This window comes from Lygodium microphyllum, chromosome 10 (assembly GCF_053477565.2).
Source record: "Lygodium microphyllum isolate KBCC chromosome 10, Lygodium_microphyllum_v1.1.10, whole genome shotgun sequence".
NCBI classification, from domain to species: domain Eukaryota; kingdom Viridiplantae; phylum Streptophyta; class Polypodiopsida; order Schizaeales; family Lygodiaceae; genus Lygodium; species Lygodium microphyllum.
Genome location: NC_141144.1, coordinates 127,619,804 through 127,763,982, shown reverse-complemented (window position 1 = coordinate 127,763,982; position 144,179 = coordinate 127,619,804). Strand labels below are relative to the sequence as shown.

The 144,179-nt window shown below is 44.0% G+C and overlaps 1 protein-coding gene across 1 annotated transcript; it reads right to left on the bottom strand.

Moving 5' to 3' along the window:
- Positions 1-30,217: 30,217 nt before the first annotated feature.
- LOC148030550 (uncharacterized) lies at positions 30,218-119,099 on the bottom strand. Its single transcript, XM_087687270.1, has 2 exons — positions 118,706-119,099; positions 30,218-30,704 (listed from the first exon to the last, which is right to left on the bottom strand). Exons 1-2 carry the CDS (start codon positions 118,833-118,835, stop codon positions 30,433-30,435), a joined length of 402 nt encoding a protein of 133 aa, XP_087543396.1. The 5' UTR covers positions 118,836-119,099; the 3' UTR covers positions 30,218-30,432.
- Between the last annotated feature and the right edge of the window lie 25,080 nt (positions 119,100-144,179).

Below are 144,179 nucleotides of genomic sequence, written 5' to 3'. Positions count from 1 at the left end.
ATATCTTTTATCACTCGTCCTTTGGTGTTGTATTCTATGGTAGCTATCTCATCCTCACTCTCATCATTGAAGCAACGGTGGTCCTTGTATTCGTCATTGGAAGCATCTTCGTCTGACCGCTCGTCGTCTCCTAGGTCTTGGTATGTCTCCTGTGTTTGATCGGGAACCATGGCCCAATTGTACCTAAGGTTTAGGTCATGCACCCTGGCCCATTGCCACCTTGGTTCATTTAAGAGATCTTGGAGTGGCTTGAAGTCTGCTACTGGATTGCTTGCTAGCTTTCCGGTCAAATAATCTAAAACCCCCTGGAGTTCCCTCTAGTTGGTTGGCACTTGGAAGGTGACAGGATTGGGTCTTCTACGGAGGTTCCCTGCCATCGTGTAGATTGGTATTGAGGGTGCACCCTTGGGCTTGCTGATCATCTTAATGGCATGTTTGTACTCCTCATCATCTGAGAACGGGAGGTCGATGGTAGCAAGGACATGCATCTAGTCTCGCTCTTCTTCAGGACATGGGATATACTTAGTTAGGGGCCCATAGGATTTCTTGATGTGGGTATCACCCTTGAGCATTGTGGAGATGGCATTGAGGTCAACTGGTGCAGTTTTCTAGGAGTCCATTTCCACCCTCACAGCTTGTGTTCTATTGCCTAGGAAGATGAGACCATTCCCCCAATCTTCGATCACTCTGGCATTGCGCATCTAGGGTTGGCCCAATAGGATATCATAGTCCACTCCGTTCATGACTATAAAGTCAATTGAGAATTAGACTCTAGAAATTTTTACCGGCTAGTTTTCTAGCACCCCAAATGGCTTCACTTTCATTCTGTTAGCTAATGTGACATTAAACCTAGTAGTCTTGACAGGTAGGTTGCCCCAAGTCAAGAGCAATGTGTGGCTCAATACATTGACTCCCGCCCCTATGTCTACAATCCCTTTCCTTGTTGTGTCGCCTAGGGCTGAGATTGGTAAGATTGCATGCTTCTCAATGCCTTCCCAAAAAGCATTAATGTGCAAGGATTTGGGCATGGAGTGCAACGTCAAACTGAGTATCTGCGTCTCTACATCATGTTCTTGTAGGCCTGCAGCAGCGTACTCTTGTGACCCTTCAATCCACTGCTTCAAGTCCTGCCATAGGATCGGATGTTGCCTAAGTAGATCTCCCAGGCTTATCATCATTGGGGTGGTCACTATAGTGGTAAGGAGGTCATTGGTTACTCATCCTTCTCTTGTTTCGGATTGTCCTGGCCAGCGGCCTTGATTGGGTTGCTAGCCTATAGAGTTAAGGCCTTGTCTAAGCGGTACTGCTTGTGGCACAGTCACATCTCTCGGTTTCAGTGGAGGGGGTGAAAGTGGCATGCTGATGCTAAAGAGATCCTCAATATCATCCTCCAAGATGGGCTCCGCATCTTTCAGGTGTTTCTGAGTCTCCTTTACCCACTCCTTCACCTTCTCTTGATGGCCTCTAGTTGGCGCTTCAGGTCGAGGTACTCCCCCACCTTAGCACTTCCCTTTTCAGCAGTCTTTGGGGTTGATGTCTTTGCCTCAACATCAATGACTTTCTTACCAGCAGGTAGCATCGTGGCACTCTCAGTTTTTAGCACCATTTTAGCTTTGGGTCTCTTCTTCCTTCGCTTATGGCTCTTCTTCCCTATCGAGGCTGCGTCAAGATTACTAGGACCTGGCAGTGATATGCCGACCTGCTTTGTTTGTGCATGGGTCATGACATGCAATGGTATAGGTATAGCTTCCCCGTCCAAATTCTCGACATCGAACACTCCCAATGGGACCCCAATGGGACGGATGGCATGTTAGTTGAGCTTGAGGATGGTTTTCACTTCTGATAGTCAATGAAGAGATGAGTGATTCCACACTCAGGACACCTTAGGTTAGCCTTGTCTCTATTTTGTTGCTCCCTTTCGGGACATCGTGATGAGATATTTCTCGGGTGACCGCAAATCCAACACATGATTAGATCTTGGGTCTGCCCTCCTAGGCCTCTACCTCATCCCCTACCTAACGCCATCACCGGTATTGGTCGATAGTCCATAAGGACTGCATTGCCCTCATTGTCATGCGAGACATAAGGACTGCATTACTGGTACTGGTCGATAGTCCATAAGGACTGCATTGCTCTCATCGTTATGCGAGACATAAGGGCATACATAAGGCTCTTCCTCATTTGGCTCTTCCACGTAGTGGATTGGAGCATTCCTCGATGGATGTGTCACATAGGGACCAAGTGGTCTGGGTATTCCAGTAGGATTTATATCCATTCTAGGGACAACTGGCTTAGCATCGTTTGGTGCGGGAAGGGCCAATGGCTCTCCCCTTCCAAAGAATTGTTGCGGCCTGTTCGCTAGGTAAGGTTGACTGTACAGTTGTGAGGACGAAAGTCTTCTAGGAAATCTAAAATGTGCACTATCGTGACCCAACCTACCACAATTAGCACAAGGTTGTGGCCTGGGGTCTTGACACTCAGTCGGCAAGTGGTTCCTGCCACAGTACACGCATTAGACATGTGGTCGCGTTGGTCATCTTAGCATTTCCTGCATCTTGGATATTTCTATTTTCATGTCAGCCAATTCTTGGTTGGTGTCTGTAGCCTTTCTCTTATCTTGGGTACTTGCACCTAATCACTCACTGGATGCTGAAGCTCTCTTCAAACTTCTTGATTTGGTCTCGTCTTGGTTCGAGTTCCTAGAGCTCCTCTCCTTCAATTGGTCGTTGACTTGAATGGCCTCTTTGAACACCCTTGCTAGCGTGTCTCGCTGCAAGATCGAGTTGCCCACCAAGGCTTTATAAAGCTTCTCATTTCGTATTCCACTGATGAATACCATTGACACTGCTCTTCTGGTCGGGGTCATTTGCCCGTCAGAATTCTCTTGAAGAGACTCCTTACATGGGTCACATAGTCGTGGATGTCCTCTTTTTCCTTCTACTTGATGTTCATAAGTTGTATTAGTAGGTTGTCAGAGTATCCAGGCTCAAAAAATCTCTTAATGAAGATGTTTTTCAGTCCATTGAAGTTCACTCACTCTGCGGCATCTAGACTTGTTTACCAAGTCCGACCCTTGTCTCCTAAGCAAAGCTCGAATGCTTGAGAGCATTGAGTCAAGTTGGTGAGACCGTTGGTCTCGTAGACCTGCTCGAACTGCTTTATTAAGCTATACAGATCATCTTGGAGCTGGTACTTATCGAGCTGCTTAGAGACAACTGGTATCTTAGGCTGGATCTTGGAGCCTTGGTTCACCCCTAAACCCATTAGTAGTGATGTGGCCAATGCTGCAGCGCTCTGCTCTGCTGCCGTGTTGTCTAGCAATCACTTCATGAGAAGCTCACTTAACGTCAAGTCTCCTTCTAATACTCTCTCATGGTCAGTTCGACTTCTGCCGCGGTTAGGCTTAGCACTCGTTGTATCTTTTGCATCTTTGCATTCTGCCTCAGGCTCCTAGTCTGCTGGTCTCAGCTGTATTCCACTATGCCTTGTAATGCTTTGTGGGCTAGTTTCCTTTCCTCCTCTAGGTCAGCTATGATGGCTTCTGCTGCTCTATCGTGGTGCTCATACCGAGCGTGAGAATTGTAGCTACTCACCAATTGTTGGATTGCTTCTGGAAAAACTCCTAAGTCAAATTCCTCGTTCTCCCTGCGGTTTGAGCTTTCCTCCGACATGGTTGTGTTCTCTTGCTCCACCAAGCTGTCGATAAGGTTAAGGAGTTCTAGTAGATCCACGTCTTTGTTGCTATTCGCTTAGTCCTATGCTGGGCTCCAATTGCCCATCTATGTCTTGGGATCTTCTCTTATTTGTGGATTCCTTCACATTCCTTTATCTGAGTGAGTTCCTTAATTATTGCATACAATCCTCAAGTTATCTCCACTCAGCGAGTGTGTTCTATTCCATGCACTTCTGCTCAATTAGGCTTTTGGATGTCCTTAGGTGTACTTCAAGTGTTGGAAATCAAGGTGAGTGTGAAGAGTAAGTGTCTAAGTGGCTTGTGCACCCTCGTCTTGTCTTAGGCCTGATAGGCTTGTTCGATCAGTTTTTGGCCGTCTTGGTAGGTTTTAGAGTTTCTTGTTGCGCCGTCCTACTCAGTTTGGGCTCGTTTGGGGTCTATGTCTCCACTAGTTGCTATTAAGGCGCTGACTCTCTCGACAACCTACTCGAGTTGGTAAATAGCTGCATCTTGCGAATTTGCCTATTCCTTGCGCCAAAATTGAGTTATGGGTGTCAGGATGGCTCACAAAGGTTGGCACCGTTGAGATCTAGTTGGGTCTGGTGCAAACTTAATGTAGTGGATTTTTTGGACAACCCTGAGATGGCCTTCCTTGTCTCTGGGAAGGATGATGAAGCATTAAAGTTGGGGGTTTTTCCTTTGGTGCTCAAGAAAGAAGCTAGAATGTGGTTCCAAACTCTAAATTTTTCCCAAAGAGCTAAATGGGAGGAATTGAAGGCAGCTTTCTTACAGAGATTTTAACAAATTAAATCAACTGAAGAGTTATGGAAATGCCTTTTGGCCCTCCATCAAAGTGATCCTTATGGTTATGTAACTTATGAGGAAGGGTTTTTGAAGCTTTGGGAGCAGTGGTGAGACTCACTGAATCCTGGTGAGAGAGCTCCAAACTGCCTTCAAAAGGATCAATTTATTTTAGGTTGTACCCCTTGCTCAGGGAGAAGGTAAAGGTGAAATTTCTAAACATTTTGAAGATGCTTTGAGAATCATTAGGGAAAAGAATCAAAAGATTCTCTACCAAGCCCAAGCTAGCCAAGCAATTTTGGGAAACAACATCACAACTATGGAGGCCTCTCAAGTTCCTCTAAATGTATCTAATGCACCAGGCCTTGTTAGAGGTCAAGAAGACATGATCCAACAAATAAACAATCTTACTAATCAACTAGAGGGTTTGAGAGTGAATCTTGTGCAAGGTGCAAGAAGACCTATCGAGGGGAATGGTGGGAATCGACCACAAATGTGGCGACAAGCAAGGGAGATGTTGTGTTACAACTGTAGAGAAAATGGACATGGCATGTACAATTGTCCTCACCCTAGAAGATATGATCACCCTGCCAGAGATCCTCGACAACAAGTAAGCCCTCCTCATGCGAGGACTCAAGAGCAAGAGTAGTCACGACCTACAATTTTACAACCACCTTATGTTCAAGCTGAAATCCCTGCTGTTCAACCAAATGTTAATGTCATAAAAATAAAGGAGGTGGTCAAGGATAGAAGGCTCCAAGAAGAAATAGTGAGAGGTAAGATGAAGATAGATGTAGTAGAGACCATGCCTATCAAGCGGGTACGTGTTCAAACTGAGGCAAGCAAGGAAGCAATCAATGAGGCAAGTACATCACAGGCACCTAGAGATGAAGGGAAGAAGAGAAAGACTCGAACTAGGTCTAAAATTGATATCTCCGACTTCCCTTTGGGTTCTCGGACACAACCTTATGATCTGATAGCAGATGTGAGCTCTCAAGGGCCAAAAATTACTTTTCCACAACTACTTCATGCCTCTCCAAAGCTACGATGAAAATGGTAAAAAATGATAAGCACAAAGGCAAGGCAAGGTAAAATGGTTAGTGCAATCAAGGCATATGGCCTTAAAGATATAGTGCCTTTAGTGGAGGCTCAAATCAAAGGTCAACGGATTCAAAAAAACATACATTGATAGTGGAGCAGAGGTTTGTGTCATGACAGAAAATCTTATGCATCAATTAGGCTTAGAAGTAATGGAATCCTCAACCTTTAGGGCAAAGATGGCCAACAATGATGCAGTCACATGTGTGGGTGTAGTGAAAGATTTAAGAGTTTATGTTTTTGGAATCACTGCAATAGCGGATGTTTATGTGATGCCAGTAAAGGGAGAAGGATATCCCCTCATCCTAGGGAGACCTTGGATTATGGGCATCGGAGCTAGGCAAGATTGGGCAACAGGGGATCTGGAGTTGAGGCCACGTAAGGTGGGTGGCCACGATCAAAAGGTGGTTTACAACTTGAAGAGTGAGTGTCAAAAGAACCTTGAACTAGAAATGTTTGCCGATGAGTGGAGCTCAAGTGGATGTTCCTCATCGATAGAAGAGAAAGAGAGTTCAAGTGGAGAGAGTGATAGCACTCTCGAAGTTATGGGCGTCACCTTAAAGAAACCTACCTCATTAGAAGACAACCCAAGAATCCAAGGAGAAGATGTGTGGGATGCTAGCCTAGAGAAGATGATATCCAAGGATATAAAGGATGAAGAAAGGGAGTGTTATGTAAATGTTCTCAAGAAGCATGCATCATTGTTTATTTCTTATTATACTCACATTACAGGTATCACTGCAGTGAAGCATCACATCCAACTCAAAGAAGGAAGCAAACTTGTAGTACAAAGATTGAGAAGACTGGGAGTTGTGCAATAGGATGCACTGTTGAACAGAGGTGAAGAGACTCTTGAATGCAGGATTCCTATACCCAGTGGAAGATTCAAAATGGGTCTCCCCAATAGTAGTGAGGCCAAAGAAAAATGGTAAGTGGTGAGTATGCATAGATTACAAGCCACTAAATGCTGCAACAAAGAGGGACCACTTCTCTCTCCCATTTCAGGATGAAATCTTGAATGAAGTAGCGGGACATGAGCGGTATACAGTGTATGATGGCTACTCTGGCTACTTCCAGATTCGCATTGCAAAGGAGGATCAAAAGAAGACCACTTTCATCACACCATCGGGCTATTTTGCCTTTCGAGTCATGCCCTTTGGTCTCACAAATGCCCCAGCAACCTTTCAACGATTCATGAATATGGTCTTCCAACCTTACTTTGGTAAGTCCATAAGGGTTTTCATAGATGACTTTTGTATTTACAGCTCAAGGAACATACATCTACGCAAGGTTGATGAAGGATTTACTCGCTTAGCTAGGTTGGGTGAACAACTAAATAAGGATAAATGCCACATTGGGGAAAGCAAGGTTACACTACTAGGGCATGTAGTGTCAATTGAAGGAATTGAGGTAGATCCAAAAAAGGTAGAAACATTGCTAGCTCTACCTTCCCCAACCTCCATCAAACAATTAGTCTGCTTCTTACAAAAGCTAAGATATTTAGGTAGATTTATACACTTACTCTCTCACGCCATATATCCCCTGCAGCAATTGACATGCCAAGAAACACTTGTGGAGTGAACAAAATGAAGGTCATTTTAAGGAGATAAAGAAAATGTTGGGGTCACTTCCTATAATCCTCCAACCTTGTTGGGAAGAAACATTCTTTGTAAACCCTAGCGTGGGAGAAGAGGCTATTGGTGCTGCTCTCCTAAAAAAAGATCCAAAAACATCCTACATGAGGCCTGTGTATTTTTCCAGCCGCCTGATGAAATCCTCAGAGAAGGCTTACACCTCCATGGAACAACTAGTGTTGGCCCTCATGTTTGCAGTAACCAAATTTCGGCCATATTTGCTTCCAAAGAGGTTTGTGATCATCATTGTGGAGGATATGTTTCCCTATGCACTACAACATATGGAAATCTCTGAAAAAATAACAAAGTGGGTGGTCTGACTTCAAGAGTTTGATTATACAGTGCATGTTGAAAAAAAAACTCGAGCATGCCCAGCTGATATTTTGACAAACAAGTGCTATGAGAAAAATCTCAGGGTGAAAAGAAAGGACCTTCCACCACCCCCATCCATAAAGATTCTTATAGATGCTTATAGTCTCTACTTTGATGGTGCATACAAGAGAACTAAGGATAAGGTAGCCACATGCATTGTTGTTTTCTCTCCTTTAGGAGAGAAAATCTATGGTGAAGAAATCATCTTAGAAGGTGTCCACTCTAACAATGAGGCAGAATATCAAGCTTTAATTCATGGTCTTTCTTGGTGTCTTAGTAATTCAATCGAGAGGTTGAATGCTTTTGGAGACTCCATGCTATCGGTAAGGCAGATGCAAGGTACATGGGCATGCAAAAATACAAACCTCTCTAGTAAAATGAGAGAGGCCAAATATCTTATGAGAAGATTTAGGGAGGCACAAGTACATCATGTGCCAAGAGACTAGAACAAGGATGCCGACCATCTAGCATCATCAAAGTTGAATGAGTCAATGGTGGGAGCAGTGGCTATCAAACCCCCACTTCAGCAAGGCAAGGAAGACTTAGAAGATATTCTACACCTCTTGGAGCAAGGAGAAGCTCCCAAACACTTGACTAAGGAAGAAAGACTGTGGCTAGCTTGGAAGGCTACAAGATATCGAATGGTAAATGATAGTTTGTATTGTCTTGGTAAGGATGGTGTGCTTAGGAAAGTGCCTTCAAAGTGAGAAATTGAACAAATCTTAAAAGCTTGCCATGATGATGTGTGTGGAGGCCACTTTGCACATGACATCACAAGTAGAAAGCTTCTACAAGCCGGCTTTACTTGGCCTAGTCTACACTGAGATGTCAAATATTGGTGTCAAACATGTGAAGAATGTCAGAAATTAGGACCATGATGGCTCATAGTGAAACCCCAAACCCCAATCAAGGTCTATGGACCCTTTGAGAAGTGGGGAATCGATGCCATAGGGCCTTTACCACGCACTCCATCAGGAAAATAGTATATTATCATGGGGGTAGATTACATTACTAGATGGGCCGAGGCAATGCCAACTAGAAGAATCACTGCTAAGGAAGTGAGTAAATTCATCTTTGACCACATTTGTTGTAGGTTTGGTATCCCTCTTGAAATACTATGAGATAGAGGACCAAGGTTTAGAGCTAATGTGGTGGGTCATGCAAAAGCTAAATATTCAACGACGACACTCTACCCCTTACTACCCTCAATGCAATGGATTGGTGGAGAAGGTAAATGGAATGATTTGTAAAATCATCAGCAAACAAGTACATTCAAGGCCCCGGGATTGGGACAAGCATCTTAGTGGAGCTGCATGGGCTTACAGAACCTCCTTCAAAACCATGTTAGGGTTCACACCTTTTCATCTAGTTTATGGACAAGAGGCTCTTTTGCCTATTGAGGTGAAATTAGCTAGCCTTCGGGTATTAGGTGGCACAGTAGGCTCTCAAAAGGAGAAGTTACATAAAAAATTACTAGACCTAGAGAGGCTACAATTGGATCCTCGTGAAGAAGCCATCAACCACTACTCCCAAGAAGCTGAGAAGCGTAGAGAAAAGTTCAACAAGAAGCTAACAGATAAAAACATCAAGGAGGGATTCAATATGACAATCGCTTTGATAAAAGAAAGGATGGCAAGTTTCTCTACCGGTGGGAGGGACCGTTTTGGGTCACAAAAAAATTCAACAATGGCTCCTACAAACTTCAAGACATTGAGGGAAAAGTGCACAAGACTAGGGTAAATGGATGGCGCTTAAAACCCTATCACATCAGGATGGGGTTAGCTCAAGATACCAAAGAGTGTCTAGAGGCATAAATACCTCTAGCTAGGGGGGGGCTATATGATCCGAGAAAATCACAAAACAATATTTGTCTAACACTTTGTTGATTTTTTGTACATTTGAAGGTTTGAAATAAAGAAGAGGGTGGGAACAACCTTTTGGGAAATCCAAGAAATCACTGGATGGAAATATTTCATGGACCGATTTACCAAGGGGAGGTGAAGAGTAAAAATCAATGGAGGAAGGTGAAGGAAAAATGTGTAATGTGAAAAGAAAAGACATGAAATGGATTTGGAGCCATCCAAAGGGCATGTGAGGCTCATAATATCATGGCTTTGGAGCCTTATGATAATTCAAACAAATGGGACTCTTCTTGGAAGCATTAGTGGAAGAAAATCAAGCACATGATTTTGTAAGATTTTTTAAAAATACTTCCACTCTGATTCAAAAAACTTTTCAACATGAAAGTTGTAGCGCATGAGCTGAAGTTTTGGCTGGTATTTTTTTATAATTTTTTGGAGCTACGAATCAAGAGATATGGCCAAAATGGTGGACACCAACTTTTTCCAACTGCGATGGAGACCACTTTCAAATTTTATACACACTCATACTTTCTTCCCCACACTTAACACTTCCATAAAACATCATTAATTAGACTCCCAACCCTTTCCCCTCTCTTATCCTCTCTCTCAAGCTAATAAACCATTAGAATTCCCCTCCTAAATCACCCTCAAATCATCCTTAATTGTAGTAGTAATGTATGAATTCTCACTACTCTCTCTCATTATTACTAGATATGATCTTATTTTATGAAGATTCTCTATATTTTTTTTTATAGGAGAGCTCTTGGACTCAAGCTATGGGGGGGATAATGGAGACAACTCACCTATGGTAAAACTTGATTAAGTACAAAATTGGTCAATAGAATATTTAGATGGAGCTTCCGCATTGGTGGAACCACCTTAATGCAGCTTTGGTGGTGTTAATTTCTATTCTATCTTAACATCCTCCCTAAACACCCTCAAGGCCTATATGAAGAGGCATTCTCCTTTGTAATTTGCAAGAGAGAGCCAAGAGGCCTTCTTCAGCCCTATTGAGCCTTTCCCATTCTCTGTCATGAGCTTATGCAGTTCATTCCCTTACCATAGCTTATGCATGATCTACAGTGTAATAAGCCTATGCTATTGGTGTCCATATTGTGTATATTGGTTATGTCTTGAGGGTTCTCCATCTCTTGTGCTCTCTTAAGTTTTATTGATTCATCTATTTTTTGTAGCTCTCTCTCTCTCTCTCTCTCTCTCTCTCTCTCTCTCTCTCTCTCTCTCTCTCTCTCTCTCTCTCTCTCTCTTAGTTTTCCTCTCTTCTTCCTCACAAGCTCCTCTCCCTCTTGCATAGCATCCTAGTCTGCTATTCCATGACTAGGTGGTGCCCTTACCTCATTCACTTTGTGGCAGAAGGGAGTTTGGCATAGTATAGAGTCTGCCATACCGATTTTCCTTCGTCAAGACCCAAGAATGTGTACTATCAAGGAAAATTTTCCAAACAATGAAGTTTGTGAGTAATTTACTTCATCTTTCTTACACAAATTAAACACATATCTTTTTAGGATTTACTTCTACAACTTGTGCTTATAAGCAAAAGTGTGTTTTCTTAATCCTTATGCTTTTCTTGCACTTTCTCAAACTTCATTCTCAACCAAATAAACATTATATAATTTTATTCATTGTGAATCAAGACTTTCTTTGCATGAAATCATGCCACAACGGTCCTAACTATTTGCATGTGTATTTGAGTTGGAAGTTATAGACCCCTCCTATTCTACAATACATCACACATGAGTGACTTCATGACCAATGTACCCTTGATCCTAGCAATGGAACCAAGATGTTGTGCACTATATTACCTTATCGCTATGCGGACACAGTGTGAAAAAACCTAGAGTGCATCATTGTTTGACTTTCTTATGAATCTAGAGAGTCAATGTCATCTCAGTCATTAGTGCTAGTTTCCATAGTATGGTTAGTTCAAAAATATGAGATTTTTGGACAAGTTTAGTTTATTTTTTATATTTTATATATTATTTCTTGTAAATATCCTAAAAAGATATTAAAAACTTCTAGAATAGAGTGACATGCAAAAAACAAGTGACTTTTCAGCCAATTTTGGGAGATCTCATGAAAAAGGAATTGCAAATTTGCATGGCGCATGATTGCGAAGGATTGTGTTGCTTATCAATAGGCCTTGGCATAACAGCTCATCTTTTGGAAAGATGGCAAGATCAATGCACAAGAAACGGAATTGCCATTGCCTCTTACTTTGAATTTTGGAAAGGGAGGTATCTAAAAGTTGTTGGAAGACTTGGTTATCCGAAATGCTTATGCGGTTGGTTGTACATGATTCTACTTTTGGTCTATAGTTGGATAGAATCCTTGGCCAAGTGATGGTTGGTTTAAAGACTATAATATGGACACATGCTTTGTATGCAATTGAAAAGATGAAAGTTACTAATAGTGAAATGTCTCATGCAGGGCAAGACATTTGTGGCATAACTGACTGGGAATCACCATTAGATGCATATTCAATGTATGCATATTTAGCAAAGGTGCAAAACGTGGATATATTTGTAGAAGAGAAATGAAGATAATGGAGAGACATCTAAGATAGTGACAAGAAGAAGTGTAGATCAACCTAAAGCTACAAATCAGCCACCTCTCGAGCATGTTATGGAAGAGGTTGGACAGAAGAAAAACATGATAGCAAACAAGAGGGAAAAAAGAAGGCCAAGTAGCCAGGATATAAGCTACAGTCTGATATTGAGACAGCCACAGATGTTAAGAAGATTCTTGAAAAACATATTTTAAATAGTTGGGTGGAATTCACCTTGGGAGAGTCGCTTTGCATTGCTAAGCGGAAATTTCATGATGAAATGATTGACATAATTAAGAGGAGGTATCGGTTTCTTGGCGATACCACTAGTGCATTGGTACAATTTGAAGAGAAAACTAGTTTGTTGGACATGGCTAAATATGAGCATTATTAAGTGCTAGTTTATCTATAGAAGATGTTGCTAATCAGCAATGGTGGACAGTATGTATAAAAGAGAAGAAAGTGGTTGAAAATGCATTGTCTTGTAGCAATATGCATAGTGGAGTAAGGTAGATGTAACAATATGGAGAAGAGACTCCAAGATTTATTCATCGGAGTCATTACATAAGAAATCACTGGGCAAGGGCTACCACTAAAACAGTAGTGAAAATAGGGGAGCATGAAACTCCTTATGTTACTTTGCTTGACCACGGATCCGAAATTAATGTCATTGAGCATGGATTCTATGAGAATGGTGCATGGCCTGTGGACACTAATCATGGTTGGCGTATGAGGGCTACAAATAATTCTTCACGAGGGGAGCTCTATACTATATGTCATAATGTAAAAGTGATGATTGGTGATGTACAAGAGACCATCGCTTCTTTGTGCAATATAGTTCATCATATGCAATGATTTTGGGACAGCCCTATATTACAAAAGTATGTATGGAAAAAAAGGTGCTCAATGATGGTTCTACTTATGCAAGAGTTGGGAGTAAGGATGGGAGGAAAATTGTCCAATTTCTTACCATTTGTGTTATGTTGATATGTGTGGATCTAGAGCATGGCTATGGTGGCTTGTAGGCATAGAGTGAACTCATGATGATAGAAACAAAGACACTGTTTGTTACACAAGTGAATTAGGTTCCAAGATGGAAGCTTGGACTCATAAACACAACCTTTTGTATGACTGACAATGACAAGATACTTAACTAAAAGTACAAAGCATCATGACATTGTATTCATTCTATATGAAAAGTGGTAGTCAAGTACAATGCTTTATAGTTGTTGGATGGGTAGCAATCTTCCCTCTCTGTGCATATGGGATTACTGTAGCCTGCATGTCCTAAGCCCACACTACCTCATACAAAGAGACTACATTAGGTGTGATTGCAAATATCTCAACACCCAAAAAGTACAAAGTGTGTAGAGGCTTTAGTGAAAGTAACACCTGCTAAGTGTTGGCACACCATAAACATGGCAAAACACTAGAGGCTCTTGCAGAAAAGGCTAAGTGTGGGTACCACAAACATGATGGTCTTTGAGAGGTTGTAACAGGGGCCTTACAGAGGCTATAGTACAAGGCTACATGAGGAGTTTACAAACTTATGATAAAGACATTTGGGCTAGACATTACAAGGCTAAAGAAGTCAGTAAGAAATAGGATCAAGGACCGGCAGGTCCTTGCAGTTCTCAGCATTACTTTTGACATAGATCTTCAATTCATTATAGGTCTTCTTACTCTTTTTGATCATGTACTTACTCTTCACTTTGCTTGCCGCTTCAGAGTCTTCATGATTTTTATGCTTCTTCTTCTTATTCTTTTTCTTTTTGATCGTTTGGTCCTCTTCTTATAGGTTCTCCTGATCTGCTTCTTCATTGACTTTGCTTGCATATGCATTGGTCTTCATGTCCATGTCCCCCTCAAGTAAAGATATCACCATTTTTGAGATTTGCATGATGATCGCGGTAGCTGGAATGTCTTCAAAATCTTTAAATGAAATCATTGATTGCACTTGGATGTAGGTTACTACATTTCTTTCTGTAGAAAAAGCATCTTTTATGTAGTACAATTTGTCAAGGAGAATTGTATCACTCTTCATAACAAGCATCTTCATAAAGGAATTCATTTTGGTCATTCCCATAACTGAGAATGAGCTTCAAATTCTGAGTTTGCACTGTAGAAGAGTTACACTTTAATGTGTCAATAGACACAAGAAGATTAGTGTTTATCAACACTGAATGAGTATAAAAAAGATTCTATCTTGAAGCTTGGTGTTGAAACTGAGTTTGATTTCTTGTAGATCAGAGTGAATTAGAATTGCAGAGGGTTGGTTGTCTTTTAATCATGAATACAACTTGCGGGAGGGAGCCCAACTCTTGTTATGAGATGATAATTTTTTTACAAAAAATTATGAGTCTTTAGGTCTTCTTCTTTGCTTCTCATATTCTACTAATTGTGTGGTTAACATCATGCATATTTTTCTTGAGAGACTACAATTTTTCCTATACTTCAATCCCCAAACCAATAGTGTAGTAAGCCCAACTCTGTCATTTTAAACTCAAAGCTAAATACTGTAAAATGTTGTTTTTAGCTTAGGTAAACTTTGTTCTCAGAATGGGGACCCTCAAACCCTAGTGGTTGTACCACATACACTTCCTCCTTGAGGTCATCATTCCAGAACATTGGTTTAACATCCATCTCGTAAACTGGCCAATTCTTATAAGTGGCTAGTACAAGCACTATACAAATAGCGACGTCAAGTCCCTACAAAAGTAAGAATGGGGGGAGAAATAGAAGAATAAATACAAAAGGATAGATAGGGGAAGCCTCTTCTAAGTTTTCTCTCAATCTCACATATAATACACATTCTGTCAAGCTATTATGGAAGCAAGAATGTGGAGAATAAGATAAAGAAGCACTTACCAAAATTTTACATAAACAAGAATGAGATGTTCTATTAACTTTGAATGTTAAATAGATAGGATTCATGAGCAAGTAGCCTTAACCCTCTTACTCTTGCTTTTCTTATCATCCTATCTAATACAATGCACTTGGGCCTTGATGGGTTACCGATAATAAATTTCCTTGCACTAGATTTTTTGACTTTGTAAGTCTTGGTTGGCTTGCCTACAGCTTCAATATTTTTTGTAGGATTTTTCTATGTATATATGAGTTACAATTTGATCCCATGATTCATCTAGAATGTGCACAAGATTAAGCCTTGATTCTTAGATTTTACAAAAAATTTCGACATACTATAGGATACAAAAATTTGATTGGGTTATCTTATTTAAAATATCCCACAACATAAAATTAGTTTTGGAAAGTTAATATATCACTTTTTGGCACCAAACTAGTCTTCATTTTCTTTTTCATTCTCATGACCACTTCTTTCTTCGATAGTTGGCCTCTAAAGACTCCTTTTGATGTAGATTTGACCATTTTTGAAGAATCTCTTCTTTTATTGTAGTTGTCACCATTTTGGGTCAACAAAGGGAAAAATATAGAAAGGTTTGTTTGAAAAGTAAATAATGGAGAGAGAGGGGGGAGAGAGAATTAGAATCTTCTAAAAAATGGATAAATATTCAACAAAACTAACTCACCAAATATATAGACCCGAGGCAATCTTATCCAATAGAACCAACATGGTATGAGTATCTAAGCAGATAATACAGTGAACATTCTTGCCTCAGAACAAGAAAGAGTGATCTCTCCATTAAGCAATGTATATGCAATCCCCTTAATTAATAACATCCATGATAGTGAATTAAAACCTATACATCCATTGAATCTTGTAAGAAACATTGGTTGTCATGATCATAAGTTCTCTTTATGTCTAGTTGGACCATGACATTTACTATATATATGCTTCTTTAATAGATTCCTAGTTGCATATTAAGGATAATACACAAAAAATTCAAACTCTTGATAATTCCATGCTATTATGGATGAATCAATGCAAGAAGTATTTGTTGCAACCTATTTGACAACGCTTACGATTATTTTAACTCATCATTATCTACACTTTGGGCAACAAACAAATGCAATCAAACTTTCAATTAAAAGGAATCATATCAACTCCTCCACACATGTTTGAAATGTAAACTAACCATCTCTATGTAATAGTAAAGGGAAAAGGTCATAAGAGGGGACTCAGAGAGTGGCACTACTTGTAGAGGACCACTAAGGGAGGGGACCCACCCATAGGTAGCAAAAACTAAGAGATTCAAATGCCAAATTGCCCCACTGCCTACTTGATGTGCCATGCTATGCATCCCGTTCTTCAAGCCCTCGTACTTGCCACATATGTGCTCATTGCTACCTTGTCTCACAGAGGGTCTACTTAAGCTCATACACTGAACCACGTGATAGATGATCAACTAGGACATAGGAACGACTAGGCTTAGTTACCACTTCAAAGTCGAACTCCTGGAATAGGAGAACTTTGTGCCACCAAACAATTCCATAGGATAATAGTTATTGATTTGGAAAGGCTCTTCCACATGGGGCCATGCACGCACCCACGTGGCCCACCATGTATCATAAGCCTACCATGTGTCCAATTGTCAAAAATAGTAGTGTCCTAGCATATGGACCTACTGGCCTACCTTGTTTTCTTTTAAAACTTCATGATCCCAACCATGAAATCAATTTCTTTATTCAAATAGAATATGCACTCATCCTTGAACTTCCATATTTGTATTACCAATGTATGCTTTGCATGAAACATAAATTCCTGGAGTCCTATAATTGTGCTTTAATACAAACTTAGTGTTTGTCTCTTCAATAATTCAATGTATCCCTATTCAAGCAAAGTACTTCCTCGATTATATATGTTTATTATATAAAAAGAGTGTATACAAACTCAACCTTTTGTGTTATTATATTTAAAAAAACAATGTATGTGCAAGGATATTGCAAGATACCCTTCATCTTCATGTATCAAATTCCATCTCGTTTTGCATCAAATCAACCGGCTCTAAAGTTTTTGACATTGTCTAGAATTTTACAAATTTACCATTGTTTAAAGTTTTTACACAAGCAAGGGAAAACACCCAGGAAGGCCAAAGAAATGAAGAAGAGCATTGTATGAAAACTAAAAAGCATGTATTTGGTCAATACTACAAGATCACCTTAATAACATGAGTGCATAGTTTTGTAAGCTTACGATTACCTTTTTCTATACACAAATTTTGCAACATTTCACCTTTCTAATATTTCTTTATGAATTTTACAACTTATAGTTTTTGGGATTCTAGTCTAAATGCTTTTTTTCTACTCAATCTTCATTGTCTTCTTGATGCAATCATAAAACTCATAGATAGACAACAACAACAACAACACCTCATTGTAGTGCTTACTAAGTAAGCAATGCAAGAAACATATAAAATTCTAGTAGATTGGAAAGGACACTCAAAAGTGACAAAAAAAGGGGAAAAACTTGCTGACTTATCACTTTTAATCAATCAATTTGTAAATTTTTATTACTTCATTCTAGTGAAAGAGCTTTCTTTTGAGCCCCGTGTGAAATAACATGGTTTGAGTTAATATGCTTCTCCCCTTCGATTTTTTTCCAATTATATTTAGCTCATTTTGTTTCCTCTAACACCCACCTTTAAAAATAAAATTCATCTTAATGGACCTTTGTTGGGCCTTAACATTGAAACTGATTATTATTTCTATGTGGTTGTTTAAATCTTTTCGACCATAGGTATCCTAGAGGCCAGTACTAGTAAAACCTTAAATAAGGAATTATAAAGTAACTTACAATTTAAGTGAATACTTGAATGCTCTTATGGTACAATGACAAAATAAAAACACAAAAAGAGAAGCCATTATCGAGACCACTCAAAGGGATCTAATATTGGGAATTCCTCCCCCTAGGCTAGCTAGATCTTATTACTTTAAAAGAGAACAAAGCAACTATTTAGATATTCCTAATGTCTTTTATGATTTGATTCTACAAGAATCAAACTATCAAGCTATTAGTTTTGTTTAATATAGAAATTAAATTAGAAAAACAAAAGTATCTTTGAGAATTTATCATTTTAGCATTTGTTTTGTGTTATATTATGCAAAAGTTGAGATTTTTCCAAATGGTTGTGATAATAATGTAGGGAAAATGGAAAAATATTTATATACAATCCATTCAATGGAAGTCCTCAAAACTTGAGATATCACACCATGCTATGATGCATTAGTTTTCAAAATGACATTCATAGAAAGGAGTGAGCATGGATAGAACTTGTTAGCACTTATTTACAATCATTGCTTCTTCCTTTGGCTTAGAATCTTGTGATTACAAGTAGCAAAGAGATTTCCTAAGAGAATTGGCTTTCAAAAATGGTAAAGAACAACTAAATTCAAATTACCAAAAAGCTTAGTATTAATCTTTTTTCCCTTCCTTGTTTTGTTAGTCTCATCTCTTTGCTTCCTTGGTGGATGCTTGTTTCTTTAGACTCTCCCTTCTCTTTTTTGCTATGGATATAGAAATTTGACCTTCAACAAGGTGTCCAAGCTCTGAAATCACATCCATATTTGTGTTTAATTCATTCCAAATAGATAAAAGATGGATTTCCATCATTATTAGCAAAGGTAGTTGTATTACCATGCAACAAGCAAAATGAAGAAAAAGACAAGGATATAAGAGCTTCTTCATCTCTTCTTGGAAAGGTAGGATCAAAGATTTCAGACTTGGAGCAAACAAGAAATCCATAGAAGAGGTATTAGTAGTACATGTATTTATGCATAGAGAGTTGCATTTGAAACCTAGAGCTTCAAGTCTTTCATTGCATAGACCAAACTATACGTATTTCATTCTTAATATTTTTTAAATTAAACTTAGTATTATATTTTATAATAATAAGTTTTGTTTTTACTTGTAGATGTCTATCATTCTAATCTTAAGGAATGGTAGCCCGTTGAGTCGATTATTAGTGTTATTGATATAATGTATGGATTGATTAGAGAAGAAATATACAAAGGCAGGAGAAAAACGCAACTCATGGAGAATGCAATTTTTTTAATGACCATTTTTATATTATCCCTATGGATAATGGCCAATGGGAAGCAATATCCTTACCTCCTTTGCCTGATTATATTACAAGCTTTGAGTGGTTTTTACCAAGTCTAACAACTAGTGAGAGCTAAAGATGTAAAATCTTTTTTTAGATACAAAAAAATTGAAACATAATATCTCAAGTAGGCTAAGCAAGAATACTTTGTTTCTTTTTATTAATGTATTTAGTAAATTTTTTTCCAATATTGAGATTTGTTTATGAGAGGTGGGATATAAGGATAGAAGGTAAGATAACTTGTAAGATAGATCAAGACTCTATTGCTTGCAAATACATGCTTGCTACTCAAAATTTTATCCTTCGCTTTTATTATAGTAGATGGCATTATGTTGGTAGTAGTCTAGTTGCTTTGGATTAGAATCTTGAGGATTTTAGCAAAAACCCTATAGTGAATCTTGATGTTTGGCTTAATGAAGATATTATTATAATACTAAAGGTTAGATAATCATGTACACTATATCAAGTGAGTAGATTTACAAAATAAAGATATCATATTGCTATATTCATTTGTATTCCAACTTAATAATAAACGAGTAAGCTTGTACATCAGTTCATATAAATGGTAAACATCTATTCTAACTTTTTTATAGATATCAAAGAGAAGAGAGACAAAGATACAGTGCAAGAACATTGAACAAAAGATCTCTTTACTTTCAATATAAATACAAGTTAAAATATTACAAAAATTTTGTATTTTCTTTTTTCATTATCTATATACATGAGGTTGTACATGAGGTAATACACAAAGGCTATTTCTTTTTGTGAGGAATATTGTTTTCAGGAGTTTTTTTGCCCTTCTTTGATACTTTGATTATCTTTAGCTTTGAGGGCCCCTCCTCTACTTTCACACTCTCTACATTTTCCTCTCCCCCTTCCTTATCTTTGGCCTTATTGTCTCTTTGTTTTTCTTGTATGCAATTGATAAGTATATACTTCAAAATCTTTGCTTATGCATATCAAACACGCTCATTGTAACAACCATTCAAATATTGTCACATAGATTGTTCCAATGGAGTGATCAAATGAATACACCCAATGAGATTTTCTATCATTACTAAAAGATTTAACTATCTACAAAAAAGAGAGGATGAGAAAAATATTTGACTATCTAAAGAAATGATTTAACTATCTAGAGTAAAGAGAGGACAAGAAAAGTTCTATTTGTACTCATTGCATTGACAAGATGGGTAGAAAGGATAGTTTCAACCATTAGCAATACAAAAGACTACTCAAATCTAAGATGTTTCTCCATTGACATGATGGGGGTAGAAAGGAGAGCTTTAATTTTACAACGAAGTGGTCTATCCACTCCTAGCTATAGTTTTTCCATTTATCTCGGAGTCAAAAAATGTAGGACTCTCATATTCAGATAACTCATCTTTCGCTTCATTTCCTTGTTCAACACATCGTATTCACTGCTCATTACGGACACTACTAGATTGTTGTTCAATAATCAAATAACATTTAGTGCAACTTGGTCCATGGCCGATTAGGGATCTCTTACCAACTCTTTAAAGATCAACATATTTACTTTGAGGTCATCCTTGAGGCGTCACCACCATTGTGTGAATATGCTTTGAAGCTCGATTTTGTTAGAAGGGATGCAAAACACTTTTGCATTAGGCCACTGCAATAATTGGGAGGGGAGGGGGGGGGGGGTTCATTATGAGTATTGACACCAATAATATATCTATGCTAGGCTTGATCATATGTGCAATGGTCTCTTCTATCTCCTTTTGATTCATTTTCTCATGTGTCTCTTGATACTCTTCCTCTTCTATGAATGGTAGGTTAGTGTTGCAAGTATGTGCATCCAATCTTAATCATCCTCGGGGCCAAGAATATACTTGCTAAGTGGACTTGGCATAGGAGGGCAGCTTGAATCTCCTCTCAACATCTTAGAGATCGCATCTAAATCACTTATGTAGTCCTCTAGCTTTCCATTCCTATACAAATTGCATCCTTGTTGCCTAAGAACAATAGATGTTTGCTCCAAACCTCAATCATTCTTATGTGTTGGATCAAAGGGCATCCAAGCAACAAGTCTTAGTCTACTCTCTTCATGACCACAAAATCAATGAAGAACTTGACATCCATAATTTAAATAAGCCAATCTCTTAATGCACCTAATGGGAAACCTTTGAAACCATTAGCTATGATCAAATTAAAGTTCACTCTTTGGGTGCGCTTCCCCAAGCTTCGAGAAGATTTTGATTCAAAATGTTAACTTCTAGTCTCCTGTTAGATATCCATTTTCATATAGAGTCACCCAGGGCTTCCACCGAGAGGATGATATGATGCTTTGCTCCTTCCCATAGCCGATTAACACCTAACTGCCCCCAACATCGAAGTTAGAATTAGGCAAGGTGTTTTAATACTATGGCTCTTGAAGGACTGGTTCTAATGTTTATGTGATCATGCCTTTAATCCAAACCTTCAAAGTCTTTCACAAAGTGGAACTTCCTTTTAATTGTGTTCCTAATAATGGGATTATCATGTTAGTAGAGACCAAGGCCTCCACTTCATTATACTGGAAATTCTTAGTCCTTACTATGCCAAAATGAGGACATGTCTTAGTTCTCTAATCTAGGTGGATTTGAAGCAAACTTTCCAAAAGTTTGAGGGCCTATGGGATTCGCAAGTGCTTTGGCCTCCCATAGGATGGACCCCCAAGCTTTGAGATCACATGTAGTTCAATGCGTCTTTTAGAAATGACATTTGCACACAGTAATCACAACATTATGTACACCTGTCTCGCAATAGCTTACAAACAAAGAAAGGCTTATGCATATCAAATGATGTTAGTTGTATCTGACACTCAATGTATATTTCTCTTAATGTGAGGAAAAACTCAACCTAGAAAAAGGGAGCATCATTTAAGTTATCATGTATTTCTTGAACTGCCAATTAAATTTTAGGTGCTCACTACTACAAAGCATGAATTAGATAGATACATTACAAAGTTCTTACATAAGCTGCAATGTAGTAAGCATGACAAAGCTCTATCCAACCGGGTAGTCCACATAGTGCTAACTAGCATATGTTGCCAAATTGCATGTGTGAATCACATTCCTATCTCTTACTACCTCCCAATCTTACAGCTTAACTTGCATCTTTATTATCTACAAAAGATAAAAGGCAAAGAAGGATGCAAAGGCATACTCAAAGTTGAGGTGTCAAACTTTTTTTTTGAAAACAAATTACTTTTCAAGCTCTAATACATTAAATTTAAGCATTGACCATGGATAATGTGCAATTGCAATTTATTTCATTTATTCCTTCAAATGTAAGATTGTTATTTTTGTTGTCATATTTTGTGAGAGCTAGGCTTCCTCTCATGCAAGTTGTATATCTTTCGAAGATGGATTAGACAACCCACAACAAATGTCAGGGTTGTGGGAATGTAACTCACATTGCTTTCTACCTAGACCAGGTTTAATTAATATAAGGTGTATACATTAATTTGGAAGAGGACAAATCACGAGCCACAAAAGTGCATAGGATACCAAGTTTCGACGGAAGGCCTAACCCTAAGCCTTGGCCATCAACCATATCTACGAAATCAATGAATTTTTTTGAGAGAAAATGCGCTAAAATATGCTCTTCTTTGCTTCTAGATAGCCAATCCTTGATGGATTTGAAAAAACATGCTTCCTCTCAAATTAAGACTATTATGGCACAATGGGTTGGTGCCTTGCCAATGGGCAACTTCCTCGCAAAGCACAGCCTGGGGAGATCAGCATGTGCTTACTACAAGGCAACACAAAAGATAGCCTTATATTCTCTTGGGTTGTGCCTCTCACTCCCTTGACCATATCTTGGCATACTTGAGAGCTCACTTTCTTATTGGCACTTCTAGACAAAACTTTCTTTGGCATTGTTCCTATTCATCTAGTGCCTCTTCTATTGTCTTTTAGAGATCACCTCAACAGTCTTTATTTGATATCCTATTTTCATCACATTGGCCACCAATATGTACTCATTCAATAGCTCAACATTGTCACGTCATAAGGTTCTATCCACCCCCCCCCCCCCCCCCCCGGTCTGATCACGCCTGGCCCCCAGTCTTGATCGCGCCCCTCACTCCGCCTGATTGCACCTCCCAGATCGTGGGCCGTTTTTCTCCCCCCCATATTTCCGCCTTGCCTGACCATTTTGACCCCTCGCCTGGACGTTTGTCCCCTACCTGTCCACCTAGGCAAGACTTCCCCCTCCCGCCCAGACAGTTCGATCCCTCCCGGCACGTTTCCCCCATCCGCAACCTCAAATCCGTCCGAGGTGTATCAAAAATAATAGTGTCCCCCCCTCCCACCCCCGCGCAATGGAAACCTCTGGTCAGACGCCGGTGCACTCAGCGAGTGCCCCCCACTCAAACACCTTGCGCGTAGTCCTCTTTGAGGAGTAGCTCTTAGCCGTCCAAGCTAAGGAGCTAGAGCTAATGGAAACAACGATTTATGATTAGCTAGTGGGACATTCCCCAGCCAGGGCCCAGCTTCGGGATTGGCTTCACTTTCACGCTGCACATCAGCATAGCGCAAATCATGGAGACGGTCCTATTGGGCCAAGGGATCTTCATGGTCCGGCTAAGCTCGACGGACGCAACTCGCGAATTACTCGCCAGTTCACCATATGCATCCACGAAGGGAGTCATGTACATGGTCTCTTGGTACAGTGGCTTTACTTTGGAGGCGTTTGCATTCCACAACAGGTTTCTTTGGCACCCGGTCACCCTTCTTTTCCCCAGCCTGGCGATTCAGTATCACCAGTTGGTGGAAGACTTTGGACAGCTCTTCGACACTATCCTTCCCGCATCTTTCGCGGATGCAGGGACAGCAACAAGAGTCCCGAAGGTACAGGTGGCAGTGAAAGAGGTCAAGAATATCCCACAATTCTTGGAGATTGAGGCAAGCGGTCACTCCTTTACGCAACAGCTCATTGTGACTAGGCAACCAGGGCAATGCCTGCACTGCCACGTCTTTGGGCACCAGGCAGCAATTTGTATGTGTTTCGGAGCCAAGGCGGGTCCGCCGACAGGCCCGCAGGTGGACAATGACGGCTTCACACGGGTCTAGAGACAACAAAGAGGGAGACAGCAAGGGGGGCGCAGCCAGCTCCTCAAACCCAGCCTTGTTAGCACGGTGCAGGCGGGCGAGCGACACCCCCTCGACAGAGCACTCCACAGCTCCCCCAGTCCGTCCCACCCCGCAAGACCGCATTCCCCCACATCCTCCACCCACGCCACAAACTACCTCGCTTGAGTTCCCACTGTCCCCTCAACCACCGCCCCACTGACCTTGGCCCATAGCCCCCCCTTTCCAAGGCCACCCCCCCAACACCCGCCATGCATCTCTGTCCATCCTACCATCCCTCGATCCTCTTCCCCCCCACCACCCCCCCCCCCCCCCCCACCGAGAAACCCCCCTGATCCGCACTTGGTTCAGGTAATCCCTCCCAGACCCACCCCTCCTCCTCCCATAGGAGGTGATGAGCTACACACACCTACCTTCACGCACCCGCAGTCTTTCCCCTCCCACACAGCCACCAGTTCATCCCCCCCTGCCACCCGCCACACCTTCCCGAGACGAGCACAGATATTGCCATAGGAGTTTTTCCGCATTGGTCCATGGTCCTACCTGAGAGATTGAGGAGCGCGGAGAGTTTCCACTACCTCTAGAGGTGGGGATCTTTGTGGTTCGTAAGTCAAGGAGGGGCAAGGTCCATCTACTAGCACCATCGTATGGACCAAACTACGCCTTTTTTCTTCAATCCTCTTACTCAGGGGAGTAGATGACTACACACATTGAGGAGGAGTTGAAGAGTCAGGTGGCAGATCACATCTCCTAGTGGATGGGAGATGAATTAGCATTGTTTGCACAACAGTGGCCTGGTTGCATGATGGACATTAACTGGTGGGCTAGTGTCGAGGTCCCACACTTGAGCATTATCTTTCGAGCCCCTCCACAATGAAGAGCTCCGAGGGACGTGATCGAGTGGCCCCTGGCACAGGCGGCCCGTTTCTACCAGTGTATAGAGTCGCGACTCTTAGCATGGCTAATAGATGCATTGATAGTACCACCTGGAGCATCTATCACCCCTATAGTCCAGCCGAGGGCCACCATGGGGGACTAGAGTTCGCTGTCCAGACCGGCGGCAAAGCACACTTACATGTCTCACAGTTTCTCCTCCTCAACAGCATCCACACCGAACAGATGCCTGTTCGGTCAGTCACAGGTTTCCCCATGGGCTTACATCTTGCATCCTGGAATGTAAAGTCTCCACTACAATGGGACACGTGGTTCCAAGAAGTCGATTGTTTGGTAGGAGTTGTAGCCTACCCTTGCCGGACGGATCAACATCTTGCTTCGACATGAGCACAAGCTCACCTCCACCTAGGCCCAACGGGTTGGGAAGGTACTTCCGGACAGCTCGCACTCTTACTGGGAGCATGCCATAGGTGTCCATAGCACGAGTGGAGGCGTATGCACCTGTATCGGTCAGAGTCTCACCGCCTGTGTACGAGACACACGAGACGATAGTGGCAAGAAGGGTTCTATGGATCAAATTAGATATAGGGGACTCATGTATTGGAGTCCTCAATGTCTATGCCCCTATGGAGGTTAGGACACGTAGCAGGTTCTGAGTGGAGATCGCAGATGGACTCCGAGAGATAGACTCCTTCAACAACCTGGAGGCTTTGGAGGACCAGCAAGGCAGAGAAGAAACTACCAGGGCATGGCTGGGAAGGAGCAAGAGGCATGGGAGGTTTTTTTTCTTGCAATCAGAGCATGTGATGCTTGGAGAGACCCTACCTTCCACAGGAGGGAGAGATCGTTGGACTTCTCTTATGGATATAGGCGGCTAGGTGGAGTCCTGCTAGAGCGGTTGGGCAGGTTTTATGTGGGAGAGTGGAAAGGCTCTCGTGGAGGCCAAATTGAGCAGTTGGCAGGCACCACGTTGTCCGATCATTGCCTGGTTCTCCTGACACTTGACCCCCTAGCAGCCCTAGACACACGATCCTATCGGATTCTGACTTGATCTATATGAGGGAGGAGGTGACGAGACAGATAGAGCAGATTTGAACCAGAGAATGGGACAAGAGGGATTGGATAGTAGAGGAGATTGCATAGGTCCTAGCCGAGTCGAGCAGAATCTGCCAAGAGGCAATCATACATGCCAGGTAGCACTACTGGGAGGAGGAGAGAGCACTCCGGCGGGACCTTGCAGCCACGCAAAGATTATTACATGAGACACTAGGGGATCCTACCCTCCACGCACAAGAGGTGCACGCAAGAGCAACCATTGCTGGCCTAGAGGAGAGGCGCTCGGAGTTCTCTTTCTGCACCTCAGCAGCTTTCTGGGCGGTGCGGAAGGGGGACACCATGTGCAAGGAGTTTTTCTAGGTGCACCAGTCTCGCACCTCAAGAGAGCAGATACGCAGCCTTCGAGATGAGTACGGGAGGACTCGTTCTAGCCCAGACGAGGTGATGGAGATTGCCACCGACTACTCCAGACACCTTTTCCAACAAGAGACAGCCTCAGCTAAAGGACAATGATGTAAGCAGCAGGTCTGGGATCACATCCCAGCCCTCGTCACAAAGGAGATGGGACGCTCCCTCCTAGTCTCCTTCACAAAGAAGGAACTAGAGGAGGCTTTCCATACATAGAACGGGCAGAAATGCTCGGGAGAGGATGGCCTCTCTAAGGTCTTCTTCACTACCTACTGGGAAGTGGTGAAGGACCCCCTACTGATGGCCTTCCAGGAGATTTTCACCTCAGGACAGATGCCAGGGAGTCTCTCGGCAGGCCTTATAAGTCTTCTCCCAAAAGGAGGAGACCGGTTGGAGCTTTCTCAGTGGAGACCAATCACCTTATTGTCAGTGGCCTATAAGGCACTGGCAAAGATGATTGGTAGGCGACTATGCCCCGTGCTTCCAGACATCATCCACGACACACAGACAGACTTTGTCCAGGATAGAAGCATCCTAGACAATGTATTCACCTTCTTTGAGGCGACAGACTGGGCTCAGCATAGTGGGCAGAGATTGGCCGTACTACTCTTGGATTTCGAGAAAGCTTATGACAGGGTAGATTGGGATTTCCTAGAGGACACCATGGTGAGGTTGGGATTCCCCTAGGCTTGAATTTGCGAGGTCTCCGCTCTGTACAGATCAGCCACCAACAGGGCTCTCATAGGTGGAAGGTGAGGGGAGGAGTTTTGGCTAGAGAGATTGGTTCGACAGGGCTGCCCCCTTGGCCCTATACCTGTTTCCACTCTTCGCAAAGGCGATGTCTCACTTCCTCAGGTCACGTGTGAGTGGATTACACGGCCTTCGACTTCTAGTGAGAGAGGAGACTGAGTTGTTAGACTCAGAGTATGCAAATGATACAGCTCTCTATATAGAGGACGATGAGTTGATGGTGGAGAGAGTGAGGTTGGCTCTTGACCTATTCTATTCTGCAGGGGAAGCGAAAATCAACTAGCGAAAGTCAGTTGGTTTCCTTACAGACCCAGACTCTAGCACGGAGTGGGGCGTCCACCTAGGATTTAGATGGCTAAGCAGAGGGCAAACCGTCCGGTACCTAGGGTTCCAGGTGGGACTCGAGATCACTCTTGCCCAACAGTTTCTTCCTGCCCTTGATTCTATTCGGAGGAAATTAACCTACTGGAGCACGGTTCACCTCTCACTAGCCGGACGAGCCCTGGTGGTTAACCAAGTCCTCCTAGTGACAGCCTGGTACATTGCTTCGTGTTTGTGGTTCTCCTCATCGTGCGTAGTGCAGCTTCGCCGCCTAGTGAGGAATTTCCTTTGGTCAGGGTCTGATGGTTCCAGGGATTCCATGGCCAAGGTGGCGTGGGCAACCATCATACGACATAGGTCAGAGGGAGGGCTTGGAATCATAGACCCAGAGTATCAAAGTATGGCCCTCTTGGGCAAGCTAGTTGTCCGCGGTCTCACACCAGGTGGGCAAACCTGGAAGGTCTTATTGCAGGAGGGCTTTCAGGATTGTAGACCGAGGCTTGGCGGTGAGTGGAGGCCGTCCCTAAGATGGATCTTCACGTCGGCCTAGATTACCCCCCCCCCCCCCAAATCACCTTTCCTTCGCAGCTTACTCCGGGTGTGGCAGCGCCTCCATAAGGCCCTAATCCAAAGCCCCCCAGACTACCAGGAGGAAATAGACCACCAGCCGATGATCAGAAACCCCTAGGTCAAAGATCGGGAAGGGACATAGATAGGTGAGCGCCCCCACATCCAGTGGGCTGGGTGGAAGGCCCGGCTCGTACCATCAAGACATGGCGAGAGGTGTACAGGATGGCGGACAAGGAGGTGTTGCAGTGAGTATCAGGCTGCCAGAGAGGAGTGGAGTTGAGAAGAAGGGAGATAGACGCAGCAATACCTCCGGAGTGGCTTACTCCCCCGATACGAGAGCCAATAGAGCCCGAGGAGGTATGGGCAGCTAGGTTTTCACCAGCAAGCATCCCCCTTCAGGTGGCAGGTAGAGTCGGTGGTGCTCCGTAGGGGACTTTCTTCGCCGTTCAGGAGGGGGGACGTCTGGCCCTTGCCAAAGGGTAGCAGGATAAGGGAATTGCCGCCCTTTCGTGGAGAAGGATTCGGGTGGTGGGCCTGCAGGGGAAGACATGGCGACTGGATCCCTATGTTTTCTGAAAGGAGCTAAGGGAGTGGCGCCTTTGGGTCTGGGAGGGCAGACCACTTGTTGAGCTGAAGTGGGATCCAGGAGAGTGGCTATGGCCGGCCTTTGCGGTCGCCAAGAAGCCACCTAGGTTCCTAGAGTACACTACCAATATTGGCAAACGTGTATTAATACAGGAGGATATGGACTGGGCGCCGTCACATAGCAGGCACTGAGCGGAGCACAGTATCACGGAGCCCTTCCGACGGACCTTCTGGCGGCGTTGCCTATGGGATAGCTGGAGGCCTAGGAGGGTGTCGTATTTCTTATGGTTGGTGGCATGTGTAGACTTGGCGATGGGAAGTTGGCTTGCCCAGATACAGAAGGAGGGAGGTTGTAAGCGTTGCACACAGTAGCCTCTGGAAACCCCAAAGCACTGCCTTTGGTCATGTGAGGAGGCGCGGCTCGTATGGAGAGGAGCATGCCGCATCCTTTGTCGTATAGCACCCAGCCTTGGGCATCTCATGGGGAGCTTTCTGTTGGCAGGCCGTCAGCCAAAGCCATCACCTTTTGTATGAGGCCGAGATGCAGGACATGATATTCATTATCGAGGCAGGGTCGTACACAGTGGTCGGTTTGGAGGCTCTACCCATCCACTAGGTACTGGAGTCCACAACAGACCGCTCGGAGGTATGGGAGATCATAGGGAGTCTTACTGGATGGTATATCTAGAAGGCGCGGTGTCAGGATGCTTTCGGGGGAGAGACTTTCAGCACATGCGACCTTAATAGAGCTCTGGACCTCCATCATCCACTCCCTCCGCAGGCGATGGGATCACGTGCAGAGCTCGTCAGGAGCTCTGAGGTCACTTTATGCGCAGTTGGGGCAGCTAGGGTCTATTCTTCATGATGCAGACAAACAGCCCCAGTTGGTGATATAGCCCCCCCCCATGGCTTCTTGACCCCATCCCCCCCAGACCGCCTTGAGAGGCTTGTATACATGATGTATTGGTGACTTTGCATCAGCTCCAGCTAGTCTGTTGAGCATGAGCACTCTGTTGTAATCAGTTTTTATGAGTAATATAATCAGCCACATTTTACTTGCAAAAAAAAAAAAAGTACTCATTCACCTTTCCTAAATGCTTTGATTTGTGTTGTGTTCTCATTGAACATAAGACCTATTTACTTTGAAAAGATACATTCGACTCATTCACGTGAAAAGAATGTGCACATGCACGTGTGGGTGTGATGTGTGTAGCAAAAATACTTTTACATCTCTTGAGAGCTAGTAGATCTGCATCTTCAAATATCTCAAGCAGGTCTAGCTTGAAGATGGGAACCTCTATAAGGCCACAGGATCGCTTTAGTAGCCACCTCTTCTTACATGCAAAAACAACTGCCCCATAACCTAAACAAATGTGGAAAAAGCAATGCGTCTTAATATCTAGCATTGCCCCATAGGGCATTGCAAAAAGCCTATTCATATTCTGCATTCACACAAATAGCAATGAGATGAAACAATGGTTACTAACAGACATCTTAGAAGGGCATTGTCGAGTTTCATCATTAGCATATGCACTTGAGTTGTTAAAGTTGACATTTATAAACTTCATAGAGCCAGGTCTCTGTGTAACAAATTTATATAGACTATATGTTGTCATATAATTCTTTTTATGGCTTCATCAAAATCAAAATAATGAGGAATTGATAATGCAAAATGGCAGAACTGAATACATTTGAAATGAAAGGGACCTTGTTTGCTCCTGCTAAACAGAAGCTTAAAGCCTTTCAGCCACCCTGCTGACAGATTCTGCAAGTTTCTCAAGGACTCCTACCAATGATTGATTGATTGTTTGCCTCTGGATTCTATCTAGCTCACTGTTTCGATTGTATGCATCAATCTGTGCCTGAACAACCCTTACCAAAGTACTTTCGAGAGCTCTACTAGTACCCTCCATGACAGAGGCTACAGAAGTTTCTTCCACACGCCTTTTTTTTCTACGTCCATACATCTCATCCACCTGATCTATCTGATCATCCCGAAAGACACCTGCCATTGACATGCAGGAAAAATTCTGAGTATGTCAATGTATCTCAAATTCTATTGAAAATTCAAACTGGTGTAAGTTTCAGTGTGTCCATAGTTGCAAGTCATAAGACAATATACATACACCAGTTAGCAGTAAACATGATGGCCATGACATATGCTTTAAAATGTGAATCTTTGAATTTCCAGCAGCATTTGATATGCAAAAAGCATAATGAAAATAATCTCATATGAGTTAATCTTCTTTAACTATCTTATGAAAAAGTCAATTTTATTGGAATAGCTCACAAAAACAGGTTGAACATTATCTCTATACTATGATGTTTAATAAATTCTAAAGGCATTTGCTCAAAACTGGAGCATTCTTTCCTTAAGGATGCTCCCCACACCTATTTCAGCTTAGGAGTGTTGACAAGGACTATGCAAGGCACATGCTAGTAGTTGATTTCAGCAAATTTTCTGATATATTCGAATGTCCAAATGCAAGCTATCTCAAGTTAGTAAGCCCATGCCAGCTGTTGAATACTCAAATATCCATACTTAACAGCTGAAAGACCAAACATGAATCAGTTAAAGGGCTACTCCGAAATAGGTGTTTAAGCAATCATTACGACTTGAAAATTTTCCAAAGGGACAATCTGACAGGGGTTCTCTGTATTCGCTAGACAGAATTTCAATCATTGAGTGCCAAGTTTGTGGTTCTGACAGCAGTTTGTGTCCATCCATATACATCCTTTCTAGAATATAAATGGACATGCATAACCCAAACAAACCTAGCAAAATCAACTTTAAGACCAACAATTGATCTTCATACTTAGACGGGAACCCTGCCACAACTTTACCTGACTATCCAAAAACGCTGTGAACATTTCAATCCGCCACACAAATGCTGTAACTTCAGCAGTCTGCGGAGTTTTAGCCCGCTGCACACACCTCTAGGATTCTCAGGAGAGGAAGGATGTGGTTGCCTTGATGATGATGAAGTGGAGTGGTGGTGAAGGGAGGGGAACCCTTTTAGGGCTGCTAACCATTGTGGCACATGGCAAGTCCTACAGGATTGTTAGACAGCCTGGTTGAACTTACCCAACACAACATCTGGTCCCACTTCTCTGGTGTAGCCTAGCCATCTTGTCACCCTCTGCCACTGCCACTTTCTCATTACCACCCTTGTATCTATCCAGCTGTGTACTTGACCAGGCTATTATCTAAAGGCTGCCATGTTAAGCTACCAAAACTTGCCTCTAATTTTTTGGGGGGCCATTTTTCGGTCATTAAAATAGCCTCAAAAAGGCATTTTAGCCATTTTGCACGACACTCTAGACAATCTTGTAGCTCCAACCTATTCTATAAAAGGAACTCAATATGCATTGGTCACGGCAGTTACGAAGTGACTTAGTTTGCATGCAGTAAGGGTGCTTCAAGGTTAGGCAACTCCGTCCTATTCAAAAGACTCAAGGCCCTATTGGGCATATCATTGTGTGATCACGACTCTTCGCAACTCTTGGCCTGTTGGCCAACACATCCGTACACCAAGATGGTGTGGGTTGGTGGTATGGATCCTGGGACGCCAACCCTTGGGATGTGGTCATGGCCTAGAGTGTTGCTAGCTCCTAGGCTCAAGGGTGAACTTGTTTGGCTCTCCGGCTGGGAGGTAAGTTTGATGTTCAATCCCTTTTACATTGAGTTCCGCTTGTGTCGTGTCTAGTGTGTAGGTTGGATCCTAGAGGAACGTATCATTGGTATCAGAGCATCAACTTGCAATTGGACGCAAGATCTGATGACATGCACAAAACCACTTTTGCTCATGGAATTATGATGGTTCATGCCTTACAAGTATGCCTTTATCTCGTTAAGGGTGGTGTGGAAAACTGTTGGTAAGAGAGGCATGGAGGGGGAATACGTGTTGTGGATGGTGGATATGAAAGCAAGGTATTTTTTTAGTTTCATACCCATGCTCGGGTTTTGTGTGGAGTCAATGCTTGTGCACAAGATTTTTTCAACAGTGATTGGAGTCCAAGGAGCTACCACTCCAAGACTATGATAGACTATCATTGGAGACCAAAATCTTGTTTGCCTAAATAAGCATTAGACCATTGATTGACAATGCTTTCTATGTCGACTCAATATTTGATGTATCTAGAATTAATTGTTATTATATTAACATTTAATGTTAGCATTCCTTTTAACATTTCTTTTAACTTTAACATTAAGATTTAACATTGATTCTACATGATGGGCATTGGAGAGAGAAAAAAAGAAAAAAAGAAAAATCTATTAACGTCTCTAAAAGGCTAGAGTGGCCTATGAGACCATGACCAGTACAACTGGTATCATCATCTCTCATCAAATAAGAAGAGATAAAATTTATGTGTAAGTTTACATGGTATATTGGAATGAGATGTATGGAAACTGAAAAAGTTGGAAAAAAACTAAGTTTAAAAAGATCAAGAGGGTAGAGTATCTTCCCCTCAATCTATGGAATCCAATAAGACTCTGCAAGCTACCTCCGACTCAGTCACCATGCCAATCTGCCTCTGTAATGTGCAATCGTGAAGCGAATGTGGCACATATGGGCACGCCTATCAGTAGGAGATGTAGTGTTTGGGGTGGTCGTGGCTGGGGGTTCAGCTACGCTGAACTAGTCATTGTAACTGCTCTCTAGAGGGGTGGATAATGCTGGGGTCACCTCCTATCCCGTAACAATAATGCTTTGTGCCGTTGGAGCTCCAACAAGAAAAGGCCCAAACATCTTTGGTCCTCATAGTCCATCACGTGTCTTAGTGGTCCAAAGCCCTCCTTAAAGAGGCAATGATAGCGGCCTCGGATATCATAGTATACAGTACATCTACAAATGTAGTGCTCCTCCATTTCTGGCTCCCATCCACAAAGATGGCACATCCTCTCATCAGCTGCAATATGGCTCCATCGACTTGTCTCAATCATCACGTGATACAATGAGGTGCGGATCTGACCAATAGCAACTCGGAGTCCATGGGAAAGTTAAGCATCCATGTATCTAGGCCTCACTATGAAACCGTCATGAGAAAGCTGCAAAAAGTGAATTTGGTATTGTGCTGTTTTTGTGCCTAATGGGAAAGGGGGCTTGGAACAAGTCCTTTCTATCCCTACTTTAGTGATGTCTGCCCTGATTACACTACTCAGCTCTGTATGACTAAGGCTCAAAGTAGGGCAGTCGAGGCTGTAATCAAATGGCAGTAGTCTATCTGCACTCGTGCCATGTAAATTCAGTCACGTGCTCATGTGTGCATACCAACACGGTCTATCTCCCTCTGCTGCAAGCTGTCTTGAAGACTCCAGCGCTAGTCTAGGATCGTGGAGAGAAGAAGACTCTCATGGTGGAGAGAGAGAACGATGGTGGATTAGTCGTGGAGAGAGAAAGGAGGGAGAATTTTTGTTGCATGAGTTGTTTTCTTCAATCAATTAGAAAGAAAAGAAAAGAAAGATATATTAATGTCTACATAAGGCCAATGTGGCCTATGAGACAAAATCTAGAGTACATCCATGTCTAATGTCATCTCATCAGTAAGGTAAAGATAACATTACAAATAAGTGGGTGGCCTATGAAACAATACTGAAAATAACTATATGATGGGACTATACTAGGGTTGAACCATGTGTAGTGTTATTCCATCAATTAGAGAGAGAGAATAGAGTAAGAGTAAGAGTATATATTAACGTCTCTAAAAGGCCAATGTGGCCTATGAGACCAAAGCAATACATACAATGATGGTGTGTTTCTCATCTGGAACGAGAAAAAGATGAAAAACATGCCTATAAGACTAAAAAAAAATGAAATAGTGTCCTATAAAAGGAAAACATGTCAATGATCTGAAAGTGAGAGTAGAGAAAGGAAAACTCTCCATCAATGATATGTATGTTCTCTAAGGAGGTGTATCTCTGCATGGCTGAGGCGTCTTGGCATCTGTCTCCTATGGCGCTCAATGATGGCTTTAATTTGTCTGTGGTATGGATGTCTAGGCCTTCGTCCGGGTGGACGTGGGCACCTAGACCGGCTAAGTGCCACTGCTCTATCCAAAGGGACACCTACAGAAGATGAGGTCCAATGATGATGTATTCCTGAAGGCTGTGTGGTAGTAGTAGTGGTATCTGCCATACTTTGTCGTGTATCAGTGAAAAAGTCAGTGATTGCTCTCTGTCTATGTGAGCCAAGCTATGGGGGCCTCCTACTCCGTAGAATTGTTGCTCTGCGCCTCTGGAGCTCCAAGAGGAAGAATCCCAAGCATCTCTGATCCTCAAACTGCATGATCCGTCTCAAAGGTCCAAAACCCTCTCGAAAAAAACAGTGGTATCTACCTCGTATGTCATAATATACAGTGCATCGGCAGATGTAGTATTCCTCTGTCTCTGGCTCTCTGTCGCATAGTGGGCATATGCATTCTTCTGTCTGTATACCCTCCCATCTGCCTGTCTCAATCCTCAAGTGGTGGGATGAGGTGCAGATCTGACCAATAACTGTGCATAGTCCATGGGGCAGCTGTGTGTCCATGTAATTGGGTCGGGTGATGAAACCATCCTCAGATACCTTAAGGAAGTGGGTCTGGTAGTATGCCATCCTCGTGCCATGGGGGAAGGGGGGTCGGATCCAGGTCTTCTCCGTATCTAATTTCAGTATGTCTGCTCTAATCACATGGTTTAGCTCTGATCGGCTCAGGTCAAGTGTAGGGCAATCCAAGCTATAGTCAAAGAGGGGTAGTCTGTCAATCTGCAACCCATGTAGACTCATCCATGTACTCATCTGAGCATACCAACAATGTCTGTCACCATCTGCTGCTAGTTGTCTAGAGGAGGCCAGGGCTAGCGGTGGGTATCTATCTTGGGGGAGCTCCAATAGTCTATGTATGAAAGTCACTGCCTGGACCAAGGCCTCAGCCACCATGGGTGATGCTTCCAACTCAGCTCTGATAATCTCATGTGGGGTTGAGCTCTTCGCTCGTATCATATGTGAGATCATCATGACCACTGGTCTTTCCATATGCTCCCACCCGTCATAGTATTCCTTCTCTGGTCCATCCTGGTCTCCCAAAGGCTGTCTCCTCGTGTGAAAGAGACTCGGACCCCAAATAGCTGCCCCATTTAGGAGTGTGGGTGTAACCAGGGTGTCAAAAAGCCACAGTTTGGTGTGCGGCTCATGAAATTGTATGTAAGCACATCGCCTCTCCAATGCAGCTAAGGCTGCATATGCTTTTGCCAAACGAGCCTCTAATGTCTCTCTCCAAGAGAACTGTGGTCCCTTCAATGTGACCCCCAAATAGACATACTGCCTAGCCATCTCCACTGGCTCTCTATCAAAAGTAACCTAGTGCTCAGCTCTTGTCACCCAAGCAGCTGAAGTGTTAAATACCATAACTTTAGTTTTCCCAAGGTTCACCTTAAGATCTCTATCTCTGCAAAAAGCTGATAATGCATCCAAGTGTCTATTTAGTCCCTCTTTGTATGTAAGAGGCTCACCCTCATCTGTAAGCATCACATAATGCAAGGAGGGGTCAAACCTATATAGTTGCCTTCTTATGCGTGTAAACCTGCATACCCAATGATCAACATTTTCAAGAATTGGGTCTACATCTGGAGGTATGTTATTTTCAACATTTATTGGCTGTTGTAAGCCATTTTCAGCATGTTGTTCATGTTGTACAACACCTTCATTTTCATTACCAGCACCTGCATTTTCATAATCAGCAAGTCTATCTTGCTGTCCATGACCTCCTTGTGCTCCTGTTTGCTGTCCATTATCATCTGGCTCGAAAATAATTGGTTGATCATCAATTTCAGCTTATGGTACAGCACCATGAAGCTCATCCTCAGAATTAATAGGTGGCTGCAAATTCTGAAATTTAACCTTTTTCATATCTTCATTAGAGACTATACCTTTCAGCAATTTTGCCTCATTAAACACAACATCACGGCTGCGAATAATTTTCCTGGATTGAGGTGACCACACTCTGTAGCCAAATTCACCCTCATCACCATAGCCCATGAAAATGCCTTTGGTAGATTTTGGGTCAAGTTTGTTCCTTAGTTCATCTCGAACATGCACAAAAGCATCATAGCCAAATATACGTAAATGGTCATATGAGACCGATTTGCCAGACCAAACCTCCTCAAGGATGCCATTATTTAAGGACCTGTTTGGAGAGCGGTTGCAAATGTGAACCGCGGTTTTAAGTGCCTCTCCCCAAAATTAATGAGGGAGATTAGCAGTGGACAGCATGTACCACACTCTTTCACATAAAGTCCTATTATATATTTCAGTCACCCCATTTGAAGAAGGGCTGTAAGGAGTTATAAGCTCCCTCTTAATTCCATGCAAGTCACAAAAGGACTTGAATTCAGTGGATGTGAACTCACCCCCATTATCAGTTCTCAAGCATTTCAGCTTTCTACCTGTCTGAGTGATCACAAATACATGAAAAGTTTTAAAAACAGCAAACACTTTACTTTTCTTTTGCAACAGGTATACCCAAATCTTTTTGGAACAATTATCAAGAAAGGAGATAAAACATGCAATACCACCCAACGATTTCACGAGCATACTACATATATCAAAATGCACCAAGTCCAAGACATTGGACTTACGAGAGACACCAGAGTAAAATGAATTTTTTATTTGCTTTCCAAACTGACACTCATTACAAAAGTCAAGTTTAAAGCCTTTTCCATCAGCCCTCTTCAAAGAGGTAAGGACATCAATTCCTTTCTAGCTCATATGGCCTAATCTCTTATGCCATAACTCCAAATGACAACCAATTTCAGCAACTACATGAAACTTGCCATTCAAGGCTTTACAGTGCAAACAATACAAAGTGCCCTTCTTGGTTCCTTTTGCAATCAGCATGGAACCCTTTTTCACTTTCCACAAACCACCACCAAACAGTGTAGTGTAACCATGCAAGTCAAGCTGACCAACAGATAGTAAACTCTTTTTAATGCCAGGCACATATTTGACATCTTTCAACACAAGCTCTTGCCCATTATCTAAAGACAAGTGTACAGTGCCAATCCCATCAATGCTGCAAGCATGGTTATTTCCAAGATACACCTTTCTATAACTGCTTGCGTTGAACATAGCAAAACACACATCAATCACATCAACCTTGGTAATCTGTCTGTCAAGATGTCATCAATGACACCCATCTTAATGTAAGCCACTGCCTTTTTGTTTACTCTAGCCCAATCTGCATCAGACATTTGTGCGGATTTATCTTCCTACAAAGCATCCTCACAATCCTTTAGGAACAATATGCCCTGCATACGATCTTTCCAAAGGTCCAAGCAATGACCATCAAATCGTTTGATTTCCATTAACTCTTGATATCTGAACTGGAAGAAGTTGCAGCCATCTTATCATGAACATGACAGTAAATGCCCCTGATTGTAGAAGCAGAAGCTGAACAAGCAAACACACTGCTGTTCTTCCTCAAACAGTAATAAATCTCTGCTATTTGTACATGAACCGGCCACCACATGGGCAAAAAACTGCAGAAATTTACCAAATTCTGCACAAAGGCCCAAAATTTCAGGTCCAACAGTGCATAGATTTTAGCCAATCTCACACAGCTGAGCAAAATTTTACCAATACATACAAAGCCCCAATTTTCTAGGGTTCAATGTCAAGAAATGTTACTCAAATGAGCGAAATTTTGACAAATTTGGCAAAATCCCCAATTTGATTGAGGTCACTACGCACAATGCCTGCAATTTCTTCCTGGAATGTCACTGTCAAGCCTGGACAAGATCAAAACTAGGAAAAGCCCTAAATTTTTGGGCCAAATTCGCACAAATCTGTGATCCGTGCTTCCACGCGTGAACCTCGGTCAAAGGAAGGAATTCAAAAGAAATTTGAAAGTAAATAAAGTTTTTTTTTTTTAAATGATGGAATGACCACCCGGGGGGTCCGTTGGGACCCATCAAGCAAGTCGCGTGACGCCGCCTGTTTGCTAAGTGGCACCCGGATGCGGCCGCGCTTGACTTGTCGTGTGGCATCTGGCTATGAGCGACTCAATGCTCCCTGTCCGCTGGCGTGCTGGTGCTAGAGTATTGCGTTTGGTGCCCATGTGCTCTACAGTTGGCGCCCACTGCCCCGTTGACGTTGGTCTGCAACGTAATCACGCCACACGTCTTCTTCTACACGTTTGTTGGTCTTCTTCACTTGTTGATTGCATATCGCCTGTCAGTTATATCTGTCGACTCGGAAAACACGCACAAACCTTGCTCTGATACCAGTTGTTGTGACTCAACTGGGAATGAATAGCCGTTCGAGGGGTGAGAGTGATCGAGAGTTAAAGAGAAAGAGTGAAAGTACAATTAGTTTTTTTTTTAGTGTACCAACAATGTGTTGGTACACAAAGAATAAAATGTATTAATACTTGGGACATATAAGGGTGCATTCACATGTACAACTGAATAATGTGTGTGTACTATATACGCATGTGAAAACGGGCCTTTATCCCAATAGTAGATGCTGTAAATGCAAGTGACAACAAATGCTGATCAGCAAACACAAATAGTAGGGGGGTGTGTGATGACTGGCAGCTGTCCCAGACAACAAATGCGGATCTAAAACTGCCGCAGGATGATTAAAACCTGACGCCTAGGCTGTGCAGATGCAAACGCAGGCTGAAATAGTATCTGATGTGGCTAGCGATGACTAGATGATCAGATCGCAGCAAACGATGATGTCGCCAATAGCTGACATTAGCATGGATGAAAGTGTCAGTAGCAAGAGCAAACACGGATGGAGTGGCAACAGTCTGGACAGCCACGTGGGAGGAGACTGATGGCTGAAATCTGCACTGGAGAGTGTGAAACTTGCACAGACGGAATAAGGCTGAATGGGGACAACCTATCTATTTATAGATGTAGAAGGGTGCCCCAAAAATTAGGGTTTTTGGGAGACCGCTGAAACTCTCTTGGACCGCTCCCCTTTTTAGGGATTTTCATTAATTAAGTGTGTTTTGGGACTGTTTAAGAATGTTAATCAGCTGAAAAGCGTATTTTAGCTCAACAACCCCCCTCTCAGGCCCAAAACTGAGCTAAAATGTTAGGCCAACCACTGTGATGTTAACTTATCCCAAGGCGTCCCACCCCAAATCGGATAAAAGGTGCATGTCGGCTGCCCAATGGCCTACCAAGACTACAAAGGCGATGGTTATCTTACCAAGGGAATCCAAGTAGTCACCCCAAAGAGGAATGGACATCGGACAAAGGGTGCTTGTCAAGTCCTACAAAGGCGCATGGAACCACATTGAACTTTTTTTTTTTTTAAGAGTTAAATTTTATGGGAGACAGCCGATTGAGGAATACTAACCCAAAAGACGGAAGTAGGGAGGGTGCACCCAACACATCACAAAATAGTACAAGCTTACCCATTCACTCAGGGTGTGGATAATGAGGAAAAATAGGTGATGAGATATCCATGTGATAAAGAAGGATGGTGGTGTGGTAACAACAGCCGTTGGTGGAAACAACTTAGGATCCGCTCAAGTGGTGCTCTGTACAATGAGATGCAAAGTATGCTACATGCTGAAGAATGCTTATGCAACAGGTGCCACCTGGACAGTGTCCCTCGTGGGGAAATTGTTCACTTGCCCAAGCACCCTAGTACAAGGATGATGAAATCATGCAATGCAAAGGATAAGGTACAACAAGGGGAAGAAGCCGATATCGAAGACAAAGTGTTGAAGCCTGTAGAATACCAAGAAGGGTAGGAACCCCCTCTCAACCTAAATGTAGATGCCAAAGAAGGAAAAGAAGCTTGATGTCGGTCTTGATATGGTGCCGAGAACCATAAGGAATGAAAGAAGATGAATTGGATGAACTGAATGAAACACCCTACTAGAAGAGCAAGGTAGAAGTCACCGCCATGATAGCATCGAGAGACATGCTACGCGATCCACCTCGAGAGGGGAAACCGCCATGTTGGAAGAAGAGCAAGCACTCCTAGGATGATGAAACCATGAAAGGAATGGTGCGCATCCCCACGTCTCTAGCCCAGGTAGAACCAAAGCAATCTGCAAGTAAGCCCTACACTAAAAGACAAAACCCTGCAAAAGAGATGAGAATCTGCAAACACAAAAGTCGATGGTGAGACTCTCCAAAGAAAAACATAACAGAAACAAATCTAACTCAAAATAAATGCAATGAATGTGTATATATATGAGCAAATGCAGCGAAAGACAAAACAATGGAAAAGCTAAGGATAATGAATCCTATGGGCCCAACCTAAGAGTGCGAAAAATGAATGCTAGACTGACCTAGGGTATTCGAAAGAACCTAGAGACATACTAGTCTAAGAAGGTGGCCACCATCGTCTAACAACAAGGCTCTGCCAAGGAAACGCCTCACGAGGTGGAAAGGAAGATGAGATGGATGCATGAAGTGCAATGGGATCACAACCTGCAAACCAATCAGCCAATCCCTCAGTACTTGAGCAACATGTCTAGTAGCAACAACGGGTGCTAAAGTAGCAGATGAAGCAGGAGCGGAAGGCGTACCCCACTGGACTGTGCAATCGCAGTAGTTTGCCGAGGCTTTTTAGGTGGAAGACCTTGGGCCTTGGAGCGACACTCCTCGTCCACATAGCCTGCTCTTTGGCAGTGTGTGCAAAACCAATTTTTCTTAGGGAGTAGCCGCCAAATAGGTCTAGATTTTTTGGGTCCATCTAAGAAAGAGGAGTCACCCTTTGATTGGCTTGCCTTCTCATCTTGTGAGTTCTAGCCACTGGTGGTTTTCCCTCCCAAAGAAGAAGCAACCAACCCCCTCTGCTTTGAATAAGACAGTGATGAGGATTTCTTGTGGACTTGATCATGCAACCTCGCGTAACACAAGAACTGGCGCTCAAACTCGTAGAAGGTTGGCAATCGAGATTGGGAGATGATGTGTTGAATGAAATTAAAGTACTTTTAGGGCAACTTATTCAAGAAGAATATAACCTGATCGTCATCTCACTTTGGAGAGCCAATAGTGGCAAACTCTGCCGCCTATATTCAGCCAACTTGACTTTTAGATCACCCCTTTCCTTAATAGAGAACTCTTGAAGCTCAAAGTCGAGATTGATGCGCCGAGTACCATCTTGAGCCGCATAGCGATCGAGAAGGTGATTCCAACACTCTGACGTGAGCGGAAAGTGCTGCAACTGAGAGCGAAACTCAGGAAGCAATCCTTGCATCAGCTGAAAATTGGTTATGGCATTGTGAGCTCTCCATTGACGGATGTCATCAGGGCGAGTCCGGCATAGGCTCTAGACCAATGATGAGGTCCCAAAGACCCTGAGACTCAAGCACTTGTTGCATGAAATTCGACCAAGTGGTGAAATTTAACCCGTTAAAACGTGTCTTATCCGTGAAGGCATTCTTGGCCGTTGCAACAGGAGTGGTAGTGCTCGGAGATGGATAGTGTGAAACAGTGTACTGCGCGTAAGATGGGGAAGTGGAGTACACTTGGGAATGGACCCCAGAGTGCCCACTAGGCAATCGGGTAGTCCGCAAGGTGGATCCATAGGTAGGAATGGGCTGACTAGGCATGGACATGGTAGCCACATGAGTACCCCAAGGAGGTGGTCTGGGAACACAGGGAGGAGAAGATGGGAATCCCTGTGTAGGTGTAACCCAAGGAGAGTGAAGACGCACCATAAGCTGAGGATGGAAACCCCTACGTTCAAGTGGTCGTGTGAGATGTGAAGCTGGGGATAATGAGGGGGATACCCATCACAATCGACCCAGGAGCTATGGGTGTGCTCATTTGCTGAAAGGTGAGAGGCACTATGTTAAAGGGTGGCATTCCCCCTAATGAAGTACCATGGCGCAAAGAGGTAGGGAATGGGGTAGAGAAGGAGAAGGTGCTAGTAGCGGAGATGGAAGATCCAACTCCTATGGTGTGTGATACAGATGTGGAGTGTAATCCAAGGTTTTGGAAAGATGATGAGAGGTGATCAAGGTGTGATATAGAACAGGGTGGGATGGGAGGGAAGTGAGAAGTGCGTGAGACATGCTCAAATGAAATTGAAGCTGTAGATGTACCTGAATTCTGTCTACTTCGTGAGCCCCCTCTATTAAAGTTCACATATGCAAAGTCATCCGGATCCTATACCTCAAAAGAAGAAACAGGCGAGGGTTTTGATTCATGCAACACAAAAGGATTGTACAAACCTGACATTGGACCTAGCTGAGATGACGAAGATGGATCACCAAACATTCCGAATACCGCGTGTCCTCCATGATCGGAGAGGTGGCCAGCCTTACCAACCGGTCTGAATGTGGTAGCAAAGCTAGTAGAAGAGGTGTAAACATCACCGTACTTGTTGCGATAGTACTCCTCAAAGTTCTCTTCTGTCATATTAGTGAAATCTGGAATAGGAGTAGAAAAAGAAGGTGAAGATGAAACCAGAGTGTCGTTCTCCTCACCAAGTCCATAATGTTGTCTCAAGGCCTAGATTGATGGAGAAGCCTGATAGGATATCATAGAATTGGAAAAGAAGGTGTTTGGGACATTGTGATTCGGTTACAAGTCGTATTGTGTACCTCGCACAAAGACTAGCTCTCCACAATATCCACAAGATACTCTTTACAAGAGCACCGGCTCTGATACCATGTGAAAAAAACTGCTAGGGTTTGCACTGAGGAAACACAGAGTGTATGACCACGACAGAAACACAAATAGACAGACACAGACATAGAGAGCAAAACTCAAACCCTAAACGCAAAACTCAAAAACTCAAACACACAAACTCAAACACAAACAAAATAAGGAAGAGAGAGAACACAACTCTCAAGTGAATGAATCTTGTAAATGAATATAAGAGTGTATTGTGTGCTCAAGGGCAAACCAATATCGAAGAGTGACGTCCACCGGAGACAGATCCCAAGTCTGTGACCACCAGTCGAAGTGTCTAAGGAGGTAGATGCTATAAACACAAGTGACAACAAATGCTTATCAGCAAACACAAACAGTAGGAGAGTGTGTGATGGCTGGCGGCTGTCCGAGACAACAAACGCAGATCTGAAACTGCCGCAAGATGATGAACAGCTGACGCCTAGACTGCACAGGTGCAAACGCAGGCTAAAATAGTGTTTGATGTGGCTGGCGATGACTAGATGATCAAATCGCAACAGATGATGATGTCGCCAGCAATTGACGTCAGCATGGATGAAGGCACTAGTAGTAGGAGCAAACACGGATGGAGTAGCAGCAATCATGAGGGCTGGACAGCCATGTGGGAGAAGGCTGATGACTGAAATCTGCACTAGAGAGTGTGAAACCTGCACATACGGAATAAGGTTGAATGGGGGCAGTCTGTCTATTTATAGATGTAGAAGGATGCCCAAAAAGTTAGGGTTTTTGGGAGATCACGGAAACTCTCTTGGACTGCTCCCCTTTTTAGGGTTTTTTCATTAATTAAGTGCATTTTGGGGCTGTTTAAGAATGCTAATCAGCTTAAAAACGTGTTTTAGCTCAACACAGATATGTGCATACCATCACCTGGTGGCTGATTTTCAACATTTTCTTGCTGCTATTTGTTACAGCAAGAAGAACAGGTTATAGCAGCAAGAAAATGTTGAAAATCAGTCACCAGGTTCTTCTTGCTGTCCTATTCCATCCTGTGCATCTATTTGTTGTCCATTATCTTCTAGCTGTAACACAATAAATTGCTGCTTATTTTCAGCATCAAAAGGGACAAAATCTTCAGTTAATGGTTGCTGAATGGCTGGCTGTTCATGCCCAAATTTGATCTTATTTTTGTCAAGGTCACCATGTGTAGCATTTTTTAGCAACTTTGCCTCAATAAATACTATGTCTTGGCTGCGTACTATCTTCTTGTCCTGAGGAAGCCAAACCCTATAACCCATCTCTCCCTCATCTCCGTATCCCATAAAGATGCCCTTGATGGATTTCATGTCTAGTTTAGTCCTATGAGTTACACAAACATGCACAAAGGCATCATCACCAAAAACACGCAAATGGTCATATAAAGCAGGTTTGTCAAACCAAACCTCTTCAGGAATGCCATTTTCCAATGCACGATTGGGAGAACGATTGCATACATGAACTGCAGTTTTAAGAGCCTCTCCCCAAAACTGCTGTGGGAAATTAGTTATGGATAGCGTGCATCTAACTCACTCACAAAGTGTGTGATTATATCTTTCAGCCACGCCATTTGATATAGGATTGTGAGGGGCTGTCAATTCCCTCTTAATGCCATGCATCTCACAGAACCTTTTAAACTCATTAGAAACATACTCGTCCCTATTATTCATTCTTATAGCTTTTAATTTAAGCCCTTTCTGTGTGGTAACAGAGGCATGGAACCTTTTAAAAGCATCCAACACTTCCTTTTTGGTCTTTAACACATACACCCATGCCTTTCTACTAAAATCATCAATAAAAGTGACAAAGTATTGTACACCCCCATGTGAATTAACAGGCATAGTGCACATACCAGAGTGTACTAAGTCAAAAGCATTGGACTTCTTAACAACACCAGAGTAATAAGGAGACTTCACATGTTTTCCATATATGTAATCATTACAAAAATTGAGACTAGAGTCTTTTACATCAAATCTCCCTAAAGAGGAGAGAATCTGAACGCCTTTCTGGCTCATATGGCCAAGTCTTTTATGCCAAAGTTCCATCTGTGAATGAATTTCAACCACGGAAAAACCTGTCAGGTAATGTTTTACGATGCAAATAATACAAACTCCCATGTTTGTTAACTTTAACAAAGAGCATGGAGCCCTTGTGGACCTTCCAAGTTCCACCACCAAAGGTAGTAAAATATCCTCCTGCATCAAGCTACCCAACTAACAATAGACTTTTCTTTATGCTAGGTATATATCAGACATCCTCTAAAATCAGCTCTTGGCAATTTTCAAGGGCCAAGTGAAGTACCTACACTCTCTATTTCACATGCATAATTGTTGCCCAAGTAAACCTTGCCTAGGCAACCTGCTGTGTATTCAAAAAATGACTCCAAAGAGAAAGTAACATGAAAAGAGCCACTGTTGTCCACTATCCATGATTGGCACAGCCCATCATGAGCTGAAAGTTAGGCATCAATCACCTCCTTTTTGGTGATGTGCATATCACCTGCTACTGCCATAACATCTACATCATTACATGAGGCTGCAACAAGTATCTCTTCACTGTCAGAGAGCTCTTCAATGACCACACTAGATGCAACATTTGCATTTGCAACTTCTTTTAAGAAAGAGTTCTCATCATCTTTCTTGTCATTCTTCTTTTTCTTCCCTTGTTTGTTTCTCTCTTGCTCTTTCTTATAGTACCGACAATAGGGCTTTTTATGCAATTTACACCCATATTGAAAGCAAGTAACATCCTGCTATTTGCCCTTGCTTTAGCCTTTATTTCTCTTTTTGCAAATAAAGTGTGGCTAATTATATTACTTCAAAAAAAAACCTGAATACAAGGAAGTGTTGATGCTCAACAGACTAGCTAGAGCTAATGCAGAGTCACAGATATATAAGATGTACAAGCCTCTCAAGGCGGTCTAGGGGGGATGGGGGCAAGAAGCCATGGAGGGGGGGGTGTATCGTCATCTAGGGCTGCCTGCCTGCATCATGAAAAATGGGTCTTGGCCGCCCCAAGTGCGCATGAAATGACAACGGAGCTTCTGACGAACCCTGGACTCACCTTGCACCTAGTCCCATTGGCCGCGAAGGGAGTGGATGATAGAGGTCCAGAGCTCTGCTAAGGTCGCATGTACTGAGAGTCTCTCTACGTCAAAAGCCTCCTAACATCGCGCCTTCTAGATATGCCATCCACTAAAACTCCCTGTGATCTCCCATACCTCAAAGCGGTCTACTGTGGGCTCTAGTACCTGGCGGATGGATAGAGCCTCCAAACCGACCACTGTGCACGACCCTACCTCAATAATGAATATCATGTCCTACATCTTGACCTCATACAGAAGCTGACGGCCTTGGCTGATTACCTGCCAGCAGAAAGCTCCCCATGAGATACATCCAAGGTTGGGTGCTATACAGCGAAGGATGCGGCATGCTCCTCTCCACATGAGCTATGCCCCCTCACACGACCAAAGGCAGCGCTTTGGGGTTTCTAGACGCTGTTGCGTGCGGCGCTTACAACCTTCCTCCTGCATCTAGACCAGCCAACTTCCCACCGCCAAGCCTCCATGTGCCACCTACCATAAGAAATACGATACCCTCCTCGGCCTCCATCTATCCCATAGGCGGCGCCAAAAGAACCGTCGGAAAGGCTCCGTGAAGCTGTGCTCCGCCCAGTGCTTGCTACATGATGGTGCCCAATCCATGTCCTCCTACATCAATACATGTCTGCCAATCCAGGCAGTGTACTCCAGGAACCTCGATGGCTTCTTGGCAACCGCAGTGGCCGGCCATAGCCACTCTCCCGGATTCCACTCCAACTCATCAAGTGGCCTACCCTCCCAAATCCAGAGGCGCTACTCCCTGAGCTCCTTCCAGAAGACATAGGGATCTAGCCACTATGTCTTCCCCTGAAGGCCAATCACCCAAATCCTCCTCCATGAAAGGACAGCTATCCCCTCGCGTCCTACTTCCCTCTGTCAAGGGCCAAACACCCCCCCTCCTGCACGGTGAAGAAGGTTCGAGGTGGAGCGCTGCCCACTCTACCTACCACCTCTAGGGGGATACCTGCTCGTGAGAACCTAACGGCCCATACCTCCCCAAGCTCTATCGACTCTCGTATCAAGGGAGCAAGCCACTCCTGAGGTATTGATGCGTCTATCTCCCTTCTCCTCAACTCCACTCCTCTCTGGAAGCCTGATACTTGCTGTAGCACCTCGTCGTCCACCATCCTGTACACCTCCTGCCATGTCCTGACGATACGAGCTGGGCTGGCCTCCCAACCAGCCTACTAGATGTGGGGGCCCTCACCAATCTGTACCCCTTCCCAATCTCTAACCTGGGGGTTCCAGATCACCGGCTGACGGTCTCTCTCTTACTGGCAGCCTGGGGGGCTCTCGAATAGGGCCTTACGAAAGCCCTGCCACACACAGAGCAAGTTACATAAAAAGGGGGATTTGGAGGGCGGGAGGGGGGTGATCTGGGCTGTCGTGAAGATCCATCTCAGGGACAGCCTCCACTCACTGCCAAGCCTCAGTCTACAATCCAAAAGACCCTCCTGCAATAGGACGTTCCAAGTCGGCCCTCCTGGTGTGAGGCCGCTGACTATCAGCTTGCCCAACAAGGCCATACTCTGATACTCTGGGTCTATGATCCCAAGCCCTCCCTTTGACCGATGTCGGATGATGGTCGCCCACACCACCTTGGCCCGAGAATCCTTGGAACCGTCTGACCCGGACCAAAGGAAGTTCCTCACTAGGCGGCGAAGTTGAACTACACAGGATGAGGAGAAGCACCAACACGAGGTGATATATCAAGCTGTCACTAGGAAGACCTGGTTAACCACCAGGCTCGGCTTGCTAGGGAGAGGCGAGCAGTACTCCAATAGGTCAGCTTCCTCCGAATAGAGTCGAGGATAGGAAGAAACTGCTGGGCGAGAGTGATGTCGAGTCCCACCTCGAACCCTAGGTAATGGACGGTCCCTCTGCTCACCCATCTAAATCCCAGGTGGACACCCCACTCCGTGCTAGAGTCCAGGTCTGTAAGGAATCCAACCAACTTTCGCCAGTTGATTTTCACTCCTGCTGTAGTACAGAACACCTCAAGAGCCAGTCTTACTCTCTCCAGCATCAACTCATCGTCCTCTATGTAGAGTGTTATATCATCTGCATACCTTGAGTCTAACAGCTCCGTCTCCTCTGTCACTGGAAGTCGAAGGCTATGCAACCCACTCACACGTAACATGAGGAAGTGAGACATCGCCTGTGCAAAGAGTAAGAACAAGTACGGGGCCAAGGGGCAGCCCTGCCAGACCGATCTCTACAGCCGAAACTTCTCCCCTCGCCTACCACCTATGAGAACCCTGCTGGTAGCTGATATGTAAAGTGCAGAGACCCCACAGATCCATGCTTGAAAAGCCCAACCTCACCATGGTGCCCTCTAGAAAATCCCAATCCACCCTATCATAGGCTTTCTCAAAGTCCAAGAGTAGTACGGCCAGTCCTTGCCCACTGTGCTAAGCCCACTCTATTACTTCAAAGAAGGTGAATACATTGTCCAGGATGCTCCTATCTTGGACAAAGCATGTCTGTGTGTCATGAATAATGTCTGGAAGCACAGGGCGTAGTCGCCTACCAATCACCTTTGCCAGTGTCTTATAGGCCGCTAACAATAAGGTGATCGGTCTCCACTGGGAAAGCTCCCCTTTGGGGAGAAGACTAATGAGGCCTGCCGAAAGACTCCTTGGCATCTGTCCTGAAATGAAAATCTCCTGGAAGGCCATCAGTAAGGGGTCCTTCACCACCTCCGAGTAGGTAGTGAAGAAAGCCTTAGAAAGGCCATCCGGGCATTTCTGCCCATCCTGTGTATGGAAAGCCTCCTCTAGTTCCTTCTCTATGAAGGGGGCTAGGAGGGACCGTCCCATCTCCTCTGTGACAAGGGACGGGATGTGATCCCATACCTGCTGTCTAAATTGTTGTCCTCTAGCCGAGGCTGACTCCTACTAGAAAAGGCACCTGTAGTAGTCGGTGCCAATCTCCATCACCTCGTCTGGGCTAGAACGAGACCTCCCATACTGATCCCGAAGGCTGCATATCTGCTCTTGTGAGGTCCGCGGCTGGTGCACCTGAAAAAACTCCCTGCACATCGTGTCTCCCTTTCGCGCCCAAAAGGCTGCTGAGGTGCGGAATGAGAATTCCGAGTGCCTGTCCTCAAGGTTGACAATGGCTGCTCGTGCACGCACCTCTTGTGCGTGAAGGGTGGGATCCCCTGGTGCCTGTAATAATCTTTGCGTGGCTGCAAGGTCCTGCCGAAGTGCTCTCTCCTCCTCCCAGCTTTGCTGCTTGGCCTGTAGGGCTGCCTCTTGGCAGATACGGCTGGACTCAGCTAGGACCTCTGCAACCTCCTTTGAGATCTGGTCCCTCTTGCCCCACTCCCTGGTAATCTACTTAATCTGACTCTTCACCTCCTCCCTCCTATGGATCACGTCAAGGATCCGACAAGATCGTGTATCTAGGGCAAATGCTGGGGGATCAAGTATCAGGAGAACCGAGCAATGGACAACATGGTGCTTGCCGATTGCCCAACCTGGCCTCCACGAGAGCATCCCCACTCTTCTACATAGAACCTGTCCAACCGCTCCAGCAAGACTCCACCTATCCGCTTGTATCTCCAGAGGCCACTCAATCACATCCATCGGCGCTCTCCACTGCGGAGGGGCTCGAAAGATAATGCTCAGATGAGGTATGTCGACCCCAACCTACCAGTTAATGTCCATCATGCAGCCTAACCACTGCTAGGAAAAAAGTGTCAATCCACCTTCTCCCATCCACTGGGAGATGTGGTCTGCCACCTGGCTCTTCACCTCCTCCTCTATTTGAGACATCGTCCAGTCTCCAGTGTGAGAGGTCTGAAGGAAGAAAGCGTAGTTTGGTCCCTCCGGTGGTGCTTGTAGGTGGACCTTGCCGCTCCTAGACTTGTGTACCACAAAGATTCCCACCTCCAAGGGTAGTGGGAACTCTCCCCGCTCCGCAACTCTCAGGTAGGACCACGGCCCAAAAGAACCACAGCCCAATGCAAAAAAACTCCTGTAGTAGCCACTATGCCTGTCTCGGGAAAGTGTGACGGGCGGCACGGACGGATGAACTAGTGGCTGTGTGGTCAAGGGAAGGGGGGCTAGACTATCGGTGAGTGGAGGATGACAACGTATGGGGCTCCTCACCTCCTGTTGGGGGGGGGGGGGGGGGGGGGGGTCACCTGAGTTTCTACTAGTGTAAGGAGTCTCGCCTCTCAGTCTAGTTGATAGATGCCCTGGTGGTACCACTAGACACATCCATCACCCCCATGGTCCGCCCGAGGGCTACGGGGCAAGACGGCAGGGGTGATGGGGAGGAGAGGGAGGATCTAGGGATGGTGGGGTGGTCGGATGCACCCCGCAGGTGTGGGTTTTGAGGGGGGGGGGGGGGGGGGGCCGGCCGCCGATAGCTCTAGACGGATGGGGGCGCTGTGGGCTAGAGTCCGGAGGGGAACCGTGGGGAGGGAGGGGGATGTGGGCCCTCAGATAAGGCGGCCTGTGACGCCTCCGTGGGAGGTGGATGTGTGGGCCAGTGGTCCCACCAGGTGGGGCGGGGAGGGAGGGGCCGCGTGGTGCTCTGTCGAGGGGGCGACGCTCACCCTCCTGCACCCTGTTGCTGTGGCTGTGTCTAAGGGGCTAGCTGCGGCCCCCCTGCCATCTCCCTCGCTGTCGTCTCTGGACCCGTGTAAAGCCATCCACATCCACCTGTGGGCCTATCTGCGAAGCCACCTTAGCTCCGAAGTGCGTGCACTCTGCTACCATATGCCCAAAGCCACGGCAATGCAGACACTACCCTGGCAGCCCAGTCACAATGACCTACTACCTGAAGGAGTGTCCGCCTGCTTCAATCTCTAGAAACTGTGGTATATTCTTTGTCTCTTTCACTGCCACCCGTAACTTTGGAACTCCTACGGCTATCACTGCATCCGTGAAAGAGGCGAGAAGAACCGTGCCAAAGAAAAGTCCGAAGTCTTCCACAAGCTGGCGATACTCTAACGCCAGTCCACGAAATAGTAGGGTAACTAGATGTCTAAGGAAATTGTTGTGGAGCGCAAATGCCTCCACTATGAAGCCACTGTATCAAGGGACCATATGGATGACCCCCCTTGTGGAGGCATAAGGTGAGCTAATCAGTAGCTCACGTGCTGCGTCTATTGAGGTAAGTCGTACCATGAAGATCCCTTGACCCATTAGAACTGCCTCCACTATTTGCGCTGTGCCAATATGCAACGTGGAGTGAAGCCAATCCCGAAGCTGGGCCCTGGATGGGGAATGTCCTACTACCTGACCAAAGATCGTTGTTTCTTTAAGCTCCAGCTATGTTGCACGAACGGCTAAGAGTTGTTTCTCGAATAAGACGACGGGACTTTTGGAGCTCTGACATGTCTGTCATGTGTTTTGATAAGGGAGGCTACTCACTCTAGAGTGGTTGTCTGAGTGCATTTCTTTTGTTTGTCCAATTCTAGTGTGTTTTCCATAGGCAATTTATACATTTTCCAAGTTGTCCATACTTGCCGGCACTTGGCAATCATTTATCTTAGTTTGTCTTCTTCCTCTCCAACAAGTGCACACTCCAACACTCTGTCTTCTCTGTGCTTTGTGCTGCCATTGTCATTAGCCTGATCTGGTGCCCTCACTAACATTGTGGGCTATGTGCAAGGACTAATCACTCTCCTTTCACTTTCCAATTTGTATCAACAATCTTTCTTGTTCAATGCAAATTTCATTCTTCTTTTCTTGCAATCTCTCTCTGTTTCCTCTATCTCTATGTTTCCGTTTCTTTCCGTTATGCACTCTCACACCTGACACCTAGCGTTCCCAGGTGGCTACATCTTTACCTTGGGTATGACTCCCATCTCTTGGGATCACCATAAGCATGAGACAATGGTGACTATCACAACAAAGGTTAAGTATAGGGGGCTCTTTGATGATACCACCAAGGCTATCTATCTGAGGAGCTTACTGGTCGTGCTTCAATTCCCATATACTCTTCCAACTGCCCTCTATTGCAGCAGCCAAAGTGTGATTGCACTAGCTGGTAGCTCAATCATTACACCTTAGACATGGCATGTTGAAGCACATATCCAATTCACCAAAGAGTAGGTTAAGTTAGACACCAATCCCATAGAGTTTATGCCTTCATCAAACAATTTTACAAACATATTGACCAAGGTAGTCAATCGGTCAGTAGTTTAATATTTACTACCTAGGATCGGCTTGGGTAAACCCTCCCCTACTTCTTCAAATTGATGCGAAGAGGATACTTCGCTCTAGTTTTTCCTTCCAGTTTCAGAGGGGGATGCTTTCTTCTCTTCATAGTGATAGGATGTTGATTACAAATATTGATTCAAACATTATGTATATTATACTTTGTATCTTCATCCGCATCATCAAGATGACTACAATTGTAAAAGGACACTTGGGCAAGTGAACAATTCCCTTGCAAGAGCACTACCCAAGTGGCACTATTACATCACATTTTACATGAGCATGATCACACCTACATTGCCTCTTGCATAACTCCAATGCATCAGCATTTTGTTCTTTTAAACCATGCATATATGTGCATTTATCCCTTTTTAGTCTTTGGAGTGGTCGACTCTGGATCCACCATATTCGTGGCATTGGACATGGCAGTCTGCAAGGCACTCTCCCCTACTTGCTTTGCTTGTCTAGCTTGCTTTTCCGAACTTCTTTTTTTCCTTTCCATATCCCACCATAGCTACTTGTCACACTATGAAGGGAAGAGAGTGCGCGAAGCAATGTGAGATCGAGGCGCGAGTTGCAAAGCTGAGAGTTAGAGAGAGTAAACATAGAGACAGCTCTACCAAATCGTGACCGTACACAAAGAATAAAAGAATGTATTTATATGTTAGGGTACAATAAGGGTGTGTTCACACCCGTATGACTATATACACAGAGACGAATGGACTTTACACCCAACAACCTCCCACTTAAAGGCCCGAAGTGGTACCTTTAAGCTAACCAACTCCCACTAAACGAATGTAATGCTCATGCTGAGCCTTTGCAAGACACTTAGAGAGAACATCTGCAGGGCTATCTTGGGTTTTGACCTTAGTCAGTATAACAAGACCATCATCCAAGACCTATCAAATGAAGTGATACCGAACATCAATGTGTTTGGTACATGCATGGAACATGGCATTCTTAGCCAGACATACTGCACTCTGGCTATCACAACTAAGCACTGGAGTACGTGAAGAAAGATCAAAATCCTTGACCAGACAGCCAAGCCAAATAGCTTCCTCAGAAGCTTCTGTAGCTGGAATATATTCACCTTCTGTAGTAATCAGTGCCACAATTTTCTGCAATCTTGAACACCAAGAGATAGCCCCACCAACCAAAGTAAAAACATACCCACTGGTAGATTTCCAAGTGTCGAGATCTCTTGTCATGTCCGAATCACAAAATCCTTGCAACTCTAGTGTACCCTTTCCATAGCATATACACTTTTCTTGTGTACATTTCAAGTATCTGAAGATACATTTCACTGCTTCCCAATGTGGCTTGCCAGGGTTAGACATGAATCTACTAACAACACCCACTGCATGAGCAATGTCAGGGCGCGTTGCAACCATGGCATACATCAAAGATCCACAAGTTGATGCATAAGGTATACCCTTCATGGCACTAGCAGCTGCATCCTCCTCAGGGCAATCAGCTTTGCTAAGCTTTGTGTGTGGCGCTAGAGGCACACCAAGAAGCTTAGCATCAGCCATATTAAACCTATCAAGTACTTTGCTGATGTACTTGTCCTATGAGAGAAACAACAAACGCTGCCCTCTTCTCTTTAAATGCGCATGCCCAAAATGTGATCAGCTGCCCCCAAATCTTTCATAGAGAAGCCTGAACTCAACTGCCTTTTAAGAGCATTCAAAGTACTCTTATGATGTCCTGCAATCAGCATGTCATCCACACATAAAACCACCACAATAAGGCTTCCATCATCAGCCTTTTTAGTGTATAAGCAATGATCTACATGACTGCTTTTAAATCCATGGCTAAGCATAAAGGTATCAAATTTTTTGTACCATAGTCTATGGGCTTGTTTCAGCCTGCATTTTAAGAGCATTCAAAGTACTCTTATGATGTCCTGCAATCAGCATGTCATCCACATATAAAACCACCACAATAAGGCTTCCATCATGAGCCTTTTTAGTGTATAAGCAATGATCTACATGACTGCTTTTAAATCCATAGCTAAGCATAAAGGTATCAAATTTTTTGTACCATTGTCTATGGGCTTGTTTCAGCCCATATAAACTGCATTTCAGCTTACAAACCAAATGCTTTTTTCCTCAAATAGCAAATCCTTCTAGTTGCTTCATGTACAACTCTTCATCCAAGTCACCATGAAGAAAAGCAATCTTCACATCCATCTAATCCAACTCTAAATCCAAGGATGCAGTGAGATCAAACAAAACACGGAGAGTAGTCATCTTCACCACTGGTAAAAGGACCTTCTGGAAGTCTATGCCTTCCTTTTGTGTATAGCCCTTAGCAACCAACTGTGCCTTGTACTTGGGCTTCCCATCAATACATTTCACTTTGTAAACCCATTTATTGGGAATAGCTTTCCTATCCTTGGGCAAAGGTACAAGCTCCCATGTGTTATTTGCATATAGAGACTTCATCTCTTCCTGCATAGCAAGCTCCCACTTTCTCTTGTTTTCACATGACTATGCCTCTTTAAATGTCAGAGGCTCACCCTCATCAGTCAACAAAATGCAATCTAAAGATGGTTGAAACCTCTGTGGCTGCCTTCTGACACGCGTACACCTTCTTACCCAATGATCTGTATTATCAGGCAGTGGGCCTACATCCTGATGAATGTGCACACCATCACCAAGTGGCTGATTTTCAACATTTTCTTGCTGCTATAATCTGTTTTCAGCATATTCTTCTTGTTGTCCTATTTAATCCTGTGCATCTATTTGCTGTCCATGATCTTCTGGTTGTAGCACAATAGGTTGCTGCTCATTTTCAGCATCAAAAGGGACAGAATTTTCAGCTAATGGCTGCTGAATGGCTGGCTGTTCATGCTGAAATTTGACCTTCTTTTTGTCAAGATCACCATGTGTAGCATTTTTCAGCAACTTTGCCTCATTAAATACTGCATCTCGGTTGCGTACTATCTTCTTGCCCTGAGGAAGCCAAACTCTATAACCCATCTCTCCCTCGTCTCCATATCCTGTGGAGATGCTCTTGATGGATTTCATGTCTAGTTTGGTCCTCTGTTCTACAGGTACATGCACAAAGGCATCACAACCAAAGACACGCAAATGATCATATAAAGCAGGTTTGCTAGACCAAACCTCTTCAGGAATGCCTTTTTCCAATGCACGATTAGGAGAGCCATTGCATACATGAACTGCAGTTTAAGAGCCCCCAAAACTGCTGCAGGAGATTAGCTGTGGACAGTATGCATCTGACTCTCTCACAACATGTGCGATTAAATCTTTCAGCCACGCCATTTGATGCAAGATTATAAGGGGTTGGTCAACTCCTTAATGCCATGCATCTCACAACACTTATTAAACTCATTTGAGGCATACTCACCCCCGTTATTTGATCTTATGGCTTTCAACTTAAGCCCTTTTTGTGTGGTAACAAAAGCATGAAACTTTTTAAAAGCATCCAACACTTCCTTTTTGCTCTTAAGCACATACACCCATGACTTTCTACTGAAATCATCAATGAAAGTAACAAAGTACCGTGCACCGCTATACGAACTAACAAGCATATTGCACACATTAAAGTGTACTAAGTCAAGATTAGACTTCTTAAGGAAAACTCCTGCCGTCATGTCGCCTGCTACCCCCGCCCCCCGACTACTCCCTCACGCCTTTCCGCTCCCGCTCCCTGATCTGCACCCACCAGTTGCCCCCCCCCCCCCCCCCCCGACATCATCCCACGACGGTGTTCACCCCCACGCGACTGCCCACAAGACTGCCCCCCCCGGCCCGCCTAGCCGCTTTCACCCAAGCGCAATTGCCCATCCCGCCCGGACATTCTGCACCCCCTTCCCCCCCGCCACCTAGCCCAAACTATTCGCTCCCCCCTCCCTCCCCCCCCCGAGCGCGCTTCCCCCATCCGCAACCTCAGACCCATCCATAGAAAACACAGCAGTGTTCCCCCCCCCCCCCCCGCCATTGATCCCCCCACCCTCCAGTTGCTCCCTCCATCTGCAGCAACTCCCCCCCTCACGTAGCACCGCGACGTGATTGGTAGTTCTCTCAAAAGGGACGCGCAATGGAAACCTCTACTCAGACGCCGGCGCACTCAACAAGTGCCCCCCAATCAAACACCTTGCGCGTAGTCTTCTCTGAGGAACAGCTCTTAGCCGTCCAAGCTAAGGAGCTGGAGCTAATGGAAACAGCGATTTATGGTCAGGTAGTAGGACATTCCCCAGCCAGGGCCCAGCTTCGGGACTAGCTACACTCCATGCTACGCATCGGCACAGCGCAAATCGAGGAGGCGGTCCTATTGGGCCAAGGGATCTTCATGGTCCGGCTCAGCTCGCGAGTTACTCGCCAGTTCACCATATGCGTCCACGAAGGGGGTCATACACATGGTCCCCTTGTACAAGGGCTTTACTGCGGAACAGTTACACATAACCTTTTCTGATAAAACATAAATCCATCAGAATAAGACAATGAATCTATTGGAATCCAATTATTTACAACCTATCTCCCAATCTTGTCTAGCTTTCATTCCCATTAGTCATGGTTACCCAAGAATGAGTAGATAGCTGTCTCCCTACCCGCTCCACCCGGCAGGACCGCAGCCCCCCACATCCACCACCCGCGCCACAGACTACCTCTCCTGAGTCTCCATATCCCCCAAACCCACCTCTCTCTACATCCCATGGCCCCCCCCCACTAACCCTGGCCCACAGCCCCCCACTTCCAGGACCACCAGCCCCCTCCACACCTGCCATGTACTTCCGTCCATCCTACCATCCCTCGATCGTCCTCCCCCCCACCACCACCCCATACTGAGCACCCCCCCTGATCCGCACCTGGTTCAGGCGATCCCCCCAGACCCATCCCCCCTCCTCCCACAAAAGGTGATGAGCCACACATGCCTACATCCTCTTCGCACCAGCAGTCCTCCCCCTCCCATATAGCCACCAACTCATCACCCCTGCCACCCGTTACACTTTCCCGAGACAGGCACACCTGTTGCCACAGGAGTTCTTCCGCAGTGGCCCATGGTCCTACTTGAGAGTTGCGGAGCGCAAAGAGTTCCCACTACCTCTAGAGGTGGTGATCTTCGTGGTTCGTAAGTCAAGGAGAGGCAAGGTCCATCTACTAGCACCACCACTGGATGGACCAAACTACTCGTTTTTTTTCAGTCCTCTCACTCAGGGGAGTGGACGACAGCACAAATAGAGGAAGAGTTGAAGAGTCAAGTGGCGGACCACACCTCCCAGTGAATGGGAGAAGAAAGGCCAGCATTGTTTACATAGTAGTGGAATGGTTGCATGATGGACGTTAACTGGTGGGCAGGTGCCAAGGTCCCTCACTTGAGCATTATCTTTCGAGTCCCTCCACAGTGGAGAGCTCTGAGGGATGTCATCGAGTGGCCCCTGGCACAGGCGGCCCGTTTCTACCAGTGCATAGTCTCGACTCTCAGCATAGCTAATAAATACATTGATAGTACCACCTGGAACTTCTATCACCCCTATGGTCCAGCCGAGGGCCACCATGGGGGAATGAGGCTCGCTGTCCAGAACGGCGGCAAAGCGTACATGCATGCCTCATAGCTCCTCCTTGTTATCAACAGCCTCCACACCGAACAGATGCCTGTTCGGGCAATCACATGTTTCCCCATGAGCTTACACCTTGCATCCTAGAATGTGAATAGCCTCCACTACAGTGGGGCACGTGGTTCCAAGAAATTGATTATTCAACAGGAGTTGCAGCCTGCCCTTGTTGGATGGATTGACATCTTACTTCTACAGGAGCACAAGCTCACCCCCACCTATGCCGAGTGGATAGGGAAGGTACTCCCAAGCAGCTCGCACACTTACTGGGAGCACGCCATAGGTGCCCATGGTAGGAGTGGAGGCGTATGCACCTCTATTGGTCCGAGTCTTACCGCTTGAGTTTGAGACCACGGGACGATAGTGGCAGGGAGCGCGCTATGGATCAGATTGGATATTGGGGACTCATGCCTTGGAGTCCTTAATATCTATGTCCCTACGGAGGTTAGGGCACGAAGCAGGTTCTGGGTGGAGATCACGAAAGGACTCCCAGAGGTGGACTCCTAGATTTTTGGAGGAGACTTCAACAATCTCAAGGCTTTGGAGGACTAGTAGGGCAGAGGGAGAAACTACCAGGGCATGGCCATGGAGGAGCAGGAGGCATGGGGGGTGTTTCTACTAGCAGAAGGAGCACACGATGCCTGGAGAGACCCTGCCTTCCACAGGAGGGAGAGGTCATTGGACTTCTCTAGGGGATTCAGGCGGCTAGGTGGAGTCCTGCTGGAGCAGTTAGACAAGTTTTATGTGGGAGAGTGGGGAGGCTCTCGGGGAGGCCAGATTGGGCAGTTGGCGGACACCACGTTGTTCGATCATTGCCTAGTTCTCCTGACACTAGATCCCCCAGTATCTGCCCTAGATACACGAACCTGTCAAATCCCTGACTCAATCTATAGAAGGGAGGAGGTGACGAGACAGATGGACCAGATTTGGACCAGAGAGTGGGGCAGGAGGGGCCAGATCGCAGAGGAGGTTGCAGAGGCCCTAGCTGAGTCGAGAAGAGTCTGCCAAGAGGCAGCCGCCACCACAGTGGCTTCCAAAACATCTTCAATGTCAGAGTTAGAGAACATTTCATGATTATGTTGAACATAATCACCAAGCAGAGTGTTGGCAAACTCCAACAAATGCTCCCAGTCAACATTCTGAGAATCCACAGAATCAGAAGCAACCTGAGCATAAGAATGTTCTTGATGATCCATTGTATCTTCTGGCGTATGCTTGGTGTGTTTGCCCGCAGGCTGGAAGTCAGGACTAGGTGGCATCTCCTCTATGCAAGGAACCATATCCTCTGGTTCCTCTATGTCAGAATCCACACCAAGGGCTGCCACCGTTTGGTCAATAAAGGCCATATCCTCTAGTTCCTCTGTGTCAGAATCCGGACCAAGGGCTGCCACCGTCTCTCTCTCTCTCTCTCTCTCTCTCTCTCTCTCTCTCTCTCTCTCTCTCTCTCTCTCTCTCTCTCTCCGTAAAAGGTAATTCTATTAATTATGAAAAAAAGTACAAGTTTACATGATTACAAGATACACGATGGCTTTACGCCATCGTGTGCAAAAACTCTCTCTCTCTCTACAAGAACTAAACAACAAAAGAGTTACAAAAAGTCATAGCAAAGACGTAGAGGAAATCGCCATATGCCAAGGAAGTAAGTCCTCCCGAGGGAGCAAGTCGGAGAGCCGAATAAGATCTATCTGCCAATGTAAGAGACCTTTACGCCTAGCAATATGCCCCTGAACATTAGAGGCGCAATCAAAAAGATAAGCATTCCGAATGGTCCAGATATGCCAACAGCCCCAATATCTAAGAAAGTGAAACCAGATCTTCATATGTGGCTGTGTCGGTGTGGGGTATTTGGGTTGCACAAAAACCCAATCAAACAGGCGTAGCGAGAAACCGACCACCGCTCGCCAAACTACTAACAAGAAGGACCAGATTTTCTTAGCGAGAGGGCAAGAAATAAATTGATGACGAGCCGATTCCACACTGGTGGTGCAAAAGAAACAATTGCCGTGTTGGAGATGCGACGCTTGGAAAGGGCTGAAGCAAGCGGAAGACCACCAATCATCACTCTCCAAAGAAAGACCTTTTATTTGAAAGGTGTCTTGTTCAACCAGGCCTCCATCACAGTTACCCTCCACCATGACCGGGATTTACGCAATCCCCATAGAGTATTAGCTTTAGTAACCAGCCATTGATGATCTTTAATCAAAAGATGATATACCTGGTTAGCTGAAGCCTTTTCTAAATTCAGCCGGCCTGCAGGGTCCCAGTCCTGCCAGGGACAATCCGAAGCAAGGGAAGGAAAGGGTTGTCTATTCTGGAGCATCATCAAAAGCTGTCCCCATAAATCCCTGTATCCACGAGGGATCCTGAAAAGTCTCCTAGCTGTATGAAACGCTATCTTTACATTGCGACTGGCAAGGGTGGCATCTGCGAGACTGAAGTCAAGCCCAAACATGCCATGCGGTTTAATTTTGGTCTAAGCTCATGTTTGCCTTCCCAAGAAAGTAACCACGAGACTGCCAATAATTCCAGTTGAAAGGAGTTAGTAGCTAAGCGGTCCTCCGCTGGATGCCACTGAGCCTTCTGGAGGACCAGTCTCCAGAAACATACCAAATGGGCAAGCAGAGATGATGAAGGACTAGAAAACCGAGAGTCTACATTAAGAACATGCCACCAAGAACCCCGAATTTGGATATTACCATGCAGAAGCCCGTGATCCTCAAGAAAATAATGGGCTATAACGACCCACGGGTGATGATCCAAGCACATGGCGCGAAAAAGAAACCAACGGAGTGCCAGCATATGAGTTTTGGCATCTAAGATAGCCCCACCGCCCATGCGTTTGGGGGTACATGCATGCGACCAAGAAATCCATGAAATGTCTGCATGCAAGGAATCCTTCTTCCATAACATGAAATGAATATACTAAGTAAGAGCATTCAATGTAGTAGTAGTCCAAGGCAACAATGGCAAGAAATATATGAGCATTGGCAACATAATTGTCTGAGCCACTTTGAGGCGAACATGGAAGGGCCAAGCCTGTGACTTCCAATACACAAATTTAGCCGCCAGTTTCTGTGAAATCCACTCTAGTAGCTGCTTTGGCGGAACATCAACACCCAAAGGGTACCCAAGATGCCTGACAATGGAACCACGGGGAACAACCATTCCCTGCCAGTCCAATGACTGCAAATCTGACTCTGTGCAGCTGAGAATGGCTGATTTCAAAGCATTGATGCAAAGACCAGAAGCCTGACCAAAGAGAGTCCAAACATCTAATGCTTTACAAAGATTATCCTTGTCCGCACGCAGAATCATAAAGCTGTCATCAGCCAAGGATTGACTAATGAAGTGCTGTCCAGAAGGAAGAGACAATCCAGCCAACTGAGAAGAAGCTGCCAGATGAGATAACATCGAAAGAACTGGATGAGTCGCAAGGGCAAAAAAGAGAGGACTCAAAGGGCAACCCTGTCTCGCAGAGCGGGAAATGACAAATGGCTCAGTAACGCCTCCATTCAGCATGACTTGCGAAGAAGCCGCAGCACTAATGGTGTAGATCAAACGAGACATCCGAGCACCAAAGCCCATAGTAGACATAAGTTCTGCAATGAAAGACCAGTCCAGATAATCAAAAGCCTTTTCCAGGTCCAATTGAATCAGTACTACCTCCTGATTAGAACGCGTTGCATAGTCAATAGCCAGTTGCGTATTTAATACATTGTGCAGAATGTTGCGGCCCTTAATGAAACCATATTGGAGAGGATGCACCATGGCAGGAAGATGCTTATGGAGCCGATTCGCCATTAGTTTGGAAAAGATTTTATACATAGAACCCATCAAAGAAATTGGTCGCCAATGTTTCAACATAGACGGCGAAGGAACTTTTGGAAACAGTTTAACAAGTCCTTTCCATGAGGAAGGCATGAACCCCGTTTCCCACACCTGCTGAAACATAGCCATAATGGTTTCGCCAGTTGGATAGCAAAGACCTCAAAGAACTCATTGGTGAGACCATCCCAACCAGGACTTTTATCCTTGGGCAAGTGTAACAAAACATCCATAACCTCCGCCTCACAAATATCTGTCTCCAAAGTAGCTTGCATGTCCTGTGGAACCTGATTGCGGACCAGATCATAGAAAACTGAGCGGGCATGAGTAATGTGGTCTAAAGGTGGAGATGTGGAACCAAGAAGGTCGAGGAAATAATTCCTATACATATTCATAATAGTCTGCGGATCAATGATCATTTGACCTTCTGCATCCTAGAGTCTAGTCATATTCTCTCGAGCAGGAGAGGCATGGAGAGCTCAAAAGAACGTATGAGGCTGACAAGCACTATCTTGCAAATTCTCCGTCAGATTTTGCAATTTGGCCTGCTGATAAGATTTCAACTGAAACTCTTTAATAAGAGCAGCCAAATGCATCGCCAGTGACAGCAGAAATACATCATCTGCCAGCAAAGAACAAACCAAAGCCAGTAAGTCCTCTGCTTCCTGTCGACGCCGCCGACAAAGAGAGGCATGATGGATCCCATACTGCCAAGCAATCCGCTGCACATTGGAGAGCAATCGTTCAAACGAAGCATTGCCCTCAGAAGAGAAGTCCAATAAGAATCTATCAATCAATTGCTGCATATAGCCCTAAAAGATTGAATGCTTCAAATAAGACGAGTTGAAACGCAAAGGGAGTCTATCCAGAAATTGCTTAAAAGGTGCAATGGGTTGTGCAAGCATCTCAAGCTGTAGAGGGAAATGGTCCCACAAGGCATATTGCTGCAACACTTTCGTTTCGAGCATCTCAGGAAGAAAATCATCCTTTTGCATGATGTACATGCGGTCCAACCGCGACCATGTAGTCGCATACTGCGTCGAGTGGAAAGTAAACCCTGTAGAAGAAGGGTGTAGCCAAGACCAAAGATCTTGCTTAAGAACATCAAGAGCCAACACATTCCACACACAACTTTCCGGATCGTCCATTACCGAATGCTCTGATGTGGACTGTGAAGAATCAACACACATATTAAAATTCCCCATCAAAAAACCCCTTCTGCCAAGTGACAAGGAGGTCTGGAAAGTATTCCAAAGATCCCGACGGGATAAAGGATCATTCAGAGCATAGAGCCCAAGTAACCATAAGATCTCTCCTTCAAATAAAACTTCAATCGCCACAAAACGGCCATGTACATCATTTTTAATAAGAACAAGCTGATATTTTTCATGTACCATCATAAGCACATCAGAATAATGCATGGCATGTATCCCTGCATAAAACAAACGAAACCCATGGCAATCCACAACTTTTCTTGCTTCACCGTGACTCTTGTGCTCAACAGCACACAGGACATCCCACTGATTCTCATGCAATACAATCCACATGGCATGTTGCTTATGGCGAGAATAAATGCCTCGCACATTCCACGTGGCTATCTTCATGTGTATTCAAAAAGAAAATCAGGTACGAGGCACAGCTTGCCTCGATTTAACCTTTTCTGCTAGAATGTCAAGGACTCCCTCATCCAAAAAATCAGCTAACACAGCAAAAGAGTTCTGACGGCCAGATTTGGAGGTGGACGGTATATCTACTGTCTTGGGGATGGAACGGGGATAACGACGATCCCATGGGCTAATCACGTGACCTCTAGTATCAAAAGCCAACTTAGCAGGTGGACCCTTTGGACCGTCCATATATACTTTCCTGGTAGGCTGATGACAAGGAGCAGAGGAAACCATAGCAAGAGCAGTATGCTCTGAAGACAATATTTCATTCCTGCACATATAAGTGCGCATGGAATCTTGTGAGGCAGTAGGCACAGTATCCGCCATGCCAGCATCAAACCTTTTACCTTTTTTTGCACGTACATCTACCCAGTCATTGCCACGGGAATCCAAACCCGAAACATGTTGTTTACCTTTATCCAAAACTTTAGGTGGCTGGGTTGCATCCTGCAACGGGGCATCAAGTGCCATATCATCCATGGGAAGCACAACATGCTCAGTATCAGAAGTTGGTTGCTTCTCTGGGCATTCGGCCATAAAATGATCCAATTTTCCACACGAAAAGCAATGCCCTACAAAGTTACCCCATTTCAAACAAAAGTGCAAAGGATGCATGCCAGAGCAATTAAGACGTAACCAAGCAGGTCTTTTCCTAGCAATGTCCCATAACATACACAAACGGTTACGATTCATGGCCCTGAGGCTCGGGGGGACCAGAACAGTGCCCACCACGGCCATGGCATCCTTTAACTGTGGCCAATAGACAATTTTCCACTTCAACCCACACCGGACATTCATGTTGAAGCAGGCGCTGAAAATCTGCCATTGGGCACCATGGCACAACATGAACCAAACGGCGATCAAAGAACAATGGCAGTTTAAACAGGAGATCAGCACGATGCTTCTCAGATTTCAACAGCACCTCATAAAAGCCTCAAGGCCCAACAAAAATCTCTTCAACACACTCCCCTTGTAGCAGACTGTGCAGCCACTGGCGAATACGGGAAAGCACTGGGATCCTACCAGTGAAGAAGAGTATAACAGCACGTTCATAAAACACTGAAAATGAGCACAATACATTTTTCGGGTCCACAGTGGCTTCCAGAACATCTTCAGTTCCAGAGTCAGAAAACGCTTCCTGATTATGTTGCACATGATCGCCAAGCAGAGTGTTGGCAAACTCCAGCAAATGCTCCCAATCAACATCCTGAGAGTCCACAAAATATGAGGCAACCTGCACATAAGAACGATCCTGATGATCCATTGTCTCATCCGAAGTATGCTTGGTGCGTTTGCCCACAGGCTGGAAGTTAGGACCGGGGGACATCTCCTCTGTGCAAGAAACCGTATCTTCCGGTTCCTTTGTATCAAAATCCGGACCAAGAGCTGCCACCGTTTGGTCTATAAAATCCATATCCAGACCAGCCATGTTGTATCACTACGTGTGCCGGTCAGAGGCCGGCCGAGCCAGGAGCTCACGGGAAGCAGAAACGGCGCAGGCCTCTCTCTCTCTCTCTCTCTCTCTCTCTCTCTCTCGGGCAGAACGGACCCTGCACTTGACTGACGAAGGGGCTCACGCAGCGCACGAGCAGGAACAGACACCCGTTGGGCAGAGAGGGCATGTCCACAGGCAGGGAACACGAGGCCTCTTTCCCTTGCTCGCTCAGGCTCTCGCTCCCGCTGTTCTCTGAAAGCTATTGCTCTCTCTCTCTCTCTCTCTCTCTCTCTCTCTCTCTCTCTCTCTCTCTCTCTCTCTCTCTCTCTCTCTCTCTCTCTCTCTCTCTCTCTCTCTCTCTCTTTTTCGTAAAAGGTAATTGTATTAATTACGAAAAAATACAAGATTACTTGATTACAAGAGAGTTGATGACACTAAGCCATCAGGTGAAGAAGTTCTCTCGCTCTCTCTCTCTCTCTTTCTGATTACAAGAGGCATGAGGGCCCTAGGCCAACGTGTGGAAAAGCCCCGTAGTAATGCACTAAAAAAGTTACACCAATCATGGCAACGACCCAGAGGCAATTGCCATATGCCAAGGAAGCAAATCCTCCCGAGGGAGCAAGTCGGAGTGTCGGATGAGATCTAGCTGCCAATGCAAGAGGCCTTTAAGCCTGGCAATATGGCGCGGTACATTAGAGGCCGAATCAAAGAGAAAAGCATTGCGCGTGGTCCAAATGTGCCAGCATCCCCAGTATCTGAAAAAGTGAAATAATATCTTCATATGCAACTGTGGCGGTGTGGGATACTGCGGGCGCACAAAAACCCAGTCGAAAGGAGTTAGTGAGGACCCCACCACAATGCGCCAAATGTGCGACAAGAGTGACCAGATAATCTTGGCGAGCGGGCAAGAAAGAAAACGATGTCGGGCCGATTCCGCCGTTGTGGTACAGAAGAAGCAATTGCCATTCGAGATGCGACGCTTGGCAAGGGCCGAGGCAAGAGGAAGACCACCAATCATTACCCGCCAAAGAAAGACCTTGCATTTGAAAGGTGCCTTATTCAGCCAGCCCTCCATCAGCGTTGTCTGCCACCATGTCAGCGATTTTTGCAGTCCCCAAACAGTATTAGCTTTGTCACCCAGCCATTGGTGATCCTGAATGAGAAGATGATACACCTGATTAGTAGAGGCCTTTTCCAGACTCAACCGGCCTGCAAGGTCCCAGTCCTGCCAAGGGCGATCCACAGCGAGGGCAGGAAAGGGTTGCCTACCCTAAAGCTCCGACGAAAGCTTTCCCCATAAATCACGGTATCCGCGCGGGATCTTGAAAAGTCGCCTAGCAGTCCGAAACGATACGAGGACATTGCGCGTGGCAAGGGTAGCATCCGCAATCGACGTCACACCTAAACGGGCCATGCGGTTAAATCTCAGTCTGAGCTGATGTTTATCTTCCCATGAAAGTAGTCTCGATACTGCCAACAATTCCAGCTGAAAGGAGTTAGTCTGCAAGTGGTCCCCTACCGGGTGCCAACGGGCCTTTTGGAGCACCACTTTCCAAGAGCCGACCAAGTGCAGTAACAAAGCGGAAGAGGGACTGGAAAAACGGGAGTCAGCATTAAGGACATGCCACCAGGAGGCCCGAAGCCGGGTGTTACCATGGCGGAGCCCGCTGTCCTCAAGAAAATAACGGGCTATGATGGTCCATGGGTGATGATCCACACACATGGCACGAAAAAGGGACCAACGGAGAGCTAGCATATGATTTTCTGCATCCAAAAGAGCTCCACCACCCATGCGCTTAGGGGTACATGTATGTGACCATGAAATCCATGAAATGCCTGCCTGCAGTGAATCCTTCTTCCATAGCATGAAACGGATGGGATGAGTGAGAGCCTTCAAAGTAGTAGGCGTCCATGGCAACAATGGCAGGAAATACGATAGCATTGGGAGCATAATTGACTGAGCCACTTTGAGATGGACATGGAAGGGCCACGCTTGCGACTTCCAATACATAAACTTCGCCGCCAGTTTTTGTGAAATCCAAACCAGCAAGTCCTTTGGCCGTACATCCACCCCCAATGGGTATCCAAGATGCCTGACAATAGAGCCACGGGAAACCACCTGGCCTTGCCAGCCTAATGACTGTAAATCAGGCTCCGTGCAACTGAGAATGGCTGACTTAAAGGCATTGATGCGAAGCCCAGAGCCCTGACCAAAAAGCGTCCAAACATCTAATGCCTTGCGAATGTTGTCCCTGTCTGCCTGCAAAATCATAAAGGTGTCATCAGCCAAAGATTGGCTAATGAAGTGCTGGCCCAAAGGAAGAGACAACCCTGCCAGCTGAGCAGAATCTGCCATGGAGGATAACATTGAAAGGACCGGGTGAGTCGCCAGGGCAAAGAAGAGAGGACTCAAAGGACAACCCTGTCTGACTGAGCGTGCAAGGACAAAGGGCTCTGTAACCCCACCATTGAGCATAACTCTGGATGAAGCCGCAACACTAATGGTGTAGATCAATCGGGACATCCGGGTACCAAAGCCCATAGCAGACATGAGATCTGCAATGAAAGACCAGTCTACATAATCAAACGCCTTTTCCAAGTCCAATTGAATCAATACCACTTCCTGACCGGAGTGTCGCGCATAGTCAATAGCCATTTGCACATTTAAGATATTATGCAGAATGTTGCGGCCCTTAATGAAACCATATTGGAGAGGATGCACAATAGCGGGAAGGTGCTTGTGAAGCCGATTCGCCAGCACTTTGGAGTAGATTTTATACATGGAGCCCATCAAAGAGATTGGTCTCCAGTGTTGCAGCTGTGACGGCGAAGGGACCTTTAGAATCAGTTTGATAAGGCCTTCTTTCCATGAGGAGGGCATGACCCCCGTTTCCCAAACCTGCTAAAACATGACCACCAATGGCTTCACCAACTGCGTGGCCGAACTCTGAAAGAATTCATTAGTGAGACCATCCCAGCCAGGACTTTTATCCGTTGGCAGGTGCAACAAAACATCCATAACCTCCTCCTCGCAAATATCCGCCTCCAAAGTGGCTTGCATATCCAATGGAACCTGCTGGCGGACCAGATGATAGAAGACCGAGCGGGCATGCGTAACCTGGCTAGAAGGCAAGGGAGAAGAACCAAGAAGTTCCATAAAATAATTTCTGCACATATTGACAATGGTCTGCGGATCAATGACCATGCGACCCTCCGAATCCTGGAGTCTGGTCATATTGTCGCGAGCCGGAGACGCATGCAAGGTGCGAAAGAACTTATGAGACTGGCAGGCACTATCTTGCAATGTGTCAGTCAAGTTATGCAGCTTGGCCTGCTGATAAGATTTCAACTGAAATACTTGAAGAAGATGGGCCAAACGCCTCTCCAATGACAGCAGAAAATCATCATCTGGGGAATCCAGGAGCAAGGAACGGACCAAAGCCAGTAACTCCTCTGCTGCAGATCGACGACGGCGACAAAGCGAGGCATGATGGATCCCATACTGCCGAGCAACCCGCTGTACATTAGAGAGCAACCGTGCAAATGAAGGCAAGCCCTCAGAGGCAAAGTCCAATAAGAACCTTTCAATCAATTGCTGCATATAGCCCTGAAAAATTGAATGCTTCAAATAAGAGGAGTTGAAACGTAAAGGAAGCCTATCCAGCAACTGCATAAAAGGTGCAATAGATTGTGCCCGCATCTCCAGCTGGAGGGGGAAATGATCCGACAACGCATACTGCTGCAAGACCTTCATTTCCAGCATCTCGGGAAGAAAATCGTCCCCCTACATGATATACATTCTATCCAGCCGCGACCAAGTAGTTGCATATTGTGCAGAATGAAAAGTAAACCCTGAAGAAGAAGGGTGAAGCCACGACCAAAGATCCTGCTTAAGTACGTGCAAAGCAAAGGAATTCCACACCCGGCTTTCCGGCGCATCCATTACCGAATGCCCTGAAGTGGACTGAGAAGAGTGAACACACATATTGAAATCTCCCATCAAAAACCCCCTTCGGCCAAGTGACATGGAGGCCTGCAAAGTGGACCAAAGATCCCGTCGGGATGCGGGATCATTCGGAGCATAGAGGCCCAATAACCATAAAATCTCTCCTTCAAATAAGACTTCGATAACCAGAAAGCGGCCCTGCACATCATTTTTAATAAGGACAGGCTGATATTTCTCATGGACAATCATCAGCACGCCCGAATAGTCCGTAGCATGGGTGCCTGCATAAAACAGACGGAATCCATGACAATCCACAACTTTTCCTGCTTCACCGTGACTTTTGTGCTCAACTGCACACAATACATCCCACTGGTTCTCATGCAAGACGGTCCACATGGCATGTTGCTTATGGCGAGAGCAAATGCCTCGCACATTCCACGTGGCTATCTTCATATATCTTCAAAAAAGGAAGTCAGGAACGAGGCGCCTGTTGCCTCGATTTCACCTTTTCCGCGAGAGCATCCAGGACGCCCTCATCCAGAAAATCAGCCAATACTGCAAACGAATTCTGGCGACCTGCTTTAGAGGTAGAAGGTAAATCCACTGCCTTGGGAGTGGGGCGGGGATAACGCCGATCCCAAGGTGTAATCACATTACCTTTGGTATCAAACGCCAGCTTAGCAGGAGGGCCTTTGGGGCCGTCGGTATAGACTTTCCTTGGAGCCTGATTACGGGGGACAGACGGGGCCGTAGTGCGCGGAGCCTACTGTGAAGTGACCATTTCTTTTCTGCACGTATACGTGCGCATGGTATCCTGGGAAGCAGTAGGCCCAGGATCTGCCAGGCCTGCATCCAACTTTTTACCTTTTTTGGGACGTGCCTCAATCCAGTCCGTGCGACGGGAATCCAAACCCAGGACCGGTTGTTTGCCTTTATCCATGACATGAGGTGACTGAAGGGCTTCCTGGGGCGGGGCATCAAGTACCATGTCATCCTTGGGCAGCACAACCTGCGCATCCTCCAAAGACGGTTGCCTTTCAGGGCATTCAGCCATGAAATGCCCCAATTTACCACATGAAAAGCAGTGCCCCGCAAAGTTGCCCCATTTCAAGCGAAAATGCAGAGGATGCATGCCTGAACAATTGAGGCGAAGCCACGCGGGCCTTTTCCTGGCCGTGTCCCATAACATGCATAAACGGTTGCGGTTCATTGCCCTGAGGCTTGGGGGAACCAGCACTGTTCCCACAACCGCCATCGCATCCTTCAACATTGGCCAATAGACCGCCGGACAATTTTCCACTTCCACCCACACCGGGCATTCTCGTTGAAGCAGACGCTGGAAGTCGGCCATGGGGCGCCATGGTACAACATGGACCAGGCGGCGATCAAAGAATAGTGGTAACTTGGACAGGAGCTCAGCTCCATGCGTTTCCGATTTCAACAGCACCTCATAAAAGCCGCGAGGTCCAAGGAAGATCTCCTCAACACACTCCCCTTGCAATAAATGGTGCATCCACTGGCGAATATGCGACAGCACTGGGATCCTGCCAGTGAAGAAAAGTATAACTGCACGATCATAAAATACCGAGAAGGATCGCAAGACTGATTTGGGGTCCACCGTGGCTTCCAGCACATCATCCGTTCCCGCTTCAGAAAAAGATTCATTATTATGCTGGACATAATCGCCAAGCAGAGTATTGGCAAAGTCTAGCAAATGCTCCCAGTCAATTTCCTGCGAATCCATAGGATCAGAGGCCACTTGCGCATAGGAACGTTCCTGAGGACCCATTGGCTCATCAGAAGTATGCTTGGAGCGTTTGCCAGCAGGCGGCAGTTCAGAACCCGGAGGCAGCTCCTCCGTGCATGGCACCATATCCTCTGGCTCCTCTGCATCGGAATCAGGGCCAAGGGCTGCCACCGTCCGGTCGAGAAAATCCATATCCAGGCCAGCCATACTGCTGTCTTCTCGCTCGCGCTCTCTCTCTCGCTCTCGCTCTCTTTCTTTCCTGTACAGCGGCGCTGTCCAAGGGCGGATTCCACAAGCACAGCCAATGAAACCGGAGCTTTACCTGTCAGCCTGAGTCGTGGCCTGTCCCAAGAACGCGTGTGGCAGGGCGCAACCCTAACAGTGCAAGGGCCTAAGGGTGGAACACAGGTCTGGCAGTCGACGGCAGCGTGGGATAGTCGAGGGCGCAGGGCAGGGGCCTCGCCAGCAGAAACCCTAAACACAAATCTGCACCTCTCTCTCTCTCTCTCTCTCTCTCTCTCTCTCTCTCTGTGCAGGAGCACGTCAGCTCTCTGATCTGTGTAGGGTTGCAGTCACGTGATGCCAGGTTATGTCTCTCTTTCTTTGTCTCAGCACAGCAAGATGCACATGGCAGGCACCCACGGGCAGCAGACGCAGTGCAGAAGGCTGACGGGGCAGCGGACGAAGTATACCTGTTTCTGCAAAAACCGTGGCCTGTCGAACTGTCCTGTGGACCCCGTCTGCTAGTTGAACGGAATGATTTGTCGCGTCCCTGCTCTATGCCCTACTGCTCGCGAATGTCTGGCGGAAGCGAGCAGGACAATAGGCACCGCTTTCAGACGGGTCAGCAGGGCGAAAAGGCAAGGGCACGATGTTGACGTCAAGGCACTCTGAACCGCGCACAGGTCTGAGGTCGCCCACGATGCAGGAAGCACGTCACATGGTCATGGGGGAACCAGATCCGCCATCGCCTGCTCTCTCCTCTCTCTCTCTCTCTCTCTCTCTCTCTCTCTCTCTCTCTCCTGGGGCTCTTTCTACTGGAAATACGACGCCACAAAGACCACCTCCTACGAACCACGGAGCAAAGACAAGGAGCCACCAACCAACGCACACTCAACGAATTCTACCAAATACCAGCTACCCTCCCCACCACCGAGCCCCCACCAGCCCCACCGGCCTCCCGACCCCGGGGGACCACCTTAGAAATAGCCACAGCGAGAGGCAAAGCCCGTCGCCCACGCCCCACCGGCCCCCGTCCCCGCAGAAGACACATGTCGAAGATACAAGGGATACTACGCCACCATCGAAGGCCGCTTTAGTCTTTCCATGTTAGACTGACCCATGCGGGACATCCTAGGATGAACACTCCAGGAGCAGTTCCACACCGCAATGGGAGTACCTCTAGACTGTATCCAGTCTAGATATCATTTTGTACCCACTCAATTTAGTTCAACATAGCATAAACGTTAGCTTCACTGGGACTCTATCCAGTCTAGATATCATTTTGTACCCACTCAATTTAGTTCAACATAGCATAAACGTTAGCTTCACTGGGACTTTTGAAATCTCCCAGACATTTTGTATGCAACATTCTGGTCTCATAGGCCAACTTGGCCTGTTGTAGACGTTAATATCCAGTTAGTGAGACGAGATGAGGAGGCCAATTACATATGGATCAGAGTGCAGATATCAGATGAGAGATGGATCTATATGGCAGTATGCTACTTTTCACCACGAGGGTCCAGATATGCTACTACGCAGGGTGATATTCAGGCCAGAGATTCCCCCTCCCCTTATTTATAGCTCTCAGAGGACATTATTCTGTATTCTAGTTTGGGTGAGGTCTTCCTTATGGGGGACTTCAACGGGCGCACACAGAGCCGACAGTGTGAGAGTTTTGATATGGAGCAGCCAGAGATCATGAGAGCATCAGACCCTGAGGAGTTGGGGATCAGTAGGGAGTCAGCAGATACTGGGCCAGACGCCACAGGATATGGAGGGCATTTACTTGAGCTTGGTAGTAGACATCATCTCGTAATTTATAATGGGATGGCACGATGGCCATATTCAGGAGGTCTTACATGCTTCCCACATGGGGGGGGCGAGAGTACTGTAGATTATTTGCTCGGACCGATCGATGGGATGCATACTATCGAGTCCTTCGGCCTTGGGAGACTTCCACTCGGTGCCGATCACACTTTTCTCAGTTTCTCACTCCTCACCTCATTACCATCACCACCTGCAGATATCATACCCCACATGCATACTACCATACACTTCACTCATAAGCTCTCACATATTTACTCACAGCATCTGGAGGAGCACATCACGTCACTTGATCCATACGCACCCCTTGATACACTGACCACTGATATCACACGCATTCTGCATGATTCTACTACACTCAGTTTCCCACATCACACATACACGCACCCCCCTCGGACCGGTACCATGCCACAGAACAGGTGGTATGATGATGAGTGCAGAGATCTACGTCGACAGCTACGCGATTTGGAGGCCAGAGGAGAGATCACACACAGACAGGCGCAGAGACGCATGCACCGCTTGACCCGCCGTAAAAAGCAGGAATGGGAGGAGGAGAGATATTGGGATATATACCACCTTCTTATGAGCAGAGATTGTGCAGAGGCATGGAGGCAGATCAGAGAACCATGCTCACCCACACCGATACATGACCCTGCAGTATGGCATGGATACGCACAGAGTTTATATCATGTACCCGCACAGCCGCTGATACCCACACCATGTACACCAAGACCGGGTATTTCATCCTTTTTCACCACTAGTATGGTGAAACATGCTATCTCACGGTTACAGTATGGCCGAGCTCGAGACCAGTTTGATCTTCAGGCAGAGCATATTATATATGGCAGAGACACATTGGCTCCACTCATTGCTCACCTCTTCAACCGTGCATTGTCGGAGGGGTTCCCTGACTCGTGGACAGAGCACACCATTGTACCTATCCACAAGTCAGGGGATCCTATGGATCCTAACACATATAGAACCATCATGATTGGGCCAGTTTTGTCCAAACTTTATGGCACGGTGATGGAGGAGGAGCTCAGCACGCTGGCAGAGAGAGAGTGCATGCGCACACCCGGACAGGCAGGGTTCAGACGGGCATTTTCTACCATAGATCACATCTTCACTCTCCGTTGTCTGATCGACCAGACACGAGTGAAGAAACAGAGATTGTACTGTTGCTTTGTGGATTTCCGCAAAGCCTTTGACACGGTTCCGAGAGAGAGGCTTTTCAGACGCCTACTTGATCTAGGGGTGGATGATGACATGATGTGGGGTATTTATGCACTATATGAGCGGGTTACTGGCAGAGTCAGATGTCCGGGAGGTATATCAGATCCCCTTGTGAGCACCATTGGTGTGAAACAAGGATGCCCACTCTCACCGACTCTATTTGGGCTATACATTGATGAGATAGAAGAGTTTATTCAACAACGAGCCGGTGGAGGTATAGATCTCAGTGGAGCCACAGTTCATATCTTACTATATGCAAATGACATTGTGTTGGTCTCAGACTCAGCTCAGGGATTACAGCAGCATTTATTAGCATTGGATGATTTTTGCATACAGAGAGGCATGACAGTGAACCTTGGTAAAACTAAGGTTCTTATATTCCATACATCAGCTCAGATACGCAGACAGAGTATTTTCATGGCAGCAGGAGGGAGTATTGAGGTCACTGGATCATATGTATATTTGGGAGTCACCTTTACAGCAGCTTCAGGGACTTTCTCGATGACACAGGCAGCTCGTGACCGCCTCACTAGAGGATACTCAGCATTGGCTCTTATGGAGCGACAGTGTTATCAGGCACACTTCCAGGAGCCCCGCACCAAGGGGTGGCTCTTTGATACTCTAGTCACTCCAGCACTAATGTATGGAGCAGCTATATGGGGGTCACGCCTTCCCGATTATGTATGGACATTGATGGAGAGACCTCAAGTGATCATGATATCTAGATTGATTCGCAGCAAGGCCTCAGTCCCACATGACATTGTGCGAGCAGAGCTTGCCACACCGCCCATGCTAGTCGAGGCATTATTTCAGACAGTCTGCTTCCTACACAGATTTCAGGATATGGACAGAGATCGCATTGCATATAGAGCATATATGGCATCTCAGGAGATGGCTCGAGCGGGGGATACCACATCATGGTATGCACAGACTAGAGCTTGGTTTGACAGACATGGGCTGGACATTGATAGACTCCCACCTCTTCTATATGATACTCAGGCTCCCACTTATACCCTCTCTCTCTCTGAGAGGAACAGAGTCATCAGACAGGAGATATGGCATATTTATATACAGAGGACATGGGTCAGCCCTGCACAGCCACTGCCATCGAAGATGGCACATTATTATACACAGTTCTTGAGCATATCAGAGCAGGGATTCATAGAGATTCCGAGATATATGCAGATCTATATGCCACATCGATTGAGAGTTCTTATTGGACAGCTCAGGGTATCATCACATCAGCTTATGATTGAGAGTGGTAGAGCCAGTGGCATCCCACGGGAGGAGAGGATATGCCCCCTTTGCAGATCAGAGGTGGAGAGTGAGGAGCATTTTGTTCTCAGATGCCCGGCATACTCAGAGTTGAGATCTAGATACAGATTGAGCAGCTCACTTCAGGGATGTATGACTGATATGGATCAGAGATCATTTGGCCGTTTTCTGGGAGAGGCATGGCACATCAGAGAGCAGAGCACACAGCGGGTCCCAGTCAGAGAGGGGCCCACCCAGACGACTATTACACAGTTCTTTCAGACAGACAGAGTGAGAGCTACTATACCAGCCTCCAGCCAGACCTCCGGGCTCACACTACAGCAGGCTGAGGACCAGCGTACCCGACGCCGCACGAGGATCCGGGGGTTTCGAACCCCACAGCCACACCGACAGGAGATCCGGAGGATTCTTGATCTACATCGACAGCAGACTGAGATCCGACGACACTCGACACATTGGATCTCAGATCTCCAGTTTGCTCTTTCTCCACCGCCGATGTACCACATCCTGCATCCAGGAGGGATCACCTGCTATTAGCGACTTCGACGACTGCTACTACATCCCAGGATAGTATATCTCCCTGCATCTGTTACATATACACATCGCACCACTTTATCACAGCTGACAGTTGTTCCCCTATCACAGCCGACATTTGTTCCCCTTTTGTAGCCATTATCTGGAGTACCAGAGCTACATACGCACATACACATATACGACACTTATCACACTCACAGCACCGTATTTTCAGTTTCCAGTTTTTAGCTTTTCGTTCAGCACTTTTATTTTGGATAGCTAGACCTCATCAGTTGTATCACAGTTTGTCTCATAGGCCAGTTTTGGTCTTTAGAAGACGTTAATATAACTTTCTTTCTTTCTTTCTCTCTCTCTCTCTCTCTCTCTCTCTCTCTCTCTCTCTCTCTCTCTCTCTCTCTCTCTCTCTCTCTCTCTCTCTCTCTCTCTCTCTCTCTCTCTCTCTCTCTCTCTCTCTCTCTCTCTCTCTCTCTCTCTCTCTCTCTCTCTCTCTCTCTCTCTCTCTCTCTCTCTCTCTCTCTCTCTCTCTGTGTACAGATCAGCAGGCACTCTGGTCGAGACGTTGCCTCTCTGACAACTGTCGAGCTTAGGGTTGACGGCAGCTGGGCACCTCTGCAAAAGGGAACAAATATGAGCAGGCGGACCCGCGGACAGCAGAGCAGTCGAAGGCAGATGGGCGTCTGTAGGTGTGGCAGCACGACTCGGCAAGAGATGGGCGCAACGGAACCCGTGACGAACCAGAATGGCGCTCAGGACTAGGACACGTGAAACGAAGCGTGACGGGACAGAAGGGCAACGGCAAGGACCCCAACCGCCAGGACTGACGACGGACGGGCAACAGCTTATGCCGTCTGCACGCGGGGGGAACCAACTGAAGGATGACAATAAAATGGCACAGGCGGCAGGTCACGAGCAAGCGCCATCGACAAAGGTTCCTCTGCCGCTTTCTTTCGGAAGCGGATTTCGCTCCGAGGGATGACTGGGGCTCCCATCTTCATGGATGAGGACCTGACTCAGATGCAGATTGCACATAGACGAGCATGCATGCCACAGATACTCCAAGCACGTAGAGAAGGCCGTAAGGCCTTCTATCGAGATGGCCGGATTTTTATAGATGGACGCCCCACCAAATAGGGGGGCGTGGCCTATGAGACGAGGCAGAGGACTGTACAGGAGACCCCGATACGTGTGGCAGTTTGGAACTGCAACGGCTCCCTATGGTCACGACCGGACAGACTTGAGGAGATTTTACCCGACCATGATGTTATATGCCTCACAGAGACACATGAGAGCCCAGAGAGAGGGCTCCCACGCATTACAGGATTTAAGTGGGTATCTGCATACCGGGCTACTACTAGGCAGAGCACATCTAGGGGCTCAGGAGGGGTGGCAGTTCTATTCCGTCAGGGGATACAGAGACATCCAGTTAGTGAGACGAGATGAGGAGGCCAGTTACATATGGATCAGAGTGCAGATATCAGATGAGAGATGGATCTATATGGCAGTATGCTACTTTTCACCACGAGGGTCCAAATATGCTACTACGCAGGGTGATATTCAGGCCAGAGATTCCCCCTCCCCTTATTCACAGCTCTCAGAGGACATTATTCTGTATTCTAGTTTGGGTGAGGTCTTCCTTATGGGGGACTTCAACAGGCGCACACAGAGCCGACAGTGTGAGAGTTTTGATATGGAGCAGCCAGGGATCATGAGAGCATTAGACCCTGAGGAGTTGGAGATCAGTAGGGAGTCAGCAGATACTGGGCCAGATGCCACAGGGTATGGAGGGCATTTACTTGAGCTTGGTAGTAGACATCATCTCGTTATTTATAACGGGATGGCACGATGGACATATTCAGGAGGTCTTACATGCTTCCCACATGGGGGGGGCGAGAGTACTGTAGATTATCTGCTCGGACCGATCGACGGGATGCATACTATCGAGTCCTTCGGCCTTGGGAGACTTCCACTCGGTGCCGATCACACCTTTCTCAGTTTCTCACTCCTCACCTCATTACCATCACCACCTGCAGATATCATACCCCACATGCATACTACCATACACTTCACTCATGAGCTCTCACATGTTTACTCACAGCATCTGGAGGAGCACATCACGTCACTTGATCCATACGCACCCCTTGATACACTGACCACGGATATCACACGCATTCTGCATGATTCTGCTACACTCAGTTTTCCACATCACACATACACGTACCCCCCTCGGACCGGTACCATGCCACAGAACAGGTGGCATGATGATGAGTGCAGAGATCTACGTCAACAGCTACGCGATTTGGAGACCAGAGGAGAGATCACACACAGACAGGCGCAGAGACGCATGCACCGCTTGACCCGCCGTAAAAAGCGGGAATGGGAGGAGGAGAGATATTGGGATATATACCACCTTCTTATGAGCAGAGATTGTGGAGAGGCATGGAGGCAGATCAGAGAACCACGCTCACCCACACCGATACATGACCCTGCAGTATGGCATGGATACGCACAGAGTTTATATCATGTATCCGCACAGCCGCTGATACCCACACCATGTACACCGAGACCAGGTATTTCATCCTTTTTCACCACTAGTATGGTGAAACATGCTATCTCACGATTACAGCATGGACGCGCTCGAGACCAGTTTGATCTTCAGGCAGAGCATATTACATATGGCAGAGACACATTGGCTCCACTCATTGCTCACCTCTTCAACCGTGCATTGTCTGAGGGGTTCCCTGAGTGGCAGAGCCAGTGGCATCCCACGGGAGGAGAGGATATGCCCCCTTTGCAGATCAGAGGTGGAGAGTGAGGAGCATTTTGTTCTTAGATGCCCGGCATACTCAGAGTTGAGATCTAGATACAGATTGAGCAGCTCACTTCAGGGATGTATGACTGATATGGATCAGAGATCATTTGGCCATTTTCCGGGAGAGGCATGGCACATCAGAGAGCAGAGCACACAGCGGGTCCCAGTCAGAGAGGGGCCCACCCAGACGACTATTACACAGTTCTTTCAGATAGACAGAGTGAGAGCTACTGTACCAGCCTCCAGCCAGACCTCCGGGCTCACACTACAGCAGGCTGAGGACCAGCGTACCCGACGCCGCACGAGGATCCGTGGGTTTCAGACCCCACAGCCACAGCGACAGGAGATCCGGAGGATTCTTGATCTACATCGACAGCAGACTGAGATCCGACGACACTCGACACATTGGATCTCAGATCTCCAGTTTGCTCTTTCTCCACCGCCGATGTACCACATCCTGCATCCAGGAGGGATCACCTGCTATTAGCGACTTCGACGACTGCTACTACATCCCAGGATAGTATATCTCCCTGCATCTGTTACATATACACATCGCACCACTTTATCACAGCCGACAGTTGTTCCCCTATCACAACCGACATTTGTTCCCCTTTTGTAGCCATTATCTGGAGTACCAGAGCTACATACGCACATACACATACACGACACTTATCACACTCACAGCACCGTATTTTCAGTTTCCAGTTTTTAGCTTTTCATTCAGCACTTTTATTTTGGATAGCTGGACCTCATCAGTTGTATCACAGATTGTCTCATAGGCCAGTTTTGGTCTTTAGAAGACGTTAATATAACTTTCTCTCTCTCTCTCTCTCTCTCTCTCTCTCTCTCTCTCTCTCTCTCTCTCTCTCTCTCTCTCTCTCTCTCCATAAAAGGTAATTGTATTAATTATGAAAAAAGGTACAAGTTTACATGATTACAAGATACACGATGGCTCTAAGCCATCGTGTGTAAAATCTCAGTACTAAACCACCAAAGAGTTACAAAAGTCATGGCAAAGACGCAGAGAAATTTGCCATATGCCAGGGAAGTAAGTCCTCCCGAGGGAGGAAGTCAAAGTGCGGAATGAGATCCATTTGCCAAAGCAAGAGACCTTTAAGCCTTGCAATATATCCTAGAAAATTAGAGGCGGAATCAAAAAGAAAGGCGTTCCGAGTGGTCCAATTGTGCCAGCATCCCTAGTATCTAAGAAAGTGAAACAAGATCTTCATATGCGACTGTGCTAGTGTGGGGTATTTGGGTCGTACAAAAACCCAATCAAAAGGGCTTAGCGAGAAACCAACCACTGCTCGCCAAACCACTGACAAGAGCGACCAGATATTCTTAGCGAGAGGGCAAGAAATAAATCGATGACGGGCCGATTCCACAGTAGCGGTGCAAAAGAAGCAATTGCCGTTAGAGATTCGACGCTTGGAAAGGGCTGAAGCAAGCGAAAGACCACCAATCATCACCCTCCAAAGCAAGGCCTTGCATTTAAAAGGTGTCTTGTTCAACCAACCCTCCATCACAGTTGCCTTCCACCATGATTGCAATTTCCGCAATCCCCATACAGTATTAGCTTTAGTAACCAGCCATTGATGATCTTTAATCAAAAGATGATACACCTGGTTCAAATTCAACTGACCTGCAAGGTCCCAGTCCTGCCAAGGACGATCCAAAGCAAGGGCAGGAAAGGGTTGCCTACTCTGGAGTACCAACAAAAGCTGTTCCCATAAATCACAGTATCCACGAGGGATTCTGAAAAGCCTCCTGGTTGTATGAAACGATATCAAGACGTTACGACTGGCAAGGGTGGCATCTGCAAAACTGAAGTCAAGCCCAAACGTGCCATGCGGTTAAACTTTGGTCTAAGCTCATGTTTGCCTTTCCAAGAAAGCAATCGCAAGGCTACCAACAATTCCAGTTGAAAGGAGTTAGTATGTAAGCGGTCCTCCGCTCGATGCCAACGCGCCTTCTGGAGAACCAATTTCCAGAAGCAGACCAAATGAACAAGCAGGGATGAGGAAGGACTAGAAAACCGAGAGTCTGCATTAAGAACATGCCTCCGAATTTGTGTATTACCATGCACAAGCCCATGATCCTCAAAAAAATAACGGGCAATAACGACCCCCGGGTGATGATCCACGCACATGGCACGAAAAAGAGACCAACGAAGTGCCAGCATATGACTTTCAGCATCCAAAATAGCCCCATCACCCATGCGTTTGGGGGTACATGTGTGCGACCAAGAAATCCATGAAATGCCTGCCTACAAGGAATCCTTCCATAACATGAAACGAATGGGCCGAGTGAGAGCATTCAAAGTAGTAGGAGTCCAAGGCAACAATGGCAAGAAATATGTGAGCATTGGCAGCATAATTGTTTGAGCCACTTTGAGGCGAACATGGAAGGGCCACGCTTGCGACTTCCAATACAGAAACTTCACTGCCAGTTTCTATGAAATCCACTATAGTAGTTCTTTTGGCCGAACATCAACACCCAAAGGGTACCCAAGGTGCCTGACAATGGAACCACGGGGAACAACCTGTCCCTGCCAGCCCAATGACTGTAAATCGGACTCCATGCAACTGAGAATGGTTGATTTGAAAGCATTGATATGAATACCAGAAGCATGACCAAAGAGCGTCCAAACATCTAATGCTTTTGCGAAGATTGTCCTTGTCCACATGCAAAATCATAAAGTTGTCATCAGCCAAAGATTGAGTAATGAAGTGCTGTCCAAAAGGAAGAGACAAGCCAGCCAATTGAGTAGAAGCTGCCATAGAAGATAACATCGAAAGAACCGGATGAGTTGCAAGGGCAAAGAAGAGAGGACTCAAAGGGCAACCCTGTCTCACAGAGCATGCAAGGACGAATGGCTCAGTAACACCACCATTTAGTATAACTCGCGAAGAAGCCTCAGCACTAATGGTGTAGATCAAGCGGGACATCCGAGTACCAAAGCCCATAGTAGACATAAGTTCTGCAATGAAAGACCAATCTAAATAATCAAAAGCCTTTTCGAGATCCAATTGAATCAATACCACTTGCTAATTAGAGTGCCTTGCATAGTTAATAGCCATTGCAGAATGTTTCGGCCCTTAATGAAACCATATTGAAGAGGATGCACAATGGCCGGGAGATGCTTGTGGAGCCGATTCGCCATCACTTTGGAAAAGATTTTATACATCGAACCCATCAAAGAAATTGATCTCCAATGTTTCAACATTGACGGCGAGGGAACTTTTGGAAGCAATTTGATAAGACCTTCTTTCCATGAGGAAGGCATGAACCCAGTTTCCCAAACTTGTTGAAACATAGCCATCAATGGTTTCACCAGTTGGGTAGCAGAAATCTCAAAGAATTCATTGGTGAGACCATCCCAACCGGGACTTTTATCCTTGGGTAGGTGTGACAAAACATCCATAATCTCTGCCTCACAAATATCTCTCTCCAAATTAGTTTACATATCAAGTGGAACCTGATTACGGACCAGATCATAGAAAACTGAGCGTGCCTGAGTAACTTGGTCAGAAGGGGAAGAAGAAGAACCAAGAAGGTCTAGAAAATAATTACTGTACATGTTCACAATGGTCTCAGGATCGATGACCATTCGACCTTCTGGATCCTGCAGTCTAGTCATATTTTCTCGAGCAGGAGATGCATGTAGAGCTCGAAAGAACTTATGAGTCTGACAAGCACTATCTTGCAAATTCTCAGTCAAATTTTGCAATTTGGCCTACTGATAAGATTTCAATTGAAACTCTGTAATAAGATCAGTCAAACACAGCGCTAGTGACAACAGAAATTCATCATCTAGAGGGTCCACCAGCAGAGAACTCTCTCTCTCTCTCTCTCTCTCTCTCTCTCTCTCTCTCTCTCTCTCTCTCTCTCTCTCTCTCTCTCTCTCTCTCTTCTCCCCTCCCCCTCCCCCTCCCCCCTCTCTCTCTCTCTCTCTCTCTCTCTCTCTCTCTCTCTCTCTCGGGAGACTGGCGTGATGGATACTGACGAGACTTGAGTGAGGGATGTTGGCAAGACAGACGTGATAGGCATGACGGGATGGATGCTTACATGACGGGCATGATGGGGATGAGATAGGCGTGATGCTGGCATATGTGTTTGATGTGTATGGTGTGTCGAAGGCGTATCGGGGACGCTTGTACGTGTCTGGCAGGTCGAGGACGCTTGTACTGACTATTGACAAACGTGTCGTGAGGACCTGACGTGACGTACCTGCATGATGTCAAACCTCTCTAGCATGAGGCAGACTTGTCATGAACAAGAATGTACATGGTGTGAGACAGACCTGTCATTAGCACTATAGTGTTGCAGAGATGTATTGAATGCATTGATGCAAGTGTATTATATGCAATAATGTACTAACACAGTAAGGTACTAGCACAGACCCAAATGCCAATGTGCTGAGATTGCAGACGTAATCAGATTGATATGACACGAATATACTCAGAATGACATGAATGCAGACCTAGGTGAATGTACTAATGCACTGGCTTGTGGACTAGGCAATGATGCATTGACTTTGATTTTGATCATGTCCTGGAGGATTGATAGTACCATAGGAGTAAAACAAGGATGTCCACTTTCACTCACATTGTTTGGTCTATACATAGATGAAGTGTTTGATTACATAGACCAAGGAGGAGGAGCTGAAGCCAGCCTGGCAAGGGTGCTAATACCAATATTACTGTATGTAAATGATATTGTTCTCATTTCAGATTCACAAGGGGATTGTAGTGCCATCTAGATGTTTTGCACATCTTCTGTAGAGATAAAGATCTCACAATGAACCTTGGGAAGACCAAAACCATGGTTTTCAATACTTCAGCAGCATGGGCAACTAGATCTATGTACCAGTTCACATTTGGGGGAGACATACCCTAGCAAAGGATAGGACTTGCCAGCTTTGTGGTCGAGAGCGTGAGACAGAGAAGCACTACATATGCAGATGTGCATTATACTATGACATACGAGAATGATACCACTGCCTCTTCCATGATGGATTTGGACCCCTTCGTCGCATCATGGAGTACGAGGACCAAAGATGCCTAGGTCTTTTCCTCCTAGAGCTCGAGAGGCGCAGAACTGCACTACTGCGAGACAAGAGGCCAACTCACCAAGAGAGACACACATAGAGAGCAGTGACAGACTTCTTCTACAGAGCCGACCCTACTGACACTACCAACCTAGCAGAGACAGATCCACCCTGCCAAATACCTTACAAGCCATGCCCTAGAGTCACATTGGATAGAGTCATTTCCCTTCGTCGAGCATGGCAAACCCGTCTACCAAGACCATGTCCGAGGAGGCCACACCACAGTCGGATTAGAGCCATTATCACGAGAGACACCGAAGACTCACTACCAGGCATATCAATGAAGCAGCTAGGGACCACATCATAGCTGAGATCATGTGCAAATCTTGAGATCCCCTACAACCCATAGTCTCCACCACACTTTTGTACATGGTTCTATCTGATCTGGTTCTCCTTTCCTTTCCTTTCCTTTTCTTTTTTATCGATGGAACAGCACTACACATGTTTCAACCCTAGTATAGTCCCATCGTATAGTTATTCTCAGTATTGTTTTATAGGCCACCCACTTATTTGTAATGTTATCTTTACCTTACTGATGAGATGACATTAGACATGGATGTACTATGGATTTTGTCTCATAGGCCACATTGGCCTTATGTAGAGTTTATGCCAGATATCAATATCTGCAACTACACCGGTCCCATGTACAAACATTGCTGCACTCAATTCAGACATGTCTGCATCCAACGTAAACATTCTGCCCTTCTTCTTTCCTTTTGCTATCAAGCGACCTTTATTTTTCATATCCTCAACAAAGCATCCATGAGGATTAAATCTGACCTGCAAGCCCTGCTCAACCATTTGACCAACAGAAATCAGATTCTTGGTGATATTCGGGACATGAAATACATCGGACAGGTATTTCTTTTTCCCATCCTGCATAGACAAAGGAATTTTTCCAATCTGCACAATAGGATGTGCAGTATCATCACCAGCCTCCACAAATCCTGGTTTTTCCATTTTCCTTGTATCCTCCATCCATTCCGCATAACCTGTCATGTGGTTTGATGCACCTGAGTCAACATACCACACATCGTTGCTTTCTTCTGCACTTGTCACAGAATTGTTCATGTGCTGCACCATAAACAAATGCTCATTTCTGTCATCACCCTGTCTACTAGAAGATGCATAATTCCCTTGTTGCAATTTCCCATTCATGATGTCATTCTGCTTTTTATAGCAGTCTTTAGCCATATGACCCATTTTACCACAGTAGTAGCATTCAACATTACTGTTTGCATTTTGGCCTCTTTGCCATCCACCACGACCTCTTTGGCTCCCCCTGCCTCTAGAGTTACCACGTCCTCCTCCATAGGACTGGTTTTCTTGAGTTTGCTGCATATTCTGATTTCTACCACGGCCTCCAAATCGGCCTCCTCTACCTCTGCCTCTACCTCTTCCAGCATTTGAGTAGAAGATAGCTTCCTTTGAAGTTCCTCCTGAAGAAGATGCACCACCATTTCTCTGCTCCTCAAAAATTAGAAGAGCAATCAACTTCTCAAAATTAGGAAATCTTTCACGAACTGAAATGGATGTCCGAAACTGTGCATAATCCTTTCCTAGACCATTCAAGGTCACAGAAACTAAATCATCATCTTCCACTGGCGACCCAATGGAAGCAAGTGCATCTGCAATCTTCTTCACCTTCATGTGGTAGTCATTGATGCTCATACCTTCTCTTTGCACATTGTGCAACTCTTGCTTGAGCTGCATTTTCCTGGCTTGCGTATTTGTGCTATACATTTTTTACAAAGTATCCCATGCCTCCTTTGGCGCACTTGCATCTTGAATATGCACAATCATAGAGTCTGAAATGTTGATAGACAGCCAGTATATAACTTTCCTGGCTCTCTCATGCCATCCTTTAAATGCCTGCATTTGCTGTTGATTGGGAACATCAGGAAGAACTGGTTCTTCTTCATTTCCTGCAACAAATTCCCAATATCCTTTTCCCATAAGGAAATTCGTCATTCTAAACTTCCATGCTTGGAAGTTGTTCTTGTCAAGCTTTTCAGTGACAATTTGTGAGAGAGAATCAGACGCCATTACAGAACACTGTAAAAAATTCTGTCACTGCAAAGAACACAGCTTCAGCCTCACAAAGGCTAATCTGCAAAACTGACGAAAGTGGTATTTGACCACACAGTCACTTCCTAGTGACGATTTTGCATCAACAGGCAACAAGGATGATTCTGTAACTCCCAATGTCTCTACACACAAGCATACGATGCAATTTCTGTGGTAACTTTTCACCGACCTGTAGAACAGTGGTCGCACAGCATAAAACAGGGCCTTTTCCTGAGTGCGTGCAGAAAACTTCCGCCTCCAAAACAGACCCGGAAATGGCCTCAAATCAAAAAAACAGGGTCGCCAAGGGCTAAAGCCCTTGCCCGCAGCATATACTGCCCTCTTGCTTCACCGCGAAGGGCGTCTCAACCTGAGACAATGCACTCTTGCAATTTTCGGCTATGCTACCTGCAGAGATCTGCTCCCAAAACAGAAAATGAAAGCAACACTGCTCCTCTTACCAGAACACCGCGAGCTTGGCTTGCTTTCTTGAGCTCCTTACCACGAACAAGGCTCTGATACCATGTCAAGATTGTGGGAGAGAAGGAAGGAGTCTCACTTGTAGCTTTCTTGCTTGCACAATGGGGGAATACACACAAAGGTGGAGGCTGAAAACAGTTTTCCTCTTCTTAGTTGTGTAAGCCAAAAAGAAGTCTCATACAAAGAAATAGAAAAACCCTATATATGGGTCTCAAACCAAAGACAACTAACTAAGGTGGCATACTAACTGAGCCACGAACTAGAGTAGATAAGGATAGCTGTCATCTAGCTATTATTCATGGGCGGTGTACCAACCGCATCTGCAACTGACAAGTCGGCGACATAAATGCACAACGGTCACCCTGGCATATCACGAGTGGAGCTCGATATCTCAACATGGCTCTGTTGAGCTCAGTTCCGTTCAACATTCAGGACTCTCTACTCAGTCTGAAGTGCCAGACGTTAGCTGCTGCCCCACCAGTATCCAGTCGCCAGTGCTACTCGTCAACAGTCGTCAAAAAGCCACCAGACGTCAGTTGTTACCCCGTAAAACAGTCGCTGCCTGCCTTAGCCCTCGCCTGTTGCACCGTCCTTGTCCAGACGCCCAAACAACTGCTGCACGCCCCGCCAACTGTTACACGCCCCGACTGCCAAACATTGCACCTAGCATCAGCACTGCTGCAAGCCAAACGTCACGCCTGTCAGTCGCCAGCGCTGCGCATCAACTCGCCTGCGGACGACCAGCCCGTTTGCCCTCACATTAGCAACATTGACCACTCCCGCCTGTCGTCAGCGACAATTCGTCATTTCCAAGGTAAATTTTTACATTTTTTACATTTTTTCTACTAGAATTAATTTCTGAAAGAGAGGGTTCCCACGGCCCAAGTATAGCATTCAGAAACGTATTTGGGACACATTAAATGCAATTTGTGAACACAATCATCAAAAAATTTTGGGGCTTCTATGCTTTCTGAGAACATTGGCATATGTACTGCAATTACAGTCATTGATAGACTGTTTTGAACAAATCTAGGGCAAGAAATTTTGGGGATTTTGCTAGTACAGTGTTACTGAACACTGATTGCACGTTGGACTGCGTGCATAACAAACAGTTTTGACGGAGTGCATCTCTGTACACTAATTGCAGAAAGTTATTTCCTATAATTTCTGAAATTTTTCAGATTTCCAGTGAAGTTCTGCTTCGACATTGCTCTCTTGCATTTTCGGTAATTAAAAAATCATGGCAAATCAGGGAGGAGATTTTTTCACCTATGTATCCAAGGAGGACAAATTGGATGGAAATAACTATTCACTTTGGTCCTTCATGATGAAGAATGTACTTGTGGCCAAAAATCTTTGGGATTATGTCAGTGGAGAAGAAGCTCGGCCTGGAATTGTACCTCCAGCTACTCCTCCTCCAGGAGGACGTGCACCATAGGCACCTCAGCCTGCTCCACTTCAGCCACTTCCCCAAAGAACAGCAGCTCAAAAAGCATGGGATACATGGGATGCACAGGCTTTGTCGCTAATTGCATTGGCAGTTCAGCGGTCAATCATCCCCCAGATTTGTTCAACAGCTTCTTCACAAGAAGCTTGGCTAACTTTAGAGCAAATGTTCGCAGGTAAGAATGAGACTCATATCTCTTTCCTAAAGAAAGAGCTAGAGACATTGAAAATGGATGAAGGTGATTCTATTTAGGATCACTTGAACAAAATTATGGCTTGCGAGAGCAACTCATGAATGTTGATGAGTACTATTTGGATGCACAGATGATATCCACCACTTTGAACTCATTACCTCCTTCGTACTTGGCTTTTCATACGGCCTTAAACCTCACAATGGGGATTGCCTTAAACCTCACAATGGGGATTGCCGCACAACCAATCACTTTTCTTCAGTTAGTCAGTTTGCTTCTAGAGGAGGAGCAAACCCGGAGGAATAGTGGCGTGGATGCTATAGCCTCTGAGCATGCTTTTATGGCTAGACAGAAGGGCAAAGGCAGCCAAGTGAAGAATGCTCCACAGAGTTTTGGGACTTCTGGCACATCCCAGGCAAACAAAAAACAAGGGGGCACGCAAGCCAAAAAGGAAAAATGCCATTATTGCAAGAAACCAAGACACTACATCATTGATACACAAAGCGCATTGCCAAAGTGAAGAAAAAGAAGTCAAGAATGTCTGTTTCTGATGCTCCTTCCACTGCTACTGAGTCCGTGTCCTTTGTTGCAGACAATGACTATTGTTTTTACACATACAGTTATGACATCTCTTGGGCAGATCGAGCATTTAGCTCTACTGAGGATGCATGCACTTGGTTTTTTGATAGTGGTGCTTCTAGGCATATTACATCTCGTAGAGATTTATTTGTATATGTTCATACAGCTCCAATTGGCAAGTCTGTACAGTGTGCCAACAATGCATCATACCCTGTTAGAGGTATTGGGGAGATTGTGCTCACAGCCATTGATGGCTCTATTCTCCGCCTACAGGATGCTATATTTGTACTAGGCATAAAGAAGAATTTGCTCTCTATCTCTTCTTTGGCACGTTGTGGATTGCAAGTCACATTTCATGATGACCGATGCATGGTGAGAGACAAAGAACACATGACTTTGGTCTTGACAGGCACCTTATGTCATGGGTAATACGAGTTGGATGCTCTTTCAGTTGATCAGTCAACGTACTTGGCATCCACTCTTACTCCTGCTATGATACAGACAGAGTTATGGCATGCTAGGATGGGGCATGTGAACTTTGGCAGCTTGATGCTCTTACAGCGTACGCAGATGCTAGATGGATTACCTCTACTGGAGAGACCTCCTGAGCACTTGTGCGAAGGATGTATTTTGGGAAAAATGCATCGTTTTTCGTACCCCCGTGATGTTGCTTTTCGAGCAACAGCAAGATTGCAGTTAGTGCATTCAGATGTATGTGGACCTATGCAGACAAAGTCACTGGAAGGATGTTACCATTTTGTGACTTTTATTGATGACTTTACTCGATTTTGCTGGGTCTACTTTTTGGTCAAAAAGTCAGAAGTGTATGACGCATTCTTGGCTTTTCTTGCACTTGTTGAAAACCAATTTGGTTGTAAAATTAAGACTCTCCGTTCGGACCGGGGGGGGGATACATGTCCTCTATCCTGAATTCTTTTTTGAAACAGAAGGGCATTGTCCATCAATACACTACTACTTATACTCCATAGCAGAATAGGGTTGCAGAAAGAAAAAATCGATCACTCATGGAGATGGCCAGATGTATGCTGAAGGCAAAGAGCTTGCCTCACAGTTTCCGGATGGAAGCCATCATGTGTACTTGCCATGTTTTGAACAGATGCCCCACCAAAGCATTGAAGAAAATTACACCTTTTGAGGCTTGGAACAACCAGAAACCTTCTGTTGGATACTTTCATACCTTTGGGTGCCTTGCATATGCACATATTCCAAAGGTATTCAAGAAAAAGTTGGATAACAAGGCTATTAAATGCATTTTTATGGGATATAGCAATGAGAGCAAAGGCTACAGACTCTATGATCCTATTTCTAAAAAGGTGTTTGTCAGTAGGGATGTACTATTTGATGAAAAATCAGAATCGTCCCTGGCTGGTTTAGATACATATCAGGCTGCCCATGATGTATTTCAAGGGCTGCTGCCCATTACATTTGGTGATTAAGCTGGAGTTTCAGCAAGTGAACTCAATGTTCAGCCAACTACTCCTTTGGAAAATGCAGACAATCAACCATTGGCTGATCTGTATATTCAGCAAATTGCTGAAACTGAAATTCAACAAGAGCTTATGCACAGTCAGGAGACAAGACAAATGCCTAGATGTTATTTACAAACTATGAAAGATAGTCATCTGGATGCACCCATGGCTGGTCGTACTAGAAGACAAGCTCGTATGCATGATACTGCACATACCATGGAGTTTGTTATGGCAGCACACACCCTTGATGAAGAGGAGCCTGAATGTTTTGAAGATGCACAACAGAGTGTCCATTGAATGGCAGCAATGAAAGCTGAATTGGATTCTATCACTAAGAATCAAACATGGAATTTGGTGTCTTTGCCATTTGGGAAGAAAGCCATTGAAACAAAATGGGTCTACAAGCTGAAACGGAATGCAGATGGATCCATTGACAAATACAAGGCAAGGCTTGTAGCTAAAGGCTATGCACAGAAAAAAGGCATTGACTATGAGGAGACATTTGCTCCTACCTCCCGTATGACGACCATCAGGTCTATGGTTGCTTTGGCTGCTCATTATGGATGGACTGTACATCAGTTGGATATTAAAACTACATTTTTACATGGGGAACTTCATGAGGAAGTATATGTACAGCAACCCATTGGTTTTGCAGTTGAGGCTTGGAACACTTGGTATGCAAACTGAAAAAAGCTTTGTATGGTTTGAAACAAGCTCCTAGAGCTTGGTATACAAAGATAGATGCTTTCTTGCTTAGCCAAGGGTTCATAAACAGCTCATCTGAGTCTACCCTTTACGTATGTAAAGAGGGGGGATCCATGCTGATCATTTGTCTTTATGTTGATGATCTCTTGCTTACAGGGACACATGCTAATCAGATTTCAGCATTTAAACAAAATTTGCAGCAAACTTTTGACATGTCAGACTTGGGGTCTTTGCATTATTACTTGGGCATTCAGTTCATACATGATGCTAGAGGTATTGGGTTATCACAGTCAAGATACATTGGTAAACTTCTTGAGAAGTTTGGCTTATAGGATTGCAAGCCAGCTTGTACACCAATGGAACCTGGACTTAAACTGTCATTACATGATGACAGTGATTTGTTTGATATACATACATATCATAGTGACAGGAAACGGCCGGAACGGCCCCCCGGCACGTGGAATCGCCGTCCCCGGCATGTATCCGTCGCGGACCGCGTTTCCAAATGATGGAACGTTCCCTGTCCCGTTTCAGACAGGGAACACAGCAGGGACCCTGTTTGAAACGGGACACGGAACGCAGCAGGGACCCTGTCTGAAACGGGACAGGGAACGCCACGTGGCAAAAATTACCTACGGGCCGCCCGCATTCTGTTTCCGCTTGCGCCCAGTTCTCCTACGTCCTGCTCCCGCCTGCTTCCGCCTGAGCCCAGTCCTAGCCTACATCTTGCTCCCGCCTGCATCCTGCTCCCACGACCCGCCTGCATCCTGCCCCCAAGCCCCAGGGCCCAGCCACCTTCTTTCTCTTCCTTCTTCTTCTTTCTTCTCTTCCTTCTCTTCCCTCTCTTCCTTCTTTTTCTTTCTCTTCTTTCTCCTCCCACCTCCAACCTCTTCCTTCTCTTCCTTCTTCTTCTTTCTCTTCTTTCTCTTTCTTCTCTTCCTTCTCTTCTTCCTTCTACCTTCTCTTCACTTCTCCCTTCTCTTCTTCCTTCTTCCATGAACCTTCTTCTTCTTCTCCCTTCTCTCCCTTTCCCTTCTCTCTCGACTCTTGAGTGAGTCTTTACTCTTGAGCCTTCTCCCTTCTCTCGAGCCTTCAATAATCAATTTTCAGCCTTCAATTTTTCCTTCTCTCGACTCTTGAACCTAAGACCTTCAATTTTCAGCCTAAAATCATAAATGGCTTCATCTTCCCGCCCCGCTCGTCGGGTTGGTGGTCGAGGAAGAAGGTCTGATGATTGGTCATGGTGGGAAGAAGTAAATGCTGACCGCCCTTTGAGTGGTGGAGGATCTCGACCATGGACTTGCAAGATTTGCCCATATAAGCGAACTAGTGGAGCAAACAAGGTAATCCATTGAGCCGAGCATTTGTATTTCAAATTTTTATTGATTTTAATTTTTCAAAGTTACTTAAATGTCTACATCTAAGGTATTACTTCAAGACTTGATTCACTCTTTCTATTTGTCCATCACTTTGTGGGTGATTGGTTGAACAAAGATTCACTTATACTCCTAAAAGTTTAATGAGGCTTCTTTAAAACCCAAACATAAACTAGAAACCGAGATGATAGACAATATCATCAAGTAACCCATGGTGCCAATATACTTGTTCCACAAAGAGGCTTGCTATCGCTTCTTCATTGATACTCTTGGTTGTTGGAATAAAGTATGCCATTTTTATGAATCAATCAACCACCACCAAGATCGAATCATACCCTCTAGAAGAAGCTAGTTCAACAATGAAGTCCATGATAAAGATGACCATGGCTTACTTGGAATAGGCAATGGTTGAAGAAAGCCATGAGGTCAATGATGAGAAACTTTAGCTCAATTGCACGTGTCACAAGAATGCACAAAGTCCTTGACTAGTTTCCACATTTGTGGCCACCAACAATCCCTTGAAACCAACTCGATTGTCAAGTGAGTATAGAGTCGTCCTGTATAATAGAGCAACCTATCAACGTCCTGGAAATCCCTTTGAATTTGTTCTTGGCCTTGATGTAATTGCTCCTCATATCCTTAGCGAATAAGTCTTTTGTAATTTTCTTATTGACCTTTGATAAGAATACAAAGTCTTCTAGGGCTTTGTCGATAACTACCTTGTATTCAAGTACGATCCATCTAATCCGTCTAGTCTATGGACTTAGTACAGTACTGAATATACACAAAAAAATATCAAATAAAATCTTGTGTTTCTTACAATCATTAAAAAATACATAGAAAATTAAGGGATAGTCTAGAATAAATATTGCTTGTTTTAACATGAGAGTCTTAGTCTTAACCTTTAAAAATCACAACACCTGTGAGAGTCAAGTTTCAAGTTTCAACAAGACTTCATGACCATAACAAGTAGTTGAGTGAAAATCTATACTCCAATTCCATTTATAAGACTGAAGGCATGTACACTAGGTTGTACAACCAACGAGACAGCATCCATATCCGAGCCTAGCTTCTCATTCATGAAGAAGGAGGAGCTCTTATAAGCGGGATGCAAGAGAGCTACTTGGCCATGGATAGGTCTCTTCATCCATTTGCACCTCTTCTCAACTAGGTAAAGGATGTCATCCCATTGTGTGCTATCATCCAAACATCAAAAATGCCTATATTTACACAAAAAACCAATATACATAAAATTAGTGAGATTCATTTTGCCTTTAAAAAAGCTTGAATTTGTGTTTTTTTTTAATTCTAATTACAAATTATTGCCATGGAATCCCGACATCAAGAATGGTGGAAGCCCTAATCTCCTCCACGGCCCCTCTCATGAAATAAGTGAGGAGACCTATAGTAATGTCCTCCATATCTATCATGCGAAGAACCCTATACAAGGGTGTGATCACAATGACCACCGCTTGCACCTCCGTCCAAAATTATTATTTTAGGCAAAGCTCTTGAATGTAGACTTGTCTCTATAATGGCTTCATAGCAATATTAAACTGGGAACGAAAAACGGTAACAGAACAAGAAATGCGGTTGGAACGAGGAGGAGCCAATTCTAGGAAAGGGGGAGACAAAACACGATTGGAACGGGAAGACCTTGTTCCGAGAAAGCGGGGAATAGGAAGTAAAAAAATAATTCTACATCAAACAACTTCACAAGTATTCAAAGACATTCTAGAGTCTAAAAGATTACTTTAAACATCATATTGATCATTGCATGTGCCATGAATGGTGTTGGCAGCTATGTGCAAGATATATTATATTATTAAGGCCAATCAATGTTGCAAAATTGAAAAACTCAAATAAGACTTCAATACATATTACAAAGACTAAAGTGTACACAATTTAAAAAAATTCAAAATCTAATGATTAAACTTTAGAATCAAAGAGTCAAGAGCCATAATTTATAAATACTAAGCACTAAGTACTCAATAAACTATCAAAAAGATACATCACATGTGTCATGCTCACACTGGGAACTTGACTCTATAGTCTAGTGACTAGTCTCTAGTACATCAAAAAGATACATCTATCATCAATGATCAACCATACATCTAGGACCTCAAGACTCATTGGCCATGTCACCAATGTGCTCCTCTGGTACCTCCTGTGCTGCCTCCTCAATCTCTCACGAGTCTAGGACCTGTCATGCTCTATAATTCTTCTTCTACTTCATCTCCCACTCAATAAAGGGATGGTCCTTCGCAATCACATTGTTGCAAAGCGTACGTAAATTTACACTGATGAAGACAAGATCACTAGCCTTCTACACACCAAGGTTGCTCCTTTTCTTGGATGCAATGTGGCTATAAGAGCTCCACAATTTCTCCAAACAAGAGGAGCTAACAACCTAGCTCAAAATGCGAACTGCTAGGCACTGAAGCTCAAGGCCATCATATCCAAAATCCTCTCACCACAAAGGACCACCTCTAGTAAACCTATCCACCTTTGCATCACCACAACAATATGAACCATAGCAATTCCTATAGAGTGCAAGTTGATCCTTCACTATACACCTCGTCTCAATATCAAGAACCATGTGCTCCAAGATGTGCCTCCAGCCATCAGTAACCTCCTTGTCACTCTTCTACCCACAATCCTAAAACCCTAGGTCCCAACATGTATAATGCTGAACGCAAAGGAGACGCATAGAATCCCAATGTATCACACATAAGGTGCGGATCTCATCATACCAATCCTCATCTGGTACCAACTCCTCTAGGCACTCAATCATCCTATCCATAGCCTCGTAGACCTTGCTAATACATGGCTACATCGCATCTACAAGAGGTGCAAGAAGTGCATAACGGGCTAAACCATGGCATCAATCCTCTTCACCACATCCCAAAATCCCATGTCCTCAATTGTATCTATGCATGACATCCCTATAGAAATAGAAGCCAATGTAAGAGTCAAAAGAGATCGAAGCTCAGCTGAGAGTGAAGTAGACAGTGTAGAGTGTGAGAGCACGACACCCAATACAATAATCTAAAGTGTAAGATGCAAGTACAAAGTACAACCCTTAAACCTTAGGGGTGTAAGAGGGTGTTTACATCCGAAGAGTATGAAACACGATAAGTGCCTAAAACTGTGTAACATAGGCACATAAAATAAAATGAATAAATTTGGGGAAAAAAACCTCTCTTACGAAGAGTAAAAAGTGTCCCAATCTCCTACTAAATATCACTAACCCTCCTTTGTGAGCATAGGCGTGAGTCAAACCCCCTTTGGAGTAAAGAGTGATCAAGATACAAGGGTCATCCACCAAAGGAAATCAAATTTAAAGCATTGCGAAATGCTTCAAATTTGCCACGAGAAAGAGCTTTGGTGAAGATGTCTGCCACATTACTAGTGGTGGGATAGTAGACAAGGCTGATATCACTTGCATGTAGCCTCTCTTTGACAGAGTGATAATGGATCTCAATGTGTTTCTTGCATGCATGAAACACCGGATTGCGTGCCACTGCAATGGCACTCTGACTGTCAGCGAACAAAGGAAGTAGGCTCCATGACAAATATATCCAAATCAGCTAGCAAGTGTCCAAGCCATACGCATTCAACTGTGGTAGTGAAAGCTGCCTTTTATTGAGCTTCATATGACGATGTGGCAACAGTGAACTGTTTCTTGCTAAGCCAAGAATGCAAGATGAGCCAAGAAAGAAATAATTGCCACTAGTGGAGTGACAAGAATCATAATCACCAACCCAATCAGAATCATTGTAAGCATATAAGTGCAGTGGTCCCCCCTTGGCATAAAGCAACCCAAGAGTCCTAGTACCCTGCAAGTAACAAAAAACATGCTTGACAGCTTGCCAATGTGCATGCATGACTGATGCATATATCTGCTCAAGGCTGAAACTGCAAACTATATATCTAGCTTTCTATTGCATAGATAGATAAGACATCCAACTGCTGGAGCATATGCATGGATATCAAACAAGTCACTATCATCATGCAGTGACAACTTCAATACAGGTTCTATTGGTATACAAATTGCCTTGCAATCCTGTAAGCCAAACCTCCTAAGAAGTTTACCAATGTATCTTGATTGTGACAATCCAATGCCTCTAGCATCATGAATGATTTGAATGCCCAATCTCACATCTCAAAAGTTTCCTGCAAACTTTGTTTGAATGCTGAAATCTAATCAACATGTGTCCCTGTAAGCAAAAGATCATCAACATATAGACATATGACCAGCAAGGATCCCCCCTCTTTACATATGACAAGGGTAGACTTTGATGAGCTGTTTATGAACCCTTGGCTGAGTAAAAAGGCATTAATCTTTGCATACCAAGCTCAAGGAGCTTGTTTCAAACCATATATAGTCTTTTTCAGCTTACAGACCAAGTGTTTGGATCCCTCAACTGCAAAACCAATGAAGTTCCCCATATAAAAATATATTCTTTATATCAAGTTTATGCATAGTCCATCCATAATGGGCAACCAAAGCAACCATAGACCTAATGGTACTCATGCAGGAGGTAGGAGCAAATGTCTCCTCATAGTCAATGCCTTTCTTCTATACGTAGCCCTTGGCCACAAGTCTGGCCTTATATTTGTCAATGGATCCATCTGCATTCCTTTTCAACTTGTAGACCCACTTTGTACCAATGGCTTTCTTCCCAACGGGCAAAGACACTAAATCCAATGTTTGATTCTTTATGATGGAATCAAACTCAGCTTGCATTGTTGCCATCCAATGCACACTATGTTGTGTATCCTCAAAACATTCAAGCTCCTCATCATCAAATGTATTTGCTACCATAACAACCTCCATGGTATGTGCACCATCATGCATACGAGCTTGCCTTCTAGTATGACCAGCAATAGGAGCATCCAAATGACTATCTTTCATAGCCTGCAAATACCATCTAGGCATAGGTCTAGCCTCCTAACTGTGTACAAGCTCTTGCTGAATATTCAAATCAGCCATGGACTGATTTTTTGCATTACCCCATGGAGTAGCTGGCTGAACATTAAGTTCACTTGCTAAAGCTCCAGTTGTATCACTAAAAGAAATGGGCAACAACCCTTCAAATACATCACTGGCAACCTGATATGTGTCAAAACTAGCAAGGGATAATTCTAATTTTTCATCAAAAACCACATCCCTACTGACAAATACATTTTTAGAGACAATATCATATAATCTATATTCTTTGTTCTCACTGCTATACCCCACAAAAAAGCATTTAACAGCCTTGTTATCCAACTTCTTCCAGAGTACCTTGGGAATATGTGCATATACAAGACACCTAAAAGTATGAAAATGCCCAACAGAAGGTTTCCAGTTGTTCCAAGCCCCAAAAGGCGTGACATTCTTTAATGCCTTGGTGGGACACCAATTCAAGACATGGCAAGCACACATAACTGCTTCCATGCAAAAATTGTGTGGCAAGCTCTTTGCTTTCAACATACATCTCGTCATCTCCATGAGTGACCAACTCTTCCTCTCTACAACCCCATTCTGCTGTAGAGTATAAGCATTAGTGTATTGATTAACAATGCCCTTCTGCTTCAAAAAAGAATTCAGTATAGAGGAGATGTATTTCCCCCCTCCGTCCACACAAAGAGCCTTCACCTTGCAGCCAAATTGATTTTCGACACGTGCTACAAATGCCAAAAATGCATCATACACTTCTGACTTTTTCAACAAAGAGTAGACCCAACATAAATGAGTAAAGTCATCAATGAAAGTGACAAAACAGTAACAGCCACCCAATGACTTTGTCTGCATAAGGCCACATACATCTGAGTGCACAATCTGTAACTTGGTAGTTGATCTAAAAGCAGCATCATAGGGAAATAAAAAACTTTACATTTTTCCCAAAATACATCCCTCGCATAAGTGCTCAAGAGGTTTCTCTAAGAGAGGTAAACCATTAAGCATCTGTGTACACTGCATAAGCATCAAGCTACCATAGTTTACGTGCCCCATGTGAGCATGTCATAACTCCACCTGTGACATAGCAGGAGTAAGAGTGAATGCTAAATAGACCGACTGATCAACTGAACTCATATAACCCATGACATAGACTACCAGTCAAAACCAAAGCCATGTGTTCCTTATCTCTCACCATGCATCTATCATCATCAAAGGTAACCTACAAGCCACACCTTGCCAAAGAAGAAATAGATAACAAATTCTTTTTTATGCTTGGCACAAACAAGGCATCCTATAAGTAGAGAATAGGGCCATCAATGGCTATCAACACAATCTCCCCAATACCTCTAATAGGATATGATACATTGTTGGCACACTGTGCAGACTTGCCATCCGTGGCTACAATTACAGAAGCAAATAAATCTCTACGAGATGTAATGTGCCTAGAAGCACCATTGTCAAAAAAACCATGTGCTCACATCCTCACGAGAGTTAAATGCTCTATCAACCCAAGAAGATTTATAACTGCATGTGTAAAAATAATAGTCCCTGTCTGCAACAAAGAACACGGACTCAGGTAGCAGTAGAAGGTGCATTAAAAACAAACATCCCTGACTCCTTCTTCCCCTTGGCTATGCACTTTCTGTGAGAGTGCGCTGTGGAAGAGGAAATACAAACACGGAGGGAGAAAGAGAGAGAAAGCAGAAAATAAGGAAGAGAAATCTGCACTGCTCGTCATTTGAGTCATCAAAGCCCGTAAACTGATGAGAAGACATCTTCCAATCTGCAAAACACCAAAACACAACAAGGGAAGGTTGCCGGTGCCGAAAGACAAACACCAGAAGCTCCTGAGCTGGCCGCCTTGCACAGAACGCAAGGATGATGTCAAACGCAAGTGCTAATGATGCAATCACCACAGAAAAACAGCCTCCTGCCTCAAAACGCAGCCTGGGAATAGGTCGCCAGCAGGAAAAGAGCCGCCTGAAGATGGAACAACAGCCAGAACAGCAAGGCACAGGCTGGAGGAGTATTGCCCAGCTGGAGAAGGGCCGCCCAGGCTGAAAACGCAAATTTGGGGATGACGCCAACAGCAAACACAAATAGATGGACACCAAAACAGGCCACCTTGATCAAGGAGATGGTGCTGAAGGTGACGCCTCAACTGTTGGAGACGTCTTTACCAGCAAACGCAAGGTTGTGGGTGTTCTCCCGTGTAAAACTCAGCTCCGTGTACTCTCCTTCGGCTCTGATACCATGTGAGAATGCGTTGCAGAAGAGGGAATACGAACACGAAGGGAGAGAGAGAGAGAGCAGAAAATAAGGAAGAGAAATCTGCACTGACTGAAATGAATGCTGAATACAGACGGGAAAGCGGAAGGAGACTGATCAGTCCCTGCACGCAGCCCACAGCGTCAGTGAGGGCACCAGATCAGGCTGATGAAGATGGCAGCACCACCACGGGGGAGAAGGAGTGTCGGAATCTGCAAGAAGACAAGTGATCAAGTGGGGAGGGGGGCTGCCTATAAATAGGCAAAGGACAAACCCTAACCCTAACCCTAAAATGGGCGCAAACCCTAAAAATGCCCTAAAATGGGCGCCCCACAACAGTGACCAAAAAGTGGCCGGACAGCCAGTGGCTGCCCACTAAAAGAGGCCAAAAAGAAATACACAACCTAAGACAGCTAGTCAAGAGTGACTAGCCTCCCCCATCATAACACATGACAGACATGTCAGAGCTCCTAATGTCCTCGTCTGACTCAGACTGAGGCTCACAGGCAGTAGATGACAAGGCATGACAAACATGACTGCTAACACTTTCTACACTCAGTGATGTAGTGTTTTGGCTTCTTGCAATAGTGGCACTTGCCCTTCTTGACTTGCGCGTCCCCTTGTTTCTTATTGTCCTGTGAGTGCCTAAAGTCCCAGAGCTCTATGGAGCATTCTTTGCTTGGCTATCCTTGCCCTTCTGCCTTGCCATAAAAGCCTACCCAGAGGCTATAACATCCACGTCACTGTTCTTTTGTGTCTACCCTTCCTCTAAGAGCGAACTAACCAACTAAAGGAAAAAAAGTGGCTGTGGGGCAATCCTCATGGTGAGGTTCAAGGCCGTATGAAAGGCCAAGTACGAGGACGGCAATGAATTCAAGGTAGTAGATAACATCTGCACATTTCAGTAATACTCATCAATATTCATAAGTTGCTCACACAAGTCCTAAATTTTATTCGGATGATCCTGCATAGAATCACCCTCATCCATCTTCACTGTCTCAAGCTCTTTCTTCAAGAAAGAGATGCGTGTCTTATTCTTTCCAGCAAACATCTGCTCTAAGGTCAACCATGCTTCTTGTGAATAAGCTACAGACCGAATGTAAGGGATGATAGACCGCTAAACTGCCAATGCAATCAGCGACAATGCCTATGCATCCCTTGTATCCCATGCCTTTTGTGTTGTTGATCATTGGGGAAGTGACTGAGCTGGAGTGGGCTGAACAGGCTAAGTTGCCTGTTGTCCACGTCCTCCTGGAGTAGTAGTAGGAGCCACAACTCTAGGCCTAACTTCTTCACCACTAACATAATCCCAAAGATTCTTTGCAATCAACACATTCTTCGTCATGAAGGACCAAAGGAAATAGTTGTTACCATCCAACCTATCCTCCTTGGATACATAAGTAAATACATCACCTCCCTGATTTGCCATGATAAATAATGCTGATCAAAGAGCAAAAAAGCAATGTCTCAAGCTAGACCAACCTGGAAATCTCAGAATTTCCAAAAATAACAGCAAGTACTTTGCTATAATTAGCAAATTGAAGTACACTCTCTCAAAACTGTCTGAAATGTACGTTGTCCAAGGTGCAACAAAATGGTTAGCAGCATTGGAGATGCAAAAGCCCCAAAATTTATTGTCCCAAAATGCACAAAATCAGTCTATTTCAAACTGAACCTTTACTACATGTGCCAATGTCTATTCAACACCCAAAAGTCCCAAATTTTCTGACCCATTTCCCAAGTAATCTCTGCAGATACACTCCTCAAGCAAAAGCCCTTTGTTGTAATTCAAATTTTGAATTAAAAATCAGTAAATGCCTCTTTTACCTCTAATGTTGGCTACCTCAAGCTTGGTGGAGCTTTGATACAGCTGGAGGATCTGGAAAAGGCGCTAGCAAGGGAGCTGTGTTGGACAGATCAGAGGCGGTGCCACTGGTGGTGGTGGCAACTAGCAGGTAACGATGGCAAGACAGCACAAATAGAAACAGGTAACACTAGCACGCAACTGGACCACGCGTGATCCAAGACAAGGCATGTAGTGTGCCGAAGTTGCAACAGGCGGTCCTAACGTCTACTGGGCAGCAACAGCAACTGGCAGCAATGGTGGACCAGGAGGCAGTGCCGCTGAAGACTGTTGCCGGTGGAGGGTTGCTGCAGACTGGAGGAGCACAGGACAAGAGCAGCAACGGCTGCTGGTAGTGCTACAGGTCTGAACGGGCAGCAACTGAGTGGCTGGGAGGAGCTGTGGGTCCAGCTCAAGATGGTGGCCTCAAGCTAAGCTGAGCACAAAGCCGCTCTGATACCAAATGTAAGAGTAGGAAGAGATCAAAGCTCAGCTGAGAGTGGAGTAGACAGTGTAGAGTGTGAGAGCACAACACCCAATACAATAATCTGAAGTGTAAGGTGCAAGTACAAAGTACAACCCTTAAACCTTAGGGTTGTAAGAGGGTGTTCACAGCCGAAGAGTATGAAACACGATAAGTGCCTAAAACTATGTAACATAGGCACATCAAATAAAAGGAATAAATTTGGGAGGAAAAACCTCTCATACGGAGAGTAAAAAGTGTCCCAATGTCCTACTATAGATCACCGACACTCCTCTGTGAGCGTAGGCGTAAGTCAAACCCAACAACCAAAGGGGAGCTCTTGAACTCATCATTGATGAAAAGCTATCTCAATGCACCATTGCACTCCCTCAAATGACCCAACATCAAGAAATTGTAAGCAAAGAAAGTGTCAGAGTACTTGAGGAGAATCTTTTTAAACTTCTTGGAAAATCCATGGCGAACATATTAATGGTTTACCACAAAGGTCACCATCTCAACAGCTTTAGTAATGATCGATTGAACCCATGAAAGTTTACTAATATCCTTGAGAAGATTGTTTAAATAGTGAGCCATGCAAAAACAAATTGTAATGTGGGGATAGTAGCTCTCAACTATGGCACTAGCTGCTCTATTTGTCGGCTCACCATCTACCATGAATGCCACAACATTTTGTGGCCCAACTATCTTAATGTTGTCTATCCACTCATGGGCAAGTACATCGGTACTCTTAACTATGCTTGAGAAACAAAAGTACATCTCACCACGAGAATATCCTACTAGCCCATGAATGGATCTCCTGCAGCTATCACTCCATTGGACATCCATATGTGATCAGTGTCACACCATGGCGTGTCCAAAGCATCTTAGTATCCTCTACAGCCTACCACCTTGCGTCTCTCCCTCTCCAAAGAGTAGTACGCAAGTGCTCTAATGATGGTGGTGTGTAAGTAGGGCCATATTTGGCAAGCTTCTTCAACATTCCCTTGAAGAACTCTGACCTAATTACTTATTAAACACAATACACATCATGATTTCAGATTTCACACGTATAGTATTGGATACAAACTTCAAAGATCAAAATCAAGATCTATCATTTTTTAAAAATATATATATTCCGTTAAAAGTTAATGGATAAACAAACATTTATTATTTTACAAATTTTACCTCAAATTTTGAAAGGCAATGTAATCCGCATAGAAAAATCAAGCGACAACAGCATCGGTCTCCTCCTTTTGCAGATCCCACAAAGCCTCAATGGTACTCTATCGTCGTACACAAGGTACATCAAAAGTAGATGCCCCAATCTCCAATATACTCTAGACATGGGAGGATGAGGGTGTAGTCGCGGTCGATATCAAAGAGGGTGCAACTGATGCTGCTTGTGGAATGCATATAGCGGGATCAACAGCCACGAGTCACCTTGATCGAGCCAAGGCATCCTGATCTGTTGCACATGCCTCAAGCTTTGGTCTCTTCTGAAGTATCATTCATGTGCAAAATCACACCTCTTTTCCTTCCCCTTCCAAGAAATGAGCATGCATCTTATCAGCCCCGCTTGTGCACCCATAAGAATATAGCTTGCACGTCCATTGACGTGCTCCTCCACCATAAGCAGGGCATTCAGCATTCACTTCATCCTGTGAGAGTGCGCAACGGAAGAAGAACACGAACACAGAGGAGGAGAGAGAGAGCAGAAAATGAAGGAAGAAAATCTGCACTGACTGTAATGAATGCTGAATACAAAACTGTGGACTGATCAGTCCCTGCACGCAGCCCGAAGCGTCAGTGAGGGCACCAGATCAGGCTGATGATGACGGCAGCACCGAAGACGGAGGAAGATGACGAAGTCGGAGTGTGCACCTGCCAAAGAAGGAGGGAAGATGATAATACAAGTGACTGCCAAGTGGGAAATGGCTATAAATAGCCAAAAAACCCAAAAACTGGCCGACCTGAAATTTGAGGCCATAAATATGTCCGACCAGCATTTAATGCTAGTAAAAATGCCAGGAATGCTCATAAAAATCCCGGAAAGGGTGGACAATGTCCGGCAAGTAAGGCAGGCTAAAGAATGCAGAAACTGCCCCGGGAAATGCACATAAAATCCCGACTGGAGGAGAAAATGCACTGAAATGCAATAAACTGAGTGCTCTAGAATGAGCTACCTCCTCCGTCAAAACAAGTGATAGACAAGTCAGAGCTCCTAAAGTCCTCATCTGACTCAGACTGAGGCTCACAGGCAGGAGATGACAAGGCATGACAAACATGACTGTTAACACCCCCTCTCAGATCCTGGATGTGGCAGAAGGCCAAGGGAGAAACGGATCCTGGGGTGGCAAGAGGAATGCCAAGGTCGATGAAGTCCGTCGACGTAGACTGCTGCTAAAGGAGCTCCTCACGATCCTGGGAATCCCCCTCTAAAACACTAGGGGCCAGGGAATCCACAGCCGCATCACCGAGATCGTCCCCCTCTGAAAGGGATGGGGGGTACAAGGGAACCACCGGAGGAGAGGGTGGGGGATGGGAAGGAACCTGTGGAATAGAATGTGCACAAGCGGGAACGGGTGTAGCAATAGACTGCCTCCGACCCTGCATCAAAGAAGGGGAATGGAGCCTATAAAGCCCGCTGTCCTGCCAACCTGTAGATAAGACAGCTCCTGTAAGAGAATCCTCAATAACAACGGCATGCTCGGTGAAGATCACTCGTGTGCCAAGCCTCGCTCGTCATGCTCCCAGACAAGCGGGGATAGCTCCTCCCATAGAAGCTTCTCACGGGTCCTCGATGTAAGAAGGCTGGTGTAGAAGACATCAAACCGAGGCGATGGCAGCTGAGTCAAAAGAATCATAGCCATATCTTCAGAAGATATTGTCCGACCGAGGGATGCAAGCTCATCCCTCATATCCTGTAATCTGTTGATGTGGTCCTTCATGGAAGGACTATTATCAATAGCGAGCATCCGCAACTTCTTTTCAAGAGATATCCGGTGGGCAAACGTCTTTTGTTGATAGAGAGACGTGAGCTTTCTCCACACATCTGCTGCAGTCTTCAACCTGTGAACATGAACAAGGACAAAATCCTGCAAACTCAGAAAGAGGAAAGATCTAACTCTAGAATTAAGCCGATCCCATAAGGTTGCACGATCCATAGATGTCCCATCTGCAGGATCCACCTTAGGCCGGGGAATAGGAACAGAAACAAGCTCCCAAAGATCAAAGGAGTCCAAGATACACTCCACCTTGCAGGACCATAGAGAAAAGTTGGAGCCATCCAACCGGTCCTCTTTGGGCAGCTGAGGAAGTGTGGGTATTTGTACAGGGGGTACCAAAGGCTGCATCTTCGGCCCACTGGAAGGGGATCGCCGAGATACATGAATAGAAGGGGGACGGGAAAGAGGAATAGACTCCGGACGACGGTCCTCGTGATAGAAATCATGCCTCCGTTCAGATGAGTGTCGAGACAAAAGCTCGTCATCTGAGTCATCAAAGCCCGTAAACTGATGAAAAGACATCTTCCAATCTGCAAAACACCAAACACCAAAGAAAACTGTGCCGAAGCCGAAGTAGGACCAGCAATCTGGTTACCAACCACCAAGACGCAGACTGTGATAGCCTACAAACACCTGGATCTGCAAAACGCAAAGGTTGCTGATGAAAATCACATGAACAGAAACCGCCAACACCAAAACGCAGCCTGGGAGTGGGCTGCCAGCAGGAGATGAGCCGCCAAGAGTGGAAACGACCACCAGATCAGGAAAACGCAGCTTGATGATGTGTCGCCCAGCTGAAGGAGGGGCCACCTGATGGTAAACGCAAGCAGGAGGGGTCGTTTGATGACGTGGCAGCCTTTGGAGAAGTCGTCTGCAGCAAACGCAAGAAGAATGGCCACCTAGAGGGGCCGCCTGGGCAGTTGGAGATGAGGGGACAGCAGCAGAAGAGGGGTGAGGTATCTCTCCACAAGGTTAGGTCCTCCGTGCTCTCAGTCAGGAGATGATACCATGTGAGAGTGCGCAACGGAAGAACACGAACACAGAGGAGGAGAGAGAGACAGCAGAAAATGAAGGAAGAAAATCTGCACTGACTGTAATGAATGCTGAATACAAAACTGTGGACTGATCAGTCCCTGCACGCAGCCCGAAGCGTCAGTGAGGGCACCAGATCAGGCTGATGATGACGGCAGCACCGAAGACGGAGGAAGATGACGAAGTCGGAGTGTGCACCTGCCAAAGAAGGAGGGAAGATGATAATACAAGTGACTGCCAAGTGGGAAATGGCTATAAATAGCCAAAAAACCCAAAAACTGGCCGACCTGAAATTTGAGGCCATAAATATGTCCGACCAGCATTTAATGCTGGTAAAAATGCCAGGAATGCTCAGAAAAATCCCGGAAAGGGTGGACAATGTCCGGCAAGTAAGGCAGGCTAAAGAATGCAGAAACTACCCCGGGAAATGCACATAAAATCCCGACTGGAGGAGAAAATGCACTGAAATGCAATAAACTGAGTGCTCTAGAATGAGCTACCTCCTCCGTCAAAACAAGTGATAGACAAGTCAAAGCTCCTAAAGTCCTCATCTGACTCAGACTGAGGCTCACAGGCAGGAGATGACAAGGCATGACAAACATGACTGTTAACACATCCCACCATGACCAATCTCTAAGTGCTTGGTGCCTAGTTCGCGCATGGGAGGAAGTTCCAGTAGCAGCCAAATTTTCAAGCACAACTTGGGTAGTTCTAAGTTGAATCGCAACTCTTGAGCCCACACAAAGAGAGAGAGAGAGAGAGAGGAGATCTCAAATGGGCTGATTGCACTAGGCTACAAGCAAAGATATGTGAGAGAGAGTGTATGTATGTGTGCTCACTGGACCACTTGGCATTGGACCTTGGTTCAACTAAGATGAGAGAGAGAGAGAGAGAGAGAGAGAAAATAAAGACAAGTATGATGTGTCCGCTCGACCTGTCCACTGTTAAGCAAGCACAAAGTCAACAACCAAGCAGGAGACAGAGTCAAAACAAAAATGGAGGTAGAGGAGAGAGAGTTGAGATGCATATGGACACCAGACAAGGGCTGGAAGAGATAAGACAAGAAAATAAACAATTGACCGTCGATGCCTCTAGAGTCCGAAGGAAAAAACGGGTCGCAAGATGAAGTAGAAACGCCATGTTCCCAACATGGAATGGTAGGTGGAAACGCCCCATCTAGGGAAACATGGCAACACATATGCACTTGAAATGGCCTATTGGAACACAACATTTCCGACATGGAACGCTTGGTTGGAACGTTCCAACTCAGGAAACATTGTGCCATGGACTTCTAGGAATGTTTCTCCCTCTTAGAACACATTCCCCATTCCTCTCCATAATGGAACAACGTTCTGCCGTTCCTAGCCTCTACTCCGTCCATTCCATAAAGCTATGAATGGCTTGCCAGATGTGCTTGTAGATGAATTGGCTGGTCATCCTATTCCCCTTCACACTTGATCCATGGCACACAAGAAGTAGGCATCAAGAGGGCAAGAGACAAATATATTAATAATACCTCTCTTCTTTCGATCACTCCATCCATTAGAAAGGATGGAACACCCATTCTTCACCCCACCGACTCAAACATGCTTAGGGGACTTGTTGATCCTCTACCTCTCCTCGTCTAGCTTCTTCATGCACATATCGTTGTAGATAACTCCATGCCACCCCTCGCATGGATCCATGCAGCAATAGCCTTCATCATTTTTCTCTACCTATCCACTCTTAGAATGTGAAAAGAGAGGTTGTACTCGATGATGGTTCATGGAATCTCGATTTCCGCATTCCTTTGTCACTCTCAAAGAAATGAGAGTGGACTTGAGACACATCCTGTTGCCTCAACAAGTGTTTCTCTTCAACCTCTTGGACCCAAAGGTGGCAACAGCAACAGAGACAACCAAAGCAAAAGAGGAATTTCAGGGATCTATGAATCCCTCCATAGTAACCATAAGTGTAACCAAATCTCAAGGTGTGAGGTATGAAGAGAAAAGGCTTCATGAAGGACTTTAGGCATAGTGATAGAGTCTAGACTATAGATAAGAGTTAAGACTCATCACTCGAGAGTAGATAGAGGTGGTAAGAGAGATGGAGGTGGAGATAGAGGTGGTAAGAGAGATGGAGGTGGAGATAGAAGAGGTGGTAAGAGAGGTAGAAGAGGACATTGTAAGAGAAGATGGTATGGAGTAACTTGTAATTCTTGACTCTAAAGATTAAAGAGAGGAAGAAAAGGAGGAAGAGGAAGATGGAACTTGAAAGTTGGAAGGATTCCGGAAGTGGAAGAGGAAGAGAAGATCATAACTTGGTAGAGAGAAAGAGGAAGAGGAAGGAAGAAGAAGAAGAAGGAAGAGAAAGAGGTGGAGATGACTCATGAGCTTGACTCTCGAGCAAGAGGTGGAGGCTTGAGACTTGAGTGAAGAAGGCTTGAAAGTTAGAAGGTAGAGATTGAAGTGGGAGAGGGCTGTTTATAAACAGTCCCGGCCAACAAGAAAGGGCCGGATGCTTTCTCAAAAGGCCCAAAATTTTTTGAAAAGAGATAGAAAAAACGTTTTTAAAAAATTGTCAAACGTTGACCCTGAAAATCTGCCCGCAACGGTCACTTGGGCAGGTACAGTCCGGATTGGACAGATTGTATGGATCCAACTGGACTGGACAGAATGGACAACATGGTTCTAACAAAATGCATAATTGCTCATGTTTCAAGATTATTGAATTCTGTGGATCATGGGCTTCATAGCCTTCTTTTGGTGCGAAGTAGTATCTTCAAGATAAAGCATTTGGCTTCCCTTGTTGGTGACCAGGCCTATAGGTAATGACAAAGTAAAATCTAGATAGGAAACCACTCCATCTTGCTTGGCAATGATTCAAGGCACAAGAAGTCATAAAATATTCCAAATTCTTGTGATCCATATAGATAGTGACCCTATAAGGAGCGCCTTCAAGTAGGTGTCACCTGGTCTCCAAGGACTCCACAATAGCTAGAAGTTTTTTATCATGAATCTCATCATTGATTTCTGCAGCAGAGAATTTTCTCGAGTGGAAAGCTATTGGATAAACTCCATTGTCATCACCAATCTAAGATAGAACAGCTCCAAAAGTAAAATCTGAGGCATCTCTCTCCATGATAAAGCGCTTCAATGGATCTGCATGGATGAGAATGGCTGTGCTGAGGTGAAGGCTTGCTTTAATCTTTGAAAAGCTTGTTCAACTTTTAGATCCCATATAAAATTGTCCTTTCTAGTTAGGTTGGTTAGAGGGGCAAGAATATCAAAGTAATCTTTGATAAAGATTCGATAAAAACTTACAAATCCCAAAAAGCATCGAGCATACCATATCACTTTGGGTTTACTCTTCAAGCACTAGGTATGCTACATTATTGCTTCTCGGTTATGATAACTCTAGCAAGTGGGAAAACAAATTCTTAGGAGGGATGTCAATGTAAAGGGTAAAAGGGATGGGTTATCTTAGTGAAGATGGAAATGGATTACACCTAGGGGTTGAGTGAGTGCATAGATTTTTTCAAAGAACTAGCCTCCAACTACACGTGGGTTCCACTTGCATCACCAAGATTTGGAATCTATGACCATCATTAGAGGATACCTCACCCTTGTACACAAGTCAATGTCCACATCATGGTGTCATTTGGATCTTACACAAAATCTTACAAGCATGGACCCCCTCTGTCACATGCTTATATGTATTTATATATATACGAGGAACTAAAGTCAAAGTAGCTTTTAGAAGCCTCCCATTCTAGAATAGTTTGTAACTTCTTAAGATCCATAGAAATTCCCTTCTTAGAAATGACGTACCCCAAAAACTCAACTTCAGATTGATGAAGAGAACACTTTTCTAGATTTATTTAAGACTATTTTGACATAATGCTCATACTCCTCTTGATTCTTGAAAAGATCAAGATATCATTCAATTGATCACAATAAAGTTGCCCAAGTACTCTCAAAAGATATCGTTCATCATATTTTGGAAAACTACAAGAGAATTCATAAGCCCAAATGATATGACAATATATTCAAAATGTCCATACCTTGTGCGAAAAGCCATCTTCCATTCTTGGTAAAGACCTTGACTTACCCAAGTCGTTTAAGGTTTCTAGAATTAAGGGAAGAGGGTAGCGATTCTATAATCCACACACATACACAAGGATCTGTGAAGATATGCTAGGGTTTGCACTGAGGAAACACAGGATGTACAACCAAGACTTGAGAACAAAGATAGAGACAAGCAAAATTGAAACGCAAAATGCAAAATGCAAAATGCAAAACGCAAAACACAAAACTCAAACACAAAGACAAACACAAAGAGAAGACACTCTGAAGTGAATGAATGTTATAAATGAATATAACAGTGCACAGAATACTCAAGGACAAAGCAATGCAGTGTGGAAGAGTGATGTCCACATCGGAGACGAATCCCAAATGTTGTGACCACTAGTCAGAGTACAGAGTGCCAAAAACACCAAACACTGATCACTAGAGTATCAAGGAACTAAGGCAGCTACACAAAGGATGATGCCTGATAATGAGGGTAACAAGAGAAGGCTGCAAATGCAGCAATAGAAGGGCTTCCTAGAGAACGAAGAGCACAACCAGCGATCGTCTACAAACAAGGGCACCAAACATGGAATACAAAAGGTCATCTAATGCTGTAGAAGAGAATTGTCAACTATCACCTGGCTGTTGAGGTCAAACGCGAGCTAGAGGACACAATCTAATCGCTAACGATGGCTGATGGGACCAAATACAACAGGAGAAAGGGTGCCAAATAGTGGGCCACAGATGTGGAAGAAGGCACCATGCACTTAAAGGGCTAATGGATGAGTGGCAGTAGCTGTCAAGGGTAGACCGACATGTGGGTAAAGGATAATGGCTGAAAACTACACTGAAAAAATGAGGCTGAATGGTGGGCAACCTGTCTATTTATAGATGTTGAAAGATGCCCCGAAAATTAGGGATTTGAGGGACCACTAAAACTCTCTCGAATTACGCATCAAATTTGTATTTTTTCATTAATTAAGCATATTTTGAGGCTATTTAAAAAGACTAATTAGCTGTAAAATGTGTTTTAGCTCAACACCCCCCTCTCAGACCCAAAAGTAAGTCTAAAAGGAAAGGCCAACAATGTTTACCCCAAGGCATCCCACCCCAAAGCAGGCAACGCATCAGACAAAGAGTGCCTGTAGGCTGCCTAGTGGTCTACCAAGACTACAAAGACAATGGTTATCTTACCAAAGGAGTCCAAGTAGTCACCCTAGAGAGGACAGGGCGTCAGACAAAGGGTCAACTACCCAGTGGTCTACCAAGCCCTACTGAGGTAGATGGAACCACATTGAACTTCTTTCTTTTTGTGGAAAGTTAATTTTAGGAATGGCTGCCAATTAAGTAACTATGATCCAGAAGACAGGAGTAGGAATGGTACACCCAACACCTCACAAAATAGTACAAGCTTACCCAACCCCTCAAGGATGTTGATGACAAGGAAAAGGTGATTAAGTATCATGTGAAGAAGGATGGTGGTGGAATCCACTGAAGAAGGAAAAGAAGGCTGACAATGTCGGTCTGTGGTACTGAGAACCATTTGAATGAAGATGATGAATCATCCCCATTGGAAGAGTAAGGATAGAAGTCATCACCATGAGAGCATCGAGAGAGATGCTGCACAATCCATCCTCACAGAAGGGAAAACCTCCATGCTGGTAGAAGGGCAAAACTCCAAGTAGATGGAATCATGAAAGAAACAACACACATTTCGTATCCAACTCAGGAAGGACTAGTGCAAGCTTATATGTTAGCCCTACACTAAAATACCCTGCAAAAGATATCAAAATCTACAAACACAAAGGTGAGTAGTGAGATGCTCCAAAAAACAAAACTAAAAATAAAAGAAAGCAAAGCTAAGTGCAATGCAATGAGTATATAAGTATGCAACGGAAGTCCAAAATGGAAAACTGGACTAGCCAGCTAGAGTATAGACAATCACATCAATCTGTTGTAGTTTTCTAGGACAAAGACCCCAGGGCCTTGGTACGACACTCGCCATCCACATGGCCGGCCTCTAGTAATGTTTGCAAAACCTATTTTTCTTAGAAATTTGCTGCTAAAGGAGTCGTGTTTCTTTGATTCCATCGAAGAAAGTGGTGTCACCCTTGTTTTAGCTTGCCTTTGTATCTTGTGAGTTCTTGCCATTCGTGGTTTTCCCTCCCAAGGAAGAGGCAACCAATCCTCACCCCTCTGAACGAATGTGTATGGAGAACTTCTTGTGGACTTGATCATGCAACCTCACATAACGCAAAAACTGGCGCTCAAACTCATAGAAGATTGGCAATCTACGTAGTGAGATAATGTATTGGATAAAATAAAAGTTTTTGTTAGGCAACTTGTTCAAGAACATGATCTGATCATCGTTAACTTTGGGGAGCCAGTAGTGGCAAACTCAGCGAGTAATCACTGATATTCGACCAACATGACTTTCAGATCATCCCCTTTCTTAATGAAAAATTCCTGAACCTCAAAATCAAGATTCATATGGCAAGTGTAATCTCGAGCCACATAACAATCAATGAGATGACTCCAATGCTCATATGCGAGGGGAAAATGTTGCAATTGAGAGTGGAACTCAAGAAGCAACCCCTACATTAACTCAACATTGGTAGTGACATTGCGAGCTCTCCATTGACACATATGATCAAGATGAGTTAATTGAGGGTCTGGCACAAAACGACGAGGTCCCAAAGTCCTTGAGATTCAAGCACTTGTTGCATGAAGTTCAACGTCGACCCATTAAAATGTGTCTTAACCGTGAAGGCATTCTTGGCTATTGCAACACGAAGAACAGTGCTAGGAGAAAAGAGATGTGTAATGAAGGTAGGGTGAATAGGAGGAATAAGATGGGGGGGTGGAGTACACTAGGGAAGCAGTCCCAAAGTGCCCACCATGCATACAAGAAGCAATTCCAAAGTGCCCACCATGCATACGAGAAGTGTGCACAGTGGCCCCAAAGGTAGGCATGGGCGGACTGGGTATGGGCATGGTAACCGCATGAGGAGCCCAAGGTAGAGGGATAGGGACAAGGAAGCAAAGGATGGAAATCCCTGCGTAGGAGTGTCCCCTCCAAGATCAGAGAGATGGCCAGTCTCACCAATCGGGGCAAAAGGAGTAGTAGCACTCGTTGGAGGGTTGTAAACCTAATTGTATGTGATGCACAAGTACTCCTAAAACTCTTCATCTATAAGGTGACCAAAACGAGAAGAAGAAGATGGTAAAGGTGAAGGTATGTCTACCTTCTCCTCAAGACCATAATGCCTTCTCAGAGCCTCCAATAATGGAGAACCCTGATAGGGCATCATAGGATCCCTAGAAGAAGGTGCCTAAGATATTATAAGTCAAAATCAATCGCGTATCAGTCTCACACATAAACTAACCTTCACAATCACTACACGATACTCTTTAGAAGAGTATCGGCTCTAATACCATGTAAAGATATGCTAGGGATTACACTGAGGAAACACACATGTATGACCAAGATTGAAACACAAACACTCAAACAAAGACAAGCAAAACTTAAACCCCAAATGAAAAACGTAAAATGCAAATGCAAAACTCAAAATTCAATCACAAAGACAAATCCGAAGAGAAGAAACTCTAAATTGAATGAATGTAGTAAATGAATATAAGAGTGTATAGAATGCCCAAGGGAAGAACAATGCAGTGTCAGAGAGTGACGTCCATTGGAGACAGATACCAAGTACTATAACCACCAGTCGGAGTGTGGAGTGCGAAAAACACCAGATGTTGATCACCAAAGTGTCAAGGAATTGAGGCGATTGTCGAGGATGATACCTAATGATGAGGGCGGCACACAAACACAATAGTAGAAGGACCGCCTGGAGGAGGAAGAGCACAACCAACTATTGTCGTCTGCAAGCAAGAGAGCCAAACGTAGGGTACAAAAGGTTGCCTGATGCTATAGAAGGGAACTACCAACTGTCGCCTAGCTGTTGAGGGTCAAATGCAAGCTGGAGGAGGTAGTCTAATCATTGATGATAGCTGATGAAACCGAACACAACAGGAGGGAGGGCGCCAAACAATGGGCAACAGTTGTGGAAGAAGGTGCCAAGAACTAGAAGGGTTGATGGAGGAGTGGTAGCAGTTGTGAAGAATAGACCACCACATGGGTGAAGGCTGATTGCTAAAATCTGCACTGAAAGAATGAGGCTGAATGGTGGGCAGTCTGTCTATTTATAGATGTTGAAGGATGCCCCAAAAATTAGGATTTTGGGAGACCAATAAACTCTCTTGAAGCGTGCACCAAATTTGTGTTTTTCATTAATTAAGTGTTAATTGGGGCTGTTTTAAAATGCTAATCAGATGTAAAGCATGTTTTAGCTCAAAAGGATCCATCTTTTTTCTTGATGAATAGAATTGAAGCACCTACTCGGGATCTTCAATGACGTATGAATCCCTTGGCAAGATTCTCATCAATATATTTCCTAAGATCTATTAATTCATCTTCAGATAGCTTATAGATGGGGCCAAAAGAAGGTTGAGCTCCTTCTTGTAAATCTAATGTACAATGATAAGATTGGTGTTCTAGTAGCATATCCGCATTATTCTTTTCAAACACGTCCTTGAATTCTGCATATTGAGCTGAGAGCATGTCTCGCTTTCATCCTTTGGCTTCTCCATTGGAATTGTATAAACCAAAAAGGATGGATTCTTCCTTGCTTGACGCATAAACACCTTTGCCCTAATGTATATTGGTCTAGAATTCTTCCTTTTAGTATTTTACACTGGCCTTGGTTCAACCTTTCTAGACCTCCAATTCATGTTGTGGTTATTTAATTCTAGCCAAGATAGCCCAATATCCAATATAAGACTCCTTAGGGTAACTTCTATGGGTTGAGTCTCATATATGACATCTCCCAAAGCAAAAGGTCGACCATCAATTATTTATATACATACCGGCTTTGCTTTCCTTAGAAGCTATATACCATGTTGCTCTACAAATTTCTCATCCATGAAGCATACTATGGCTCTAGAGTCTAATAAAGCTTTTCTATCTGTCTATCTTCTCTCCAAGTGAATCTTTATTGATAACATAAAGCTAAACATTGGATCTGCACATAGAAGGAGACCTTCTTTTGGGCCTCTTGAAGCTTTGTCAAGCCACATGGTCTCCATTGTAGCTCGATGTCGACATTTCCCAACAGTAATGGAGTAGTGGGTGCCATGAATTCTCATCCTTCCTTTGTCAGGACAATATTTAGCTATGTATCCCAACTGGCCACAATACATGCATAATCCATTAATGCGTCATCTTTGTTTTTCTTGAGCTGTCAATGGTTTGAACCGCGTCATATCAATTTGCATAGACTCTGCCTCAGATACTTGGTCTTCTTGGGCAGCTAGGTGTTCAAAAGTCTTCATCATGCTTGAATCCAAAGCTGCTCCTCAACATCTTTCTTGTCTTCTCTCTCAAACAGGCAGTTGTCACATTCAATTGCTTGAGAGAGAAAATTCACTAAGTATATGCACCTTTGGCATGGTGAGCAAAAGACCTTTAATATCATCTTTCAATTCCCAATGAAATTGACTAATAAAGTAATCCTCATGCCATGTTAAATCACATGTGAGTTGCCGAAATTCTGATACATATATCGAGGTGAGTCTCAACCCTTGGCGTAGATTTGTAATCTTTGTTTCAACTACTCTTACTCTATCTACTTTTCCAAATGTGGCAAAGAACTCTTGTACGAAGGCCTCAAATTATATGGCAATGGGGATTCCTTCTCAAGCAAGAGAGCAAACCAAGAGAGAGTTATACCTAAGAGGAGTTCCTACGAGGCCGACCCGAGAAGCATCATTTGGGTAATGATTTAGTTGCATACATAAAACAATAGTACCTACTAGAGGAAACCTCTAAATTTTGACCTTGTGCCATCAAATTTCTCTGGAAGATTGATCTTTGGTTCTTTTCTATGTTGATCATAAACGTTGCCACTTAGTTAATGGATCTCTAGCTTGATGTAGACTTCTCTTGAATTCTTGAAGTTATTATTGTAGGTCTTGTACAACTAAGCTCAAAGCTTGTGGTTGCTCTACTTATAACTTTGTTTTACTTTCTTAAAGCTCTTGGATTACTGCTAGATGCTTTGTAAAGAAGCAACAATACCTTCCATCACGGACTCCAGCACGACTAGATAAGATCGTGGTAGGGCAGTCTTGCCAAACTGTTATGAGCACAACAAGTGCTCTTCGAAAGCAAGGAGATTGGTCTCACAACTTACAAGAGAAGAGCTTGAAAGAGAAATTGAACTAGAACTTCAAGGCGAGATAACTCAATTATAAAACTTGATTACAAGAGAATGCTCATAAAAGCATGGCTTGATTACAAGACAAGACTCAATATAAGTCTGGACTAAAACAAGACAAGAGTTGGAAGAGGACTTACTTCGCATGAGCCTCACAACTGGTGTTGGCAAGACTAAAGGGCTTATAGCCATGACCCCTAGTTATACTATAAAGAGGTTAAGGGAAACACATCGTTACAAGGGGATACCAAATGGCATGACATGCACGTCAACACATGGCATGATATGCATGCTAATACATGGCACATTGACATCAACGATGGCATAAGTGATGATGTAGACATCTTCTAGAATCTTCTAGAACTTCATGGAACCAAAACTATACAAGCTTGTTGTCCTTGCTTTAGTATCCATTATAATAATGCACCAACTTTAAGTTGACCTTGAGATACAAAACTTGAAGAAAAAATGAGAGAATGAAAACTTGTAGAAGGCATTACTAATTTTTTGTTATACACATCTATTCTTGTGTTTGCATACAAAAACCATTCCTCTTCGAGACTCCAAATTGATGAACATATTGAAAATCTCCTTCTTCTTCTTGATTATCACCAAAATCTTGCTCAAAAGTAGAAACAATATGAGTTGAAACAAAAGTAAAAGTGGACATACTTGGCATAGAAGTAGATGGAGAAGAAGAAAGGGTAGGTTGATACTCTATGATAGTTTCTTCAATAGGATGGCCAGTCCCAAGTGGAGGTTCCATTCTTCCTGCAAAACTAATAGATTTGTGCACTGAACCTAAAGGGGAATAATCTGTATTAGCTTTCAGTTGTTGTTGGGCTCAATGCTTAAGGATCAATTCAAACTCAACCCTTGAAATGTCATATGGTTTATAGACTCCATGGTAGTCTGATGTCTCTCCACCAATGTCGAGACCTCATGGAGCAAGCTGTGAAGCCCACTCTTGCTCAATTCTCGGCATAGACTACTTTGGAGGCTGAAGCATAACGATGTGTTCAAAGTCATTTTCCTTTGAGATCCTATTTCCAATGTTGAGCTTTCCGATCAAAAGCCTAGGTTTCTTCAAAGAGTACCTAGCTCTGATATCATGTAAAAAAATACTCAAACATAAAATATAAACACAATCATATGACAAAGCATAGACTGATAAAAGAACTCAATAGGGTTGGGGTAACTCAAAGACAATGAACACTAAAGATGAGTGAATAAGTACAATGCTCAATGTAACAAACACACTATACAAGGGGAATATTGAACCTCGAACTGTCGTGTGTACAGATTCTGAAAGGCAGCAAACAACCTCCGAATGTGTACGAGCAGCAGTAAATGCAGATCTAGAGAGCCTAGATGATTGCCAAACAAGTCTTAGACAGCTCAAACAGTAGACACCTGCACAAAAAGTGCCTGAATGATGGAGACGGCTGCAGCAGGCTGAAAATGTGGCAGTATATGATGACATGGCAGGCTAGCACAGGCTGGAACAGATCAGACAGTAGTACAGCAGCAAAAACACAGCTTGTGGAAGTCACTCAGCTGATGGCTATGGCTAGAAACAGTGGTAGCACACTGGAAAACTGCCACCAATGGCTATACTTATGATGTACTTAGCTACTCTTTGCAAGGTCCTTTGTACTTTGTACCTTACCTCAAGGGGATTTTCACCGAGGCTTGCAGAATTTTGTTTTCTTTAAAACAAAAACTAACAATTAAATAGTTAGTAAAAATTATGTATGTTTTTTGACTTACTAAATCTCGTACATTAGTTTTAAAAAGAGTTGACATAGAAGGACCCCATCAAACACAAGTTAAACCTTAGCAATCTTCATCAAGACCCCATCTCATCCCTAGTCATTCACATATATCCATTCAAGCAACAATGTTTGTATTCAAGCATTGTCTTGAATGCTTCACTATTGAGGCTATCCCAAGACATCCTCAACTCTCTTGTTTTTCAATCCACAAATGAAAGACGAGAAGACCAAAAGTAGGAGAGGAGAGTAGAGCTAGTCAAAAGACAATAGATGCCAGAAAAAAACATATTCTGAAATATTGGTAATTATTGGAGCCTTGATAAGCAACATTTTTCTATGTTGCCTAGCAATATGTCATCTTATGTGGAGTATACAAGTTTGGGGACAAATTGTCGATCAAGAAGTGTCAACTCTGAAAGGCAGAATAATGATTGCCAACTGGCCAATTTGCTGATATCTGTCCGTGACATCTAATTAATTTGATCCCCAAAGTTGTGGTACCAGATACTTGAGTAGATCCTAGTAAGTACTTCAGAGAATGCAATGCAGCAAGTAGACATAGACAAGAAATAGCGTATTGCCATCACCGGCAGAGATGCATTCTTCTAAACAACCCCCTCCCCCCCTTCCCCAAACACCAAAAAGAAAGAAATTTGTTTCTTTTTTTAACTGTAAGACAATAAAATTCCATACAAGAGACCAATGTCAAAATAAGCGCTGTGTAGAACGACAACAATGTAAACTAGTGTTGTGCGAGTAAGCAGCCAAACGGCGACAGTAGTAGTAGTAGTAGTAGTAGTAGTAAACACACACACCGAGTGAATAATAACAGGCACCACAGGTTGGGTTTGCTATTCTTAGATTATTCTTTTGAGCAGAAAACTGAAGAAAAGGGCGCAAGGGTTACCTTCTTCCGCAACAACACTGGAACCCATTTTGATGTCAGAATTGGGGATGTCAGCCCCTCCTTGGGGTAGAGCATTGGTGAAGAAATAGCCTGCCTCGTGCGACCCTGCTGCTCCTGCATTCGACCCCATTGCTGTTTCCTTCTCCTCCTGTCAAGCAAAGAATTGTATGGAGACTGCCGCCTACACGTTTAAACCTCTTGCATTGCATGCCTTTGGGTTGGCATGTTCACCAACACCAAGATCATATCGCAAGAAGTTTTAGGCGATTTCCCATTCTAATTCCCACATTGTGGATTATGACAATATCATGAGCTTTTGTGAGGGAGGGACCATGTACCTAGCTAAGTGCAGGTGGGGGCAAGGGGTTGCCAAGCCCTTGGGCTGGGATCGTGACATCTCTACCCTTAAGAGTATCTAGCTAGGTAAGGAGTGCCTCCCAAGAGACTCATACTCTTGAACACAATAGAAAAGAGCCCTTTTTTCCTCGTGAGAAAATATCCAAGACTTATTACATATAGATACATTTCTTGTAGGCTTACTAAGTACTAACATCCCATAACATATGACCAAATATTCGGTTACATAGCTTGTGGTGTTTTACTATGAAATGAAATTAGACCAATCAAATGTTAAGCATGTATATTGTGGTGTTTTACCTTTGAAATGATATTGTATTAATTGAAAGTTAGGTAGTTACATTTTGTGTTTTTCTAATTGAATGTTTTTAGTGCTAGCATCTTGGATTCATTGCAAGGGAGAGCCAATGCCCCTTGGTTATCAATTCGGCATATAGTTGCTTTAAATGTATGAAGGGAACTACAACATATACTATTTTTACACCATCATCCAAGGTGCCTCAATGTTACCACTTTTACCCTGATTATATGCATAAAGTGTGTAATGTTTTATATGTGCTAAAATAGGCACCAAGAGCATGGTATGATAAGATAGCTCAATATCTTATATTGATTGGTTTTCATGTTGAAAATGCTGATTCCTCACTTCATGTGAATATGAGTGATAGGGGCATTGTATATGGATTTTTTTTTAACTGAGGGTGACAACATGTAAGCGGTGGTGTATGCAAAGAGTCTTCTCAAGCAAAAATTTGACATGAAATATTTGGAAGTATGCAAATAGTCCTCATAAGCAAAAATTTGACATGAAAATTTTAGATGTAGTTTACAACCAAGGATAGTGTGTAGAAAATTGGCATTGTTGAAAGAAAGAATAATCATATTACATAAATTTAGTAAGCCATGATGGTTGAAAAGAACATGCCTCATTGCTATTAGATGAAGTTATCTCTAGAACCATATATCTTATGAATAAGACTCGCACTCTTGCAATGCATGATGTGAGGGGAGAGGAGAAGTTTAATAGACAGAAACTAGATCTATCACTTATTAGACTATTTGGATATATTACATATGTTCATGTGCCTAATGAGTTGAGGAAGAAGTTGGATCCAGAGATTGAAAAGTGTGAGTTTATTGTCTATTCCTTTGAACAAAAGCATTATAGGTATTATAACCCACTTACACATATGATGTAGGTGAGCAAAGATGTAGTATATACTATTCAAAAGTTATTGCAAATTATGTAAAAGATAAGGTGGTTGCAAAAGGTACAAGCCCACAATTAGAAACATCAAGTGGGCCAAGAAAGTCTTCTTATAGTAAGTCTACTGAGAGATCATGGAGTGGCAAGTTGCATGCAATTGCAATCTTGCAACTGTGGAACATGTATCACAAGAGAAAAAAGAAAAGATGGTTGAGTCACTTGGTGTGTTGTTGGAGAATTCTACAGCTCACTGACATGTAGATGGTGAGTCTGATGGCTCTAATCAAAGGTGGATCATGAGTTTGGAATTCCCATTGTTTGCGTGCCTAGTGTGAGGACATCCAAGGCTAATATAAAGGCACCATAAAGTGCTCTAAAGGTGTACAAGGTCAAGGTATCTTGTGATGGAGCAACCATAGGGTTATGAGAGTATGTGTTATTCCGATTATGTGTGTAAAGTTTGTAAAGTTTTACATGGGCTGAAATAGGCTAGGGCATGGTATGATAAGATAGCACAATATCTTATATCGATTGGTTTTCATATTGAAAATGCTAATCACTCACTTTATGTGAGTACGAGTGATAGGGGCATTGTTATGATTATATTGCACATGGATAATTTTCTTAATAGGGGTGACAATGTGCAAGGGATAGAGTATGTAAAGAGTCTTCTCAAGCAGATATTTGACATGAAATATTTGGAATAGCTTAAATATTACAATATTTAATATTTTCTTTCCATGGAGGTGATCAAAATTACTAAGAGGATATGGTTGCTTATATATAGTAATAGAGAGATGGCGGGAAGTTTGATATCTACTATCACAAGACTAGATTGTAACTACACAACTAGTTTGGGGAGTTAGTTTATCCAAGTGCCTCGTAAGCTCAATTTGGATAATATGGGAGACATACGTTATGATACCTTAGGACCAAATTGGATTATGGTATCTCTTATAAGGTTTATTCATTGGTGGAGTTGTTTAGTTACATAAATGAAGATTGGGAAGGCAGTGTATTTGACAAGAAGTTTGCTAGTGGTTATGTGTTTTCTTTTAGGAGTGAAGTTGTGAGTTAGAGCAATAAAAAACAACACACTATTACATTATTAAGTATAGAGGCAAAGTAAAGGGGTGTCACTATGGTAGCATGTGAGGTAGCTTGGTTACAAAAGGTACTTTATGATTTGGGGATACATCTAGATAGGAGAGTTGTTAATTATTGTGATAATATGAGTAGCATACACATATGTGAGCACATATAGGAGTAAGTTGTAGATATTTTACAAAAGGACCTAGAAGCATGAAAGCTTTGATAATTTCAAAGCTTGCTTAGAGTATAGGTCATAGATTTGAGACCACTTATATAGTATTATACACTTTATATTTTCCCCTTATCTTTAGTACACTATTATAGAAGAAGAAGAGGTTTTAAACTTACTATCTTGTGTGCATTCTTTATGTTTGTTGTTTGTATCTCATAAGAGCTCTCTCTCTCTCTCTCTCTCTCTCTCTCTCTCTCTCTCTCTCTCTCTCTCTCTCTCTCTCTCTCTCTCTCTCTCTCTCTCTCTCTCTCTCTCTCTCTCTCTCTCTCTCTCTCTCTTCATTTGTCAACCATCTCAATGATGTTTGGAAGACCAAGTCCCCCTTCATCTTTGGTTTTGGTTCAATGCCACATTAGGGAGTGTGAAGAGGTTATTGTCCACCACTACATATATAATTCTTGCACAAATGATTGAAGTTATTAATAGCATCTTTTAAAGGTCCCAATAATCCAATTAAAAAATAGCATAAGGAAGAAAAATATTCTTTACCACATCAACCTTGCTAGCCATGCTAAGGTGTAGGCCATTAATCTACTTCATCTTTGCTTTAATATTAAGCCAATCCCAACTCTAGTTAATGATAACATTGACTCCCATGGGAAAACCTAGTAATGTTAGGATTTCTTATACTTATTCCATGGCAAATGCAAGTGGCACTAGCAATGTCACTCAAACTATGGGTGATAAGCATGATAAGACAGCTTTCACTGTGTGGAAGATTAGCATGAAGAATTGACAAGGTAGAGCCTAACCAGCACCAAAAGACCATGCAAAGTGCTTCATTAGTTTTGCATCTCATTTGCATGTGTGTATAAATTTGTGTATGTACACATATTACATACATAGATACCCTAGATGCAATGGCCATGTATATCATGATTTGTGGATCCCTAGAAGATACTCATGACATACTTGTGAAGTTGTTGTGGACCACTATCTAAAATCCATGTATATCATGAATCATAGATCCCTAAAAGACATGTGTAACATACTTGTGAAGTTGTAATGGACCACTATAAATGCTAAGGAATTGCAACTTAAGGTGAGGCTTAATATATGAGAAGAAAGGATGCAAGTGTGAAGATGGTTAGTGGTATCAAAATTCTACTATTTTGATGGTTTTGGGAAAGTGTTATGCATGGTTTAAAACAAAGTGAATTGGATAAAAAGAGGGGAATATTTATTATTATTATATACCCATATTCTAATTTTAATTTTTCCCAAGTGGTTGTTCTAGTCTTGATTGCAAAAATATAGCCATTCTTCTCTCCTAGCTCAAAATGCATGCCACTCTCTCTAGCTTTCCTACTTTCTTGTGCATGTTGATCTTTTTGTCTATGTTTCCTTCTTATTCACTTTAGTAGGTGGAGCTCTCTCTCTCTCTCTCTCTCTCTCTCTCTCTCTCTCTCTCTCTCTCTCTCTCTCTCTCTCTCTCTCTCTCTCTCTCTCTCTCTCTCTCTCTCTCTCTCTCTCTCTCTCTCTCTCTCTCTCTCTCTCTCTCTCTCTCTCTCTCTCTCTCTCTCTCTCTCTCTCTCTCTCTCAAAATCAAATCCAACATGAGGATCCAAGAAATTTGTAGATTCATCTACCCTCATGAAGTGAGATTTTGAGTACCCTCATCTTTCAAAGTTTTTCCTCTTTGTAGAGCATGCTGAGTATGGTTTAAGCTTGGAGGGCAAGCTCCCCTAAGAGCTACATCCCATTAAAGACAATGATTGGCTATCAATCTTCAATGTGGGGCATTAAAAAGGCACGAGGTTGCTGCTCAATATGCTCAAAGTAGAATATGTGGACAAATTTTGGTTGCTTTACTAGAAAGTATACCAAGGGCCCTTACTTAGCAAGGGATAGATATCCACAAAATTTGTCAAATGCTTTTGTTTAGGGCATTCACAAGGAGGAAGCAACGAATACATGAACACGCCATGGTACTAGAATAAAGAACATAAGCATAGGCGTTTTCTCTGCATAAGCTTCAACATCAATAATCGAAAACCGTTTATGATTCCATAATACATAAACATAGATTCAAATACTTAAAGAACATGACACAAACATTGAGAACAGCCTACAACGACCATGAAGACCTGGCGCTAACTCTCTCTGTATTCAAAAATCATTCAACTCTCTTCAAGAAATACAACCACCTACATATCAGAATCAGCGCCTGACATATAGGTATTCTATCTTATGACATTTAAATACATAATCACATAGGCTAATCTCAAACCATTATATCCATATATGAAAGTAAGAGACTAAGGTCATTAATGGAATTCAAACCTGGGGATTTACATCCCCTAACGCGTAGCACAACTCGGCAATGGATGATTGGCACAGCCTAGGCACAAACATGGCCCGAACCCACAAGCATAGAGTAAGAAATTGAATGACATAAAGAACATACTTATACCCTGCCAGAGGGCTTGCACCCCTAAATAGGCCACACTAAGCTATCGTGAGTAGAGCTCCTCTGAGATACTCATAATCCTCTTGTGTAGTTGCATAAGCAGTTCTAAAGCCAATCAAAAAAGATGAATGAACTACAAAATCCAAAAAGAAGTAATGGCATAACACTATGAGCAACTAGAAAGTAATCGAAACATGAACAAAAATGTCCATGCACAGGAGGACATCTGCACTCCAAAAGATGGACCATCATGTCCAACATGTACAACACCTCTCATCTCCTAGAACTCCTCATGCACCTCATGCATAACCTCCTACACCACATCATTGCTGTCACTAACATGAAAATGCTTCTGCTACAACAAAGTAGCAATGTAATCCTCACTATGTCTTTTGGCTTCCAAATCCTCTTGCAATCTACATTCCAAATCATGATATTTGTCTTCAAGCATAGACACCGTCTCATGTAATCCTACATCCTCATGAACATCAACCGGCTGCTTTACCATAAACACATCCTTAAACATAGCATATGGTCAAGAAACCAATGCATCCAATGTTTGAGCAACCCTCTGCCATGACTATTTTACTTCCAAAAGCAAAGCATCATGAAGTTCTTCATACTCAGATTCAAGCACTACCGCCCCATCTACATCCACATTCAAATTTTGAAGAATCTGTTGCTCAACCATTTTCAAAGGAGCAAACCTATCTTGCAAAAGTTTATGATCAACTTGTAACTGTGCATACATATCCATGAAATTATGCATTCTATCCAAACACTGAGATTTCAATTCTTTGGTCCATCTTTCAAAGACGTTGATTGAAATTTTGTTATGCTCTATCTGTTGTTGCAATGCTAACACCTGGTCATGATGTTTAGCAAATAGAGCATCATAATCAGATGCTTTTTGCTTTAACTGCTAATCCAAATCCTTAGCCCTCATCCTCTCAGCATTCAATTGATGCTAGAAACTCAAAACTTGTGTTGCAATACGTGAATGATCTCAGTCATGCTGTCCCACATAAATCATGATTTTCTACATCATCTTTATGACATCAGTCATACTAGTAACCTGAGAAACATCAGTATCCATGTCACCCGAGACCAAAGGAGTATGAGGTACATGCACAGACTCAAAGTCTCCATGTAAAGCCTTTTTAATAGTAGCAGAAGCATTAGCCGAAACCTGTTTTGGCTACTCATCCATATTGCATTTACCCCTTAGCAAAATTTTACCTATCTTTTCCTTATTTTTCCCTATATTACATGCAGAATTTAATATATCCCCTATGACCCTTGCATCCAAATGCTCCATCTTCTCATCATACATTGACTTTCCATGATCTTTCACAAAATCCATAATAACCTATCTTTCATAAGGCTTCTGATAACCTGCTTGCAACAAATCTTTGTAAAGAGCTAATCACTCTTCATCACCACCAAAAAGTTCAAAAGCATCAACACTATCTTTCCCATTACTAGTATCCATTGTCACATCATCAACATGCCTTGCATCTCAAGACATAAAATCATGTGTCCAAGTCAATAAAGACTCCATATTCAAACCAAGATATTGCCTAAAAGCATACTCATATATGGATGCCAAGAAACAACCCATGCGGGATTTATAAAAAACCTTCTTAGTATTTAGCACTTTGATCTCTCTCAGTAACCTATCAAACAAAACCCTAGCCCAATTCAGCATATCGACATTCTCAACATAGTAAATTAAGCCATAAGTCTCCCAAGCTATGGAATCGATCTTAATAAATAGCATGAACTTCTCCATAAACCATCAAAGATGCATTCTGCAATTAGCATCAATGCGTTTCATAACATACACCTTGCATGGACCCATGACATTGTCGAATGCTTCATGCATTTGCTCATTAGAGCATCTCCACAATGTCGAATTTACATTTATTGGTAATGCAAAAACATGGCTTACAACGACCGTTGTAAGCTCAAGGCAACCTGCAATTTTACCCTGGGATTGTTGCAAGATATCCAGCTATACTAAAGCATGTATATTGGCGGCCCAAGATTTCCAAGGAAGGCATGCAAACTAATACAACCCGATTCTTTCTAGCCATGCCTTGGTAGATGCATACTCAACATCCAATGCCAAAGTAGAATCTACAAATGGTGTAGATGCAGCACTCAAAGCAAGTACCTTAGGTGAAGACCTTAGTTTTGATGCCACTTCTAACTGCTTCGAGCGCTCCTCCTCATGCGGATCATACTCAGTGTCATCATCATCCTCCACATGAGCTCTTTTCTTCTTGGACAATACTTTGGTGGATGTATGCCAAGTATGTGTCATGGCTGGCAATGTAGGTCGACACACAGACGAAGATGGAGAGAAAGAAGAGGAAACAAAAGAAGAACTCTTCATCTCCATCTCGAAATTGAAATCCAAGTCCTCTATAAGTTTAAATCTTTTCGTGCCATTTGTCATTTCAGTATGACACACATTAGACCACTCCACACAATCACTACATGTCACACTTGAGTTAACAAACCATGATAAGATTAAATTAACTTGTGCATAATAAGGATGAACCAATCTTTTAAGTATGAATCCATTAATTACAGAGGTTGCAACACCTTGCCTTGCAAATCTTTGAGCAAAAATGTGCCCTGCCTGACATCCTTAAATATCACAAATGGACCTGCATAACATAGTTTTAATTTACCTAGAAACTTACCGAGTCGAGAATTATACACCACAACCCAATCACCTTCCTAAAGGATTTTCTTTTTGATATGTCTGTTCACCCAAGCTTGTCTCCATTGCTAGGTAATTCTTGAAATATAGGCAGCAAGAACCCTATCCTCCTCTAACTTTAGGAGTTGTCCTAATCTATGGTTCATTGATTCTTAAGGATCCAACTCATGTGTTATTGCAATCCTTAGACTTGGTACTACAAACTCCATAGGTACTATAGCTTCCAAACCATAAACAAGCTTAAAAGGTGTAAGCCCTGTTGAAACCTTGTATGCTGTCCGAAAAGCCCATAATGCTGAATCAAGTTTTGCATCCCAATCATCCATGTTATCCTCAACAATCTTCTTCAAAATGTGGAGTAAAATCTTTTTTGAACTTTCAGCTTGACCATTAGCCTTAGGATGATAAGAAGTAGACCTTATGCAAAATCATGTGCCTGATAGTCAATTCCCTGATAACTTGATTCAAAAAACGTTTTCCCCGATCACTTATCAACTCAATAGGACAACCAAACATGGTCATAATGTTAGAATACAAAAATTTGGCCACACTAGCTGTTTTATTGTCATTCAATGCTTGAGCTTCCACCCATTTGGTACAGTAATCCGTACAAACCAAAATATATTTGTTACCAGTTCTCTTAGTTGCTGGCTTAATCGGCCTCACAAAATCAATTTGCCACTTTTGAAAAGGCTCAAGTGGTAAGACATGATGATCTTGCATTCTATCCCTCAAGAGGCTGACCTTCTTTCAAACATTGCAAACATTCTTTAGCATACTGATGACCATCCTTCAACACAGTAGGCCACCACAGACCTGCTTGCAATATTTTCATGCCTGTGATTTCCCATGAAAAATGACTACCTGATAGTCCAAAATGGACTTCATGCTGAACTGCTGGCTGCTCGTATTCAAGAACACATATTCTCATAACATTATCTACTCCTCTTTTATACAAAACATTCATAATAATGTGAAATGATCAACTTTTTAATGCCAATCTTCTTCTTTGATCTGCAATAAGGTGTGCAAGCATAACTCCTTCCTTCAGGAAATGCAACAATTGATCATAATATGAATCATGATTAAGAACCTGTACTTCAAATAGTTTAGCATTTGGAAGTTGATCAAAAACCCCAACTTCAGAATCATCATTATCCAGTCTACTCAAATAATTTGCCACCACTGCATCCACGAGTATAAATAACCTTAAAATCAAACTCTTGTAACAACAAGATCCATCTAGCTAACCTTTCAGCTAATTGAGATTTGTTAATCAAGAACAACAATGCCTGATGATCCACATGAAAAATCACTTGGTTCCCTAATAAATAATGCCAAAATTTTTGCAAAGAAAAAACCATAGCAAGTGCTTCTCTTTTCGTAACTGAGTAATTCCGTTCAGTAGCACTCAATCTCCTGCTAGCATAGTAAATTGGTCCAAACCAGCCTGATACTTTATCTTGCATAAACATTGCTCCCAATGCAATTGAGAATATTAAAAGCCCTATCTTGATCAGACCTCCACACAAATTGCATACCCTTCTTGGTCAATGTAGTAAGAGGGAAAACAAATATGAGACAAATATCTACTATGCCATTTCACTTGGCCCACAAATCTCATAACTTCCTGCACATTAGTTGGAGCTTTTGCTTTCCAAATCACAACGATTTTCCTTGGATCTATGGCCATGCCTTCTTCATAAAAAATGTGCTCTAGAAGTACTCCTCGCTTTGCAATAAAAACAGATTTAAAAGGGGATTCATGAAAGGTGAGAAGGATCGAAGCTTGCACACGAGCTATGGCAGGAGAGCAAGAGCAAGAAAGAGAGAGACAAGAAATGGGAACTCCAACAGTCACAATGTGTGGCCGGGCCTTCCTTTATTTACTAGTCACTAAAAAATGAATGTAAAGAATAAAGTGACGTGACGGGCGCCCGCCACCTGCAGTGTGCAGTGGCGGGTACTGTCAGTGTAGTAATACACGGGGCGGCATGGCGGAGGCGCCTTTACCCCAACAACCTCCCACTTAAAGGCGAATCTGCCCCAATGAGAGAGAAAGAAAAGAAAAAGATAGTACAACTGTACATAGGTATAAGGGATGAGGAAAGGCAACATCTCATCCAACGCCCATCAATCTCCTGAGGAAGGCAAAGCGCTCAGTAGTGAGGCTTTTCGTGAGCAGATCTGCAGGATTCTCATCAGTGGAGATCTTGACAAGGTCAACAGACTTGTCCTCCACGACACCACGTATGAAGTGATACCTCACCTCAATGTGTTTTGTCTTCGCATGGAAGACCGAATTCTTAGCCAACTAAATGGCACTCATAGAATCCGAATGCAATGTAGGTATAGCATCAATCCCAAGGTCAGCAACTAGACGTCCTAGCCATATGGCCTCCTTGCAAGCCTCAGTGGCTGCAACATACTCGGCCTCAGTGGTAGACAAAGCCGAACACTTCTGAACCCTGGACATCCAAGAGACAGCACCTCCAACATAGGTGAATACATAGCCAGAAGTGGACTTCCTACTATCTGCATGTCTTGCATAATCGGAGTCAGTGTACCCCACGACCCCTGTATCCTGGGTGCCATAGCAAATACACATATTTGTTGTGCCCTTCAGGTACCTCATGATACCCTTCACGGCATCCCAATGTTTCCTACCAGGTGTAGCCATATAGCGTGCCACAACACCAACTGCAAAGGCAATATCTGGACGAGTGGCTATCATGGCATACATCAAACTGCCCACGGCTGAAGCATAAGGGATTTGGGCCATCTCGGCCCTCTGCTCATCTGTTTGCGGACAATCGGCCTATGATACCTTCACATAAGAAGGCAATGGACAGCCAATAGGCTTTACGTCCTGCATGCGGAAGCGCTCAAGGACTTTATGAATATACTCCCTCTGTGACAAGTAGAGGAGTCCCTGATGCCTGTCACGTCTAATGCGCATACCAAGTATGTGAGAGGCCATTCCCAAATCCTTCATCTCTAAGCTCTTCTTCAGCTGAGATTTAAGAATATCTAGCTCATCATGAGCTTTCCCTGCTATCAGCATATCATCCACATAGAGTACCAAAATAAGCAATGAACCATCACGGGCTTTCTTCGTGTAAAGACACGGATCCATAGCACTCCTGCTGTAGCCCTGTGACTGCATAAAGGCATCAAACTTATGATACCATTCCCTAGGTGCCTGCTTCAAGCCATAAAGACTTTTCTTCAACTTGCACACTAGGTGCTCCCTGCCAGGTTCTGCAAAGCCCTTAGGCTGCTCCATATAGATCTCATCATGCAAGTCCCCATGTAAGAAAGCCGTCTTGACATCCATCTGATATAGATCTAAGTCAAGCTGAGCAACCAAAGCCAAGACCAAGCGCAGGGTGGTCATCTTAACCACAGGAGAAAAGATCTCATCAAAGTCTACACCATGCTCCTGCTTAAAACCCTTTGCTACCAATCTAGCCTTGTATGCCGGCTTGGGGTGTCCAGGGGTACTTTTCAGCTTGTACACCCACTTGCATGGCAAAACCTTCTTGCCCTTAGGCAAGGCAACCAAATCCCAAGTCTCATTCTTATGCAAGGAGTCGATCTCAGACTACATAGCCCTCTCCCAGGAGTGACTGTCACCCCTGCGCATAGCCTCATCATAACTGAAAGGCTCTCCTGCATCTGTAACCAAAATATAATGCATAGAGGGCTGAAATCTATCAGGTGGACGTCTGTCTCTAGCAGACCATCTCACTGCAGGCTCTGCTGCCTGCCCAGCTGCCTGTCCAACACCCTGACGATGAGCATCTGCTGCAGCTGTAGGCTGTCCAACTGGCTGTGCAGGAGCTCTAGGCTCCTTCTGAAAGATCACTCTGCGGATCTCAACCACTTTCTCAGGCTGCCTGTGCATCTTGTCTTCATGGAAGACTACATCATGGCTGCGTACTATTTTCCGCGCCTGCGGATCCCATAGGCGATAGCCCATCTCTCTTGAATCACCATAACCAAGAAAGATGCATTTAATGCTCTTTGGATCCAACTTACTCCTCTTGTCCTTGGGCACATGGCAGAATGCCTCACATCCAAAGACACGGAGATGCGCATAAGAGGGTGGCTTACCAGCCCAAACTTCCTCTGCAACCTGGAAATCCAATCCACTAGAAAGCGATCCGTTTATGACATGCACTGCCGTACTAACTGCCTCAGCCCAAAAGCTCTGTGGTAGGCTTGCATGGCTAAGCATAGAGCAGACACGCTCCTGAATAGTCCTGTTCATGCGCTCAGCCAAACCATTCTGGGCGGGGGTGTAAGGGGCGGTCAACTCACGCTTAATACCCCTGTCATCACAAAACTGCTCAAAAGCACATGAGACATATTCTCTCCCATTGTCAGTCCTAAGGCATTTCAGCCTATACCCAGTCTGGTTCTCAACAAGAGCAAGCCAACGCTGAAAGACTGCCAAGACATCAGACTTTTGCTTTATGGGATAAGCCGACACTTTCCTAGAAAAATCATCAATGAAGGTAACAAAGTACTTCGCGCCACCCATAGACATACACGGCATGGGCCCACAAACATCTGAATGCACCAAAGCCAAGGGCTCACTCATGCATGGCCTACCCAATTTCTTATGCGTAGACCTATTCTGGTTACCATAAAGACAATGATCACACGAGTCAAAACGTGCATAGTCCAAAGGCGGAAGATACTGCAAACTAGATAACATTTTCATTCCCTTCAAAGACATATGCCCCAAATGGGCATGCCAAAGTGATACATGTGGGATAGAACCCACTGCCAAAACATGGTCTATAGAAGACCCAGATACAACAAGAGGATAGAGGCTGCCAGCCTTGGCGCCTCTAGCAAGCACAAGTCTGCCTTTGGTAATCTTCCCGGCAGAATCCCCAAAACAGACATGAAACCCTGCATCATCCAACTGTCCTGCAGACATAAGACTGCGCGTAAGCGCAGGTACATGATGTACATCCCTGAGCAAAAAGGAACTGCTAGTGGAAAATTGTAACTGAATATCTCCACAGCCCACAATATCAAGAGACCTGTCATCTCCAAGTCTGACTGATCCAGATACAGTACGGTAAGAGTGAAACCACTCACGGTAAGGCGTCACATGGAAGGACGCACCTGAATCCAATAACCAGCACTGTGCATACATACTAGGTGTCTCAATCAAGTGTGAAGCATTAGAAGAACTAGCTGCAAGTATGAACTCATTACTATCATCGGAATCCTCGGTCTGCATGACATTAATTTCTTCAATCTTGACGCTGGACTTCGCAGGTACTATGCTACGATCAGAGGACTTCTCCTGCACTTTCTCTTTGCCCTTATCCTTGCGCTTCTCATTGCGCAACTCATGACACTGTGGTCTGATATGGCCCTTTTTCCCACAATGATGACAAGTGACATTAGCGTTGCGCCCACGTGACTTACTACGCGACTTTCCACGAGATTTAGACCGACCCTTCTGCGAGTCACGGCCACGGTTATTACCACGATCATTCCTATCATTCCTGCCTCTAACTGTCAAAGCATGTGAAACACGAGAGGCATCCAAGTTTTTGCGATTAACCTCTTCCTGCAAAAGAGCACTCTCAACATCATTCAGTTTCAGAGCAGCACTAGAGGCACATAGGGCAGTGCAGAATACATCCCATGACTCATTCAAAGTCCCAAGCAAGAAAAGAGGAGTTACTTCCTCTCCAAAGGTGATATCCTGCGAAGTCAGGTTCTTCAGTATAGCATGGAACTGGCTCAAGTGAGCAGACATAGTCGCATTATCCTTCATGCGCAGATCCATAAGCTGCTTCAACCAGTACATCTGACTCGCCGGACTTTTCTTATCATAAAGATTCTTGATCTTATTCCATAGATCCCATGCATTCTATGCTTCCTCAAATACATTATAATGTACCTGTTCAGTGAGAGACAATACAATCGTGGACTTGTATAGCTCATCAAGTTCAAGCCAGTCGTCATTGTTCATAGTTTCAGGCTGCTCCCCACTCAACCGAAGTGGCTTAATCTGAGATTTCTGCACCAAGACCTGCCAAATTTGACTCTTCCAATAAGAGTAGTTGGTACCATCCAACTTTGTGATGTTAAATATGGCATTATCAGTCGAAGAGGATGCCATAATGCAGACTGGAAATGCACAGACAATGTAAAACTGTTGACCGTTTTATTGCAGAAAATGCCCAAAATCCACTGAAATGAGCTCCAAATGGCGAGAAAAGTGTGCCAAAAGATGCTGCCCACTTAGTACTAGGTGTGGTACACCAAATCAGGATATTTCAGCATAAAAAATACTACTCAGTCCACCAATAAATGCTTGCTGTAATAAATTCAGAATTGCAATAATGAGAGCAAACTGTCCCAAAACTGGATCTAATGTCAACTAAACAATGCTAGGTCCAAAGCCGGCATAAAGAGGACAAAGCAAAGCCAAATGATAGTGAAAATACATGAGCATAACACCGAGAGATGTCAAATAGCATCTGCCAGTAAGAGGCACACCCCAGACAATCTAGGCAAAATGTAGAACCAACTGCCAAAACCTGACACAAATAGGTGTCTGCTCAAAAGAAAGCGGATCCAAAATTGAGACTCAGCTCATAAGCATCCTGTGAACCAAGACATATACTCAATGCAACATCCAATTGTCGGAGTATAATCCCAAAGTCTCAATACATCTATAACTGCTCAATGACATAGACTGCTCCGATAGCATGTAATCCGTGCTCAAGGTCAAGTAAGCATGCAAGATGCTCCCACTGGCACAAAAGGCGTACAATCGAGTTAAGGGCTCAAGCAACCCAAGACAAAATACCAGTGACAAGTGACCAAGTCAATGCGTCATACGCTTCCCAAGAGCATGACATACATGAAGCAACTGATGTAGCAACCACTAAGCAAGACATAATCCCAATGGCAAGATCTCTATCAAGTCAATACATCCAGTAGCAAGCCAAAGTCAATATCCATGTGAGTTGGAAGTGCTCAAAACATCCAAATCGGAGCTCCAAAATATCTGTCAAGCATGGACGAACTAAGAGGCATCAACCATGGACCAAAGCATGTAATGCATAGAGCTTATCCGTCAAGTACAGACAATAGGCATAAGCGGTCCAAATGCCAGTCAAGTCGACCAAACTGCCAATGACAAACCAATAACAACGGAGCAAATGCAATGCTCAAAAGCATTCCGGAATCACGATCATGAGTTCGAAGTCGATCCCCAAAGTGTAATACATCATGACATAACCCATAGCATACATCCGGTATCGATAGAGAAGCAATACATGTGACAAATGAGCTAGCATTATTATAATGATGGCACAACAACGATCCTAAGAAGAATGAGTTTTGATACTTTTAGAACGGAATATCTCCCCCTCTGTAGTGGTTTGAAAGCCAAATTCAGAGATGTTGAAAAGAAGGAAGTAGAAGAGATGTTGGCCAGAGAATCCCCTAGAGACTGAAGCCTCTCTCTGATTCTATTCTGTTGAGTATAGATCAACTGGTTGGAGCCAACCCCCTGATGAATGACACAATGAAGAGGCAAGTATTAGAACGAGTCTAGAGGTACGCGAGAAGAGAGAATGCAAGAATCAAGGCTGAGAACGAGCTTGCAGCAGAAGCCTCCTTTGATGCCCTAAAAGCACTCTTTACAGAAGTCCCCATGGAGAGTCAAGGTCCCCTTTCAGATTCGTCCTGGAAATATTGATAAGAGGCCAGCAAATGTAGTCCAATTGCCAATTTTTAAGGGAGATTACAGTGAAGACCCCTGATCTTCATGTAGCAGAGTTTATGGTACCATGTTTGGCTAACAATGCCAGAACCTCTGAGCATTGGTTAGCAATATTCCCCGCCACTTTCAAGGGCACGGCGTTTCAGTGGTATGAGAGACAAGCAGCAGGAACATTTGGCACATGGGACGACCTGAAGTTTGCCTTCCTCACTAAATTCAGGCGTGAAGGTTTTGAAGAGCGGATGCAAGAGGAGTTCATGAACCTAAGTCAGTCCTCTAGAGAAAGAGTAGAAGCTTATATCCCGCGAATGGAATCCATATTGAAGAGATGGACTAACCATCATTTGGACGAAGGTATCCAGAAAGGAGTGTCTCTCAGAGGCCTACAACGAGAAGTTTGCAAGTTCGTGGAATTGAGAAGACCAGTCAATCTCCAAGTTGTAGTGGAAGGTGCAAGATTGCATGATGAAGTTGAAGCAAGGCTATCAATGACTCCAAGAAGAGGAGTCTTACCTCCTCCCATGCCAGGAATGGTATACCCACCAAATGTAGTTCGAGGGACCGTTTCCTACCCCTATCCCCAGATGCAAATAGTGCCGCAGTAGTATAATGCACCTAATCCACTGTGGTCACCACAGACGACAGTGCCTCAAATGATGGTTTAACCACAACAACAGTGGCCTCAAACAGTTCCTCCAATGGCGACTCAACAATAGTGGAACCCTACCAACTGGAATCAACAACCCCAAGTCTCAATAGGAGCTTTGAATCAGAATGAGAACAGAGGACCCTCTGGATCAACCCAACCTGTATATGCAGTAATTACAGAAGCTTTCAAAAACCCTACTACAAGTACTTCAGGAGGTTGAAATCTGAAGGACTACTTATCCAACTCAGTTGCAAGTATCAAGAAAGAGCTTATGGATGTGATTACAGAGCAGCTACAAACGCTGAAGGTGAATGCCGCCAATATATCCACTCCTACGGGAGGTGGGAGAGATGTGATGCATTCTCATCAAGCAGAACATTTAGCCACTGAATGTACTCGAAAACCAACCATTCCTGGATCCTTTTGTTCCTATTGTTTGAGGAAGAACTATATAGAGGATATTTGCTCTCTGAAAGAGATGCACGAACGAAGACAAAAAGATAAAAATGTAAGATTCAACTTGCTAGAATCCAAAATGACAAAACCGGATATTGTACCAAAGCCTAGGGAGTTTGGTTCTAATTTTGGTCCAAGGAGGTTTCCCTCTCAAAGTTACAGAGGACGACAGTCTGGCAGTGGTCAGAGATCAGAGGTGGAATATTACAGATGTGGAGAAAAGGGTCATATCTCCCCGAATTGTCCAAACTCTAGAAGATCTGTGGATTACAAGCCCTTATGCAGCCGATGCAAAGGAGAAGGCCACACTGCAAAGGACTGTCTAAGTCCAGCCCCTGTCAAGGCCAATGCCACTGATAGCCAGCAGAAGGCACAGGAGCCTGCCTCCAATTTGGTAGAGTTGGAAGTTGCCACTATCACGCGTGCCAAGAAGAAGAAACTTGTTGTCCAAAAAGAGAACAACTCCCCTACCAAGATTGTGAAGTTCAACTTGCCAACAGAGGGACAAGGTAGTACAGGACATAACAGTGCAGTACAGAGCACTGTAGTGCCATAGAGAGTCACGGAGATAGTCCTAGAAACAGGACCAGAGGTCTAGGAGATAGACGATACAGAAGCACCTCCAAAAACAGAGGAAGTGCCGATGTTGCCATTACTAGAAGAAAAAGGAAAGATGAAAATGGGTGTAGCTCCATTCCCTAGCAGGCTGGAGAAGCCCGTGGATCCTATAAAAGAATATGACTTGGTCAAAGACCTAGACACCTTTAAACCAAACCTAACATTCCGACAGTTGCTGATGCTGTCTCCTAGCTGTCGAAAGAAATTCAAAAGCATCTTGACTCGAAGACGTGGATTAAGGATTGCTCCTTCAATAGTGACCAAGACCAATAAGGGCCTAGAGCCTGTAAAGGAAGTAGATGTGGCTAATGCCTTCCTAGATCCTGGAACCCTAGAGATTAGTGTATGGATAGAAGGATCCTTTATTTTAGATGCATTGATTGATGGAGGCTCATCAGTAAACATAATGACGGATGTGACAATGAAGGACTTAGGTTTGCAAGGAATTTAACCTACACAGTGGCTTATTAGATTGGCAGACCAAAGCAGAATTAAACTGTTGGGCATCCTTCCATACGTAAAAACAACCCTTGCAGGAAAACATTATTGGCTGACCTATCTGGTGGTCAAACCAAATTCTTATGGGACCTCATATCCTTTGCTATTGGGAAGACCTTGGCTTTTTTAAGCGAGAGCCAGGACGGATTGGTTCAAAGGAACCCTAACCCTAGGCAGAGGACCCAACAAAGTGGTGTTGAAATTGTATGGATCACAAAAAGGCAATAGATCCACATCCATCGAAGTTATAACTGACTCCTCCAACGAGGTAACAGATGGTACATCAGGAGATGAAGAGGCTGTTAAACAGATCTTTCCCAAGAAAACAGAGGCATAGTCTCTAACAGTGGGCACTGTAAGCTAACTACCAAAGGAAGCCAAGTCTTTGTCTATGGGAGAATACCTCCTGCCTCAACTAGAATTGACCTCTGAAATCGTCTCTGACAGTGAAATAGAAGCATGGATGTACTGCTCTCCCTGTTACATGGTCGTCGCAAAGACAGAGCCAGAGACAGAAGCACAAGCACAAGCAGATGCAGAGGCAGAAGATTCGTTCTTCTCCTAGAGACTCTACAGAAGCAGAGACAGAGCCTCCAGAGGAAGAGGATGGACATGATGAGGAAGAAAACGAAGGAGGTTATGAAAGTGCAGTTAAAGAAGATCCTCTGATAGCGTACGATCTTGTTGATGTCCCTACAGAGACCTCAGAGGCCAAAGATCTCGGGGTGTTGGATGGAATAACCATGGTTCCATTTGGGTTGACCAAAGGACCACAAAGTATGTAGAATCTGCATAAGCAATGGATCAAAGGAATAAAACTTAAGTTCACTAGTGGCTCCTATCGCCCTGACCATTCATTCCGGAGAAAAGATGATGATGATGCCCCCTGTCAACAGAAGCCAAAACCATCAAAGCCACGGATTCTAGAAGGTCCGTGCTATGTGACATTCCTAGACGCATCATCTGAAGATGAATCCCTAAGTCCAAAAGAAATTACCACTCACACAGAAGCAAACAAAGCTCTGATACTCTTCCAGCAATCTCAACAAACAAATGAGTCATCTGTTCAGAAGGAGGACACTATTTTAGCGGAGCATCAGACGATGACACTACTCCCTTGAAAGAGCTAGACCTCTATCCAGAAGCAATCTGTGGGACATTTATCCGCAAAGTGGAAGGTGAAAGACAAGTGACATTCCTGGATACTAACGATACTGAACCTCACCTAAAAGTGGGTCTCAAATTTCAATCTTCCAGAAGAAGAACTAGTGGTCCTGCGAGACTTACTAAAGGAGAACTTAGACGTGTTTGCTTGGTCGTACAAAAACCTAAAGGGGATTGATCCCAGAGTATGCCAACATTACATTGACCTAGATCCTGATGCCAAATCTGTAGCAAAGACAAATGTGTATGAATCCTAATTATTCTGCCTTGGTGAAGGCTGAATTATTGAAATTACTTGAAGCCGAGTTCATTTATCCCGTGGCTAACAGTGAATGGGTTTCGCCCATTGTGGTAGTACCTAAGAAGAATGGGAAACTTCAAATATGCGTAGACTTTCGAAAGCTCAATTCGAAGAGGAAGAAGGATCATTATCTTGTCCCTTTTATAGACCAACTGTTGGACACAGTGGCATGCCATGAGCTCTATTCCCTCTTGGATGGATTCAATAGATATAACCAAGTCCAAATTGCAGAAGAGGACCAATCCAAGAAACCTTCACCACAGAATGGGGGACCTATGCCTATAGAGTGATGCCATTTGGGCTCTGTAATGCTCCTGCCACATTCCAACGAGTAATGATGGATGCCTTGTAGAATGATCTGCATGATTTCATTGAGGTGTATCTTGACCACAGAATGGGGGACCTATGCCTATAAAGTGATGCCATTTGGGCTCTGTAATGCTCCTGCCACATTCCAACGAGTAATGATGGATGCCTTCTAGAATGATCTGCATGATTTCATTGAGGTGTATCTTGATGACTTCTATGTCTATAGTTTAATCCGTGAGCACTGGGGACACCTAGAGCAATGTTTTGATAGATGCCGAGAGTATGGGATTTCTCTCAACCTCGACAAATGTGTCTTTGGTGTCTCATCGGGAGTTCTTTTGGGCCATAGCCGATCATCTATCACGGATCCCTCAAACTGCAAGAGAGGAACAGGATGATCGAGACCTTCCTAATGCTTCCTTGTTTCTAGTTGAAACAGTTACTCCCTGGTATGCAGCCATAGCCAACCTCCTGGCAACTCAACAATATCCTCTTGGCATCTTAAGCCATGAGAAGAAGAAGCTTTTGTTAGAATCAGCCCCTTATACTTTGCTAGGCGGTGCATTGTACAAGAGAGGCAAAGATGAAGTATTGTGAAGATGTGTTATAAGAGATGAAATCGACACAGTATTGAAAGCATGCCATGATGAATCATTTGGTGGACACTTTGTAGGAGAAGTGATAGCCAGGAAGGCTTTGTTGGCAGGATACTGTTGACTGACCCTCCACAAGGATGCATATGACTACTACAAGAGATGTGATGCTTATCAGCGATTGGGAAAACCCACCAAAACAAGTGCCATGCCACTGCAACCTATTCTTCCCCTAAAGCTATTTGAGAAGTGGGGGATTGATTTTGTGGGTCCCATTGATCCACCCACTAGACGGAAATAGAATAGATACGTCTTAGTATGTACGAATTATGTCACAAAGTGGTGTGAAGCTAAAGCCATGAAGTGGGATGATGGTAACAACGTAGCTCAGTTCATGTATGAAAATATTATCACCCATTTGGCAATCCCCTCGAGATGGTAAGTGACAGAGGTACTCATTTCCTTAACAAAATCATGGAGGAGCTGATGGAGCTGTGTAAGATGCGTCATCTCAAGTCCACTCCTTACTATCCTAGAGCTAACGGCCAAGTTGAAGTCACCAATCGCATCCTTTGCTCGATCTTGACAAGAATGATTGCTACACATCATCGCAATTGGGATGGTCGACTTACAGAGGCCCTCTGGGCATACAGAACCTCCCATAAGGCAGCTACAGGACAAACCCCTTTCCAGCTAGTGTATGGTGTAGAAGCCGTCTTCCCTGTTGAACTGGAATTGCCCTCTTTGCGAGTGGTAGTTAAAGAACACTTGGGAGATGATGAGTCATTGCAACACCGCCTCCTACACTTGGAATGTTTGGATGAGATTTGACGGATGGCCCTATAGTGTATGGAAACCACTCAAGCACGACGCAAGGCTTATCATGACAGTTTCATCAAGCACAAGGAGTTCAAAGAAGATGATCTTGTCCTAGCTTTGTGATGAACATCCCAAATGGTACGTGCAAGAAATGTGCGTGCTCAATGACAGGTGCTCTCTCATGTGCGCGTGCATCTAAAACTTAATGCATATAGCTGGAGTGGACCTCATGCCGTGCTAATGCTCAATGATGGTGCAAAGTGTGCATAATCCCAACCCATGGCATGGAAGTATTTGATAAGAACAGGAGATGACCCCCGAGTGTAGTGCATCAACAAGTGCAACGTGAAGTGCTTGTGAACCCATTATCCCCGTGATGTGCAAAAGTCTCGACAAGAATACATACCTAGCTTCTCAATGTCCGGTAGCTAATAGCAAACTCCAACTTCAATCTGTCCAAAAAAATACCAAGCTCGACCAAGGCTATCAAGTTTCATACTCAACAAATCAAATAAAATGATAGAAAAAAATCCTAAACTAGACAAACACAAGAAATCCAATTACGAAACAACAAAACAAACTGTCATGCAAACAACTAAGCTAGAAAAAATCAAACTTAACTACAATTTGACTAAGGCTTTTCAGTTTTCAGAAAAACACGATATATTTAGCCCTCCCCCTAGTCTGCAAACATTCATGTGCAATAGTTGTTTTCATAAAACGATGCAACATTTATGAGCCAATTAAAAATCAAATCCAACGATCTATCCAAAATCTTCTCAACAAATACAAATGGCAGGTTTCTCTCAAACAACTCCTTTATAGGTAGACAAAACTCATCCATGAAATTTTCATCAAAATCCTTGAGACAATCCTCTCCATCTAAGGAAAATACATCATCCTCCAAATTCTTCAAATCCCAACCATAATCCAAAACCTTCATATCCCACCCATCCTCCCTAGGAAAAACCATGTTATTTTTAGAGTCTCTAAATAAAAATTTGACACTTTCTTTGTTGCCAATGTCAAATTCATCCACTGATTCATCTGCAACTTCTCCTAAAGATACTATGTAAGGATCTCCCAACTCAATATCCAAATCAAACACAACATCAAAAGGAGTCAACTCCGGACTCGTAATACCACAAGAACCAACAACATCCACAAATGGGGTCACTCCAGGACACCCAGCCACATCACTCAACTCATCAACAACACAAGACTCCATCGAGTCTTTCACACACAAAGAGTGGTAAACACCTTCCATAGTATCCTTACAAGCAACCTCACAAGAAACATCATCATTACAAATAATATCTTCACAATGCAACAACTTCGGGTCAATAACCTCAACCAAAGACTCCTCAACTACCAAATCCTTAACTTCCTCCTCACAAATACCTTCCAACTCTATTTCCTTGGTTTTAAATCTCTCTTTCCTCAAATTTTCAATTCTTTTCAAAGCCTTACTTAAATTCTCTCTTACATCCTCATCAATGTCACTCTCAAGATCCTCAAAACCCCAATCAGAATCATTACAAACAATATCAAAACCTTCAAGAGAACTCAAAGAAACTAAATGACTATCCGATGAAGTTTTCTCTTCATCATTGTTGCCAAAATCAACCAAACAATTATCTACACAACTATCAAGGAGTAAGAGATTAGGTCTACTCAAAATAACATCATCAACATTACAAATAAAAGCCTCTCCAGGGCTACTCAAACCATCAACAACCAACTCATAAGACTCATCAGAGTCAACAACACCAATACTAGAATCACAACAAGAGTCAGAACCCAAAACCTCAATACTCTCTTGATTAACAAACTCATAACCAAACTCAACAAACTCATCAGGCAACAAATTTGAACCCTTAACTTCATCTTGAAAACTTATAGTTTCTAAGATCTCCCCCTCATGGTCTTCTAAGAAACTCAAAAATTCATCCTCTATTCTCTCTTCATCTTTCAAGCAATTAGTTCCTTCTATACTATCACCAAGGCAAACAAGCTCACTCTCTAAATTGTCTTTACTCTCTGCAACATTGCCATGACTATCAGAATTTTCATTACACCTTCCCTCATCAGAAATATTAAAACTTTCTTGACTCTCATCCTCTCCCATGGAACATGACAACTCTTGGTTCTTAAAACAATCTGGTCTCTCATTTTCTTCTTTACAACTTAGATCCAACTCTAGCTTATCTTTATAGTCCTCAAGCTCCAAAGTATCATCAGTCGATCCCTCTTCTTTAGTTAAATCACTAATCACTGAACTAGAAGTATTCGTGGTCAATGGGTATGAATTCACACTCCTAGACTCTTCACTCCAATCAGTCAAAACAAGTATTTTTCTTCTCAACCACCCTAGGGAGTTTCTTCTCACATACTTCAATTGATTTCTCACAAGTCAACTCATCTCTCCTAAATAAAGAATATAGTATACCTCTCTCAGAATAGGCATAACTAACTCTTTTCTCCTCAATTTTTTTTCTCTCAACTCGCCTTGAACTCAACCTTTCCCTTGGTTCATCAAACCCTAACTCTTTTTTTCTTCTAGTCTTCCTCTCTTGATATTAAGCTATCTTCACCGCTTCTTCAAAAGTCTTAGGGCTTTTTACCTCTAATTTCACTCTCCAATCTTCTAATTTCAACCCATTTACAAAATACATTATCTTCAACATAGCTGGGGCTATCTCACCTTCTAATAATGTTAAACTCCATCGATTTCACAATCTTTCAAACTCCCTAGCAAAGTCCTCAACACACTGATCATCTTTTTGAACACAAGTTTCTATTTTCGCCCAAATCTCACTTTGACTTTCTCTTTTTTTTAAACCTAGATAGAAATGCATTTTTAATGGTCTCATAGTTCAAATTTTGTCTCTTAAATTTCAGGTTTCTCTCAAAGTTAAGCAACCAATTTCATGCTTCTCCCTGCAATTGATATCTAAAAATCTGGAGTTTATCCTCAAGATTAGTCACTCTCTCTATCAAACAACACAACTTTATTTTTTCTAAAAATCTTTCAAGATCTTCAATATGATTACCATGGAAATCAGGAAAATTATCAACCATTTTCAACAATCATAAGAAATCAAAACAAACTCACATTCAAAATAACAATAATGTCAATTTTGGCACTCCTCAGTGGGGGCACCAAAAAAGAGATGTTAAGCGAGCGGTGATTGAGAGCAAGCCTCACTCACAACCCGATAACGAGATGTGAAGGAGTGCTTGTTGGGGTAATTGACATTGTCAAATGCACAACACAATTTGAAAAATTAAAATATTTGACAAAACACTATGAAAAACAAAACAATAAAGAACTGTCTCTTGTAGCTCAAACAACTAAAACCCTAATTTGGGTAGAGCATCACACAACCACAAACAACGAAAATACCAACAATTAAAAAACAAATCAAGTGAGATATATTTTCATACCTTAACAACCTCGAGCTGATGTTCGGTGCTTTGACACCCAAAAGCTCCAACTTCCGAATTGACATGACAAGAGCTCACTCTAGCATGCGACCCTCCACTCTCCTCTCTCACAAAATACAATTGTAATCAAGGGGGAAGGCCCTGAACTCTCCATTCTCATCTCCTTATATAGTTTTCTATCCACACTCACACGCATTAGGCTTTTTGCTTTCAGCTTTTGGCTTTTGCTTTTCTACTGCTTTTCACTATTTTCGTTTTTTCTGCCCTATGCATGTTTGCAACTTGTTTGGATCATAACTTCATCATTTGATCTCCAAATATAGTTGTTCGGGTATTCAAAACGATCGGAACACATTTGATGGACAAGCTAGCGTGGGCAAAATTACGAAAATCCATAAAAAATAGATAAAAATATTGATATTTGTAAATCATATCATTTTTCTCCACCTTTTATCTTGGACGACTTATTCCCTTCCTTGGCCTATTGTTTTTGTAATTGTTGTAATTGCACACACTTTCACCACACATGTCCTCTTTTTCTTCAAGAAATCCTCGCTGACGATGTAAAACGTACGACCTTTTTCCTTTGATCCTTGAGTCTTCAAAATAAGCAATCTCTGGATATGAACCTATTTTTTTATGTAGTGTGCTCTAGCAGGAATATGGTTTTTTGAAATGAACTCCATGCCCAATCATTCATGATTTGGAAAAATATGCAATGTTGGATCCATGATATGCAACCAATCAATCGATGTTACACACAAAAATAATGTATGCATTGAAGAAATTGTGCTAGTCTATCTACATGTGATTGTGCGTCGTG

Bases quoted from the DNA above. Each gene is read 5' to 3' on its own strand.
- LOC148030550 (XM_087687270.1), bottom strand. From the start codon at position 118,835: ATGGGGTCGAATGCAGGAGCAGCAGGGTCGCACGAGGCAGGCTATTTC. The intron at 30,705-118,705 runs GTAACCCTTGCG...TGTCAATGGCAG, and splicing joins CAGTGTTGTTGCGGAAGAAG to GTGTCTTTCGGGATGATCAG.